Source organism: Anabrus simplex, chromosome 14, assembly GCF_040414725.1.
Source record: "Anabrus simplex isolate iqAnaSimp1 chromosome 14, ASM4041472v1, whole genome shotgun sequence".
Lineage (NCBI taxonomy): Eukaryota > Metazoa > Arthropoda > Insecta > Orthoptera > Tettigoniidae > Anabrus > Anabrus simplex.
Window position 1 is genome coordinate 68,036,230 of NC_090278.1, and position 144,179 is coordinate 68,180,408.

A 144,179-nucleotide genomic window follows, 5' to 3' on the forward strand; every position below is an offset into this window, starting at 1 on the left:
AATACCTATTCAACATCTCAAATCTCCAACAACATATTATCATTTATGCATTTAATTACTGCGATTCCTCCGCATACAACAATATCTCTACTCAGATTCCACGTAATGTCTACCACGTCGCAGTAAAACATTCCTTTTACTTAAATATCTACTCAAAACACCGCAAGCTGCTACTGTTTATTTCAACTCATCGTAAATGTAGACGATATATGGCCTAGTTATTCAATCTGGTCATTGGGTAGCCTAGGTTTATTATTATTATACTGCACTTCACTATCTTAGCCTTGCCTAGTTTAATATATGACGTTCTCGAAAGCATATAGGTTCAAAAAAACATCAATTCTCTTCCCGATACAGCTCACATTAACCTCATATCAAACTTATGAGCACGGCAGTATATTACTACACATAAATAATACGTATCTGTGGTTAATTTCTCCGGCATATGCCTTAGAATTCACACAATGGCACAAACAGGTCATATATTTGGCACTACAGCATTCCTACAATTATACTACACCAAATGAAATACTTTATAGTAAAATTTCTTAGAATTTTACTTATCTCATGGCCATGTTATGTCCGACTCTGCTTTCTTCTTCCTAGTCACGGCATCTCGGAACGCTCAGCCTTGCACTGGATCACGTCATGCTGGATCTCTAGGTCTTCAGGCTTGAGCTTACGATGATCCGGTCAGCCTCCCTCCATCGCTTTAGGCTAGCTCCATTTCGTGTCCAATTTCCATGCAACGAAAAGATAATATTAAATTGATAGAATACATCTTAATTTTCAGTATATAGAGCTTTTCCAAGTACTTTCTCTAACTGTATTTATATTTCTTTTCCTCTAAAGATACTGCTCAGATTCAATTTTATTTTCATAAACTGGCTCTTCCTTGGTCTTTTTTTTTTATGTTGTCTGAATAATGTTCTTTAAATCTTATCAGTGGGCAATACGTATAATTTGATGAAAATTTGGCCGTTTATTAAGTCAGTGTAGGCCTTATTTACGAATGCCGTATCCCAACACCTCTTCTTCCGTACAGTATTTGAAATCTATTATGCGTGTTTCCCTGCCGTTTTTATGTATTTTCCAGTAGTTTGTTTCTGGATTCTTCCTTCGTATGGCTCCTATTATGGTTATATTGATTATGTCAGCTAATCTTCTGGTCAAGTAATCGCAATTCACAGTCCGTTTACGACGAAAACTCTTCTTGCCAAAGTAGATAATAATAGACCGTTTTTCAATTTTTTTACGTATAATGGTTCATTTCTCATAGAGATCTCTTTCCATCTCGCCAGGCACTGCCTCCTAATTGCGGTCAACTTGTCACAAAAAGTTATTCCGTGCATTCTTAACGCTTGAAGCTGATCTGCGCCATTTTTCTTCCGATGTATATTCATGTAAACTGACGTCAATCGTAACGTAATGGTACATTTTCTCCTCCCACTCATTTTTTAAATATGTTGGTCACAATATATTTATACTATGCTTCCATTCGTATAATAAATGGACCTTTACGTTACTCAACTTCCTTCTCCGTACTTCATTTCATAACTGTTGACTTTGCAATTACTTTATGTATTTCTTTCTAAACAGTCTCCTCTTCTCCATCTGTTTGACATTCTGAATTAATGCATCCTTCCTTTCCGCATATCTCCGGTATATTACTTAAGGATTGTTCCTGATTTTCCCTGTAATAATACTTGATATTTGCTGCGTTATGGATCCAACTTATAATTTTGTTATCCGTTTTCTCTCCTCTATTACCATTTTCCTCATGATCTAATTCAAAATTGTCGTTTTTCTTTTCTCAGGAACGTCTAACCCTGTATTGAAATTCTGTGCATTCGGGTTAAGATGACGTTTCCCTGCTTCCGAATTTTTATATTGTTGGAGCTCTAAACTCTCTGCGCCCTCGATATCTCCAACAATCTCCTTGTCTTTAATCGCTTGCTTCCATTTTTCTTGATTTCTCAAGTCTTCTTTCTGCTCCTGGGCATATCTTCTATTTCCGAACTCCCTTTCTCTGAAGTTCCGTCCACCTCTTCCTCCGTAATAATTCCTTCTTCGGATCATATTTCTGTTTCTTGTATATCTGTTACTTTGCCTGTCATATGGCACATATCTTCCATCCATCTGATATGTCCGTCGATATTCTTGATCTCTTTGACGTTGGTATCCTCTCATCTCTTTTCTTTCATCCATCTCCTGGTTCCTAGCCACGTCTCTTTGTCCTCTTCGTTTGTTAATTTCGTAATTCTCATGGGCTATTACATTGATTGACTCTTCATTTCCCATACTACGTATTAACCTACTCGTGGGATGAGAAGTCGTCATGTCAATTTGTCTTAGCCTATCTTCCATTTCAATTGCCGTTTGAACATTCGAGGTCGCCAATAATCTTTGTATTTCAGGTGGAAGTTGGCTTTGAATAGTTTTAATAGCTTCCAATTCACTGGGTGCATTATCCAAATCCTGAAAACGCTGAAATTGGAAAGCAAAATAGTCACTATATCTTGTCTGACCGGCAACAGCGAATTTTCGTGAATACAATTCCATTCTAAGCTGCTGTTGTACTTCCGGACTCCAATATTTCCTTAAAAATGCCGTTTTAAAATCCTCATATTCGTGGAAACTGTACTTAAATGCCTGGTACCAAATACTTGGGTTAGCATCTAAATGTTTTTCAATTACTTTGAGTCGTTTCTCGTTTGGAACGTTATTATCCCGAAAATAATCCTCCATCTCCCTCAAAAATCGTTTTGGGGATAAACTCGCAGTATTATTAAAATGTTTTGGCTTATCCTCGATGGTTTTAATTATATTTATTATTGCTGGACTTCCATTATTACCATTTCCGTTCCCCATCGAACTTCCATTAATACCTTGGCTTGAATCCGTAGTCCTTGCTGGCGTTGTTTCCCTATCACAAGCCTGAATTTCTACTGTTCTCATGACATTAGGCCTTGTTGTTCGGTTCTCTATTCTCATTTCCTGAATTTCCTTACGAATCGTATGTAATTCTCTCTCCGTTCTGCTGATTCTGCTGTCAGTTTCATTTTTATTCCGTTCAGCTTCTTCTTGTATTATTTTAATTTTATTTGACACCTGCTCTCTTGCCAGAATGATATTTACTTCCACTGATTTATTCGTTGTTTCGATTGCTTCATTCAATTTGTTAATTCTTTCTGTGGAATTTATCCTCAAACTCTCCAAATTATCCGTTATACTCTTCATCTCTTCCATTTTCAACTTTTGAATAACATTTCTGCTTTCTGCCAATTCTTCCATAACTTTATTTATCTCTTGATTTACCTCTTGATTCTTATTTTCCATAATCCCTGTCATATCCTTACGTAAAACGTCAATATCCACTTTAATTTGTGTCATTTCACTTCCGACTTTTTCCATTTCCATCCTTACAGCTTCTTTCACTTCCTTCATTGTTTCCTGCTGTTTTTCTTCTTGCCTGTTAATGAATTCTTGAAGTTTTCCTTCAATCATTTGCTTTTGTTTCTCATCCTGTCCGTTGATTATTTTCTGAAATTCCTCATTTTTCTCATTCATCCTTTCCAAGAGCTTTCCTTCCAGTCTGCTAATGTTTTCTTCATTCTGCTTCCTATTTTCTTCATTCTGCTTCCTATTTTCTTCATTCTGTTTCCTAATTTCTTCAGCCATCTGGTTCCTATTTTCTTCATTCTGCTTCCTAATTTCTTCATTCTGTTTCCTAATTTCTTCAGTCATCTGGTTCCTATTTTCTTCATTCTGCTTCCTAATTTCTTCATTTTGTTTCCTAATTTCTTCAGCCATCTGGTTCCTATTTTCTTCATTCTGCTTCCTAATTTCTTCAGCTATTTGTCTAAACACTTCAAGAATCCCTAATTGCTCTTCCTTGGTTTTCTGTATTACTTCATCTCTCTTCCTGTTCTCCTCCTCAATTTCTTTCTTATAATCCTCAAATTGTGATTTTAATTGAGCTAAGTTCGACATTTTTTTGATATTCCACTTAAAATGCTCTATAATTCCAGTTATGTTATATATAACCCTAATTCTCTATTTATCCCTCAACTTCAACCAACCAATCATCAAATATCAACATAAAATAGTCTATCAGACTTATAACTATATCTATTATTATAAATACTTCAAAGTTTACTTTGTACTTTCTTGTTTAACTGGGAAAGACTAACCCAGACCATCGTAACTCAGCCATGACAACCTATACAAGTCATACGCAAATCCAAACCTTGACCTATATGCCCAATTTTAATTATATTTATGTCGTATCCACCTAATCATATATATAAAATCAATAATATGAAACTTGCGTTATAAAACTCTTCCCTCATCATCACTCATGCATCAAATTCCTTAAAGTAACCTAAATATATATACAGTAGACTTTCTCCTTCCACGAGACTGTCAAATATTGCGAGACTCCGCATCAAATTTCTTGCTACCTTCTTCTTCTCCATCGAAAAATATAAATTTCTCCATTAGTTAAGCCCTCTCTTCCTTAATCTTCATGGCTATCAATCCATTCTGCGTCGCATGCCATACCTAAGTTCATAAACTATCAGGCATCGTCTCCTTCTTCGAATAAATTTCATGACTGTGGTCCAAGATTTAATTCAACAACCCCGATATCGTTCTCTTGAAACCATTCTCATTCCTCAATTCGTCCTTCTTTTCAGACTTGCTCGACGCTACGGCATCATATGACCTATGTCCAAGCCTAACATCCATATCTCATCCTCAGGATTCACTCCATAATCAAGTTATCAAATTTCTGTATATCCAGAATCTAATTATTCATCCGACCTCTTCAAACTTGCCTCACGTTCGGGCCGCCATATTTAATGCAACCTTTGGTGGCCTCGAAGTCCTAATTCTAACCAAGGTCCAGGTTGGACTGATAAAAATATAGGTATCACCATCGCGCTGTACTTCCTCATACTTCACCTCAAGTTGTAGTACTAATCTAATATGATGTTGCCCGTGCAATATTTCCACTTACATGTTGCTAATTAACTATGCGAAATCGGGGATGGATATACCAATCAAACGCGGTGGTTGCATGTCCATATTAAGTCAATATCTCAGGGTAAAAACATCTATATATATTCAACAATACTATTTACCTTCGCAAGTTCCGTTGAAGAGGGTGTATAGTTCAATGTGTTACTCATTTACTCCGAAATCCTACCGTAGAATTAATATAAGCCTTTAAATATCATGATTCCGAAATATCAGCCTAAATGTATCCTTATAACTAATCTTCCTATCTCTACCTTTGAAAATAAACGCTAGAATAAACTTAAAACTAATTTATTAGCATGCCAATATTATAATTAACAAAATAATGATCATCTTTGGTAATAGAGGAAAGTAAATAAAAAAAATCACATATTATTTTTCTTGACAACTAAAATTGACGAATTGACATAATTAAAATTGGGCAGGTATCTTTAATTCATCTGGGCAATTATTATTTCGTTGCGTGACCACACTTCATCATTTTATTTCAATATGGGGACAACTAGGATTTACTCTTTATTAAAGGAGGGAGTGGTCTTTCTTTCCTTTAGGTCTATTTGCACAACTCTTTGGAATTGGTTTGGGAATTTGCGTATTGACTTGTTTATGGCATGAGATAAGTAATTCTTTCCAAATATGGCTTCAAAATGCCATTTTAAATATCTAAAAAAAAAAATTAATCCTAACCATAAATATTAATTCCAACATCCTTATATATATAAAAATGTGTGCCAAAAATAAAATTAAATATCTTCATTTACGAATGCCATCGCCATGTTCTTCAACCGTCATGACCTGTTAGAAACGTACCGACCGATTAATTATGTGTATTTTCAATTAAAATTACTCCTTCTACTGCCTACTAATTTTACCATTTTCACGTTAACGCGTGCTCCACTGCTATATATTCATATGTGAGACGAATATATTACTAGGCGACTATATCTCTATTCTATATGCACTTCAAATACATGTAAATTTACGATCCATCTATCTCCATATTCCATATAAATTCAACCAATAGACCATTTAATCTCATTGCTACACTTAATATATTCACGTATCTAGGCCTTAATTTCACTGCTTGCCTCATTTTCAATCGCAACATAACTGTAGCTAAGCATAAATTCGCACCTATTTCCATCACTCATTTACTTACACAATACCTATTCAACATCTCAAATCTCCAACAACATATTATCATTTATGCATTTAATTACTGCGATTCCTCCGCATACAACAATATCTCTACTCAGATTCCACGTAATGTCTACCACGTCGCAGTAAAACATTCCTTTTACTTAAATATCTACTCAAAACACCGCAAGCTGCTACTGTTTATTTCAACTCATCGTAAATGTAGACGATATATGGCCTAGTTATTCAATCTGGTCATTGGGTAGCCTAGGTTTATTATTATTATACTGCACTTCACTATCTTAGCCTTGCCTAGTTTAATATATGACGTTCTCGAAAGCATATAGGTTCAAAAAAACATCAATTCTCTTCCCGATACAGCTCACATTAACCTCATATCAAACTTATGAGCACGGCAGTATATTACTACACATAAATAATACGTATCTGTGGTTAATTTCTCCGGCATATGCCTTAGAATTCACACAATGGCACAAACAGGTCATATATTTGGCACTACAGCATTCCTACAATTATACTACACCAAATGAAATACTTTATAGTAAAATTTCTTAGAATTTTACTTATCTCATGGCCATGTTATGTCCGACTCTGCTTTCTTCTTCCTAGTCACGGCATCTCGGAACGCTCAGCCTTGCACTGGATCACGTCATGCTGGATCTCTAGGTCTTCAGGCTTGAGCTTACGATGATCCGGTCAGCCTCCCTCCATCGCTTTAGGCTAGCTCCATTTCGTGTCCAATTTCCATGCAACGAAAAGATAATATTAAATTGATAGAATACATCTTAATTTTCAGTATATAGAGCTTTTCCAAGTACTTTCTCTAACTGTATTTATATTTCTTTTCCTCTAAAGATACTGCTCAGATTCAATTTTATTTTCATAAACTGGCTCTTCCTTGGTCTTTTTTTTTTATGTTGTCTGAATAATGTTCTTTAAATCTTATCAGTGGGCAATACGTATAATTTGATGAAAATTTGGCCGTTTATTAAGTCAGTGTAGGCCTTATTTACGAATGCCGTATCCCAACACCTCTTCTTCCGTACAGTATTTGAAATCTATTATGCGTGTTTCCCTGCCGTTTTTATGTATTTTCCAGTAGTTTGTTTCTGGATTCTTCCTTCGTATGGCTCCTATTATGGTTATATTGATTATGTCAGCTAATCTTCTGGTCAAGTAATCGCAATTCACAGTCCGTTTACGACGAAAACTCTTCTTGCCAAAGTAGATAATAATAGACCGTTTTTCAATTTTTTTACGTATAATGGTTCATTTCTCATAGAGATCTCTTTCCATCTCGCCAGGCACTGCCTCCTAATTGCGGTCAACTTGTCACAAAAAGTTATTCCGTGCATTCTTAACGCTTGAAGCTGATCTGCGCCATTTTTCTTCCGATGTATATTCATGTAAACTGACGTCAATCGTAACGTAATGGTACAGTACCTAACTTAAGGCCACGGCCGCTTCCTTCCCTCTTCCTTGTCTATCGCTTCCAATCTTCCCATCCCCCCGCAAGGCCCCTATTCAGCATAGGAGGTGAGGCCGCCTGGGCGAGGTACTGGTCATCCTCCCCAGTTGTATACCCCACTCAGAGTCTGAAGGTCCAGGACACTGCCATTGAGGCGGTAGAGGTGGGATCTCTCGCTGAGTCCGAGGGAAAAACCAACCCTGGAGGGTAAACAGATTAAGAAAGAAATGAAAGAAAGAAATGATCCTTTCTGGCATCTGAGATCGTATTATACATAAATTTTGCTCAACATTTAGTATTTATTCGACAACAATGCATAATTCTGATACGAAGTCAATTCAGTTTCGCACGAGCTCTTATCAGTTATCACTTGTGTTGTCTGATGATATTTTTCAAACTTTACTTGAACAGTTTTGGATTTCATTTTGCTCGTATTTTTTTTTTTTCTGTTTTGTGACGGAATAAAATATTATAAATGAGACTTTGGTATCGGTTACAGTGTGTAGTTGCGTGGGTACTGTAAAATGAAAGCAATTAGACGTTAAACCACGGAGGCAGCCAAATAAAACATAAAACACTTATTTTTTAATAATCTTACAAAAGTGAATAATCCCTACGACAATATAATCTACCTGCCGTAATTAAATTTATATTAGCATTTCGTAAGTTTTACATTTTATTTGAGGGGGCCCGAACTTTTGTTTTCCTACATTTGTAACGCCGCTGGGTATGTTCAACATATCTTCAATTGCCATAGATTTTTTTTTGCTAGGGGCTTTACGTCGCACCGACACAGATAGGTCTTATGGCGACGATGGGAGAGGAAAGGCCTAGGAGTTGGAAGGAAGCGGCCGTGGCCTTAATTAAGGTACAGCCCCAGCATTTGCCTGGTGTGAAAATGGGAAACCACGGAAAACCATCTTCAGGGCTGCCGATAGTGGGATTCGAACCTACTATCTCCCGGATGCAAGCTCGCAGCCACGCGCCTCTACGCGCACGGCCAACTCGCCCGGTCCATAGATTTTTAGAGACAGTAGAAAGCCAGGATTTTGCTCGAAGAACATGTCGTTTAACCCGCCACTACTGACACTCTTTAATGTCAGCCGACTGCGCTGGTTTTCGATCGACATCCGAGCACGGAAAACAAGCTGGTATATGAGCAGCTACACAGCCGATAAAGAAAAACTGCGCGACTTCCTCCATCGACAGTCTGATACAGTAGAGTTCATTTCACAGTCGTAACGGGGAAGGTAGGTACGGACGTAAATAAAAAAAGAATTCAACTAAAGATTTTCTCCCCCCTCCCACATAAGAGAAGCTGCCTCTATCACCTTCCCCCATCCCGTAAATCCCTCTTTTAGTTCCTATCTCTCCACGGCCTTCTATTATATGCAGAGGCGGCATTAAGCGGCAAGGCAGACAACAATCGTGGAGGATGAGTAATGCTTCACACCTCTGCTGCAGGAGGCTTAGAAATTGCGTGGCGTGTGAGAATATCTGCACGCCATTAGGAACCTTATTATTTATGTCCTACATAGAATACAATTGTTGGAAGGAAATCCATTGTAACCGAATACTAAAGGCATCTTCATCTTTGAAATCATGAGATCTTGTTTTGTTGAACGAAAATGTAGATTTACATTTTTATCTTTCTGCTAGCTCACCAACAGATTTTTACTCGTAATAAGTCTCCTAGAATTTGCCTTGATAACATGAAAACCGGGCGAGTTGGCCGTTCGCGTAGAGGCGCGCGGCTGTGAGCTTGCATCCGGGAGATAGTAGGTTCGAATCCCACTATCGGCAGCCCTGAAGATGGTTTTCCGTGGTTTCCCATTTTCACACCAGGCAAATGCTGGGGCTGTACCTTAATTAAGGCCACGGCCGCTTCCTTCCAACTCCTAGGCCTTTCCTATCCCATCGTCGCCATAAGACCTATCTGTGTCGGTGCGACGTAAAACCCCTAGCAAAAAAAAAAAAAAAAAAGATAACATGAAAACAGTCCACATCTGTCGTGTAGTGGTTAGCGTGATTAGCTGCCACCCCCGGAGGCCCGGGTTCGATTCCCGGCTCTGCCACGAAATTTGAAAAAGTGGCACGAGAGCTGGAGTCCACTCAGCCTCGGGAGGTCATCTGAGTAGAGGGGGATTCGATTCCCACCTCAGCCATCTTGGAAGTGGTTTTCCGTGGTTTCCCACTTCTCCTCCAGGAAAATATCGAGATGATACCTAACTTAAGGCCACGACCGCTTCCTTCCCTCTTCCTCGTCTTACCCTTCCAATCTTCTCATGCCCCACACAAGGCCCCTGTTCAGCATAGCAGGTGAAGCCGCCCGGGCGAGGTATTGGTTGTTCTTCCCAGTTGTATCCCCCGACCCGAAGTCTCACGCTCCAGGACACTGCCCTTGAGGCGGTAGAGGTGGGATCCCTCGCGAAGTCCGGGTGAAAAACCAACCCTGGAGGGTAAACAGATTAAGAAAGAAAGAAAGAAAGAAAGAAAGAAGAACATCAAAACAGTTGTAACCGTGTGTTGTATAGGGCATTGTAAGTTATGTCTTTTATTGGAAGTCCGGAGGAATGTTTAGACATAAATTACTATGTCTTATGGTTGGGGGAGGGGGGTCATCTGAAAATTTGCATTTGGAACTTAATGTGACGGAAGTGTAACCTAGCAACCGTGCAGGCTATGTCAGTATGGCTGACGATGATCTGAAATTATCATCCGTTGATGGATGGCCATGACCTAGATTCATATTTATTATCATTTTATTTTCGTAAAGGGAGAACTGTTTTTATTTCCTTCAAAGTTCTCGTCAATGAAGATGTGGTTTCAATGCGCTAATAGCTTCCTCGGACGTCACTACCTCTACAAGTGGTGGTGGTGGTGGTTATTGTTTTAAGAGGAAGTACAACTAGGCAACCATCCTCTATATAACACTAATCAGAGGGAAGAAATTGAAGGGATCCGACACTTCAATAAATGAGGACATCGGCTAAATGAAGACAAGGGCCACGAAGGGCTCAAAATGAAAGACTCCCTAGGCGTCGAATGTTCTAATACCGTCGGGGTCGAGAAAGAACAAGAGTTGACCAAGGGAGGTCGGATAGGATAGATGAAAGTGAGGAGCCTGGCACAAGTAAGTGGAAGCAATGCCAGGACTCAGCTAAGGGCCCCGTGGTCGCCAAACTACGCTCAAAAGTTCAGACCCCCCTGGGGTGGTGGTGAGGTGGTGATTATTGTTTTAAGAGAAAGTACAACTAGGCAACCATCCTCTATATAACACTAATCAGAGAGAAAAAATGGAAGGGGTCCGACACTTCGAAAAATGAAGGTATCGGCCAAAGGAAGACAAGGGCCACGAAGGGCATGAAAATGAAAGAGTCCCTAGGCCTCGGGAACCTAATACCGTCGGGGTCGGAAAAGAACAAGGGTTGACCAAGGGAGGTCGGATAGGACAGATGAAAGTGAGGAGCCTGGCACAAGTAAGTGGAAGCAATGCCAGGACTCAGCTGAGGGCCCCGTGGTCGCCAACCCACGCTCCAAAGTTCAGAGCCCCTGAGGCCCCTTTTAGTCGCCTCTTACGACAGGCAGGGGATACCGTGGGTGTTATTCTATCGCCCCAACTCACAGAGTGGTGGTGATGGTGGTGATGGTGGTGATTATTGTTTTAAGAGGAAGTACAACTAGGCAACCATCCTCTATATAACACTAATCAGAGGGAAAAATGGAAGGGATCCGACTCTTCGAAAAATGAAGATATCGGTCAAAGAAAGACAAGGGCCACGAAGGGCATGAAAATGAAAGACTCCCTAGCCCTCGCAAACCTAATAGCGTCACTGGGCGAGTTGGCCGTGCGCGTAGAGGCGCGCGGCTGTGAGCTTGCATCCGGGAGATAGTAGGTTCGAATCCCACTATCGGCAGCCCTGAAAATGGTTTTCCGTGGTTTCCCATTTTCACACCAGGCGAATGCTGGGGCTGTACCTTAATTAAGGCCACGGCCGCTTCCTTCCAACTCCTAGGCCTTTCCTATCCCATCGTCGCCATAAGACCTAGCTGTGTCGGTGCGACGTAAAGCCCATAGCAAAAAACCTAATAGCGTCGGGGTCGGAAAAGAACAAGAGTTGACCAACAGAGGTCGGATATGATAGATGAAAGTGAGGAGCCTGGCACAAGTAAGTGGAAGCAATGCCAGGACTCAGCTAAGGGCCCCGTGGTCGCCAGCCCACGCTTCCAAGTTGAGAGCCCCAGGGGGACAGGGGCTCAGACACCTACAAATGGCGGTACACGGGTTTCAGCATAAATTACGTGCCACCACAGGGATATTATATAGTGAAAGAGGATTGAGTGTGTACCCTATGCGGCGAAAGATATCACATCCAATGATGCAAGAAAGGAACAAAAAAATTGAATGAATACAGTAAAGGTACTACTGTGTAATCACTCACTTCAAAAATTTTGTATTATATGTTTGTAATCTTTAAGGTAACTAGTTATAACCTACAGCCCTAATATGCTAGACAAAGTAGGGTTTTTTCATGGGTAATAAATAAATAATAAAAATACTATTGTAGAGCTTGATGTTTTCTTTAACGTAGCCTACTTAATTGGCCATTGACTGCAATACACATTTCAAATAATAGGAAGTGACAGGGTGAAACCCGGTGGCTTAACGTCGCCATCCAACAGACGACAACGTTATAGCCTGCGCCCTCACTCCACAACCCCCTGTGGGTGGGGGCGGTAGAATAACACCCACGGTATCCCCTGCCTGTCGTAAGAGGCGACTAAAAGGGGCCTCAGGGGCTCTGAACTTTGGAGCGTGGGCTGGCGACCACGGGGTCTTTAGCTGAGTCCGGGCATTGCTTCCACTTACTTGTGCCAGGCTCCTCACTTTCATCTGTCCTATCCGACTTTCCTTGGTCAACTCTTGTTCTTTTCCGACCCCGACGCTATTAGGTTTGCGAGGGCTAGGGAGTCTTTCATTTTCACGCCCTTCGTGTCCCTTGTCTTCCTTTGGCCGATATCTTCATTTTTCGAAGTGTCGGATCCCTTCAATTTCTTCCCTCTGATTAGTGTTATATAGAGGATGGTTGCCTAGTTGTACTTCCTCTTAAAACAATAATCACCACCACCACCTCACTCCACAGGAACACTCCGGAGAGGCTTTTGGCACGGAATCTACTGATTATAAATTGTATGCCTTCACCTCTCTTTCCCCTGGACACCATTCTGATGGTGAATTTTTCCGACCAACGGGATTCGAACCGACGCCTTAACAATCACGGCCGTTAGCGGGCTCTGTTGTTCATGGTATATATTTCAATTATCTTGTAATCTATATATATATAATAAAAGTTTTGTCTGTTGTACATTGCTCAGAATTAAAAAAAAGATAGCATTTCCGTATCGGTCGTGTCCACAGTAACAAGGATATGCACTTTTTACTTTTCCGTAATTTCTGTCTGTCGATCTGTCTGTATGTATGTACACGCATCACGAGAAAACGGCTGAAGAGAATTGAATGAAAATCGGGATGTAAAGTCCGGAAATAAGTCCCTACAATCTAGGCCATAAATAATTGTATTCACGCTGAGAGAAATGGTAGTTTAGGGGAAGACCTAAAATTTAATTCTAATATATTTATGTTATTAGTGGTCCTATCTACATGAAAATCGGTATGCAAAGTCGGGGAATAAGTAGCTATAATCTAGGCCATAAATAATCTTATTCACGACGAGAGAAATTGTACTTTAGGGGTAGGCCTAAAAATTTAATTCTAAAATATTTGTTACTAGTGGTCCTATCGTAGTGAAAATCGGTATTATAGTACGGGAATAAGTCGCTACAACCTAGGCCATAAATAATCTTATTCACGCTGAGAGTAATGGTAGTTTAGGAGAAGACCTACAATTTAATTCTAAAATATTTATGTTATTAGTGGCCCTATCTTAATGAAAATCGGTATGCAAAGTCGAGATAATAGCTACAATCTAGGCCATAAATAATTGTATTCACGCTGAGTGAAATGGTAGTTTAGTGAAGGCCTAAGACTTATTCTGTATCTATGTATATAAAATAACATTATAATTACATTACAAAATAATACATTGCTCAGAATTTGGTAAGAATGGTATTTCTGTATCGGCCATGTCCACAGTAACAAGGAAATGCACTTTTTACCTTTCCGTCTGAGAATGTAAAAAGGCAGGTGGCGAGTGAGTGCCTGCCATTATAATGAAAACTCTCCAACCTGATTGTGACTGATGGTAGGCAAGCGGGCCTACCACTACACTGAAAATCCCCTGACCCAGTCTTCATATGAGAAAAGACCTTTGGTGACTTCCCCGTCGCGTTTCTAGGGTAACGTTAAGAGCTATGCAATTTAATAAAATCTTGTTCACAACGTGTACACTACCTGACCTAGAATTCTGTATATAATGTAAAATTCCGTAGCGAAGCACGGGTACATCAGCTAGTTCAGGATCATTATATTTACGTCACCCTGGCCTGTGTATTTATCTTACATTTGACCATTGACTGTATATTGGCCTATTTCACGCAGAAACGTGCCAAACATGGCAAATACAGTATTTTCTAGCTATTTTTGCGGAATTTGTTTATTGCAAATATCAATCTCATTAATATTCAAGTTGCATTTCATAGTGAACGGCTTTCAAAGGCTTAATGTCTTTAAAATGAATGTAAAACGGAAATATACAAATGTTGTGTCCCATACATTATAATAAATAATTATTATAAAATAAATCTGTTATCCACAGAGGTTTGAAAACCTTTAAAAATACATTCACATAAGCCGTAACTGATCGTAAGTACGGTTGATTCCGTAACTCTCATAATACTCGGATAAACAACTGTAAAATCGAATTTTAGAGCAATAAAGGTTGGTATTACTGCCGGCCCCGCGGTGTAGGTGTAGCGTCCCTGCCTCTTACCCAGAGGCCCCGAGTTCGTTTATCGGCCAGGTCAGGCTTACCTGGATATAGGGGCTGGTTCTACGTCCACTCAGCCTACGTGATTAGAATGGAGGAGCTATCTGAGGGTGAGATAGCGCCTCCGGTCAAGAATACCGATAGGATTCGTCGTGTTGACCACACAGCACCTCAATCTGCAGGCCTTCGGGCTGAGCAGCGGTCACTTGGTAGGCCATGGCCCTTCGGGGCTGTTGTGCCATGGGGTTTGGGTTTGTTTTTGGGTTTTAGAGGTAGAGTTTTACAGGCAATCAAGCTGTTTCCGTGATGATTGAGACAGACATTCAGGGACATTGGAGAAGAGTCCATTATGAATTTAAGGTACGGAACACCGGCCCGACAAATTCTCATATGCTGGGTATAAACCAACTTTGTTGTGGGGTATTTATGAACGTGATATTTAACATTAGTCCACCTCTGTGATGTAGTGGTTAGTGTGATCATCTGCCACTCCCAGAGCCCCGGGTTCGATTCCTGGCTCTGCCACGAAATTTGAAAAGTGGTACGAGGGCTGGAACGGGGTCCACTGAGCCTCAGGAGGTCAACTGAGCAGAGAGGGGTTCGATTCCCTCCTCAGCCATCCTGGAAGTGGTTTTATGTGGTTTCCCACGTCTCCTCCAGGCAAATGCCGGGATGGTACCTAACTTAAGGCCACGGCCGCTTCCTTCCCTCTTCCTTGTCTATCCCTTCCAAACTTCCCATCCCCCTCCCCCCACAAGGCCCCTGTTCAGCATAGCAGATGAGGCCGTCCAGTTGTATCACCCGACCCGACCTGAAGCTCCAGGACACTGCCTTTGAGGCGGTAAAGGTGGCATCCCTCGCCGAGTCCGAGGGAAAAACCGACCCTGGAGGGTAAACAGATTACGAACGAACGATATTTAACATTTATTTTTGAAGAGATGTAATACCTTTACTTACTTGCACTACATGCACACGCTACGAAGACATGTGCAACAGCAGATCAAAAGCGTACCTCGGCTCCGACAACGTATCTGGTCGAACATCTCAGATGTCATTCGAGCAATTTAACTAGCAGTGAGAATTCTTGCCAGGAGCTCTTTTTTTATCAGTCCCTGCAAGTGTCTCGCAGGCAAGACTCTTCCATAACTCCACAAGGAGTAATCAAGTGGGATAATGTCAGGTGGACGAGGTGGCCACGTAACAGGATTTCCTCCTTCTATCCATTTTTCGGAAGTGGTAGTGGTGATGATTACTGTTTTAAGAGGAAGAACAACTGAGCAACCATAATCTACTAACATTAATCGGAGATAAAAGATGGAAGTGGTCTGACACTTGGAAAAATGTGGGTATCGGCCAAAGAAAGACAAGGGGGCACGAAGGGCGTAAAAATGAAAGAAAGCCTCCGTAGGGTTCGCATACCTAATACCGTCGGAGTCGGAAAAGAATAAGAGTTGACCACGGGAGGTGGGAAAGATTAAAATGAGGAGTCTGACACAAGAAAGTGGGAATAATGCCTGACTCAGCTAGAGCACCGTGGTCACCAAATCTCGCAGGCAGGGGGTTACCGTGGATGTATTCTATCGCCACCATCCGCAGGGGAGGGGGGTGAGCGGAATTGAGATCTTACTTTGGTCGGACCCCGTTGTCGTCCCTCATTTGAGAGGCAGTAAGACGTAAAATATGACATCACGAACCTACTACGCTGGTGTAGCAGGGGTGGGGGGTGGGGGGGGGGGTGGGAGGAGGTGATACTCCCACGTGGCGCGTTCCATGTGGCGGATAGGAGGGGTGGGTCCTAACTGGCTTGCCGACAGACTTGAGCGAAATAAAATAGCTCTCGCGGACCAAACACACAACTCCCTGCAGGTGGGAGACGCGGACGAAGAACACACCCACGTTATACCTTGCCTGTCGTAATAGGCGACTAAAAGGGGCCACCAAGGGATGATCGAATTAGAACCACGAAACTACTTGTGATTAGTACCATCACGCGGGGAAAACCATGGGTCACCTTTACTTGCGAGTAGTACCACTGTTAGGTATACAATAGGTTTGTGATTAGTAGCAGAAGTGGGTGGGTCGCTATGGGTTTACAGTATCCGCGATTAGTACTACTATGTGCGGATCTGGCCGTTGCCCGTGGTTAGTACACCAATGTGAGGAACACCACGGGATAGTACGAGTCTCTGTGATTAGAACACGTATGTGAGAAACACCATAGGTCTGCGTTACCTGTGATTAGTACACCTATGTGAGGAACACCACGGGATAGTACGAGTCTCTGTGATTAGAACACGTATGTGAGAAACACCATAGGTCTGCGTTACGTATAATTAGTACACCTATGTGAGGAACACCAGGGGATAGTACGAGTCTCTGTGATTAGTACACGTATGTGAGAAACACCATAGGTCTGCGTTGCCTGTGATTAGCACACCCGTGTGAGGAACACCACGGGATAGTACGAGTCTCTGTGATTAGTACACGTATGTGAGAAACACCATAGGTCTGCGTTGCCTGTGATTAGCACACCCGTGTGAGGAACACCACGGGATAGTACGAGTCTCTGTGATTAGTACACGTATGTGAGAAACACCATAGGTCTGCGTTGTCTGTGATTAGCACACCTGTGTGAGGAACACCACGGGATAGTACGAGTCTCTGTGATTAGTACACGTATGTGAGAAACACCATAGGTCTGCGTTGCCTGTGATTAGCACACCTGTGTGAGGAACACCACGGGATACTACGAGTCTCTGTGATTAGTACACGTATGTGAGAAACACCATAGGTCTGCGTTGCCTGTGATTAGCACACCTGTGTGAGGAACACCACGGGATACTACGAGTGGTGGTAGTGGTGATTATTGTTTTAAGAGGAAGTACAACTAGGCAACCATCCTCTATATAACACTAATCAGAGGGAAAAATTGGAAGGGATACGACACTTCGAAAAATGAAGGTATCGGCCAAAGACAGACAAGGGCCACGAAGGGCGTGAAAATGAAAGACTCCCTAGCCCTCGCAAACCTAATAGCGTCGGGGTCGGAAAAGAACAAGAGTTGACCAAGAGAGGTCGGATAGGATAGATGAAAGTGAGGAGCCTGGCACAAGTAAGTGGAAGCAATGCCAGGACTCAGCTGAGGGCCTTGTGGTCGCCAACCCACGCTCCAAAGTTCAGAGCCCCTGGGGCCCCTTTTAGTCGCCTCTTACGACAGGCAGGGGATACCGTGGGGGTGTTATTCTACCGCCCCCACCCACAGGGGGGGGGGATACTAGGAGTCTCTGTGATTAGAACATGTATGTGAGAAACGCCATAGGTCTGCGTTACCTGTGCCACGTACAGTACGTGTGGGTAGTACCATTACGTTTGGAATACCTGAGTCTATGCTACTCTTGATTAGTACTGCAACTTGAGAAATACCATGGTTCGACTTTACTAGCGGTAATTACCATTATGAGGGGCCGTTGACCTGGATTTTGGAGCCCTTTGGACAACAAGAATTATCGATTCAGAACTGTGCTTTGTAAGCAGTTCCTTGGTCAGTAGTACTAATTTTTCAATATAGTTTCTGGGAAGGTGAGGCATTGTGGGTCGGATCTACTGATTGTTTTAAGTTCCTGATCATTGTTCATGGTCATCTTTCTGAATTCTAGTCAGTGGATCGATTTTGGAATTATTTTTAACTTTCAATAGTGTGACTTGGCTCCGCTGATTATTTTAAATTAATATTTATCCTTTCATTACTCACCATCACGTTTTGAATTCTAGTCAGTGGATGAATTTTGGACTTTTAAATTGTCATTGCATTTCGTACCACTAGGGACCGATGAACCCCTTTGAACAGCAAGCATCATCATCGTCATCTAAAATTAGACAGCACTGTCACATATTTAGCCTGTCCTGTTACTGTGGCGTGTTTGTCAGGCAATGCAATGGCGCTATCCCCATTTCCTACGACAACCACTATCGACAAAGTGCTGTCAATGTATTTCATTAGCGTCTCGCGCCGAGGAGCCACCAAATTCCTCTCGTTCCAAGGTTAGAGGGAGCCCTTATTGTTTTCTTGAGGGAGATTGTGTTTTTATTTCCTCCCTCTGAACAATATCGATTGTAGCCCCGGAGTCGCTGACAAACGTTGACTGGAAAAGACGCTCCGGGAATTCACGGCAAGTTTACAAACACCTCTTTTCTTTACCTCTTATTAGGAATTTGTATCTCATAATTAGAGGTCGCAAATTGAGGAAAAATCCTTTCTATTTCTCGAGTATCCAAAGACGAGGCCCAAAGTATATTAATTCTGGGTCAATTTAGGTCAGAAAATGGTGGGTTTATTTGTCCTATTTTTGCCTTTCCTCGGCGATTTTGGCTTATCGGTCCTTTTCTGCTTGTTTTTAGGCCTTAACGAATTTTTTCAACTTCTCCTTTTTTCATCTATATTTTTACTGCCTATTCTCAATTCAAATCATGATTAGTTCATCTATTACCTCTTAAACACATTTTTTTCTAAAAAAATACAGTACATTTATTAGAAACATATCTGAAAAAAGATAAAATTAAATGAAATGAAAAATGAAACTAGAGCTTGAAAAAAATAAGGTTATCAAATTATGTGCAAAATAGGTGAAATATTGGAAGGAGAGCAGTTTGATGTGAGTGTTTTTGAAGAGGAAGATCTTACTTGCTTCAAGTATGAACCCTTAACATCCGTTGATTTGGAAAGAAGTTTCGCAAAGTGCTGTCTGAAAACAGACGATCCTTTCCACCTAAGAACCTGGAGATGACTACTGTGATATACTGCAAAGCCAGCTGATGTAAGGTTCCCGAATTCCAATTTCTGTAACCCTAGCGTAGTTAAACCAAATATGATTGCAGTTGTACTGATTTCAATCGCTTTCCCCAGGATGTCCATTCCGGGTTCATTGAATTCATACTAGGTGGAAATAATATTTCATTCTAAGTTCTGAAAGTAACTTTTTTTAAAAACAATCACGGAATTCCTTCTTTTAAAATTATGTTTATCTAACATATAGGTATAATGCCTGAAAGAAGTATTTCACTCATATAGTTTTGCACTGTATGTTGCATAATTATCACCAGAGTTTTGCGTTTTAAAGCATTGTGGGCCGCTTGCAGAAACGATGACTAGTTTTAAGCCTTAGACAACATCTACCTAAACAACGTCTAAATCGAGCACGATCTTCCATTGCATAAACAATGTTCAGCCGATGTTTAACTAGACGTCGCTTAACGTTTCAGTATTGGTTTGAAAATGGAGATAGAAGTATCTTTCACGCAACTCTTTTGCTTGTCGCAACCAATGAAATTCGTCCGTGCGTGCGCCAAACCCAGTCAGCTGTTCGTCTTCCTGTACATTACTCAAATATGCATAAGCATGAGCATGACTTGACCGCAGATAAGAGTGGTGGTGGTGGTGGTGGTGGTAATTATTGTTTTAAGAGGAAGTACAACTAGGCAACCATCCTCTATATAACACTAATCAGAGGAAAAAATGAAAGGGATCCGACACTTCGAAAAATGAAGATATCGGCCAAAGGAAGACAAGGGCCACGAAAGGCGTGAAGGTGAAAGACTCCCTAGCCCTCGCAAACCTAATAGCGTCGGGGTCGGAAAAGAACAAGAGTTGACCAAGGGAGGTCGGATAGGATAGTGGTGGTGATTATTGTTTTAAGAGGAAGTACAACTAGGCAACCATCCTCTATATAACACTAATCAGAGAGAAAAATGGAAGGGATCCGACACTTCCGAAAAATGAAGGTATCGGCCGAAGAAAGACAAGGACCACGAAGGGCGTGAAAATGAAAGACTCCTTAGCCCTCGCAAACCTAATAGCGTCGGGGTCAGAAAAGAACAAGAGTTGACCAAGAGAGGTCGGATACGATAGATGAAAGTGAGGAGCCTGGCACAAGTAAGTGGAAGCAATGCCAGGACTCAGCTGAGGGCCCCGTGGTCGCCAACCCACGCTCAAAAGTTCATATCCCCTGGGGCCCCTTTTAGTCACCTCTTACGACAGGCAGGGGATACCGTGGGTGTTATTCTACTGCCCCCACCCACAGGGGGAAGGGGATGAGAAGAGAGCTGTGAGGTGGTGGTGGTGGTGGTGATTATTGTTTTAAGAGGAAGTACAACTAGGCAACCATCCTCTATATAACACTAATCAGAGAGAAAAATGGAAGGGGTCCGACACTTCGAAAAATGAAGGTATCGGCCAAAGGAAGACAAGGGCCACGAAGGGCGTGAAAATGAAAGACTCCCTAGCCCTCGCAAACCTAATAGCGTCGGGGTCGGAAAAGAACAAGAGTTGACCAAGGGAGGTCGGATAGGATAGATGAAAGTGAGGAGCCTGGCACAAGTAAGTGGAAGAAATGCCAGGACTCAGCTGAGGGCCCCGTGGTCGCCAACCCAAGAGAGCTGTGACGGCACATTTCCTGATACACAGTGAAATATCGATACGATACCCCGCTAACAGAAAATTTTTATTATAGAGGGAAGTTCTTATAAAGAGGGATTTAGGAATCATGTCAATTGTTGACAACAGTAACATATGGAAATCGAATTACAATTACTACATGCCACATCATATAATTTATTTCCTATTTATATGAGTTTCTGTTTTTACAAGTTGCGTTACGTCGCACCGACACAAAGAGGTCTTATGGCGACGATGGGACGGGAAAGGGTTAGGAGTTAGAGGGAAGTGGGCATGGCCTTAGTTAAGGCACAGCCCCAGCATTTTCGTGGTGTGAAAATTGGAAACCACGGAAAACCGTCTTCAGGGCTGCCGACAAGAGGGTTCAAACCCCTTATCTCCCGAATACTGGATACTGGCCGCACTTAAGCGACTGCTGGTATCGAGCTCGTTAATATGAGTTTTACAACAACAGAAACACACACAAGAATACGAAATAATAATACCTTACCAATGGGTCAACATTTGAGAAGTGGTGGTGATTATTGTTTTAAGAGGAATACAAATTGGCAACCATATATATACTCGTATATATATAAAATAACAGTTTTGTCTGTACATTGATCCGAATTTAGAAAGGATGGTATTTCTGTATCGGTCGTGTCTATAGTAGCAAGGAAATGCACTTTTTAATTTTCCGTAATTTCTGTCTGTCTGTCTGTCTGTCTGTCTGTCTGTCTGTCTGTCTGTCTGTCTGTCTGTCTGTCTGTCTGTCTGTCTGTCTGTCTGTCTGTCTGTCTGTCTGTCTGTATGTACACGCATCACGAGAAAACGGCTGAAGAGAATTTAATGAAAATCGGTATGTAAAGTCCGGGAATAAGTCGCTACAATCTAGGCCATAAATAATCTTATTCACGCTGTAAGAAATTGTAGTGTAGGGGAAGCCTAAACTTAAATCTCAAATTTTTATGTTATTAGTGGCACTATCTTAATGAAAATCGGTATACGAAGTCGGGAAATAAGTTGCTAAACTCTAGGCCATAAATAATTTTATTCACGAGGAGTGGAATGGTATTTTAAGGGAAGGCCTAAAATTTAATTTTCAAATATTTATGTTATTAGTGGTCCTATCGACAAATACTACATTACTAAAGTTATATAGTATTACATTTCTGATCATTTATACCTTATACATTTTTACCGTACCGGCTATGATAACAGAGATATTCATGAATTTGGATTTTTGTTGCAAAGTCCATATCAGCGCCAACTCACGAGAAAATAGGTACACAGAATTTAATGAAAATCAGTTTGTAAAGTCGGGGAATAAGAAACTACAGTGTACGCTATAAATATTTTCGTATGACGCTCTAATATCACAGATTCAAAAGAATATTAAATGTGAAGGCCTACAATACATAAAGCTCATAACATTCAACAACAATAACGTTACATTGGCCATTGTTTGTTGTGATGTGCTTTGTGTCTTCGGTTGCCAGTCATGTCCGATAGGTGGGATTACTGCTGTTTACTGAGGTTTTTCTAAAACTTGCTTTACGTCGCACCGACACAGATAGGTATTATGGCGACGATGGGATAGGAAAGGGTTAGGAGTGGAAACGAAGCGGCCCTGGCATTAATTACGGTACCGCCCCAGCATTTGCCTGGTGTAAAAATGGGAGACCACGGAAAACCATCTTCAAGGCTGTCGACAGTGGGGTTCGAACCCACTACCTCCCGGATACAAGGTCACAGCTGCGCGCCCCTAACCGGACGGCCAACTCGCCCGGTCGTACCGAATATAACAGCCTGCCTGAATATTAGCGGGAAGTAGCTGGGGAGTTAGATAACTTACGTCTTTAGCTTGCCATTCCTCTGGCTCATAAATTTTCTGGTACTACTGGTACGTAACACACTGGTTCATCATAACATTCGAGCTAGGCAATCCCTACTCTGAGGCACTGATTGGAATGAGCAGTGTGTATATTAAACGGAACAATGGCAGAGGAGTGTTCACGGCTGTCTGCGGTCTGGTCATTCCAGCACTGGAGCTTTGGACTGTTAGATCGGCACCGTAGTACTTTTCGTTAAAAGTGAGAAAATGCGCGGTTTTTCATTTGAGCGAGTAATTTTTATGATAACATTGCTTTTAATCCCTACTTTCCTACTGACGTTTTTGTAATGGCCTAAGTTAACTTCAGTTATGAAAATCTCAAAGACAGTCTTTCTGAGAATCCCGTAGTGAAGCACGGGTATATCAGCTAGTCCTCTATATAACAAAAATCAGAGGGAAAAAATGGAAGGGGTCCGACACTTCAAAAAATTCAAGTATCGGCCAAATGGAGACAAGGGCCACGAAGGGCGTGAAAATTAAAGACTCCCTAGGCCTCGAGTGCTGGATAATACCGCCGGGATCGGAAAAAACAAGATTTGACCAAGAGAGGTCGGATAGGATAGATGAAAGTGAGGAGTCTGTCACAAGTAAGTGGAAGCAACACCAATGATAATAATGTTATTGACTTTACGTCCCACTAACTACTCTTTTTACGATTTCCGGAGACGCCGAGGTGCCGGAATTTAGTCCCTCAGGAGTTCTTTTACGTTCCAGTAAGTGTATCGACACGAGGCTGAATTATCTGAGCACCTTTAAATGCCACCGGATTGAGACAAGATCGAACCTGCCAAGTTGGGGTCAGAAGGCCAGCGCCTCAACCGTCTGACCCACTCAGCCCGGCAGAAGCAATGCCAGGAATCAGCTAAGTGTCCTGTGGTCGCCAAGTTAAGAGCCCCTGGGCCAGTTTCAGTCACCTCTTACGACAGGCAGGGGATACCGTGGTTGTATTCTACCACAGGGGAAGGTGGTGGTGGTGGTGGTGGTGATTATTGTTTTAAGAGGAAGTACAACTAGGCAACCATCCTCTAACACTAATCAGATGGAAAAATGGAAGGGATCCGACGTTTCGAAAAATGAAGGTATCGGCCAAAGGAAGACACGGGCCACGAAGGGCGTGAAAATGAAAGACTCCCTAGCCCTCGCAAACCTAATAGCGTCTCGGTCGGAAAAGAACAAGAATTGACCAGGGGAGGTCGGATAGGATAGATAAAAGTGAGGAGCCTGGCACAAGTAAGTGGAAGCAATGCCAGGACTCAGCTGAGGGCCCCGTGGTCGCCAACACACGCTCCAAAGTTCAGAGCCCCTGAGGCCCCTTTTAGTCGCCTCTTACGACAGGCAGGGGATACCGTGAGTGTTAATCTACCGCCCCCACCCACGGGGGGTACCACAGGGGAACTATGGGCGGTAAAGCAGTAGGTATAGACCAAGGAATGAATATGACAGGCAATTTTTTAGGAGATGTAGTAGTTACGCGGTGATGAAATATGTTGGCTCAGGGTCGTGATAAAATGATAACCCAAGATGTTACGCAGTATCAGCCGTAGTCGTGGCGTCAGTTAGCCTTTAATAATTACATACCCAAAGCGAATTGGAGCGATCAATCCAAATTATTACCTGGAAGCGATAAATAACACACCACAACAGTGACAGTTGCACCAAGGGAGTGATGGAGAGCTATTACAGTATCGGTAATTTATAACCTCACGAATGAAAACGTTTAGCAGGAAAATATTCTGAAAGTAAGGTCAGGTAATCGGAGCGAAGGACTACAGCACATTTGGAAAATAAATGACAGTATCCCTTCACCAATGAGTAAAATTTCCGAGGCGTAAAGTTGGAACGCTGAATTAATACTTCTAAGACGTAATCAGTTTATCAAGATTTAGACGTTTAGTTTATATACACTCATGCTCAGAAATTAAGGATAATGCTGATACATGGTGAAACAACGCTATGGTGGGTGGTTTGCGGTTTTAAATCACCTCGGGGTACGACCATGTGTTGCATTTGACCTGCGGTCGTCGCACGGTGGCGCCGGCAGCAGTCCAAATACGCAGAGGTGTGTTGGTGCATGTCAGAGTACGGTGCAGCGAGTAAGTGTGCAGATGTTTTCAGACGTGCTAATGGTGACTGTGTGGTGAAAATGGCTCAACGAACACATATTGATGACGTTATGAGGGTCCCAGGTTATCTTCACGGACGAGTCCAGGTATAGTCTGAACAGTGATTCCCGCCGGGTTCTCATCTGGCGTGAACCAGGAACCAGATACCAACCCCGTAATGTCCTTGAAAGGGACCTGTATGGAGGTAGTGGTTTGACGGTGTGGGGTGGGATTATGATTGGTGCACGTACACCCCTGCATGTCTTTGACAGAGGAACTGTAACAGGTCAGGTGTATCGGGCCTTCATTTTGCACCAGTATGTCCGCCTTTTCAGGGGTGCAGTGGGTTCCACCTTCCTCCTGATGGATGATAACGCACGGTCCCACCGAGCTGCCATCGTGGAGGAGTACCGTGAAACAGAAGATATCCGGCGAATGGAGTGGCCTGCCTGTTCTCCAGACCTAAACCCCATCGAGCACGTCTGGGATGCTCTCGATCGCCGTATCGCTGCCCGTCTTCAAACCCCTAGGACACTTCAGGAGCTCCGACAGGCACTGGTGTAAGAATGGGAGGCTATGCCCCAGCAGCTGCTCGACCACCTGATCCAGAGTATGCCAACCCAACCCCATGTGCGGCCTGTGTACGTGTGCATGGCGATCATATCCCATATTGATGTCGGGGTACACGCTCAGGAAACAGTGGCGTTTTGTAGCACATGTGTTTTGGGACGGTTTTCTCAACTTATCACCAATACCGTGGACTTACAGATATGTTTCGTTTGTGTTAACTATGTGCCTATGCTATTAGCGCCAGTTTTGTGTAGTGCAACGTTGTGTGGCAGCACAATATGCAATTATCCTTAATTCATGAGCATGAGTGTATATAATAAGAGTAGTCTGTACATTGCTCAGAATTTAAAAAGAAAGGTATTCTGTATCGGTCGTGTCTACGGTAACAAAGAAATGTATTTATGTATGCGCATCACTAGAAAACGGCAGAAGAGAATTAAATGAAAATCGGTATGTGAAGCCGGGAAAAAGTGGTGGTGGTGATTTTTGTTTTAAGAAGAAGTACAACTGGGCAACCATACTCTGGATAACACTAATCAGAGAGAAAAAAATGGAAGGTGGTGGTGGTGGTGATCATTGTTTTAAGAGGAAGTACAACTAGGCAACCATCCTCTATATAACACTAATCAGAGGGAAAAATGGAAGGTGTCCGACACTTCGAAAAATGAAGGTATCGGCCATAGAAAGGCAAGGGCCACTACGAAGGGCGTGAAAATAATCGACTCCCTAGGCCTCGAATGCTCTAATACCGTCGGGGTAGGAAAAGAACAAAAGTTGAGCAAGGGAGGTCGGATAGTATAGGTGCAAGTAATAATAATGTTATTTGCTTTACCTCTCACTAACTACTTTTACGGTTTTCGAAGACGCCGAGGTGCCGGAATTTAGTCCCGAAGGAGTTTTTTTACGAGCCAGTAAATCTACTGACACAAGGCTAACATATTTGAGCACCTTCAAATACCACCGGACTGAGCCAGGATCGAACCTACCAAATTGGGGTGAGAAGGTAGTGGTGGTGATTATTGTCTTAAGAGGAAGTACAACTGGGCAACCATCCTCTATATAACACTAATCAGAGAGAAAAAATGGAAGGGATCTGTCACTTCGAGAAATGGAGGTATCGGTCAAAGAAAGTCATGGACCATCACTAAGGGCGTGAAAATGAAAGACTCCCTAGGCCTCGAATGCTCTAATACCATCGGGTCGGAAAAACTTCGCCAACCCACGCTCCAAAGTTCAGAGCCCCTGGGGCCCCTTTTAGTCGCCTCTTACGACAGGCAGTGGATGCCATGGGTGTCATCTACTGCCTCCACTCACAGGGGGATTGGAGTCAGAAGGCCAGCTCCTCAACAGTCTGAGCCACTCAACCCGGCGCAACTGAGGAGCCTGGCACAAGTGAAACAAATTCCAGGACTCAGCTATGGACCCTGTTGTCTCCAACCCACGCACCCAGTTAAGAGATTCAGCAGAGAAAGGAACCACACCGAGAACGAATGCTGAAGTACTGGACAAATATCAGAGCCCGAAGAAGGAGACGGTTGAAGTGGCATGGTCCATATTTGACCATTCTACCTCACTGAACTAGGCCCCTTTGATTTTCTTATCCTGAAAGTAGTTAATATTCGGACTGGCCAACCTCGCTGGCTTCATTCGCGTCACGTGTGCATAAAACGTGATCATCCTTTTCCCAATGATGTCGGTTATCTTCTATATTTCGTGGTTGTGGCGTTTTCTGTTTTAACCGTTTTCTCTGAGAGGTCCCAATTTTTTTTCAAAATCTTTCTTTGTTTGGCCTACAGTTTTTAATCAGGCCTTTCTTGTTAATTGTAAGACATTTCGCAACATATAAGACTACTGGTGGGCCGAGCAATTGACCGTCAGTTTGCTCTCGTGAGATAGTGAGTTCGAGCCCCATTGTCAGCAGCGCTGAAGATGTTTTTCCGTGGTTTCCCGTTTTCACACCAGGCAAATTAAGGCCACGATCGCTTTCTTCCCATTCCTTGCCCTTTCCTATATTATTGTCGCCATATGACCTGTCTGTGTCGATGCGATGTAAAGCAAATTAAAAGGAAAAGAAGAAAGAAAGAAAGAAAGAAAGAAAGAAAGAAAGAAAGAAAGAAAGAATAGCTCTGGTAGGATGACCTTGTAGTAGTGCCTCACTTTCACATTGAAGGATATTGATCTTTTGTTATACACTAGTGTCCAAAAGTTAAGCATAAGTTACGGATAAGCAGGGCAACGGGAAATAGACCGCAAAGCGCACGATTTATACACCTACCAACCTTACAGTGGTTTGCCAAATTATTATACTCAGATTGAAAATACATGGATTTGCTAACATTTTGGCCAAATAAATATATTTCTGGTAATATTTCATGCATTTTCTTTATTTCATTTGTTTATCACATATTCTATTTACAATTTTCCACAGAAGAAACAGTTTCTTAACTACAATTGTCTTTTTAATGATCAAATGTTTAGTATTTTTTGAAGCCACCCTTAGCTGCAATCAGTGCAGAGACCCTTCTTGGCATACTTGTAATGCATGTTCTTGCCTGTTCCTCCATATATGGGCTCTTCCAAACCTCATTAAGTCTTTCTACCAGCATATTATTGCTTGTAATGACACTTTGTTTAGTAATTTCCTTCTTCAGTGCCTTCCAAATATTTTCTATTGGATTCATGTCAGGCGAGTTGACTGGCCAGTCCAATATATTCATTTTTTGATTCTGTAGGAATGCTATTACTGATTTAGCCTTGTGGCATGGTGCTGAATCATGCATGGAGGTAAAATAATTTTTCGGGAACCATTCTGAGACTTGAGGCAAAAGTTCGTTCCTTAGCACCAGTTCGTACTGATCCTTCCGCATTCTGCCTTGAGCAATATACAGAGGTCCATTGCCCTTACTGATAATCACAGACCATATCATTATGGAGAGAGGATGTTTCACCCATTCTACAACACAGCCTTCATTGAAATTTTCATTGGTGCGGCGTTGAACAAACTCGGTTTTATCATCGAGGATCTGTATGGAAGATTCATTTGAGAAGCAAATCTAAAAAATAAAATGCCAGTGTAAGAAAGTATTAATCAATATTATTTTATATCATGAGAACACAAGAAATTGCATGTACAATTTTACAAACCTCAATACAATCTTCCTCTGAGCAATTTTTGTTATCCTTAGCCCACTGAAGCATTTTTTGTTTCATAGCAGTTGTCAACTTTGCTTTCTTTAAAGGGCGGCGGCACTTCAGATCCATCTCTTAAAAATTCTGTTCTTTGCGATAAAGCAATCCCAGCATTCCGAAGTTTATTGGTTAACACCTTAGCAGGTGTACGACGATTTTTTGGTGCATAATTGCAAATTAGTCTGTCAATTCTGGGCAAAGTTATCCTCTTTCTGCCACACTGCCCTCTGCGGCATGAGTCAAGAGGTGTGCTTGTTTTCATTTTTTTGGCGATATCTCTCACCAATAACTGTGAAACCCCCCACGATTGATGCAATCTGCCGTTTGTTATACTGACAGTGGGGTAATAATGTAAAAATTGTGGCTTTCTTACGAAGGCTTAAGTCACAACGCTTCCCCATCTCAATTTGTAGGGCCGGGCTGAGTGGCTCAGACGGCTAAGTTAAGGCGCTGGCCTTCTAACCCCAACTTGGCAGGTTCAATCCTGGCTCAGTCCGGTGGTATTTGAAGGTGCTCAAATACGACAGCCTCGTGTCGGTAGATTTACTGGCACATAAAAGAACTCCTGCAGGACTAAATTCCGGCACCTCGGCGTCTCCGAAGACCGTAGAAGTAGTTAGTGGGACGTAAAGCAAATGACATTATTACATTATTATCAATTTGTAGGTTAGAATCTCTAAACGGAGAATAACAATGGATTTAATGCATTGTTCCACACGGCTTCTTATTACTAAGACTCCGCATTTCTCACTGTAAAAGTAACTTGTTTTTACAAAACTTAAAAGAGAACAGATAGATCACAATAACCATAGGACATCAACAAACAATAGTTATACACAACGTGCACGCCAATAGTGCTGAAATTCCAAGCTGACCAACAATGACATGAAACTATTTCAGGATTTGCCATCTTCTTGATATATGTGGCAGTCTCCAAAGAATAACTCACTCATGAATGGACAAGCTGTAGAACTAACAATGGAAAATATAATAGCTTTGCTTTTCCAAAAGGCAAATACTTGTTCTGAGTATAATAATTTGGCAGACCACTGTACGTGTTCGTCCTGTATAGGACAGGAGTGTTCCCTGCTTTGACTAGCGGCGTAACCGCAAGGTAAACACAGCCGGTGCCTGCGCCCCATATTTCCTCAGTCGTATTTTTCCTGTTATAGTGTGTGTAGTGTAGTCCCGTGATTAACGTGGCAACATAATGGCACAACGATGCCATTTGGTCCCCATTTTGCAGGGTAGAATACTCGGCCGCCTGGAAGCATGCCAGACACAGACCGAAGTCGCCATATCCTTGAATGTGCCACAAAGTGTCATTTCCAGGCTTTGGAGACGATTTCGAGACAGAGGAGATGTTAGTAGTAGGCCAGTACCAGGTCGACCAAGGGTAACCACCCCACAGCAGGACCGTTATCTGGCCTTAACCGCCCGACGAAGTCGGAGTGCACTTGCAAGACAATTGTCGGCGGAGCTTGCAGCGGTCTCAGGGGTTGCCGTTTCCCGGCAAACTGTGTACCGGAGGCTCGGAACAGCAGGGCTGTTTACCCGACGACCAGCGGTGTGCGTCCCGCTCACACCAGCACAGAGACGGGCCCGTTTACTATGGAGCCGTCAAAATCGAAACTGGATCCTGAATGAATGGAGGCATGTGCTCTTCAAAGATGAATCCCGCTTCAGTTTGCATAACGATTCCCGTCGCACATTAATCTGGAGAGAACCGGGTAGCCGATACAACCGCAGGAACATCGTGGAACGGGACCAGTATGGTGGTGGAAGCGTCATGGTGTGGAGTGGCATCATGTTGAATGGCCGTACGGACTTGCACATCTTCATGGGCGGTTCGAGGAACACTTAACGCTCGGAGATACAGGAATGAGGTACTTAGACCACATGTTCGACTCTTCAGAAGTGCGGTTGGTCCAGACTTCCTCTTAATGGACGACACTGCCCGACCGCAACGCGCTGCTCTGGTGGATGAATTTCTGGCTGGGGAAGACATTCATCGCATGGACTGGCCAGCGAGGACTGCGGTTCATAATCCTATAGAACATGTCTGGAATGCATTGAGGAGGTGAATTGCATCCCGTCAGCCTCCACCAAGGTCCCTCCAAGACCTTCGCATTGCCCTTTGGGAGGAATGGGATCAACTGCCACAAGAGCTCTTGGACCATCTGATGGAGAGCATGCCACGTCGCTGCGAAGCATGTGTGGCCGTTAGGGGTGACCATGTACACTATTAACAGGATATTTTGTTGTGGAAGACATTGCGAGGTTCTGTTAGTTGTTGTCAAAGGTGTACCTTAGCTATCAGAACCTTTCTGACACTGTTTTTTTGGACAAGTTGTGTGAGTCAGCTTCCGTTTGTTCAGCAATCCGTCTGACATTCCTATCAGGCGATATGGCCTCGTTTAGTGATTATGCTTAACTTTTGGACGCGTATAGACACCTTTAGTTAGCTAGTATGCTATTTCCATTTTGTATTTGCGTGACGCAGAGGCTCCTTTCTTGGTGATGGGTTATTATTTATATTATTATTATTATTATTATTATTATTATTATTATTATTATTATTATCATCACCGAGCGCGTCGGCCGTGCGGTTAGAGGCGCGCAGCTGTAAACTTGAATTTGGGATATAGTGGGTTCGAAGCCCACTGTCGACAGCCCTGAAGATGGTTTTCCGTCGTTTTCCATTTTTACACCAGGGAAATGTTGGGGCTGTACCTTAATTAAGGACGCGGCCTGCTTTCTTCCTACTCCAACCCTTCCGTATCCCATCGTCATCGCCGTATGACCTACCTCTGTCGGTGCGACGTAAAGCAAACTGCAACTCATATATTATTATTATTATTATTATTATTATTATTATTATTATTATTATTATACCCTTTTCAGTCTCACTCTTATAGTGTTCATATAACATTTAAAATGATCCTTATAATTATGTAACTCTAACTTTGGTTAGTAGAAGTATTAAAGTACCTTTCGTTCTCAATCTGAACATCACAGCGATCATTAAAATACGAAACTGTTTTGTGGGAGCAGTGAAAGGACAACACACACAGACACGCGAGCAAGTCAAAATAGCTTTCAACACTTAGAAATGAGGGTAGTAGGTTTATATTGAAGTTTATAAAAGGATGGTAGCGGAAAAATTAGAGCGATGAAAGGACTGAGTCTGAAGTGGGAGGTTCTTAATATAGAACACCTGGTAACCATGGTAACGGAGCATGCTGGGAAATAGCCTGGAGAGCGAGTGTTGTGCATACGTGCGTGTTCATAATGGGAGCGTAGGGGGCCTTGGTGTTACTGCTATCTTTGTTAGCGGTCAAGACAATGCTAGCGGGAGATTATCTTCGACAACGTGATATTTGGCATCGATTAATACTGTCTATTAGAACATGCCATTAGAAGAGGTCAGTGATTACATCTACCTTGGCCAGATTATAAATATGACAGGTGATATAAGACCAGAAATCTATAGGCGCATCAAGCTCGGATGGCAAGCATTTGGAAGGAATTCTTCAGTATTAAGATCAAAAATGCCAGCAAATCTGAAGAAAATAGTATTTGACCAATGCATCCTTCCTGTGCTGACTTATGGCTGTGAGACTTGGACTCTGAACGAATTCACAAAAGGGAAACTTCGGACCGCGCAGAGAGCCATGGAAAGGTCAATGCTAGGCTATACAAAGAAAGATAGGAAAAGAGCTGATGACATCCGGTCTGTTACAAAGGTTAAAGACATCTTAGAGAGAGTACGCTCCTTAAAATGGCAGTGGGCTGGCCATGTTGCACGAAGAAATGATGATAGATGGACAAAACTAGTGCTGGAGTGGAGTCCGAGAGAACATCGAAGGCCTAGAGGAAGACCACCGGACAGATGGGACAAAGATATCAAGAAGATCGCTGGTACCACTTGGATGAGATCTGCCCAAGACCGTTCTACTTGGAGAAGACTGTTGAAGGCCTACCTATACCCACGACTTAAAGAGGCCACATCATTTTAATGATTGAAATGGCTGATTGTATTAGAAATCAATCGAATGTGTTGTGAGTTTTGACGTAAAATATTGACCATGTGATAGGTATTGTCTGCGCTATAGCAGAGGTTTACGCCGTATGCGCTCTGCTTAATTCCACTCATTGGCGTACGCTTTCTGATTTTCCCCCGCATTTTTTGCTTTGGTTTATTTTCTTTCTATTTTCCCATTTCAATAGCGAGTTTTACCGCTCCTGACTACACTCGTAGTCGCGAAAATCATGTGCAACAGTATTTCACCGTAATCCGTTGAATTTTTGTGTGAACTATTTCTGGTTTTCCGGGCGTGTTCTGTCGCTATTCAGTACTTGACCCACGTGAATGGTCGAACTCAGCTTTGCTCACCAACTTCTGATGCCTACCACGACTACAGATTTAGACGCGTGGAGAAAATCCCATCGACTGATTTCAGCCAAGAATCTAGTATTAACAAGGTTCCTATTTTACCAATAAAACTGACCCCTATATTTTATACTTTGGTAGTGGTTGTGGTGGTGGTAGTGATGGTGGTGATTTTTGTTTTAAGAGGAAGTACAATTAGGCAACCATCCTCTATATAACACTAATCAGAGGGAAAAATGAAAGGGGTCTGACACTTCGAAAAATGAAGGTATCGGCCAAAGGAAGACAAGGGCTACGAAGGTCGTGAAAATGAAAAACACCCTACGGGTGGTGGTGGTGATTATTGTTTCAAGAGGAAGTACAACTAGGCAACCATCCTCTATATTACACTAATCAGAGGGAAAGATGGAAGGGATCCGACACTTCGAAGAATGAAGATGTCGGCCAAAGGAAGACAAGGGCCACGAAGGGCGTGAAAATGAAAGACACCCTAGCCCTCGCAAACCTAATAGCGTCGGTGTCGGAAAAGAACAAGAGTTGACCAAGGGAGGTCGGATAGGATAGATGAAAGTCAGGAGCCTGGCACAAGTAAGTGGAAGCAATGCCGGGACTCAGCTGAGGGCCCCGTGGTCGCCAACCCACGCTCCAAAGTTCAGAGCCCCTGGGCCAGTGGGAAGGAAGCGACCGTGGCTTAATTAACGTACAGCCCCAGCATTTGCCTGGTGTGAAAATCGGAGGTGCTGGTGATTATTGTTTTAAGAGGAAGTACAACTAGGCAACCATCCCTTATATAACACTAATCCGAGGGAAAAATGAAAAGGATCCGACACTTCGAAAAATGAAGATATCGGCCAAAGGAAGACAAGGGCCACGAAGGGCGTGAAAATGAAAAACTCTCTAGCCGTCGCAAACCTAATAGCGTCGGGTCGGAAAAGAACAAGAGTTGACCAAGAGAGGTCGGATAGGAGAGATGAAGGTGAGGAGCCTGGCACTAGTAAGTGGAAGCAATGCCAGGACTAGGCTAAGGGCTCCGTGGTCGCCAGCCCACGCTCCAAACTTCAGAGCCCCTGGGGCCCCTTTCAGTCGCGTCTGACAACAGACAGGGGATACCGTGGGTGTATTCTACTGCCCCCACCTACAGGAGGTGTGAAAATGGGAAACCACGGAAAACCATCTTCAGGGCTGCCGACAGTGGGGTTCGCACCCACTATCTCCCGATTAGTGGATACTGCCCGCACTTAAGCGACTGCAGCTATCGAGCTTTGTCGACTGATTTCAACCAAGGGTCTAGTATTAACAAGGTTCCTATTTTTCGAATAAAACTGACCCCTATATTTTATACTTTGGCGGCGGCGGCGGCGGCGGCGGTGGTGGAGGTGGTGGTGGTGGTGGTGGTGGTGGTGATGGTTATTTTTTGTTTTAAGAAGAAGTACAACTAGGCAACCATCCCCTATATAACACTAATCCGAGGGGAAAATGGAAAGGATCCGACACTTCGAAAAATGAAGATATCGGCCAAAGGAAGACAAGGGGCACGAAGGGCGTGAAAATGAAAGACTCCCTAGCCCTCACAAATCTAGTCGCGTTGGGGTCGGAAAAGAACAAGAGTTGGCCAAGAGAGGTCGAACAGGATAGATGAAAGTGAGGAGCCTGGCACAAGTAAGTGGAAGCAATGCCAGGACTCATCTTAGGGCCCCGTGGTCGCCAACCGACGCTCCAAAGTTCAGAGCCCCTGGGGCCGATTTCAGTCGCCTCTTACGACAGGCAGGGGATATCGTGGGTGTTATTCTACCGCCCCCACCCACAGGGGGGAGACAGGCATATCAAGACGAGTTTTTGACTTATTTATAACAAATGCTGTGGAACAGCTCGGGTCAATTATTATTATTATTATTATTATTATTATTATTATTATTATTATTATTATTATTATTATTATTATTATAAGCACTGGGACTCATCAGTTTGAGACACGGATGAGAAAGGCGAACTTTGTAAGTGTTCAACGGTTTTTTTGCTGTACAATGGATGATGTGGACTCTAATACTGCACCTAAATCAATACTGTACCTAGAGCAAAGGGACATATCTCTGTTGATAAAATATATATGTTACAATATGACACCATGGCTTGTTAACGGTGAAATATTGATACGTGGAGGATGAATTATTATTTGTCTGCTTCCATCAGGTATTGTAGAATGATTTAAGCGCTTGCTGATGGATGGTACACAACCACTGTCGTGAAATAAAACACAACTGTTGTCCGGATTTTATACATTACTTTTTAGAGCCTCAGTGTCTGTAATCTGGAATGAAATAGACCTGTCGATAGGAACATTCTTTGTTGTTGTGATTGTCATTAGTGATTTAAGGGGATGTACAGCTGGGCAGCCATCCTCTATTAACACCCACCGCGTGGCTGTAATCGTTAAGGTATCAAATGTATGGTCTGATCCGTGGTTAGCCGGTTCGAGTCCCGTTGATCGAAAACATTTCAACATTAGGTTGGCCAGCGGGATAGGAGATGTGATGGTGTACAGTTTCTAATCACTAGCTTGCGTGCCAAACAGGTAAAGGCCATTATTCAATTACAAACTTTCCGCGGTGTTCATATTGACGCAAGTTAGGTTATTTTCAAGGGCCTAATTTGAGCATTTTGACTGTAGGCAGGAATTACCTCGGGGTCCATTGGTCCTCCATTTCGATAGCAATTTGCACCCAAAAATTATTGTTAATATTTTCTATCTTTCCTTTAATGAAAAATGAAAATTCATAGCCTGTTTCCAGTCGTTCGACCGGGTCAGGAATGGAATGAATGAAGTCCCCATCTAGCGGCGAGGATAGGAATTGTGCCGGCTGCCGAAGCCTGTCGCATTCCTCTAGGACAGTGATTAATGAATGAGAGATGAAATGAAATTACTGTATAGTGGAGAGTGTTGCTGGAATGAATTATGACAGGGACACCGGAGTACCCGCAGAAAAACTTATCCCGACTCTGCTTTTTCCAGCACAAATCTCACATGGAGTGACCGGGATTTGAAACACGGAACCCAGCAGTGAGAGGCCGGCGCGCTGCTGCCTGAGCCACGGAGGCTCAATAATAATAATAATAATAATAATAATAATAATAATAATAATAATAATGTTACAATTTTTACGTCCAACTAACTACTTGTTTGACGTTTTTCGGGGACGCCGAGGTGCCGGAATTTTGTCCCGCACGAGTTCTTTTACGTGCCAGTTAATCTATCTTTCATTTAATATTTTATGTCAATCACTTAAGCGGCCGTGGCCTTGATTAAGGTACAGCCCCAGCATTTGCCTGGTTTGAAAATGGGGAAACTACGGAAAACCATTTTCAGGGCTGCTCACAGCTGCAACTCACCCGGTGACTTGTTTTAAGAGGAAGAACAACTAGGTAATCCTCCTCGGTGAACAAATTAAGTGGGGTGGGGGGAATAGAAATAAAAATAAAATATTTTTTTCAACGAAGGAATTTGGAAATCAGTTACAAAATAAAAACCCTATTTTATTAAGCCAAAAAATTAACAAAGTAATCAAAAGGGATGGTGGTGGTGATTATTGCTTTAAGTGGTGGTGGTGGTGATTATTGTTTTAAGAGGAAGTACAACTAGGCAACCATCCTCTATATAACACTAATCAGAGAGAAAAATTGGAAGGGGTCCGACACTTCGAAAAATGAAGGTATCAGCCAAAGGAAGATAAGGGCCACGAAGGGCGTGAAAATGAAAGACTCCCTAGGCCTCCATACGTAATACCGTCGGGGTCGGAAAAGAACAAGAGTTGACCAAGAGAGGTCGGATAGGATAGATGAAAGCTAGGAGTCTGGCACAAGTAAGTGGAAGCAACGCCAGGACTCAGCTAAAGGCCCTGTGGTTGCTAACCCACGCTCCAAAGTTCAGAGCCCCTGGGGTCCCTTTTAGTCGCTTCTTACGACAGGCAGGGAATACCGTGGGTGTTATTCTACCGCCCCCACCCACAGGGGGGTTATTGCTTTAAGAGGAAGTACAACTGGGTGACCATTCTCGATGTAACATTAATCAGAAAGAAAAACTGGAAGGGATCCGACACTTCGACAAATGAAGATATAGGCCAAATACACTGAAGAAAATGGAAATTGCAGCACCCAGAAGGAGTGGTGCTACATTGCTGCAATTGAACATGCAGGACGAGTGTTCGATTGTGATTCGATGATTACACTTTCAGGTCCCTCTGACCGCAAGTTTGGACAACAATCAATACAGGATGTGCCCACCACGAGCTGCAATACATTGATGAATTCGTCGAGGCATGGAGTCAATATGGCCCTGGATCGCTTCGTGAGGAATTGTGGCCCATGCTTGCTGCACTGCATGGATCAGTTGTTCCAGAGTTGTGGGTGGATGAGGACGGTTGGCCAGTTGTCAACCCATCATGTCCCACACATGCTCAATAGGACTGAGGTCCGGGGATCTGGCAGGCCATTCTAAGGTTGTAATGTCGTGGAGAGCTTCTATGAGGATGCGTGCAGTGTGAACCCGGGCATTGTCCTGCTGAAACATCCCATTAGCAATGTTCATAGGGACAACCACTGGATTGAGTACCTTATCAACGTACTGTCGAGCAGTCATAGTGCCTTCAACAAGCACTAATTGTGATTTCACATTAAAGCCAATAGCTCCCCAGACCATAATGCTTGGCGTAGGCCCCTCTCGGCAATAAGATCTGGGCGGCCCCTCTCCCCGGTACGTCGGTGCACACGATTCCGGCAATCACTGCGGACAAGACAGAAGCGCGATTCATCACTAAAGACGACCCTATGCCATTCGTCGACCCACGTCGATCTTTCTCGAAACCAGGCCAGCCATACACGTCGCTGTTGGTGGGGTCAATGGAGCACCTTCAGCAGGGATACGGGCTCGTAAGCCAGCTGTACGCAGGCGATTACCAACTGTTTGTTGTGTAACGTGGGGTGCCACAGCTGCTCGAATTTGCGCTGCTGTTGCATGGGGTTCCATCCGGGCCATCCGAATGATGCGGCGATCCTCTCTCACAGTTGTCTGTCGCGCTGGGCCTGTGCCAGGTCTACGAGTGTGGTGGTGGTGGTGGTGGTGATTATTGTTTTAAGAGGAAGTACAACTAGGCAACCATCCTCTATATAACACTAATCAGAGAGAAAAATGGAAGGGGTCCGACACTTCGAAAAATGAAGATACCGGCCAAAGGAAGACAAGGGCCACGAAGGGCGTGAAAAGGAAAGACTCCCTAGCCCTCGCAAACCTAATAGCGTCGGGGTCGGAAAAGAACAAGAGTTGACCAAGGAAGGTCAGATAGGATAGATGAAAGTGAGGAGCCTAGCACAAGTAAGTGGAAGCAATGCCAGGACTCAGCTAAGGGCCCCGTGGTCGCCAACCCACGCTCGAAAGTTCAGAGCCCCTGGGGCCTTTACGAGTGTGGGTACCTGCATTTGACCACTGCTACCATACACGTTGTACCATAGATGCCTGTCGGTGGTGATGGTGGTGGTGATTATTGTTTTAAGAGGAAGTACAACTAGGCAACCATCCTCTATATAACACTAATCAGAGGGGAAATATGGAAGGGATCCGACACTTCGAAGAATGAAGATATCGGCCAAAGGAAGACAAGGGCCACGAAGGGCGTGAAAATGAAAGACTCCCTAGCCCTCGCAAACCTAATAGCGTCGGGGTCGGAAAAGAACAAGAGTTGACCAAGGGAGGTCGGATAGGATAGATGAAAGTGAGGAGCTTGGCACAAGTAAGTGGAGGCAATGCCAGGACTCAGGTAGGAGCCCCGTGGTCGCCAACCCACGCTCCAAAGTTCAGAGCCCCTGGGGCCCCTTTTAGTCGCCTCTTACGACAGGCAGGGGATACCGTGGGTGTTATTCTACCGCCCCCACCCACAGGGGGAAGATGCCTGTCGGCCAACACGTGCAGCGACAGTCCTTAGCGATAATCCAGCCTCACACAGCCCAATATTATCCGAGCCCTCTCAAACGGCGACAGTTGTTGATAGCGTGCTCTTATCTGTCGTCGAGGCATGTTTGACGGGGAACACTACGCTGCACAGACTGCAAGTCAACTACGCTACACCAGAGTCCGTATACCGGAGTTGATTCCTCCGCGACCAATCGCGCGGGGAGACCTGTAGCAACAAGCCAATGGGTCTGCAACTTCGATTATTTACATACCTACATGGCATCGTTCCATATCTTGAAAATCAACACAACCGATCAATGCCTTCATGGTGTTGCAATTTCCATTTTCTTAAGTGTAATACAAGGGCTACGAAGGGCGTGTAAATGAAAGACTCCCTAGGCCTCACAACCTAATACCGTCGGGGTCGGAAAAGAACAAGAGTTGGTCAAGGGAGGTCGGATAGGATGGATGAAAGTGAGGAACCTGGCGCAAGTAAGTGGAAACAATGCCAGGACTCTGCTAAAGGCCCCATGGTCGACAACCCACGAGCCCCTGGATTCCTTTTAGTACCATCTTACGACAGGCAGAGGAGTGGTGGTGGTGGTGGTGGTGATTATTGTTTTAAGAGGAAGTACAACTAGGCAACCATCCTCTTTATAACATTAATCAGAGAGAAAAATGGAAGGATCCGATGCTTCGAAAAATGAAGATATCGGCCAAAGAAAGACAAGGGCCTCGAAGGGCGTGAAAATGAAAGACTCCCTAGGATTCGCAAACCTAATACCGTCGGGGTCGGAAAAGAACAAGAGTTGACCAAGGGAGGTCGGATATGATAGATGAGAGTGAGGAGCCTGGCACAAGTAAGTGGAAGCAATGCCAGGACTCAGCTAAGGGCCGCTTCTTCACCAACCCACAGTCCTAAGTTCAGAGGCGCTGGGCCCCTTTTAGTCGCTTCATACGACAAGCAGGGGATACCGTGGGTGTTATTCTAATGACCCACCCACAGGGGGACGACAGGCAGGGGATACCGTGGGTGTTATTCTAGCGCCCCCACCCACAGGTGGACGACAGGCAGGGGATAACGTTGGTATTATTCTACCGTCCCCACCCAAAGGGAGACAACAGGCAGGGGATACCGTAGGTGTTATTTTACCGCCCCCACCCAGAGGGGGACGACAGGCAGGGGATACCGTGGGTGTTATTCTACTGCCCCCCCCCACAGGGGGACGACAGGCAGGGGATACCGTGGGTGTTATTCTACCGTCCCCCCTCCCACCCACAGGAGGTAAAGAGAGTGAACTTGATACTTGCTTCAGAAAGTTTAATTCTAATCTAGAAATGCCTAAACATCCGCGCTGTATTAATAAACGCTGTAACTGTACGCCGTAATATGTTGATAATTACAAAAAGTAGGCCTATATTAAAATCATCGAAGTTAATAGGTTCGTATTGCAATATTAAATAATTTAGAAAAGTTTGTTTCAGAGAGGGTTTCTTCTATTTAGGACTAATCCAATAAGCGTGCCAAACCCCTTCCTGTCTTTATTGCTCTCGAGATTGGTTGAAGCCTCCTTTACTTTATGTAACAAGATCGCAGGGAAATATTAATTCAGCGATGTAGCTCGAGTGATAAAATGAAATAATGTTGTCCCCAGCGCGCTTGAATCTCTAACTTTATGCTGTTATAACTGTCAGCCCTGCGGTTACGAGGTGAGGCAGGCATTATTTAAACGCGCCCTATCTAAAACTTACTTAAGACAACGGTTAAGTCGTTGGAAAGACATGTTGGAGAGTTTTAATGTCTAATGATATTGTAATACAATCAGAGTTGGGAACTAAATGAGTATAAGTAATCGAACTACTTGTAACGATTATTTTATTTAGTAGTTTTTACTTCGTCCGGCCCCGGGTTCGATTTGCGGCTGGGTCAGGATTTTTTTAAATTGTAATACTGTAGTTAATATCCCTGGCCTGGGGACTGGGTGTTTGTGTCGTCCTTAACGTCCCTTTCCTCACATACAACACTCTACACCAGGGCCTCTCAAACGCCCAAAATTTCAGGCGTGCAGACAGCGGCGCAGAGTTCTTGTGCACAGAGCATCGGCTCCACTCGGCTCGGCTCGGACCAACGCTTCGTTTCTGGGCTACTCGGCTAAGCTCGACTCAACTCGGCTCGGATGTGGAGCGCTACGGAGCAAGTGAGGAAGAGGGAGTCAGGAGGAGCGAGCGAGACAGGCGTGGAGAAAGAGAGAAACAGCGCTATTGCTCCAAATCGAGGAGTTGGGGTCTGCACTCTGGTCAACCAAGCGAAGTCGTCTTTTGCATCGTGCACAGTGCATGCACCAGGCGCATGCACCCTGAGAGGCCCTGTTATACACTTCCGCAATTACACTTACACGCAGGTTCCTCTCATATGGTGAAAGTAGTGGCAAAAGATCTGCAGAGGTCTACGCCACGAACAAATATCATTAAAAATGTTAAAGAGGTGAAAGAAGGTGCGGGTATGTGTGGAAAACATTAACAAAACATGTCGCTCAGCGACGGAACAAGATCTCAGGTACAATAGTTTACATACAAGTTAGGAGAAATCAGAAAATCAACAAAATTGTCAATTAATCATCTGAGCTTAAAGCTCCCAATTTTCAAAGGTTACTTGAGCAATATTGCTCAATCCACTCCATAGTCGGAGACAGGTCTCCCAATTCCATTTACAAGGTATACCAACACTTCTACAAAAATAGAAAGACCGTCTTTGCTCAATAGAATTATCTCGGAGACTAGACTCCAAACCTTACACCTTTACTGCCTTATCACGGCAACCTTCAACAACCAGAGCATATTTGCTCGCTAAATTTCTCAATTTCCAGGCCTCTCGAGGCACAGCCTACACTTTACAAATAACTCACTGTCTTAAACTCAGAACAGTTTAACCACTTAACAGAAATAACAGGAGTATCGAATATTCATTCTACCGGGCCTTTGTGAGAAGAAAAAAAAAAAAGGTTAAAGTTGCTGGCCCAAAAATCAAAAAGATGCTGAGGCAGATACTTGCACTCCCTGAAATTTGTACAAAAGATTAGAACAATATTTGGGCTTCTGGCCCGAAGTTACAGAGGCTAATCCTATTCTATTGAGATGACTAGATGGAGAAAATTTAAGTTACAAGCTACAGACAGAAAACGGTTACAAAAACATAGTCACCTCAAATTCAAGTTGATGGGGGACTCGAGAGGGTGTTACACTCTCTATTCCCGCATTTCGGTTAAGTTTTAAGGCTAGTTTTGAAATTTACATTTGAAGATGAAGTTTACATTATATAAGAATGGAAATTAAAGGTTACATAATTAAAGACAAAAAACCTTCCCCTCGAGCTAGCTTTCGGAGGCTATCACCTTGTTATTAAATGGCTGTCGTTACCTTATTGCGCTGGACTGTTCGATGAAGGGCGAGACGACCCCACCTACACGTTTATAGCACACACTCAGTAAACTGGACGATCAAGAAGACGAGGTGGCTCGAAAAATTGCCAGCTTTTATACACGAGAGGAAGGTTCTAGAAAGATCTGGGCTAAAACCCGCCACACCCCAATTTTTTATTGGATAATTATATATCAAAAAGAAAACGGCGATAGGTGGAAAAATACATGCACAAAATTTCTCATTGGTTAATTTTGAAGTTGGTGGAACGAGATCGAAGTGTTGACAACTCTAACACAACAAAAAAACAAATAACAATCAACTCAGTGTAGTAAACCTTAAAATAACAAATTACTTTGCAGTCTTAATCATTCCTCTTCACACTAGAGGGCATAGCATCAGATTTTTTTGTAGGTGGTGGTGGTGGTGGTGATTATTGTTTTAAGAGGAAGTACAACTAGGCAACCATCCCTTACATAACACTAATCCGAGGGGAAAATGGAAAGGATCCGCCACTTCGAAAAATGAAGATATCGGCCAAAGGAAGGCAAGGGCCACGAAGGGCGTGAAAATGAAAAACTCTCTAGCCCTCGCAAACCTAATAGCGTCGGGGTCGGAAAAGAACAAGAGTTGACCAAAAGAGGTCGGATAGGAGAGATGAAAGTGAGGAGACTGGTACAAGTAAGTGGAAGCAATGCCAGGACTCGGCTAAGGGCCCCGTGGTCGCCAGCCCACGCTCCAAACTTCAGAGCCCTTGGGGCCCCTTTCAGTCGCGTCTTACAACATACAGGGGATACCGTGGGTGTTATTCTACCGCCCCCACACACAGGGGGTGATTGACGGGGCGGGTGTACCCTTGCGGTACAAAAAAATAGTTTTTACTTGTAAGCGTTACTTTTGGCAAAATTAAATTTTTACTCGAAAATTCTTACAGGACCGAATTAAGCCCACGTACATGGCTTTCGTAGATCTAGATAAGGCTTTCAATAATGTTGATTTTAGCTATTTGAAATTCTGAAAGTGATTGGGCTCAGATATCGATTAAAACGTTTTATCTACAATCTGTACAAAAATGAGTATGGAATGATAAGTGTGGTGGTGGTGGTGATTATTGTTTTAAGAGGAAGTACAACTAGGCAACCATCTTCTATATAACACTAATCAGAGGGAAAAAATGGAAGGGATCCGACACTTCGAAAAATGAAGATATCGACCAAAGTAAGACAAGGGCCACGAAGGACGTGAAAATGAAGGACTCCCTAGCCCTCGCAAACCTAATAGCGTCGGAGTCGAAAAGAACAAGAGTTGACCAAGAAAGGTCGGATAGGATAGATGAAAGTGAGGAGTCTGGCACAAGTAAGTGGAAGCAATGCCAGGACTCAGCTGAGGGCACCGTGGTCGCCAACCCACGCTAAAAAGTTCAGAGCCCCTGGAGCCCCTTTTAGTCGCCTCTTACGACAGGCAGGGGATATCGTGGGTGTTATTCTACGGCCCCCACCTACAGGGGGAATGGAATGATAAGAATCGAGGGCTTTGGAAGAAGTGCAGCAATCCAGAAAGGAGTGAGACAAGGCTGCAGTTTGTCCCCACCTCCTTTTCAGTGTTTATTTAGAACAATCGGTAAAGGAAATCAAAGAGGAATTCGGAAAGGGAATCACAATCCAAGGAGTGGAAATCCAAACCTTGAGATTTACCGATTGTATTTCTGTTCTCTCTGAGTCTACAGAAGATGTGCACAAATTGCTGAGTGGTATGGACAGAGCCTTGGGGAAGTAGCACTAGATGAAAATAAGTCCAAAACAAAAGTAATGTTGTGCAACCGAACGAGGTGTCATGTGATGCAGGAAACATTAGATTAGGATATGAAGTCTTAAAGGAAGTAGATGAATATTGTTACTTTGGTAAATAACTAAACGATAGCAGAAGTAAGGGGGGCATAAAATGCAGACTAGCGCAAGCAAGGAAGACCTTTCTTAAGAAAATAACAGAAATGAAATTTGCTCACTTCGAACATTTATATAGGAATTAGAAAGATGTTTTCGAAGACTTTCGTCTGGAGCGTGGCATTGTATGGAAGTAAAACACGGGCGATAACTAGCTCAGAAAGAAAGAGAATTGTGAAATGTGGTTTTACAGGAAAATGCTGAAGGTGAGATGGATAGATCGAATCACGAATGAAGAGGCACTGAATCGAATTGGTGAGGGGAGATCGATTTGGCTAAATTTGATCAAAGGAAGGGAGACAGAGTGAGAGGATACATCGTAAACGCACCCCAACATGTTCACTTGGTTTTTGAGATGGTGATGATGATTATTGTTTTAAGAGGAAGTACAAATAGGCAGCCGTCCTCTATGTAACTGTAATCAGGGAGAAAAGTTGGAAGGGATCCGATATTTCGAAAATGAAGTTATCGGCAAAAAGAAGACAAGGGCCACGAAGGGCATGAAAATGAAAGACTACCTAGGCCTCCATACGTAGGCCTAATACCATCGGCTAGGAAAAGAACATGAATAGATCAAGAGAGGTCGGATAGGAAAGTAGAAGGTGAGGAGCCACGCACAATTAAGTGGAAGCAATGCCAGGACTCAGCTGAGGACCCCATGGCCGCAACCCACGCTCCAAATTTCAGATGGGGCAATGGTACGGACAGACTTGTGGAAGGAGTGAACGCACTCCTCTGGAGCAATGATAAATAACTGACAGATAAAATTAAAGGTTAATGGAAAGTGTTACTAGAATGAAAGATGAAAGGGAAAACCGGAGTACCCGGAGAAAAACCTGTCCCACCTCCGCCTTGTCCAGCACAAATCGCACATGGAGTGACCGGGATTTGAACCACGGTATCCAGTGGTGAGAGGCCGGCGCGCTGCAACCTGAGCCACGGAGGCTTCGATGAAAGACTACAAATTAAAAATAAATAAGTCCAAAAAAAAAATGGAGTGCAAGGGAACGAAGTGTCACGTGGTGCAGGAAATATTAGATTAAGAAATGAAGTCTTAAAAGAAGTGTAGATGATTAATGTACTTGGATAGGAAAATGAGATGTAAGGAAGACATAAAATACAGACTAGAATAAGGAAGGAAGGAAGGAAGGAAGGAAGGAAGGAAGGAAGGAAGGAAGGAAGGAAGGAAGGAAGGAAAACACGGACGAAAACTAGCTCAGAAAAAAAGAGAAAAAAGAGTTTTTGAAGTGTGGTGTTACGGAAGAATGCTGAACGTGAGAGGTGGTGGTGGTGGTGGTGGTGATTATTGTTTTAAGAGGAAGTACAACTAGGCAACCATCCTCCATATAATATTAATCAGGGGGGAAAATGGAAGGGGTCCGACACTTCGAAAAATGAAGGTATCGGCCAAAGGAAGACAAGGGCCGCGAAGGGCATGAAAATGAAAGACTCCCTAGCCCTCGCAAACCTAACAGCGTCGGGGTCGGAAAAGAACAAGAGTTGACCAAGGGAGGTCGGATAGGATAGATGAAGGTGAGGAGCCTGGCACTAGTAAGTGGAAGCAATGCCAGGACTCAGCTAAGGGCCCCGTGGTCGCCAATCCACGCTCCAAAGTTCAGAGCCCCTGGGGTGGTGCTGGTGATTATTGTTTTAAGAGGAAGTACAACTAGGCAACCATCCTCTGTATAACACTAATCAGAGGGAAAAATGGAAGGTATCCGACACTTCGAAAAATGAAGATATCGGTCAAAGAAAGACAAGGGCCACGAAGGGCGTGTAAATGAAAGACTCCCTAGCCCTCGCAAACTTAATAGCGTCGGGGTCGGAAAGAACAAGAGTTGACCAAGAGAGGTCGGATAGGATAGATGAAAGTGAGGAGCCTGACACAAGTAAGTGGAAGAAATGCCATGACTCAGCTGAGGGCCCCGTGGTCGCCAACCCACGCTCCAAGTTCAAAGCCCCTAGGGCCCCTTTTAGTCGCCTCTTACGACAGTTAGGGGGTACCGTGGGTGTTATTCTACCGCCCCCACCCACAGGGGGAAGCCCCTGGGGCACCCTTTAGTCGCCTCTTACGACAGGCAGAGGATACCGTGGATGTTATTCTACCGCCCCCACCCACAGGGGGAGCTGAACGTGAGATGGGTAGATCAAATCATGAGTGAAGAGATACTGAATTGGATTTGTGAGAGGAGATAGATTTGGCTAAATTTGACGAGAAGAGAGATCTGAATGACAGGACACATCTTAAGACACAATTGTTCAGTTCGTTGTTGTTTTTTTGCTAGGGGCTTTACGTCGCACCGACACAGATAGGTCTTATGGCGACGATGGGATAGGAAAGGCTTAGGAGTTGGTAGGAAGCGGCCGTGGCCTTAATTAAGATACAGCCCCAGCATTTGCCTGGTGTGAAAATGGGAAACCACGGAAAATCATTTTCAGGGCTGCCGATAATGGGATTCGAACCTACTATCTCCCGGATTTAAGCTCACAGCTGCGCGCCTCTACGCGCACGTCCAACCCGCCCGGTCAGTTCGTTTTTGAGAGAAGTGTGGGCGCTAACAACGGCAAGGGTAGAGCAATGTCTGAATATGATAAGCGGATTTATATCAGATGTAGGAAGTAGTATTTGCGTAGAAATGAAAAGATTAGCACAAAATAAGGTGACATGGAGAGCTGTATCAAACCGATGTATGGAGCGACGAATCAAACACAGACACTAATCAGACCTGAAGCTGTCTGTATCCGGGGAGTTCGGTCAAGCAATCCTGCCTTTAATTAACCTAGATAACCCCGTGTTCATCAACGACATCCAGGAACGAGTCTGTTGGCTTAGTTCAATAAATATAGCTACAGAATTGAGATTATACTTTATTGGCGGTAGCTTGGGAGCGGTCGGTACTCAACTTGTGGGCGTCAATTGGCGACCACAGGTCCGCTAGCCGAGCCTGGGATTGTTACCACTTAACTTTCATCTTTTACTGTACGACCAGGCTTGGAGAATTCTAATGGATATCATATCTCGAAGACACTGGACGTCGTTCATTTTCACGTCCTTCGTAATTTTACACTTTATTTTGCTCTTTCTCTTCTTGCGAGTGGGAAGGTGGATGTATTCCACGAACAACGTCCACAGCGAAAATAATAATACAAGTACTGAGTAATGGTAGTGGTGATTATTGTTTTAAGAGGAAGTACAACTAGACAACCATCCTCTATAAAACACTAATCAGAGAAAAAAAATGGAAGGGAGTGGTTGTGGTGGTGGTGATTATTGTTTTAAGAGGAAGTACAACTAGGCAACCATCCTCTATATAACACTAATCAGAGGGAAAAATGGAAGATATCGGCCAAAGGAAGATAAGGGCCACGAAGGGCGTGAAAACGAAAGACTCCCTAGCCCTCGCAAACCTAATAGCGTCGGGGTCAGAAAAGAACAAGAGTTGACCAAGGGAGGTCGGATAGGATAGATTAAAGTGAGGAGCCTGGCACAAGTAAGTGGAAGCAATGTCAGGACTCAGCTGAGGGCCCCGTGGTCGCCAACCCACGCTCCAAAGTTCAGAGCCCCTGAGGTGGTGGTGGTGATTATTGTTTTAAGAGGAAGTACAACTAGGCAACCATCCTCTATATAACACTAATCAAAGGGAAAAATGGAAGAGATCCGACACTTCGAAAAATGAAGGTATCGGCCAAAGGAAGACAAGGGCCACGAAGGGCATGAAAATGAAAGACTCCCTAGCCCTCGTAAACCTAATAGCGTCGGGGTCAGAAAAGAACAAGAGTTGACCAAGAGAGGTCGGATAGGATAGATGAAAGTGAGGAGCCTAGCACAAGTAAGTGGAAGCAATGCCAGGACTCGGCTGAGGGCCCCGTGGTCGCCAACCCACGCTCCAAAGTTTAGAGCCCCTGAGGCCCCTGTTAGTCGCCTCTTACGACAGGCAGGGGATACCGTGGGTGTTATTCTACCGCCCCCATCCTCAGGGGGTTGGCCTTAAACAGCCGTAGCATTTGCCTGGTGTGAAAATGAAAAACCACGGAAAAACATCTTCAGGGCTGCCGACAGAGGCATTCGAACCTACTATCTACCGAATGCAAGTTCACATTGTGCAACCCTAACCGCACAGCCAACTCGCTCTTAAAACTCTCAAGTTAAGGTGGTGGTGGTGATTATTGTTTTAAGAGGAAGTACAACTAGGCAACCATCCTCTATATAACACTAATCAGAGAGAAAATGTGGAAGGGGTCCGACACTTCGAAAAATGAAGATATCGGCCAAAAGAAGACAAGGGCCACGAAGGGCGTGAAAATGAAAGACTCCCTAGCCCTCGCAAACCTAATAGCGTCGGGGTCGGAAAAGAACAAGAGTTGACCAAGGGATGTCGGATAGGATAGATGAAAGTGAGGAGCCTTGCACAAGTAAGTGGAAGCAATGCCAGGACTCAGCTGAGGTCCCCGTGGTCGCCAACCCACGCTCCAAAGTTCAGAACCCCTGGGACCCATTTTAGTCGCCTCTTACGACAGGCAGGGGATACCGTGGGTGTTATTCTACCGGCCCCACCCACAGGGGGTCTCAAGTTAAGGTCCCCTGGGGCCCCTTGTAGTCGCCTCTTACTACAGAGAGGGAATACCGTAGCTGGTAATGCGCCGCCCCCACTCTCAGCGGGTCACGGATAAAGCATAATACAAAGTTGTGCCAGACTCGGTTAGGTTCACAGCGGTCACAACATCAAACTCACATTTTTTTAAAATAATTGGTTTTACGTCGCACCGACACATATATTTATTATGGCGACGATGGGATAGGGAAGCGCTCGTGACATTAATTAAGGCACAGCACTAATTTTTGCCCGGTGTGAAAATGCCGCCAGCGGGGTTCGAACCCACTATCTTCTGAATGTAAGCTCACAGCTGCGCGACCCCTAACCGCACGGCCGAATTACTCTGTAAACTCACAAAATGTGACCTCTCTGTGGTTAATACCCTCACTGGTTGAGAATCTTTTCTATTTTTTCCTAAAACTCGTATGTTCACCAAGGCCTCCTCTACTTACTGGTTAAGCGGATATTAATGCTTTAGTTCCTATTTTCTTTGCTTATTTGCCCTGGATCTCTCTGTCGGAGCTCAGAAATGTCAACACAATATTAGCCTTAACTCCTCCTCTGATTCGAGGCAGTAGCGACACAAATATCCTCTTTGTTGTTGCGCGACGCTCTCTGTATATATATTTTATTAGACTGAAGAAGTTACAAGACGTTTAGTAGTAGAGACGCTCAGATTTACCACGTTCTTTGAATATACAGTGAGAAAAAACTCAGTAACGAGATTAGTGGTGTGTTTGCTTCATCGTAGAGGCTGGATACCCCTTAGGGCTTATAGAACGTTGAACACATTTTAAAAATATATGTTATTCTTCTTCTTTCTTCTTGATGAGGCCTGCTAGGGATCACGCGTCAGTTTCATTTCACCTTTGGTTCGAACCCCACTGTCGCCAGCCCTGAACATGGTTTTCCGTGGTTTCCCCATTTTCACACCAGGCAAATGCTGGGGCTGTACCTTTATTAAGGCCACGGCCGCTTCCTTTCCACTCCTAGCCCTTCCCTGTCCCATCGACGCAATAAGACCTATCTGTGTCGGTGCGACGTAAAGCAACTAGCCTACCTACAATTCACCTTTCCTTGTTTCATTTTCCGTTCTTTCCACTATTCCTTCATCATTGCACCATGCTTATTCTTCTCTCCTCAAACCATTTAGGACCAGGTTTCCTTGCCATTCTTTCTTGAAATTCTTCCAATCTTAAACCTTCTTTTTAGAAATCCCTCTTTTCATAGTTTCCCCTTCACTAATCTTATTTCTTTGTAAATCTTTCTTGACCTCTTGTATCAGGTACTTGAATATCTGTTTTGTCAGCCTGTTATCATTAGGGCCGGGATATTTTAAAAATGCATATGCGTATATGCAAGTGCATATTTTGAACGTTAGTGCATATTTAGATATATTTTCTCTTATCTGTGATTGATTATCTAAGATTTCTGAAGGAAATGAAAAAAATCTAATGAACTCTCTATATATGTTGTACATCTCTTGGCAATACGAGAATCTTTCCCTGATCAAGGAAAGTGCTTTCAGTATCGCAGGCAGATAATTACTCTTTTCACAACAGCTATTTCCTTCTTTCGGACATTCAATCCGTAAGCAACTACATAAGCAGTATCGGGCAGTCTTTGCCAGAAGAATGTTCTAAGCAGTCAGTGCCAGTGTACAAGTATTGCCCAGTTACGTCCGTCGACGGAGAGCGATCATTCGTAGCGTATAAATAAATTAATTCTGTCCGACAACAGAAAGTCATTGAACCCTGAAAACATTGAAAAACTGTTCATAACCCACTGCCATGCATCATTTTGTTTGCAATGAAATATGTTTATCATTTTAACAGTGAGTTAAAGTTAAATAATACGTTTAGTAAGTGTATTTTGTTTCACTTTTAGTGCATATTTTCAACATTTTGAGTGCATACCAGCCTTCGGGCTGATGACTAAACATACATACATGTGCATGCATATTTTTGGAGTTTTTAGTGCATATGAATCTGGGCCCTAGTTCTCATCCATTCCATAGATATGTCTCCCTCTACTTTTCTTTCCTTCCATGACAGAGTCCGTCATCCCCCTTTCCATAGTTTCCCCTTTACTCATTTTATTTCTTTGTAAATCTTTCTTGACCTCTTGTATCAGGTTCTTGAATATCTGTTTCGACAGTCTGTTATCATCCATTCCATATATATATATATATATATGTCTCCCTCTACATCTCTTACCCTCTATGACAGAGTCCGTAATGTTTTTTTAATATTTTTTTTACAATTTGTTTTAAGTCCCACAGGCACAGATAGGTCTTAATGTGACGATGGGATATGAAAGATGGTGGTGGTGGTGATTATTGTTTTAAGAGGAAGTACTACTAGGCAACCATCCTCTATATAACACTAATCAGAGGGAAAAATGGAAGGGGTCCGACACTTCGAAAAATGAAGATATCGGCCAAAGGAAGGCAAGGGCCATGAAGGGCGTGAAAATGAAAGACTCCCTAGCCCTCGCAAACCTAATAGCGTCGGGGTCGGAAAAGAACAAGAGTTGACCAAGAGAGGTCGGATAGGATAGATGAAAGTGAGGAGCCTGACACAAGTAAGTGGAAGCAATGCCAGGACTCAGCTAAGGGCCCCGTGGTCGCCAACCCACGCTCCAAAGTTCAGAGCCCCTGGGGCCTCTTTTAGTCGCCTCTTACGACAGGCAGAGGATACCGTGGGTGTTATTCTACCGCCCCCACCCACAGGGGGGAAAGGATATGAAAGAGCGAGGAATGGGAAGGAAGTTACCGTGGCTTTTTGAAGGCACAGCCTGGTGTGAAAACAGAACATCTTCAGGGCTGCCGATAGTGGGGTTTGAACCCACTATCTCCCGAATGAAAGGTGGTGATGATTATTGTTTTAAGAGGAAGTACAACTAGGCAACCATCCTCTATAATCAGAGAGAAAAAATGGAATGGATCCGACACTTCGAAAAATGAAGGTATCGACCAAAGGAAGATAAGGGCCACGAAGGGCATGAAAATGAAAGACGTAATACCGTAATACCGTCGGGGTCGGAAAAGAACAAGAGTTGACCAAGGGAGGTCGGATAGGATAGATTAAATTGAGGAGCCTGGCACAAGTAAGTTGAAGAAATGTCAGGACTCTGCTGAGGGCCCCGTGGTCGCCAACCCACACTCCAAAGTTCAGAGCCTCTGTGACCCATTTTAGTCGCCTCTTACGACAGGCAGAGGATACCGTGGGTGTTATTATACCGCCCCACCCACAGGAGGATGTAGTCGTGTTTCGACAGAAATATAATAAATGTTCAATACTTTTAATTTCTGTCGGATTTCGTGCACGCATTTCACAAATAAAATGGACACATGTTTTAGCTTGGGATTAGTAGAACGGGGTCATTCATCAGCATAACAATTATTTATTTAACTAAGTTGATAGGTAATCGTTATCACGTCACACGGACACAGTTACAGAGGGCGTTGTTTTGTACCGGTGTGTGTGAGTGAGGGAACACACGAACGCGTCATACGCACGTGGTCTATTCCTGCAGCTAACGCCCTCTCCTACCCCCCACTGTTTGCTGTCCTCCGCTGACGTCATTGCTACGTCGTACACTCCATTGCAGTGAAACTTGTCTTCAGGGGATTGTCCACACAAGCAAACATAACCTAGAGCGGGTTTAATATCTACTAAAGGTTCTGGCTTCACAGATGTTAGCGCCTCGATGTGGTCGCAAGGAATGTCTATATAACTTCACCGAAATTTAATGAACGTGTCAAATATCACAGAACAGTGTAAGATATTACGTCGTTACTCACAGTACAAAGCCATACGGTGAACATCCTGTTTAATTAAGTAGCCTAGAATTTAAGAGATTATAACAAAAGATTAAAAAAAAGACACTGTACTCGGGGAAAAATAATCATTTTCTATTGCCCAAGATAACTAATCATTGATTCCCTTGCTAGCGAATCCTAGTGTTCACAGCGCACTATGTCGTCTGGTATGGGTTCGAGCAATTTTTTTTTTTTTCTTTGCTAGCGGCTTTACGTCGCACCGACACAGATAGGTCTTATGGCGACGATGGGATAGGAAAGGTCTAGGAGTTGGAAGGAAGCGGCCGTGGCCTTAATTAAGGTACAGCCCCAGCATTTGCCTGGTGTGAAAATGGGAAACCACGTCGAGCAATTTTGTTACTTTCATTGATCTGTCTCAGTCTTATCTTTGGCTTTGACAGTCGGAGGTGAATGAGGTATGAGCGATGCTAGTAATGCCATTTCATATGCAGCCAGTCCCTGCTTTGAATTGTGTAAAAATGTTGCTCATAGGGTTGGCTGGTGCATGAATTTCAATGGGTTTGGCCGACTGATGTGTAATAGCAACTTCTGGCTCGGTAAGGAAAGCAACGGGAAACTGCCTCACTCTTCACTTACCTACTACGCCTCTTCAGTGATGCCAAGGCCATCTTGTTGTAACTACATTGAAGTACACACGAAATGCTGTCAGTGGTGGTGGTGGTGGTGGTGGTGGTGGTGATTGTTGTTTTAAGAGGAAGTACAACTAGGCAACCATCCTCTATATAATCCTAATAAGAAAGAAAAAATTGAAGGGGTCCAACACTTCGAAAAATGAAGGTATCGGCCAAAAGAAGACAAGGGCCGCGAGAAGCATGAAAATTAAAGACTCCCTAGGCCTCCATACGTAATACAGTCGGGGTCGGAAAAGAACAAGAGTTGACCAAGGGAGATCAGATAGGATAGATGAAAGTGAGGAGTGGTGGTGGTGATTATTGTTTTAAGAGGAAGTACAACTATGAAAGTGAGGAGCCTGGCGCAAGTAAGTGGAATAAATGCCAGGACTCAGCTAAGGGCCCCGTAGTCGCCAACCCACGCTACAAAGTTCAGAGCTCCTGGGGCCTTTTTTGGTCGCCTCTTACGACAGGCAGGGGATACCGTGGGTGTTATTCTTCCGCCCCCACCCACGGGGGGATGAAATGCTGTCAATTGCGTACAGTTTTTTATTTACAAATTATATACACACACGCAAACTAATAACTGCCCTCTTGAACAAAACACTGATAAGAAGAAGAAGAAGAAGAAGAAGAAGAAGAAGACGAAGACGAAGACGAAGAAGAAGAAGAAGAAGAAGAAGAAGACTGCAACACTTGCATGTCAACCAATTACAAACCCAACAAAGTTCACCTACTTGACTTCAAACACTCGGCTAACTACTTCACCACAAGTATCGTTAAAACAACTCCACTCAATTCCCAAGACTGCCTCTTTTTATATACGTTGCCTGGCCAGGCTTCTAGAAGAATATGACACAACTTTTTTTTCGTAAATTCGAATCTCCAATAACCTATTTACAATGAATGGTTTTTTTCTGTAACTGTCTAGTGCCAAATCTGGACTATCACCGAATGTTGCACAGCATTGTATTGGATTTATAGACTGCATCATATATACAGGTAGTAATAAATTATATACTACTAATTACGTGTTCTTACATTAAATAAACTCATATTAATATACATACAGCAGATGTTTCATGACATAACCTCACAAATAATACGAACACGATTTATACCAAATAAAGACCATGCATAACTACTTAAATAATGATAATAATAATAATAATAATAATAATAATAATAATAATAATAATAATAGTGGTGGTGGTGATTACTGTTTTAAGACGAAGTACAACTGGGCAACCATACTCTATATAACACTAATCAGAAAGAAAAAATGGAAGGGATCGGACATTTCGAAAAATGAAGGCATCGGCCAAAGAAAGGCAAGGGCCACGAAGGGCGTGAAAATGAAAGACTTCCTAGCCTTCGCAAACCTAATAGCGACGGGGTAGGAAAAGAACAAGAGTTGACAAAGGAAAGGTCGGATAGGATAGATGAAAGCGAGGAGCCTGGCACAAGTAAGTGGAAGCAATGCCAAGACTCAGCTAAGGGCCCCGTGGTCGCCAACCCACGCTCCCCAGTTCAGAGCCCCTGGGGCCCCTTTTACTCACTTCTTACGACAGACAGAGGATACCGTGTGTGTTAGTCTTCCGTCCCCACCCACAGGGGAATAATAATATTAATAATGTCATCCTCTGTGGTGTAGTGGTTAGTGTGATTAGCTGCCACCCCCGGAGGCCCGAGTTCGATTCCCGGCTCTGCCAGAAAATTTGAAAAGTGGTACGAGGGCTGGAACGGGGTCCACTCAGCCTCGAGGGGTCAAATGAGTAGAGGTTGGGTTTGATTCCCACCACAGCCATCCTGGAAGTGGTTTCCCGTGGTTTCCCACTTCTCCTCCGGTCAAATGCCGGGATGGTACCTGACTTAAGGCCACGGCCGCTTCCTTCCCTCTCCTTGTCCATCCCTTCCCATCTTCCCATCTTCCAATCTTCTTATGAGTGGTGGTGGTGGTGATTTTTGTTTCAAGAGGAAGTACAAGTAGGTAATCATCCACTCTGAAGAAATTAAGTAGAAAAGAAATGTAAAATAAAACAACATTATTTGTATAACGAAGGAATTTGAAAACGGAGTAAAAAATAAAACAAATAAGTTAATGAATTAAGCCGAAAAATCACTAACGAATCAAAAGAGAATGTAAGTTCCCTGAGTAACAGAACACTTGAAATTTACATAAACATTGATTAATTCACTGTCACACTGTCAGAGAGATCGGCGTATTATGTGAGGATGTGGGCTACGGTGAAGTCGGCACCACAAGAACATACAGTAAGGTCTTGCCTAGAAGATAAGAATGCGTAGATTGTCCATGAGGTGGTGGTGGTGATTACTGTTTTAAGAGGAAGTACAACTAGGCAATCATCCTCTATATAACACTAATCAGAGGGAAAAAGGAAAGGGATCCGACACTTCGAAAAATGAAGATATCGGTCAAAGAAAGAGAAGGGCCACGAAGGGCATGAAAATGAAAGACTCCCTAGCCCTCGCAAACCTAATAGCGTCGGGGTCGGAAAAGAACACGAGTTGACCAAGGGAGGTCGGATAGGATAGATGAAAGTGAGGAGCCTGGCACAAGTAAGTGGAAACAATGTCAGGACTCAGGTAAGGGCCCCGTGGTCGCCAACCCACGCTCCAAAGTTCAGAGCCCCTGGGGCAAGATCGTCCATGACCCATCCTCCTTTTACACGATACTACGAAGAAGGCCGGAAAGAGGACCGCCACACGTTAGTTGCCTTAAATGCTCTCAGTTTGTTGGAAGTTGGCATAGTTAGCCACTCCGATTCCCAGGACGCCAAGATGCTTTGACGTAGCTGAGAAATATCTTTAGTAGGTACGTTCATAGGCGTTGGAGGTAAAAATAGCTCTTCAAAAGCGGATTGGTGGTGGTGATTATTGTTTTAACAGGAAGTACAACGAGGCAACCATCCTCTATATAACACAAATCAGAGAGAGAAAACTGAAAGGAACTGACACTTCGAAAAATGAAGGTATCTGCCAAAGAAACATAAAGGGCCACGAACGACGTGAAAAAGAAAGACTCCCTAGCATCCTTTCACTCCACCCGCAGATGAGATAAATGGAAAGAAAACTGAATGTATAACCACAAAAGAATGGCAAGGTTCGTGAACTGTCAGAAAATGGAAGACATTTTAGACCTCATAAATACAATACTATTATTATTATTATTATTATTATTATTATTATTATTATTATTATTATTATTATTATTATTATATATATATAATTCGCTGGGGCCATCAAGGACCACGTTAAGTCTTGTTGCATTTGACACTGAACTTGGACTTCTTTAGAGCCCAAATTTCCCTCATTCTTTGTGAGTGGGCCTGCTTACGCTCCTCTGTCCAAGGGGCACCGTGTCTTCTCTTCGGTTGCTTGTCTCGGTTTTGCCCGTTCGTCAATATTTTCTTGCGAAGAGATCTCTGTTAAGGGCGTCTTCAGCTGAGCTATGTAGCATTTGCAGGTCTTCTTTGGTATTTCTAAACCAGGGAATTGTGGTTTTGGGGTTTGCATAAAAAAAGTGAAAGATTTCTTTAGTCAACTTTCTTCCGTTCATTCTTTTCAGATGACCGTAAAATCGTGCCCGTCTTCTTCTGATTGTGTCGGTAATTTTCTCTATTTTGCTGTAGACTTCCTTGTTGGATCTCTTTTGATGGATTCCATTTTTGTACTTTGATCCCAAGATTCCTCTCACAATTTTGCGTTCTCTTTTCTCCAGTTCTTCAAGGAGTCCTTTGTTGGCATTTAGAGACAGGGTTTCGGCTGCATATAGAACTACTGGCTTCAGAACTGTTTCATAGTGTCGTATCTTGGTGTTTTGGGAAAGGCATTTTTTGTTGTAGATTGTGCGGGATGTTTGGTAGGCTATTTCCAGTTTGCGTACTCGCTCCTGAAGTGCTTCTTTGTCCAGTCCATTTTTCATGATGATCTCACCCAGGTATTTGAATTTGTCTACTCTGGTGATGTCCCCGTATTTTGTATGGAGTTTTGGTGGAGCCTCTTTGATGTTAGTCATTACTTCTGTTTTCTCAAACGATATCTGCAAACCAGTTTGTTCGGCAATTTCCTTTAAAATTTCAACTTGAGCTCTAGCGGTTTCTATGTCGGTTGAGAGAACAGCAATATCATCGGCAAATGCTAAGCAGTCTGTTGCGATCCCCTTGGATTTGGTTCCTATTCTCAATGGACTGTAGTTGGTTTCCTGTAATCTCACCCGCCAGGTTCTGATGATCTTTTCAAGAACACAGTTGAAGAGTATCGGGGATAGCCCATCACCTTGTCGGACTCCTGTTTTGATGTCAAAGGAATGCGAGAGACATCCGTGGAACTTCACCTTGGATTTTGTATCGGTCAGGGTGGCTCTGATTAATGCCAGCAGTTTCAAATCAACTCCAAATTCATTTAAGATGTTTAGCAGGACGACTTCCCGGTCAATGGAGTCGTACGCTTTCTTAAAGTCCACAAAGACAGACACATACTGCTTGGACCTTAGTGTACAATATCTGATGATCGTTTTGAGATTTTGTATCTGTTCAGCTGTTGAGCGACCTTTTCTGAACCCTCCTTGGTATTCACCTATTTGATGTTCGACTTGTGCTTCCAAACGCTCCAGGATGGCAAGTGATAGAATTTTGTAAGTCACGGGTAGCAAAGATATTCCTCTGTAGTTGTTGATGTTCTTCATGCTGTGTTCTTTGTGTAGTGGATGGATCAAAGCTATTTTTCCAATCTTTGGGTAGGGTCTTCTTGTTCCAAATTTCTTCTATTTGCTTTTGCAAGATATCAAGAGATTCCTCTGGGGCATATTTCCATACTTCTGCTACTACTGAGTCTTCACCCGGCGCTTTGTTATTTTTGAGACGGGCAATGTGGCGCTTGATTTCATCTCTGTCGGGTGGTCTGGAATCTGTGTACCTGAGTAAGGGTTCCTTGGTCTCAATGGCGCTTTGCGGTTTAGAGCAATTAAGTAAATTCTTGAAGTAATCTGCCAGAATGCTGCAATTTTCTTCATGTGACGTCGCCAGTGTGCCGTCCTTTCGCTCAAAGCATAGATATGGTGGTTTATAGCCAGTGAGTTTGCGTTTGAAGGCTCTGTAGTACTCTCTGCTTTCATTCTTCCTAAAGTTTTGTTCTATCTTTTCAATGAGAGATTTTTCGTATTTACGTTTCTCAGTTCTGAACACCCTAGCTGCTTGGGCACGTTGGGTTTTGTAGGTATCCCAATCATTTTCTGATTTCGTAGAGTAGTACTGTTTCCATGCTTTGAGTCTTTCTTGGAGAACTAATTCGCAGGTACCATTCCACCAGGCATGCTTTTTGCTTCTCTTGATTTTTGCAACGTCTTTGGCAGCCTCAACAAGGAGACTTTTGGCGTTGTTAAAGTCACAGTCATTTGGTCTAGCCTTCTCCTGGAACTCCTCGACCCTTTGCCGAAGTTTATTGTTGTCGAAGTGTGTGATCTGTTTGGTTGTCTTCCTTGTGTTTGCGGGAATTGGTTTGAATTTGATAAGAGACATATAATGATCTGAGGCCACATTGATGCCTTTCTTTACCTTGACATTCATAATCTCAGGGCTGTTTCTCCTGGAGATTGCAACGTGATCAATTTGGAACTCTCCGAGAGCTTGGACGGGAGAACGCCAAGTCATTTGCTTTCTGGGTAGATGGCGAAAGTGGGTCGACATGACCTGCAGGTTGTGATTTTCGCAAATGGACACCAGTCCTTCGCCATTGGGATTGGTTCTTTTGTGAGCAGGGTAATTTCCTATAACTTTCTTGTACTTCTGTTCACGACCTAGTTGGGCATTGAAGTCACCCAAAAGAAGCTTGACATGGTGTTTGGGGATTTTGTTTAATTTTTCATCCAGTAGGTCCCAGAAATTATCAACTTCGTCTGGATCAGACTTGTTCTTATCGTTTGTAGGAGCATGTGCGTTAACTAGGGCGTAGATTTTGTTCGCGCATTTAATTGTGAGTATAGACAATCTGTCATTCACAGGTTCGAAATTTGCAACCGATTTAAGGATCTTGGTTCTAACAGCAAACGCAGTTCCAAGCATCACAGCTCCATTGCGGATTCCTCTTTGCGCTTTGCTCTTGAAAAATCGGTAGCCTTCGGATTACAAAATCTCTTCATCTGGGTACCTTGTTTTCTGTAGGGCCATTATGGATATCTGATTTTCGTGAAGAGCTTTGGTGAGGGTTTTCAGCTTGCCAGTTTGTGTAAGTGAATTTATGTTGAAAGTTGCTAGAAAGGTTTTAGATTTTGGCCTGAGTTTTTGACTCTTCGGGGTACACCGAGACGCTCCGACTCGTCTCTTGCATGATGTCGAGTCTCCCCCAGAATCCGAATGAGACTCGTGCGCCGTGGGATTCACGACGAGGGATTTATCCGAAAATTTACCCCCTGGGGTATGTTTCTTGAAATGTTGTGCCATCATGCTTTTTGACTTGACTTTGCTTTGGACGGGTACCCATCCTTTTACAACTAGGGTTGTTAGCCCTAGAGGTTGCCTCAAGATGTTTTCTGGCTTCTGGTCATTTACCAGTCTTCGCCGTAACCCTGGCAAGGGACCAGTTTGTTTTTCACGGTGGTATTTTATTTCCCTACTACCCTCTGACTCTGCTGGCGGCAGAGCCAGCGAGCTTCCCCAATTCCAATGGGACGCGCCCGATGGAGGTAACCGGTAAATCCCCACACGGGTTATTATTATTATTATTATTATTATTATTATTATTATTATTATTATTATTATTATTATTATTATTGTTATTATAGTCAAAACCGGTTATAATGACTCGGAAGGGACCAGCATTTAACAACCGTTATAGACGATAGTCGCATAAACTGGTTTTCTTTGTTATTGCTAAAAATGTCATATGTGTAATTAATTTTTCTTCTCATGTTTTCACAATTCATACAAAAATAATCTGCCAGCAAAATATCAAATAATAAGTGAGCAGTAATATCGCGCACGGTCTTGGCTAATCAATGAGATGTTCCCCCTCTGTCCTTCCCAACTGTAGAAACCGTCGTGCATGATACAGCCAATTCATTCGCGACGCTGGCGTTTGTCCCCATTTTGTAATCGCCATATTATTTGTGACTTTTCTTCAATATTAAACACTGATTCTTTCTTTTGCGAAATCTTCACAGGTGGTGGTGGTGGTGGTGGTGGTGGTGGTGACAGCGATGCTTGCATTGACTAAGAGACTGATTTGAAATCTACTGAAAACATAGTTTGAAAATAAGCTTTATGTTGTTGTCAGCAATCCGCAAATGCGTAACAAAACAAAAATCAACACTGGACGTTATAGTTGATACATTACTCCGGAAAAGTGATAAAAATACGCCCTTTCATTCGATATATCGTACTAATCGATACTTAAATACAGTGTTTATATAGCATTTAAACAGGACCTTTAGATTTCGACGTAATATCCAATAAGTCGTTAAAAGCGATGTCGCAATAACCGGTTTTGGCTGTATTATTATTTATTAGCTGGGGCCATCGAGAACCACGTTAAGTCTTTTTACATTTGGCAGTGAACTTTTCTTTCTTTTGAGCCAAGTATTCCATCATTCTTTCTGAGTGGGCCTGCTTGCGTTCCTCTGTCCAAGGGACGCCAGTCTTTACCTGAAGGAAGCTCTAATCCTCTTTGACAGGCTTTTCACTTGCGTTCACCAGTCCAGCCACCTCACACAGCAACTGCGTGCAGACCCCTGGGTTTGAACACAGTGCTACTGCCTACAAAACACACCATGACTATTCCTTGGTTCGACTCCAGAGACAGTCCAGTAATTCACAGTCATATGCAGTGGACAACTAAACAGTAACGGCTCAACAGTATTCAAGGGCAGGACGATACTCACAACAGCGAATATCAACACAGGTGCAATTACTAGAGCCCTGCTCGGATATCAAAAATAACATCCGCTCCGCATCCACACTTTCGGCTTCCGCATCCGCGAATGGTTATCCGGCGGTGTTATAAATACTTACCTACAGTATATTATACCCAATATATTGAAACGGATAGTTCTGTTAACATAATATAATAGGCCCGACACCTGGCACCACGGCCCCTACAGTCACAGATTTGTGAGGAATTTTCTCTTGCGACAACTACAGACATATTGACCTTTGTCCCTTCTTTCCATTAATTGCGGGCAGGAGCCAGGTAGGCTTAGGTCAGATTTACGGCTTTATGGTCTCAAGGCTCTTTATATATCACCATTCTCCCATACCAATGCCAACTACAAGCAGAAGTAAGAGTATACCTGAGCGAAATTCAATAAATATCATTATCAAATTATCAACAAAATTATTAGCACTGGCATACAGTTTGTATCTGCCAAGACATTAACTTCGCGGATATCCGCTGGTAAATCCGCGGATATCCGCATCCATGCAGGACTCTACCAATTACCCTCATACTCACGATAACTGCTTCAATCGCTGACTTACGGCGGGTGGTCCTCAATTCACAGTAGTACACGCACACAAGCTCTAAGGCAGTACACAGCCCGTCCCGTCGTACCTTGTCTTCAGTCCGGCTACTCGATGGATACTGCTCGTTCAGATCTTGGTGGGACGCTAGCGACAGCCAACACCTCTGTCGCCCTCAGCCCAGCCACCGATCCTCAACACACTGAGTCTCACACTGACGTGGTGGTGGTGATTATTGTTTTAAGAGGAAATACAACTAGGCAATCATGCTCTACATAGCACAAATCAGAGAGGAAAAACGGAAGGAATCCGACACTTCGAAAAATGAAGGTATCTGCCAAAGAAAAGGACCACGAAGGGCGTGAAGATGATGGTGGTGGTGATTATTGTTTTAAGGGGAAATACAACTAGGCAGCCATCCTCTATATAACACTAATCAGAGGGAAAAATGGAAGGGATCCAACACTTCGAAAAATGAAGATATCGGTCAAAGAAAGACAAGGGCCACGAAGGGCGTGAAAATGAAAGACTCCCTAGCCCTCGCAAACCTAATAGCGTCGGGGTCGGAAAAGAACAAGTGTTGACCAAGAGAGGTCGGATAGGATAGATGAAAGTGAGGAGCCTGGCACAAGTAAGTGGAAGCAATGCCAGGACTTAGCTAAAGGCCCCGTGGTCGCCAACCCATGCTCCAAAGTTCAGAGCCCCTGGGCCCCTTTTAGTCGCCTCTTACGACAGGCAGCGGATACCGTGGGTGTTATTCTACCACCCCCACCCACAGGGGGATTAACCAAGGGAGGTCGGATAATATATATGAAAGTGAGGAGCCTAACACAAGTAAGTGGACGGAATGCCAGTACTCAGCTGAGATGGTGGTGGTGGTGGTGGTGGTGGTGGTGATTATTGTTTTAGGAGGAAGTACTACTAGGCAACCATCCCCTATATAACGCTAATCAGAGAGAGAAAATGGAAGGGATCCGACACTTCAATAAATGAAGGTATCGATCAAAGAATGATAAGTTGCCCATGAGGGCATAACTCCTGGTGGGAACGGCTCTTTCTCAGGCTTAGTGAGACTATCGCACGAGAGGAGAAACTGCTGAGATATGATATTTAATAATATATGATGATGGAAGCAGGCAAGTTAGTCCCTCCTGCGGTATCTCGGTCGATTCTTTATCTCAGAAGTAGGCCTCACGGTGACAAAGGACGAGCGGAGCTTGTGAATTAGTTATAGTTTGGAGTAGAGCCAGAGATTGGGTGTGAACAAGCAAAGCATGCCGCACGGAACTCAGCTGTTACCACGTTCTGAGTATTTAATAAATAACATGATTTTCCAAGCTCACAGGTGATGAATATTAAGTTGTTTCACCACTCACTCTACTGTAAATATGTGTTATGATGTAATATTGTGGAAATCTTTGTGATTGCGTTGAAAATATTGTGCTACACTTCTTGTTTATCCTTGCATATATGAAGCGACATCTGTCTATTAGTATACAGAGTGAAGCGAAATTCGCGCACTGGGGCGTCGCAGGGCGACTCCTCACATGCCAGCAATAAAAAAATGTATCTCACAAAAGTTCGTCCTGCCAGTATATCCGGGAGAAAAAGGACGTTAAAAAGTGGCAATCTGGCAACATTGTAACCACATGTAGGGTAACTACCTCTATCAGCACACAACCATCTTGCTGTACAGTTGGTGCAGTGGATAGAGTTCTGGGTTAGCATCCAGGAGTTCGAGGGGGTCGATCCTGGTTTGAGGCGTATGTTTTTATTTCGTAAATGTAGTCCAGGTGGTATGGTATCTGGCATCTTAATCGCCAACAGCGATTGCAGCGCGTCCTCTAGAAACCATTTGCACTTATATACTACGATCCTAGAAATGGACGAACATTCGTTTTCATTGGTCAGCTTTGAAAGACGCCCTTTCCACGTCGTGGGCGTGAATTTGTTCGCACCTCTTCATCTACTAGATGCGTTACAACGTGTTCGGCTTTACTATATTTTATAAATGTAGGATACATGTGACCTAAGAAACGTTGCCTTACTGCATTACAGTATGTAGTGTCCGATGGAAATTAGCAAATAAAAAAGTGGGCCTCAACCCAGGATCGAACCTTCGAGTTCCTGCATGCTAACCCAAAACTCTATCCACTGCACCAACTGTATAGCACGACTAGTATATATGCTGACAGAGGTAGTTACCCTACATGTGGTTACAGTGTTGCCAGATTGCCACTTTTCAACGTTCTTTTTCTGCCGGATATACTCGCAGAACGAACTTTTGTGAGAGATTTTTTTTTTTTTAATTGCTGGCATGTGAGGAGTCGCGCTGCGACGCCAGAGTGCGCGAATTTCGCTTCATCCTGTATGTATGCATGTAAATGTGTTCGATTAAAACTTGAGAACATATTTTTATGCGGGTTTCGCTGTACGCTAGTGGACCTTCCGAAGAAGGTTTCCGTATATTTCAACTGTGATGAAAAAGAACAGATCAGTGATAGTTTCTGCGAAACAACTAAAAGAAAATGACGCGCCCTGTTTTAATTTTAAATGATCTCTACCCATAGAGTCTCCGGCGATAAATCTCCAGGGTCGTTATCTGCGTTAAAATCAATTGGCCAACAAAATATATAAATAACTTAGTGGCATGAAGGGTAGGAAAATAGGGGTGTCATATAACTACGATCGAATGAGAACAATATTTTAAATTTTGAAAATCAAAGGGGTTTATTATAATCCTGATGCTGATGAAATATATACACACATGAACATTATAGACTGTTATGCCTTTCAGCGTTCAGTCTGCAAGCCTCTGTGAATTTACTAAACGTCACTACAATCCTCTATTTGCAACTAGTGCTGTGGCCTCATTTAGTTCTACACCTCTTATCTTTAAATCGTTAGAAACTAAGTCTAGCCATAGTCGTTTTGGTCTACCTCTACTTCTCTTACCCTCCATAACAGAGCCCATTATTGTCTTAGGCAACCTATCCCCCTCCATTCGCCTCACATGACCCCACCACCGGAATCCGGTTTACGCGTACAGCTTCATCCATCGAGTTCATTCCTAACTTAGCCTTTATCTCATCATTCCGAGTACCCTCCTGCCATTGTTCCCACGTGTTTTACCAGCAATCATTCTCGCTACTTCATGTCTGTTACTTCTAACTTATGAATAATATATCCCGAGTCCACCCAGCTTTCGCTCCCGTAAAGCAAAGTTGGTCTGAAAACAGACCGATGTAAAGATAGTTTCGTCCGGGAGCTGACTTCCTTCTTACAGAATACTGTTGATCGCAACTGCGAGCTCACTGCATTAGCTTTACTACATCTTGATTCAATCTCACTTACTAAATTACCATCCTGGGAGAACACACAATCTAAATGGTGGTGATGGTGGTGATTATTGTTTTAAGAGGAAGTACAACTAGGCAACCATCCTCTATATAACACTAATCAGAGGGAAAATATGGAAGGGGTCCGACACTTCGAAAAATGAAGATATCGGCCAAAGGAAGACAAGGTGGTGGTGGTGGTGGTGGTGGTGATTATTGTTTTAAGAGGAAGTACAACTAGGCAACCATCTTCTATATAACACTAATCAGAGGGAAAACATGGAAGGGATCCGACACTTCGAAAAATGAAGATGTCGGCCAAAGGAAGACAAGGGCCACGAAGGGCGTGAAAACGAAAGACTCCCTAGCCCTCGCAACCTAATAGCGTCGGGGTCGGAAAAGAACAAGAGTTGACCAAGGGAGGTCGGATAGTATAGATTAAAGTGAGGAGCCTGGCACAAGTAAGTGGAAGCAATGCCAGGACTCAGCTGAGGGCCCCGTGGTCGCCAACCCACGCTCCAAAGTTCAGAGCCCCTGGGGCCCACACAATCTAAATACTTGAAATTATCGACCTGTTCTAGCTTTGTATCACCAATCTGACATTCAATTCTGTTGAATTTCTTACCTACTGACATCAATTTAGTCTTCGAAAGGCTAATTTACATACCATACTCATTGCACCTATTTTCAAGTTCCAAGATATTACACTGCAGGCTTTCGGCACAATCTGCCATTAAGACCAAGTCGCCAGCATAGGCCAGACTGCTTACTACATTTCCACCTAACTGAATCCCTCCCTGCCATTTTATACCATTCAGCAGATGATCCATGTAAACTACGAACAGCAAAGGTGAAAGATTACAGCCTTGTCTAACCCCTCATTCTACCACCAATTCTTTGATTGATTTTAATAATCTACATTTAATTCCATAGTCTCTCAGTATGGCGAACATATTTTCCCTCGGTACCCTGCCATATGCTTTCTCTAGATCAACGAAACATAAACACAACTGCCTATTCCGCTCGTACCATTTTTCAGTTACCTGGACCATACTGAAAATCTGATCCTGACAGCCTCTCTGTGGTCTGAAACCACACTGGTTTTCATCCAACTTCCTCTCAACGACTGATCGCACCCTCCCTTCCAAGATGCCAGTGACTACTTTGCCTGGTATACTAATCAATGAGATACATCGATAGTTTATGCAATCCTTCCTGTTCCCTTATAGATAGGTGCAGTTACTGCTTTTGTCCAATCCCAAGGTACCTTACCAACATTCCATGCTAATCTTACTACTCTATGAAGCCATTTCATCCATGCTTTCCCACTATACTTCACCATTTCAGGTCGAATTTCATCTATTCGTGCTGCTTTATGATGATGGAAAATGACTCAAATATACAAGGCGAATACACAATTGAATTTCACATGGTTAAACTTTGGATTGTTGAGCATTGCTCAAATTTTAGGGATAAGACCCAGTATAACCATGCAGAAGGAGTGTATTTCACTACTTCGCGTGTACGTAATATTAAGTATTAATCACTGAAGCCACTCCCAATTTTACTGGGCAGATAAAATCATAATACTCATATATAACAAATCTGAGTGACACTTAATCTAGCATAAATCGAATTCCCACTGGAATAACCTTATATAATATGACATAAACAAACACAAACTGCAGATGTCTTGGGTTCAAATCGAAACCCCAGTCGTATATACACGAACCCGTCGCACCAATGGTAGAGTTATCGAAAACACACGTTATAGTCGTACACAATAAAAAAGTGGGACCTAGCTATATATTTCATTGGAGATCTTTGCTTTGGCTCTGGTTGATTTAACAGCAACATTTCTTCTTTCACACATGATAATTTACACTAATATTACTTGGCATTCATGATAGGTCAGCCGGTTGAGTACCAGCCCGTCTTACACAAGCAATCCCAGGAACTAATGATACTCACCATTATATTCAAATCAATTACACAGAAAAGTAACCCTAGGGATACTAGCAGTATTCCCCAAATAAAAAAAAAGGAAAACCTTCCCACAAACAAATTTTCCCATATCTACAAATTAAGTCACTCAGACTTGTTTCTAAATAAAGTATGTGCTATGCCTTTGCACATTCATAATTTAACAAGCTAAGAATCCCTATTAATTAATAGCTACAGCATTTTAAAATGAATTCTCCGTACCCCTCCCGTCATGCATAATAGAATGGTATTACTCAGCCTTATTGTCCCTCGATGACACCTCGGTTAGCTACGGGACGTCCATCCTAGGGTTTAGTGTTGACTCACGTCCACGCTGATAGCTGTTGACTCCATCTGCTTGCGGCGACCGCAACGGCAACATTTCATGGTCCTAGGCACTGGAAATCTTCAGTACCTATGGCACAGATACACACACAGTTAATATTTGTTCCGTTCGTCTGCGTCACCACGCACTTAATCGACCCGAACTTTGATTCACTGTCCCGGATTAAAATATATTAATACAGAGTATTTCTACTCGTATCGTAGAGCTTGTTTATAGCACGACTCCGAATTAACCCCTGTATCACTGATCATAGTGATGCTTATAATATTACCCGTCCCCCTTCTTTGTCTCGGGCGACGGAAGTAATAATAATAATTCTATGAGTTCAATTTATTGTTCAAAAATCGCCCAGTAATTCTACCGCCCACTTAATTATATCCCTCTTCTTAGTTCTATTCAGACACCACTCGAATTAAGTCGTTTTGACTATTCTTTGCATTAACAGTACTCACACAAAAAGGGACTTGGAGCCCGATACCGACACAGATCTGTCCCTCGCGAGATAAAAACACCGACTGCCCTGGGGTGATGCTTCCAAAGCCTTATATTAGCTGAGAAGTTTCCCCCTCTCGAATGTCCTATACACCCTGTTCTCGGTGTATTGAGTGTGATAATCAGGTGACCAGTGATCTTATATATGGTTAAGACTCACCTGTACGAAATCTGGTCGCAGAATCCCCTGTAATAAATAAATGTCTTCAAATTTCCGCTCGCTCACAGGATTACCCCTGTCAAGTGGGTGTGAAGACATTCAACACATGGCTTCTGTAATTCTAGCCACACCCGTGGCGTTCCAAGCTTCGAGTTCCCGCGAGATCGCTAAAGAAATGTACGTCCACTTGATCACCAGTCCTTGGTTCATGTCCCTGTCGGGTACAATACACAAACTATGTGCTTGAGAATTGTAGAGCACATATAGTTCACGGAACCACGCATCTATTTTTAAAAGAAGGCCCACAATAACATTCTTATATTTATTAACAGTAGAAACCCACCATTGCAAAAGTTTCGGAAAATCGCGGTTGTACGTGATGGAAGTGCAACAAAGTTGCCCGGCCGGTTCGGTAAAATTCTTATAAAAGTCCCAAACGTTTCACATTTACATGTGTGTTAAACTACAATACGATATTGAAATGCGTAGGCAAGTCAATAACTATGCAATTTTGTTCTAATTGTCTTTAGGTTGGCTCTATAACGCTGTGTGCTCACCAGCCGGTAGATGACACCGTTGTCTACGTCTGTGGTAGATTTCAGCGTTATCAGATCAGTGATCAGTGACGTAAAGATGGCCGCGTCACTCTCTGTTTGCACCAAGGAAGACTCGCGTTCCCCGATCTGGTTTTTGTGGTCTGAGGGTGTACCAGGAGCGGAAATTCATAGAAGACTTTCAGCACAATAATACGGGGCAATGTTTTGGCACAGCGAAATATTTACCAGTGGAGTGAGCAGTTCAATAGAGGTTGCACGAGCGTGAAGGGTGAAGAAAGATCCGGGCGTCCATCTGCAGCCGTAACTGATGCTAATATTGAAGAAGTGCGTGAGGTGGTGGTGGTGATTATTGTTTTAAGAGGAAGTACAACTAGGCAACCATCCTCTATATAACACTAATCAGAGAGAAAAATGGAAGGGATCCGACACTTCGAAAAATGAAGCTATCGGTCAAAGAAAGACAAGGGCCACGAAGGGCGTGAAAACGAAAGACTCCCTAGCTCTCGCAAACCTAATAGCGTCGGGGTCGGAAAAGAACAAGAGCTGACCAAGAGAGGTCAGATAGGAAAGATGAAAGTGAGGAGCCTGGCACAAGCAAGTGGAAGCAATTCCAGGACTCAGCTAAGGGCCCCGTGGTCGCCAACCCACGCTCCAAAGTTCAGAGCCCCTGGGCCCCTTTTAGTCGCCTCTTACGACAGACAGGGGATACCGTGGGTGTTATTCTACCGCCCCCACCCACAGGGGGGAGGCACTTCGAAAAATGAAGATATCGGCTAAAGGAAGACAAGGACCACGAAGGGCGTGAAAATGAAAGACCCTCTAGCCCTCGCAAACCTAATAGCGTCAGGGTCCGAAAAGAACAAGATTTGACCAAGAGAGGTCGGATAGGATAAATGAAAGTGATGAGCCTGGCACAAGCAGGTGGAAGCAATGCCAGGACTCAGCTAAGGGCCACGTGGTTGCCAACACATACTCCAAAGTCCAGAGCCCTTGGAGCCTCTTTTAGTCGCCTCTTACGACAGGCAGGGGATATCGTGTGTGTTATTCTACCAGCCGCACTCACAGGGGAAGTCCCAGGAGAGGATGTTCTCCTTTGGAGTATTTTATTCCGCTCTGAGGAATGTGCTGTGTATTGTTGCTGCTAGCCGAAGCTCTTTTCATTTTTATCCTTCAGAGTTGAGGTGTGACCTGAACTAACACAGTAATCAGTAACGGGGTGACCCTGAACATGATCCCGATCGGCTATTAATTAGGACAGGAGTTGGCTGTCACGTGACCAAGAGGGAGAGTGGGGGGAGGCGTGGGCGTGGTTCCATCGAGATATAGATAAGACTAATAGACGGTAACTACATACGAGTCCAGTTTAGCACGTAAGGATTGTAAACCGAGGTGGTCGTGGTGGTGATTATTGTTTTAAGAGGAGGTACAACTAGGCAAGCATCCTCTATATAACAGTAATCAGAGAGAAAAAATGGAAGGGGTCGGACACTTCAAAAAATGAAGATATCGGCCAAAGGAAGACAAGGGCCACGAAGGGCGAGAAAATAAAAGACTCCCTAGCCCTCCCTCCCTAGTCGGAAAAGAAGAAGATTTAACCAAAAGAGGTCGGATGGGATAAATTAAAGTGAGGAGCCTGGCACAAGTAAGTAGATTCAGGTAAGTGCCCTGTAGTCGCCAACCCACGCTCCAAAGTTCAGAGCCCATAGGGCCCCTTTTAGTCGCCTCTTACGACAGGCAGGGGATGCCGTGGGTGTTATTCTACCGCCCCACCCACAGGGGGATGTAAACAGAGGGGCGAATTTTGTCCCTACGGGGAGAAAAATACTTCCACTTCGTATTTCGACAGAAATGTACCGCAAAATAGCTTACAAACACACGTAGCTGAGATAATAATAATAATAATAATAATAATAATAATAATAATAATAATAATAATAATAATAATAATAATAATACTTCAACTTATTCCAGTTATGTCTGAGCTAACCAGGCGCATTTCGGTTTTGGCCTCGGATTTAAGACCGGGGGTTCCCCTCCTGACGTCACATAATTCTTGAGATGTAACTCTCGACCCAGAATTGACCGGGACTAGGACCTCAGCCTTCCGAGTGGGAAACTCAGCGGTGGTGGTGGTGGTGGTAACCTTTTGTTTTAAGATGAAGAACAGCGGGGAAATCATCCGCTCTGAACAAATAGATCGAGCACTGCGCGGATGTACAAAATAATATCCGCATCCGCGAATGGTTATCCGCATGCGCGAATTGCTATCCGCGGATATTGTAAATATTTAACTACAGTATATTACATCCAAATTATTGAAACAGTTAACATAATACAATAGACCTATCACCTGGCATAAGAACCTCTACAGTCATAGGTTTATGAAGAATTTTCTCTTGCGATAACTACCGACGTATTGACCATTGTTCCTTTCAATGATCGCGGGCAGAAGCCAGTTAGGCTTAGGTCAGATTTACGGCTTTATAGTCTCAACGCTCTTTATATATCACCGTTCTACCATACCACAGTCAAGGGTCGCCTAATCACAAGCAAAAACAAGAGTATACCTGAGTGAAAAACAATAAGCGTCATTATTTAGATATTATCAGCAAAACTATCCGCAACGGCATACTGTTTGTATCCGCCAAGACACTAACTTCGCGGATATCCGCATTCGCGCAGGGCTCAACAAATAGAGTGGAGAACAAATGTAAAATAAAACAAAATAAATTATTCAACAAAAGAATTTCGACATTAATTACAATGAAGACTGAATATACAACATTGCAAAATAAACGAAAATGACCGGGCAAGTTGGCCGTGCGGTTAGGGGTGAGCGGCTGTGAGCTTGAATCCGGGAGATAGTGGGTTCGAATCCCACTGTCGGCAGCCCTCAATATGGTTTTCCGTAGTTTCCCTTTTTCACACCAGGCAAATGCTGGGGCTGTACCTTATCTGTGTCGGTACGACGTAAAGCCCATAGCAAAAGAAAATAAAGATGATTGTATTAAGCCTAAATGATCACTAACGAATCAAAAGGTGGTGGTGATTATTGTTTGAAGAGCAATTACAAATAGGCAACCATCCTCTATATAACACTAATTAGAGAGAAAGACTGAAAGAATCCGACGCTTCGAAAAATGAAGGTATCGGCCAAAGAAATACAAGGGCTGCGAAGGGCGTGAAAATGAAAAACTCCTTAGGTCTCGCAACTTATTACTGTCGGGGTCAGAAAAGAATAATAGTTGAGCTTAAGTGCGGCCAGTATCCAGTATTCGGGAGATAGTAGGTTCGAACCCCACTGTCGGCAGCCCTGAAAATGGTTTTCCGTGGTTTCCCATTTTCACACCAGGCGAATGCTGGGGCCTACCTTAATTAAGGCCACGGCTGCTTCCTTCCCATTCCTAGCCCTTTCCTGTCCCATCGTCGCCGTAAGACCTATCTGTGTCGGTGCGACGTAAAACAACTAGCAAAAATAAATAATAGTTGACCAAGTGAGGTCAGATAAATGAAAGTGAGGAACGGTGGTGGTGGTGGTTATTATTGTTTGAAGAGCAATTAGAACTAGCCAACCAACCTCTATTAATACTAATCACAGAGGAAAAAATGGAAGGGATCCGACACTTCGAAAAATGAAGGTATCGGCCAAAGAAAGACAAGGGCCACGAAGGGCGTGAAAATGAAAGAACAAGATTTGACTAAGGGAGGTCGGATATGATAGATGAACGCGAAAAGCCTGGCACAATTAAGTGGAGGCAATGACAGGACTCGACTCAGGGCCCCGTGGTCGCCAACCCACGCTCCCAAGTTACGAGCCCCTGGGGCCGGGTGACGAGGTCAGCAGTAGTCGCGTCATCGGCTAGTATGCGTTCGAGTGTTTCCTGCAGGCCGATGTTCCGTTTTTTGCCAGAGATATCGCAGCACTCGGTGGGTTTGTTAAAATAATAATGGTATTTTGTTATAGACTTCCTTATTGGATCTTTTTCGGTGGATACCATTCTTGTAGATAGATCCCATGATTCCCCTAATTATTCTGCGCTCCTTTTCCCCCATTTCTTTGAGGAGGCCTTTATTGACATTTAGGGATAGATTATTATTATTATTATTATTATTATTATTATTATTATTATTATTATTATTATTATTATTATTATTTCAATTTCAACTCCTGCTCTCGCTTTTGACTCAACCAGTACAAGTTTTTATGTATTCGTTTAACGATATCTGTCCTTGTAATCACCTCTTTACACATCATATTTACTCCAGTGTTTGATGAAAAACTTGGCAATACCATTATTATTTTAACAAATTCACTCAGGACTATATGTTAGTCATTTTTAAACGAATTCCACTTTACCTTTTATCACTAAACAACGACCTGTATGGCAGGGAATTTAGTAGTGACATAAAAATGCCCTCTTGTTTTACGATTATTTTAGCTACACTCTTTAAGTACCTAGTGTCATACAGTTAATCAACATTCTAAGTCTGCACTGATATCAAGTGTTATCCTGGTGCGTAAGCAGTTCTGTAAGCTCGTGACACGACCTTCATCTGAACTGTGGACGACAGCCACCGCAGGGTGAAATGGAGACAAAAATGGAAGAAAGAGATGGGTGGATTACTTCTTATGGCCATCAGGCATGTCGCTCTTTTTATCTGTCTGCAACTCTGACCCATTGCCCGAGGGCGCCACAAGGGCAGAGCCATATCTCTTGATACAACCTCGTTCTGAACTACCCGGCCTATCATATCATTGGTAATGGTGCTGATAACTATTCCTCTAAGGAGCAGAACCATAGATGGTGGTGGTGATTATTGTTGTAAGAGGAAGTACAACTAGGCAACCATCCTCTATATAACACTAATCAGAGAAAAAATGGAAGGGGTCCGACACTTCGGAAAATGAAGATATCGGGCAAAGAAAGACAAGGGCCACGAAGGGCATTAAAAAGAAAGACTCCCTAGGCCTCCATACGTAATACCGTCGGCATCTGAAAAGAACAAGAGTTGACCAAGGGAAGTCGGATAGGATAGATAAAAGTGAGGAGCCTGCGAGGACTACGCTGAGGACCCCGTGGTCGCCAACCCACGCTCCAAAGTTCAGAGCCCCTGCGGCCCCTTTTAGTCGCCTCTTACGACAGGCAGGGGATGCCGTGGGTGTTATTCTATCGCCCCCACCCACAGGGGGGGTATTGTTTTAAGAGGAAGTATAACTAGACAGCCATCCTCTATATAACACTAATCAGAGAGAAAAATGGAAAGGGTCCGACACTTCGGAAAATGAAGATATCGGCCAAAGAAGACAAGGGCCACGAGGGACGTGAAAAATAAAGATGGTGTTGGTGGTGATTATTGTTTTAAGAGGAAGTACAAGTGGGCAACCATCCACTACATAACAGTAGGCCTAATCAGAGAGAGAAAATGGAAGGGATCAAACACTTCGAAAAATGTAGATATCGGCCAAAGAACGACAAGGGCCACGAAGGGCGCGAAAGTGGAAGTCTGCCTAGGTCTCGAGTGCTCTATTAGCGTCGGGGTGGGAAGAGAACGAGAGTCGACCAAGGGATTGAGGTGGTGATTATTGTTTTAAGAAGAAGTACAACTAGACAACCATCCTCTATATAACACTAATCAGAGTGAAAAAATGGAGAGGGTCCGACACTTCGGAAAATGAAGATATCGTCCAAAGGGAGGCAAGGGCCACGGAGGGCGTGAAAATGAAAGACTCCCTAGGCCTCGATACGTAATACCGTCTGGGTCGGAAAAGAACAAGAGTCGACCAAGGGAGGTCGGATAGGATAGATGAAAGTGAGGAGCCTGGCACAAGTAAATGGAAGCAGTGCCAGGACTCAATAAGGGCCCCGTGGTCGCCAACCCGCGCTCCAAAGTTAGAGCCCCTGAGGCCCGTTTTAGCATGGCCACCAGACAGACATGCTGTAAACTTATGAGTTCGAATGTGTCCAGTGTTATAGATTTAGATCAATGCTGTTGCACTGCTGTATCTCTTCTCAGTATGTTGTGCACATGTTCCCCGCGCTAAGGTTTCCTTGACAACCGACGAGTCAAAGCCACCTGCAGATATAATCCATGTGCCAGTTGGAACTCCCCGCTCCAGGCAGCAGTCTAGAGGACCGTGGAAGGGATGTTCCGAAAAGGGAAGGGAAGGGGTGCTGGATTGTATCAGGAACATATCACAAGCTGGGAGCTCATAGTCTACTACGCTAACGTAGCACTAGTTCGAGACTAGGGGAGGGTGACTTCTAGTCCTAGATAAACCTAGATCAGGCCAGGACAACAGCATGACGGTGGAGGTGCGGAAAACTAGTTCAAGGAAACCTTTCATAGAGCACACGATTACATTGCACATTAGCCCAGACTATAGTGGTTGTGGTGATTACTTTTTCAAGAGAAAGTAAACTACAAGTACTACTTTCTGAACAATTTAAGTGGAACATAAAGTAAAATAAAACAAAATTATTGATACAACGCAGGACTTTCGCAATGAATTATAAAATAAAACAAACATTATTTTAAAATCTCGGAATTGTATCACCATGGGGAGTAAATATTTTTGAATACGGATAATGCATTGCTCCGTTAGCAGGTTAACAATCCCTATTTGCTAACAGTGGTGGTGGTAATTATTGTTTTAAGAGGAAGTAGGCCTACATCTGGGCAACCATCCTGTATATAACACTAATCAGAGAGAAAAATGGAAGGGGTCCAACACTTCGAAAATGAAGGTATCGGCCAAAGGAAGACAAGGGCCACGATGGGCATGAAAATGAAAGACTTCCTAGGCCTCCATACGTAATACCGTCGGGGTCTGAAAAGAACAAGAGTTGACCAAGGAAGGTCAGATAGGATAGATGAAAGTGAGGAGCCAGGCACAAGTAATTGGAAGCAATGCGAGGACTCATATAAAGGCCCCGTGGTCGCCAACCCACGCTCCAAAGTGCAGAGGCCCTGGGGTGGTGGTGGTGGTGGTGATTATTGTTTTAAGAGGAAGTACAACTGGGCAACCATCCTCTATATAACACTAATCAGAGAAAAAATGGAAGGGGTCCGACACTTCGAAAAATGAAGGTATCGGCCAAAGGAAGACAAGGGCCACGAAGGGCGTGAAAATGAAAGACTCCCTAGGCCTCCATACGTAATACCGTCGGGGTCGGAAAAGAACAAGAGTTGACCAAGGAAGGTCTGATAGGATAGATGAAAGTGAGGAGCCTGGCACAAGTAAGTGGAAGCAATGCCAGGACTCAGCTAAGGGCCCCGTGGTCGCCAACCCACGCTCCAAAGTTCAGAGCCCTTGAGGCCCCTTTTTAGTCGCCTCTTACGACAGGCAGGGGATACCGTGGGTGTTATTCTACCGCCCCCACCCACAGGGGGATAACCCACCAGATTTTGACATATACTGACAAACGGAAGAACGTAGGCTACCATGGATACAAAATGTTAAAAATGATCTGGTAAAGGCCCAGATAGAAACATCGGAAATACTGGAAAGAAACATTTACCGCCAGAAGATAAATAGATGTGTAGTAACGCCAGAAAATGAAGACCCTAAAAGATCGGGGACTTAAGTGGTCAGAGGAAAGAAAACAGGCACACATTGAAACAATGAAAGCAATATGGTCTGTGAGAAAGGCGAATCATAAATGTAATGCGTGATCAAACAGGGTTCATACGCAAATAATATTAATAATTATTGTCTATAAGATAATTTATAGCCCATATAATAATTATAAGATTTTCGTTCAGTATAGCGTGATCAAATATTCAACCAAGTTAATGACATCTGGAGAGGAAATACGGTACATTCAGACTTTTAACCATTATTAGAGCTACAATTTCCTTTGAAGAATCAAAGCAAAACTTTGACGGTACGTCTATTTATCACCGGCTAGTTCCAAACCATCAAAAGACAATCCTATTACCGGTTATTTGCGATACACGGTCTATTGAGAAAGGGAACAATTCTCTGCTCCCCGTATTATTGCTCCCTGTTTATTGGCAAAGCCTGCTATGAAAGGGCAAAGAAAGCCGTTCCATGGCCTCCTATCTTCCTTTTCATCTTCGCTGCGTGGAGCGTTGCGTTGTATGTTCTGCGAAACCAGGTTCCCCTGAAATATTCATCTGGTTTGTGTGAGCTGATGCTACATGCACTCGTTATAAGCAACCGCTAGGGACGCTACTGCATTATTATTACAGCTAACCTTGCCCCTTATTTCTTTTGCTCGGCTTGGAAGGAAAGATAAAACTTCTGCGCCAGATCTACTTGCTTCCCCAAACTTTGTTAAATGTTAATTCGGGAGTACTCTTTAATGTTTTATTATAATACTGTTGAAGGTCTAAGAAAAGAATTGGCCGAGGAAGGACATGTTAACATCTCTCTTTCTTTTATTTGACATATGAAATAACATCGTTCATAACAAAAGGATTGTGGATCAGTCTGGATGTGAGGAAGTTTTTTAAAGACACTATACTTTGAATTAAAGTTGAGTATATGCAGGGTAGAGCTAGCCTCGCATTGTTGTGGCCTGAAACTTGTTTTGTGGTGTTTGATACTGATGGTTGTATTAATGAGAAATACGAAGGAAATGGCACTGCCTGACAGAAAATTTGTAGCACCCAGAAGAAATGGTAGAATGTCAGTGTAACTTCGTATACGAACACAGGTGGTGGTGGTGGTGGTGGTGGTGGTGGTGGTGGTGATTATTGTTTTAAGAGGAAGTAGAACTGGGCAACCATCCTCTATATAACACTAATCAGAAAGAAAAAAAGAATGGAAGGGATCCGACACTTCGAAAGATGAAGATATCGGCCAAAGGAAGACAAGGGCCACGAAGGGCGTGAAAATGAAAGACTCCCTAGCCCTCGCAAACCTAATAGCGTCGGGGTCGGAAAAGAACAAGAGTTGACCAAGGGAGGTCGGATAGGATAGACGAACGTGAGGAGCCTGGCACAAGTAAGTGGAAGCAATGCCAGGACTCAGCTAAAGTGGTGGTGGTGATTATTGTTTTAAGAGGAACTACAACTAGACAACCATCCTCTATATAACACTAATCACAGGGAAAAATGGAAGGGGTCCGAAGTTCAGAGCCCCTGGGGCCCCTTTTAGTCGCCTCTTACGACAGGCAGGGGATACCGTGGGTGTTGTTCTACCGCCCCCACCCACAGGGGAAAACACAGGTGGTGGTGGTAGTGGTGGTGAATTTTGTTTTAATATGAAGTAAAACTAGGTAATCTCTGAACAAATTAAGTGGAAAAGAAATTTAAAATTTATTCAAGGAAGGAATTTCGAAACGAAGTACAAAATAAAACAAAAAAATTATTGTATTAAGTCGAAAAGGTCACTAAAAAAATCATAAGGGAACGTAAGTTCCTTGAGTAACAGTACACTTGTAATTTACATACCCTTGATTAATCGGTGTCGTGCCAGATGCGACCGTGTCACTAGCGACCGCATAATTTGTAACCGTGCCGGATGCGACCGGTGATGACAACCGAATTTTCATTTGATAAGCTATGTCATCATCCAATATAAGGTAAGCTAATTCAGAACAAGAAAAGGTTAGACAATAGGCCAAACATTTATAGCATTGCTTACCGGGTTGGGAACGAAATTGTTCTTTGTTCTGTTCAAACAGCGAACTACGATAACCACAAACTGTGCACAACATTGAATTATGTACACTGAATTAGTCGTCGATATATACATAGGCCTAATAAAAACGGGCGTATGGCTTTTAGTGCCGGGAGTGTCCGAGGATATGCTCGGCTCGCCAGGTGCAGGTTTTTGAGTAGACATTTCGAAGCACCTTTTTTTAAATATTCTTTCTAGTGTGTGCAGTTTTATTGAAGGAAGTCTGGTCTATATCTTTTGGGACGTAGCCTATGGATTTTTCCCGAGGGGCCCTTGGAATGGAATTTCAAAAAAATCCTAATCAGCTTTATGTTGTTGGTGGTGGTGGTGATTATTGTTTTAAGAGGAAGTACAACGAGGCAACCATCCTCTATATAATACTAATCAGACAGTAACTGTGGAAGGGACCCGACACTTCGAAAAATGAAGATATCGGCCAAAGGAAGACAAGGGCCACGAAGGGCATGAAAATGGAAGACTCCCTAGCCCTCGCAAACCTAATAGTGCCGGGGTCGGAAAAGAACAAGTGTTGACCAAGAGAAGTAGGATAGGATAAATGAAAGTGAGGAGCCTGGCACAAGTAAGTGGAAGCAATGCCAGGACACATGTAAGGCCCCCGTGGTCACCAACACACGTTCCAAAGTTCAGAGTCCCTGGGGCGCGTATTAGTCGCCTCGTACGACAGGTGATGGTGGTGATTATTGTTTTAAGAGGTGGTGGTGGTGATCATTGTTTTAAGAGGAAGTACAACTGGGCAACCATCCTCTATATAACACTAATCAGAGAGAAAAAATGGAAGGGATCCAACACTTCGAAAAATGAAGGTATCGGCCAAAGGAAGACAAGGGTCAGGAAGGGTGTGAAAATCAAAGACTCCCTAGCCCTCGCAAACCTTATAGCGTCGGGGTCGGAAAAGAACAAGAGCTGACCAAGAGAGGTCGGATAGGATAGATGAAAGTGAGGAGCCTGGCACATGTAAGTGGGAGCAATGCCAGGTCTCAGCTGAGGGCCCTGTGGTCGCCAACACACGCTCCAAAGTTCAGAGCCCTTGGGGCCCCTATTAGTCGCCTCTTACGAGAGACAGGGGATACCGTGTGTGTTATTCTACTGCCCCCATCCACAGGGGGAGCCCCTGGGGCCCGTATTAGTTGCCTCTCACGACAAGAAGAGATACCGTGAGTGTTATTCTGCTGCCCACACAAACAGGAGGAGGTTATGTAGTTCTTGCAGGGAATTCTTCAGTTCAGATCAGTCATCCGTCTTTATAACTTAATTAAAAGCTTGTTCACAGACCTGTATCTTTAAGTTATGAAGCTAGTCCAGGCCTCCTGCACATACAACAGTACAGCCAGTCATCATTTTGTCACAGCTTTCTTCGTAATCAGATCAACGGACACTGAAATATCTCACAAGACACGCTTTCTCCATCCCCGTCGTGTCTTATTACATCGCTTGTGACGTCATCGACGTGTTTAGTGCGGCTAAGAATAAAATTAGATCCAATATAATTATTGTAAAAGCGTCTCTGCTCACAGACTGAAGGGTGAGAGAGAAAGATAGAGAAAAGCAATTCTCTAGCTGCCCAGTAATGGACAGGGTCCATCTGTCAACCAGACGTCAGCGAGGCAGTTTCTTCTTTTTATAAACGAAACATTTTGTTTCTAAAAATGTCACTCAAGACAATGGTGATCATGATAAAAAGTAAAGTATAACTCAGTAAATAATAATAATAATAATAATAATAATAATAATAATAATAATAATAATAATAATAATAATAATAATAATAATAATAATAATAATAATAATAATTCCAGAAGAACGGAAGATGGCCCTCATCCACCCAATCCTCAAGAAGGGGGATAAAATGAACCCCAAAAACTATAGAGGCATATTACTTTTGGATATTACATATACGATGTTCTCAAAGGCCTTATTTAATAGGACAGAACCACAGTTAGATCATCAATTGGGTGAATATCAAGCGGGATTCAGAAAGGGGAGATCCTGTCCGGAACAAATACTGAACCTTAAAAATCTCATAGCATACCAGAAATCTAGGGCAAAAACATACATCACCTTTATTGACTTCCAAAAGGCGTATGACTCACTAGACCGAGAAATTCTCCTTTCTGTACTCAAAGAATTCGGTCTAGACAACAAAACAACAAACCTCACCAGGGAAACTCTCACTAATACATTTTCCAAAGTCAGATTCATGGGAGAATTTTCGGCTCCTTTTGAGATCAAAACTGGTGTCCGACAGGGTGACGGACTGTCCCCCATACTGTTCAATTGTACCTTGGAGAAGGTAGTCAGAGAATGGGATAAGACAACCACTGGTGGAATTCGATTGGGATCGGTAAACAAGGGTATCAATATCAAATGTTTAGCTTTCGCAGACGACATGGTCTTACTAGCTGAGACGTGGGAGGAAGCCAAGGAGCAGTCCTTCGAACTGCTGAACCAAGCAGAGAAGATGGGTCTCAAAGTCGCCTTTGGAAAGACCAAAATAATAACCAACATTAGGAATCCTCCAAAATATTTGAAAGTGGGGGAACAAAAAATAGAGATCGTCACAGATTTCAAATACCTTGGTGAATGGATCAGTTGGAATGGTCTTGAGAAGAAAGCAATGGAATCTCTACGAACCAAAATAGAAACAGCCTTCCAGCTTACGAAAGACACCTATAACAAAAAATCCCTCTCGTGGAATTCCAAGATCAGACATTATAATACAGTAGTCAAGCCTGAAGCCCTTTATGCTGCAGAAACTCTATCTATAACTACACATGGTCCAATGGAAAAGTTGGAGATAAAGGTGGTGGTGGTGATTATTGTTTTAAGAGGAAGTACAACTAGGCAACCATCCTCTATATAACACTAATCAGAGGGAAAAAATGGAAGGGATCCGACACTTCGAAAAATGAAGGTATCGGCCAAAGGAAGACAAGGGCCACGAAGGGCGTGAAAATGAAAGACTCCCTAGCCCTCGCAATGCCTAATAGCGTCGGGGTCGGAAAAGAACAAGAGTTGACCAAGGGAGGCCGGATAGGATAGATGAAAGTGAGGAGCCCGGCACAAGTAAGTGGAAGCAATGCCAGGACTCAGCTAAGGGCCCCATGGTCGCCAACCCACGCTCCAAAGTTCAGAGCACTTGAGGCCCCTTTTAGTCGCCTCTTACGACAGGCAGGGGATACCGTGGGTGTTATTCTACCGCCCCCCACCCACAGGGGGTTCAGCAATGAAACCCTGTATAGGAAATCAGAAAGGATTTCCGAGACAATAAGGAAAAGGAGAATTGACTTCTATGGCCACATCCTAAGAATGGATCGGAAAAGAGGAACTAAAAGAATCTTCGACTATTTCCTTAATAAGAAAACCAAGCCGAACTGGTTTAAGGAAACTGAGATGGTGGTGGTGGTGGTGATTATTGTTTTAAAAGGAAGTACAACTAGGCAACCATCCACTATATAACACTAATCAGAAGGAAAAAAGGAAGGGGTCCGACACTTCGAAAAATGAAGATATCGGCCAAAGGAAGACAAGGGCCACGAAAGGCGTGAAAATGAAAGACTCCCTAGCCCTCGCAAACCTAATAGCGTCGGGGTCGGAAAAGAACAAGAGTTGACCAAGGGAGGTCGGATAGGATAGATGAAAGTGAGGAGCCTGGTACAAGTAAGTGGAAGCAATGCCAGGACTCAGCTAAGGGCCCCGTGGTCGCCAATCCACGCTCCAAAGTTCAGAGCCCCTGGGGCTAAGAGGAAGTACAACTAGGCAACCATCCTCTATATAACGCTAATCAGAGGGAAAAATAGAAGGGATCCGACACTTCGAAAAATTAAGATATCGGCCAAAGGAAGACAAGGGCCACGAAGGGCGTGAAAATGAAAGACTCCCTAGCCCTCGCAAACCTAATAGCGTCGAGGTCGGAAAAGAACAAGAGTTGACCAAGAGAGGTCGGATAGGATAGATGAAAGTGAGGAGCCTGGCACAAGTAAGTGGAAGCAATGCCAGGACTCAGCTAAGGGCCCCGTGGTCGCCAATCCACGCTCCAAAGTTCAGAGCCCCTGGGGCCCCTTTTAGTCGCCTCTTACGACAGGCAGGGGATACCGTGGGTGTTATTCTACCACCCCCACCCACAGGGGGATTCCAAATTACAGAAGAGATGCTTCTAGATGGATCTGCAAAGAAAATAACCTAAGATAAAATGAAGAGGTTTCAGGACAGGGTGAAGCCCAAACGACTATATAGAATTTCTGAAGAAGAGAGGAAGGCAAGATCTGAAAGGATGAAAAAGTACTGGGAGCACAGGAAAACACGCCTCATTAACCATTGATAGATCGATCGTACCCCAAAAAGGGTGAAACGGACAACAATAATAATAATAATAATAATAATAATAATAATAATAATAATAATAATAATAATAATAATAATAATAATAAACATTCTTGGTGGTGGTGTGTGAAGTCAAATAAAACGAAATTCCTTGTTTGAGGTAGTTCACGTTATCTTTATTACTCAGACAGCCTCCCATGATAACATTAACTCTCCCTGGAGAGGGGCGAAGGCGGGGAGAAAAAGCACAGTTTTAATTTCCCTATTGTAATCAACGTCTTGTCGAGGGACGAGGTATGATCTATAGCCAAGGAACCGCTTGCTATCTTGACATTCAGTAACAACTCCCCATGCGGCGTGGCACAAACCACTGAAGTGTTCTGCTTCTTAAATCTTCCAGCTCCTCTGGTGTCGTTTATGTAACTTACTGTCAGATAACATTTTATGCTTAGAAATGGAAGTTATTTATAAGAAGAAATCTGTAAGGTTGTAGTGATGTTTACTGTTCTAAGAGGAAGTACAGTACAACGAGGCAACCAACCTGGTCCGGCTCCATGGCTAAATGGTTAGCGTGCAGGCCTTGGGGCCCCGGGTTCGATTCCCGGCAGGGTCGGGAATTTAAACCTTAATTGGTTAATTTCGCTGGCACGGTGGCTGGGTGCATGTGCCGTCTTTATCATCATTTCATCCTCATCATGACGTGCAGGTCGCCTACGGGAGTCAAATCAAAAGACCAGCATCTGGCAAGCCGAACTTGTTCTCGGACACTCCCGGCACTGAAAGCCGTGCGCCATTTCTTTTCAGACAGAAAACAAAAAATAGAAGGGATCCACACTTCGAAAAATGAAGGTCAGCCAAAGGACCAAGGCCCACGAAGGGCGTGTAAATGTAAAACTCAATAGGCCTCCGTACGTAAGTGGTGATAGTTGTGGTGATTATTGTTTTAACACTTTAACGGGGCCACCGGTCTGTGAGATGGTGGTGGTGGTGATTATTGTTTTAAGAGGAAGTACAACTGGGCAACCATCCTCTATATAACACTAATCAGAGAGAAACAATGGAAGGGGTCCAACACTTCGAAAAATGAAGGTATCGGCCAAAGGAAGATAAGGGCCGCGAAGGGCGTGAAAATGAAAGAGGTGGTGGTGATTATTGTTTTAAGAGGAAGTACAACTAGGCAACCATCCTCTGTATAACACTAATCAGAGGGAAAAATGGAAGGGATCCGACACTTCGAAAAATGAAGATATCGGTCAAAGAAAGAAAAGGGCCACGAAGGGCGTGAAAATGAAAGACTCCCTAGCCCTCGCAAACCTAATAGCGTCGGGGTCGGAAAAGAACAAGAGTTGACCAAGAGAGGTCGGATAGGATAGATGAAAGTGAGGAGCCTGGCACAAGTAAGTGGAAGCAATGCCAGGACTCAGCTAAGGGCCCCGTGGTCGCCAACCCACGCTCCAAAGTTCAGAGCCCCTGGGGCTGAAAATGAAAGACTCCCTAGGCCTCCATACGTAATACCGTCGGGGTCGGAAAAGAACAAGAGTTGACCAAGAGAGGTCGGAAAGGATAGATGAAAGTGAGGAGCCTGGCACAAGTAAGTCGGTCTGTGAGACCAGAAGTAAATTTGATATTTCTACAGTCATTAACTTATTTGGCGAAGGCTGTTCTCCCGTACAGTACATACTCCTCCTCCAATAATTGCTCGGCTTTGTCTATTTGGTGTGAATGGTGGTGGTGATTATTGTTTTAAGAGGAAGTACAACTGGGCAACCATCCTCTATATAACACTAATCAGAGAGAAAAAATGAAAGGGATCAGACACTTCGAAAAATGAAGGTATCGGCCCAAGGAAGAAAATGGCCACCTAGGGCGTCAAAATGGAAGACTCCCTAGGCCTCGAGTGCTGTAATAACGTCGGGGTCGGAAAAGAACAAGAGTTGCCCAAGGAAGGCCGGATAGAATTACATGTTAGTGAGGTGCCTAGCGCAAATAAGTGGAAGCAATGCCAGGACTCAGCTGAGGGCTTTGTGGTCGCCAACCCACGCTCCAAAGTTCAGAGCCCCTGGGGCTCCTTTTAGTCGCCTCTTACGACAGGCAGGGGATACTGTGGTTGTTATTCTACCGCCCCCACCCAAGGGTGAAATGGGCGTGAAAATTGAAGACTCCCTAGGTCTCGAGTGCTGTAATAAGGTCGAGTTCGGAACTGAACAAAAGTTGACCAAGGGAGGTCGGATAGGAGAGATGAAAGTGAGGAGCCTGGCACAAGTGGAAGCATTGTCAGGACTCAGCTGAGAGTCCCGTGTTCGCTAATCCACGCTCCCAAGGTAAGAGCCCTTGAGGACCTTTTTAGTCGCCTTTTACTACAGGCAGGGGATACTGTTGGTGTTATTCTACCGCCCCCACCTACAAGGGGACTACTACTTTGGGTGGGCCATGCGATACTCTTACTTCTAATGTTGGAAGATCTAAGTCTCCTGCTTGCTTGATGAGTGAACCGTACTAATGAACTGCAGTATCCCGGCCTCATGTACCCTAACCATCTGGAATTACTCCGTGTGTCCAGCCACATTCTACACGATCCAATCACGCGTGGCATTTCAAGTGTAGGTGCTTGGCATGTTATGGTAGGGGTGAGGATGCTGCTTAGTGGCTGTGTGGAGTTATTGTGAACATAATTATTATTAAATATACCGAACATGTGTGTGAGAAGTTGAAATATATTTTCTGTATTAAACAGGTTATACTGTACGTTTTATGTAGAGAGGGGAAAAACGATACATTTATTAGAATTAAACTCATATTCCTGACATATTCATTACTGTCGTGTGAAAATTAAATGCCAGTATGAAAAAAAAGTGAAAGTAAAGGGATTAAATATAATAGCAGTTGTAATATTTTAAAGCCACATGTCATTAACTGGGAGTGTGGTCAGAATTATTGTTTATTGTGAGAATATTGGTGCATATTGTGTGCTACTAAACTGCGGCAGTATTTCTTTTTAGACATCGCTAGCTGTCACGATCACTTAGCATGTACATGCTTACATTTTTGTCGATCCCACTGCTCCTGGGATTATGAGGCACATGAAATTGTCAGCGGTTTGTCGTAATGGACAGGCTTCACGGTTGCTAGGTAACATTGTCTGACCATTCATCCATACCTTACATCACTGCCTGCACGGTTGCTAGGTAACATTGTCTGACCATCCATCCTTACTTTAGATCACTGCCTGCACGGTTGATAGGTAACATTGTCTGACCATCCATCCATACTTTACATCACTGCCTGCACGGTTTCTAGGTAACATTGTCTGGCCATCCATCCATACATTACATCACAGCCTGCACCCTTACTAGGTTACACTTCCATCACACAGATTGTTACATGACACTATTCCGTTACACAAACTTTCGGACGAACTCTCAGGTGGTGGTGATTATTATTTTAAGAGAAAATACAACTGGGCAACCATCCTCAATAAATTAACAATCAGGGAGAAAAAATGGAAAGGTTCAGATACTTCGAAAAATGAAGGTTTCAACCTGAGGAAGACAAGGGCCACGAAGGCCATGAAAATGAAAGACTCCCTAGGCCTCCAGTGCTCTAATACCGTCGGGGTCGGAAAAGAACAAGAGTTGACCAAGGTGGTGGTGATTGTTGTTTTAAGAGAAAGTACAACTAGAAAACCATCCTCTATATAACACTAATCAGAGAGAAAAAATGGATGGGGTCCGACACTTCGAAAAATGAAGGTAGCGGCCAAAGGAAGACAAGGGACACGAAGGGCGTGAAAATGAAAGACTCCTTAGCCCTCGCAAACCTAATAGCGTCGGGGTCGGAAAAGAACAAGAGTTGACCAAGGGAGGTCGGATAGGATAGATGAAAGTGAGGAGCCTGGCACAAGTAAGTGGAAGCAATGTCAGGACTCAGCTAAGGTCCTCGTGGTCGCCAACCCACGCTCCAAAGTTTAGAGCCCCTGGGGCCTCTTTTATTCGCCTCTTACGACAGGCAGGGCATACCATGGGTGTTTTTTCTATCGCCCCCACCCACAGGGGGATACCACGATGGGTCTTCTTTTAGTCACCTTGTACGTCTTGTAGGGAATACCGGGGATTTATTTTATATCTCTACCTACAGGTGGATTAATAACAGCTTAAGAAACCCCTATTTTTCTTCTCAAGCTCATAAATAGCAGCTTGTGTTAAATCTTTCTTCAGTCATTCGGTTGATTACCTTGCCCCTTAAACGTAAACAACTCTATCTTCTTACATCATCGTTTAAATATTTCGAGCTAAAGCCGATGTTTTGAAGTTTGTATAAAAGTATCCCTCGGCGCTTTCACTAAATTAAAATTATTCATTTGGTTGACGTGCGGATTAACGCAATAACATACGTCTGTTCCGGAATGCGACCGAACACGCATATGTTGATAAACTGTGCATTAATCTGCATAGTTTTGGCTATGTTCATCAGTGTATTTGCGCTTTGGGGAAAACCGCATAAAGATATTTGGACATGTATTATTGCATTGCGGTTTCATGCTTGTCATCGCGAAGACAAACAACAATATTAACAACATTGTCTAAATATATTTTATGCTCGACGATGCCGAAATATAAATATTATATGCCAGAAAACGGAATCTTAATGAGCTCATTATAGTTCAAGTTTCATTATGATACAGGTTATCCACCAATCAGAGTTCAGATTTTCATTATGATACAGATTTTGACCACTCAGTTAACATCAATGCACCTTGTACTTCCAGTATTTTACAACCACACGGCACATTCCCGCAAATTCACTTCACCAACTGTACAATAAAAAAATGATTTGGAAATAAAGCTAGTTTATGATAACACATCAAAGCTTTGAAAACATATGACAGTGCCAAAGTCTCTGATCCACTCACGGAAAATCAATAACCCAGCGCATGCGCTCTGTTCAGTAAACTCAACTGTCAAGCGACATCTCGACAGATTTTTTGAATATTTAAGAAAATAGAGTTATAATTATCGTCGAGGATAAACAGTCGTATGAAACTCGCCTAGAATGGTAATTAAGACGTATGGAAATTATAAAAGCTACCTTCGCTCGTTTTATAAACAGGTGATGTTGGTGATTACCGTTTTATGAGGAAGTACAACTAGGCTATCATCCTCTATATAACACTAATCAGAGAGAAAAAATGGAAGGGATCCGAGACTTCGAAAAATGAAGGTATCGGCCAAAGAAAGGCAAGGGCCATGAAGGGCTTCAAAATGAAAGACTCCCTAGGCCTCGATACGTGATACCGTCGGGGTCAGAAAAGAACAAGAGTTGACCAAGGGAGGTCGGATAGGATAGATAAAAGTGAGGAGCGTGGCAGAAGATGAAAGGTCCAGGTTCCCCTTTAGTAGTTTTTAAGACAGGCAGTGGATATTCAGGATATATTCTCCTCTTCTTTGCAGTCACGAGGAACAGCGTGGGCAGTAAAAATTATGCAGACTCCTTGAAATATTTGCGGTCACTTCCAGTATATTGATTTTTACTTTAACCAGTGCTGCTGTGACAGCTCAGTTTTTTTTTTTTTTTTTTTTTTTTTTTGTCCCTTCGCGTCGCTCAAATGGTATCTTCTACTTACGGAGGTGGTTGTACTCTGGTATCAGCTCTGGAATTGAGAAGGAAATGATGCAGAAATATGAATCGGTATTTATCGGGTAAGCTTGAGGGGATGATGGAACGGAAATGAGTATGTAGACGGAATGATGAGCGGAAATAACATTGCCTTGCAGTCGGAAGCAAGCGCTCATGTCATAGACGACGGTTCATCAGGCTTAGGAAAAGTGTACTTCATAGCAAGTGAGATCCACTTTGGAAAGTAAGCTTAAAGAAGATTTTCAGATTGTCATCACTAAGTTGAGGAAGTAACCAGGCAGCTTGAACGCCGTCAAATAAAAATGTTTGACCACGGTAGCAGGTGGTGATGGAGACTGCTGTTTTAAGAGGAAGTACAACTAGGCAACCATCCTCTATATAACACAAATCAGAGGGAAAGAATTGAAGGGATCCGACACTTCGAAAAATGAAGATATCGGCCAAAGGAAGACAAGGGCCACGAAGGGCGTGAAAATGAAAGACTCCCTGGCCCTCGCAAACCTATATGTGGCTTGCCCGCGTCGAGGTCGGAAAAGAACAAGAGTTGACCAAGGGAGGTCGAATACGATAGAAGAAAATGAGGAGCCTGGCACAAGTAAGTGGAAGCAATGCCAGGACTCAGCTGAAGACCCCGTGGTCGCCAACGCACGCTCAAAAGGTGGTGGTGGTGATTATTGTTTTAAGAGGAAGTACAACTAGGCAACCATCCTCTATATAACACTAATCAGAGAGAAAAATGGAAGGGGTCCGACACTTCGAAAATTGAAGGTATCGGCCAAAGGAAGACAAGGGCCACGAAGGGCATGAAAATGAAAGACTCCCTAGCCCTCGCAAACCTAATAGCGTCGGGGTCGGAAAAGAACAAGAGTTGACCAAGACAGGTCAGATAGGATAGATGAAAGTGAGGAGCCTGGCACAAGTAAGTGGAAGCAATGCCAGGACTCAGCTGAGGGCCCCGTGGTCGCCAACCCACGCTCCAAAGTTCAGAGCCCCTGAGGCCCCTTTTAGTCGCCTCTTACGACAGGCAGGGAATACCGTGGGTGTTATTCTACCGCCCCCACCCACAGGGGGGCACGCTCAAAGGTTCAGAGCCCCTGGGGCCCCTTTTAGTCGCCTCTTATGACATGCAGGGGTTACCGTGGGAAATATTCTACCGCGTAACTGTTCGCTCTCCTAACTTCACACTTGAGGAGACGAAAGTTAATACCTGGAGACACACGAATAAAAATACAAACTATATGTGGCTTGCCCGCAAATTGCCACGCAAATAGAATCAATTATCATTCCATGGTTTCCCATTTCTCTATGTAATGTTTGGGCGCCTGCGTTACAGTTTTAAACAAAACTGTAAAGTAAAATTTATATTTACTAGCATAGAGACTTATACTTAAATCACAGGGGTAGGATTTTAAATAATTAAGCATTAAGTATCGTTTGAGAAAGAAAATTAACGCAATATTAAATAAAATGAATTTGTTATACAAAAATGAGATGAATCGGAAAAGTTCCTTAAAGCTTGGAGGGATTTAGAATTTACGTTACTGAAAATTAACTGTTGCCTGCTTTATCTAATTGAGGCTCACCAGTTACAGCTTCCGTTGAGGTAATCTATATTCCGTGGTTACTCGTTCCCCTCTTCTCGTTGTAGAATTGGCTCCATGGACATCCTTCCTTCCTTCTGTGATGTGGTTTGGGCTATCTGGACTAGCACTCCCCAACTGCCTAGTCTTTAACTTAGACATTGGCCCTATACTTTTGGAAATTGATCACCGTTGATCGTAGGAGGAGAAAATTCAGAGAGATGAATTTTCCATGTTAGCAGAAATCTCAATCCAACTTAGCTATTCTATTGATACAATACAGACTTGTACCAAATTCCGTGGACTTGAACTAAACGTAGTTCTTCGTCCGGAATAATTACTGAATATATATCACAAGCCGTAAGCTTGTTTCGTCCCACCCTCATCCGACAGCATCACAGCAGCTAAGTACTGTGTCGAAGCGACAACACACTGTACGAAAAATAACTATGTCTCGAAGCGTCCACTCACTGTCTCCAAAATACTAAACTAGTTGTGGTTCTGGTAGTGTGCGCTAGATAATATATCCCTGGGCTCTCCCCACTCTTGGTAGCAGCTCAATATCAAATCTCAATACAATGAAGCATCTGATTCGTTAGAACGCATTATCATCTCCCTCTCTTCATTCTTCACAAGTAACCAGTAGGCGTGGCGATGATGTATTCTTCCAGCTTGCTAGCCTCGCGCGCGGGTCGCTGTATACTACCTTTGCTCATGAGTTAAACCCGTGCGTCATCCAACTTCCCCGCTTCAAGAATAACTTTTCCGTGTACATAAGTATGAGATGAAATGACACCAACTCTGTCTCAGCATTGATCATACTTACAGTACATAATGAATTCCTATCCTACATAATATAATAATTGAAATAATGATATTCTAATATATAAAATATGATTCGAAAAGCCTTATTTACAAATGATTGAAGTTGAATAAGTATGTCTTTATGAATAATTGCCGATGGCGGATAATCTTGATATCGAGTGATATCGCGTAAAATGATTGTACACTAAATTAGTGTGGCTGTAGAAGCCTGGACGGTTACAACCGCCCCCACCCACAGGAGGCTGAGCCCCTGGGGCCACTATTAGTCGCCTCTTACGACAGGCAGGGGTGTTGTGGTGGTGGTGATTATGGTTTTAAGAGAAAGTACAACTAGGCAACCATCCTCTACTAATCAGAGAGAAAAAATGGAAGGGGTACGACCCTAACGAAAAATTAAGGTATCGGCCAAAGGAAGACAAGGGCCGCGAAGGGCGTGAAAATGAAAGACTCCTTAGCCCTCGCAAACCTTATAGCGTCGGGGTCGGAAAAGAACAACAGCTGACCAAGAAAGGTCGGATAGGATAGATGAAAGTGAGGAGCCTAACACATGTAAGTGGGGGGGACAATGCCAGGACTCAGCTCAGGACCCCGTGGTCGCCAACACACGCTCCAAAGTTCAGAGCCCTTGGGGCCCCTACTAGTCGCCTCTTACGACAGACAGAGCATACAGTGTGTGTTATTCTTCCGGCCCCACCGACAGGGGAAGCCTTTCAGACTATCGAAACAGTTTTCCTGGTGAAGTAGGTAGTGCAGAGAGCACCAACCGGTATTGTTGTGGCCAGTACACAAATTTAGGAAAATTGCGAAATTGATCTAGGTACCCTACTCCGACATTGAACAAACATCATCTTCTCGCTTTCGAGAAATGCTCTCAACTTACGTGTAGAATACATCGGACAAATTGAACAATATGATGGTGGTGGTGGTGATTAATGTTTTAAGAGGAAGTACAACTAGGCAACCATCCTCTATATAACACTAATTAGAGGGAAAAAAAGGAAGGGATCCGACACTTCGAAGAATGAAGATATCGGTCAAAGAAAGACAAGAGCCACGAAGGGCGTGAAAATGAAAGACTCCCTAGCCCTCGCAAACCTAATAGCGTCGGGGTCGGAAAAGAACAAGAGTTGACCAAGAGAGGTCGGATAGGATAGATTAAAGTGAGGAGCCTGGCACAAGTAAGTGGAAGAAATGCCAGGACTCAGCTGAGGGCCCCGTGGTCGCCAACCCACGCTCCATAGTTCAGAGCCCCTGGGGCCCCTTTTAGTCGCCTCGTACGACAGGCAGGGGATACCGTGGGTGTTATTCTACCGCCCCCACCCACAGGGGGTTGAACAATATGAAATGAAGTTAATAATAATATAGTAGTAATAGTAATAAATGGGTATCACAGTTTGTAATTTTCGGCGTAGGTAATTTGCTCTGAGTAAACACCTGAAGTTTTGTTTTATTCATGGATTGTTTTCTGCATTTTGAACTTTGATGCGAGTGAACTTTTTTCTGTCCCCTTTCTTCAACAGTGAAAAAAAAAAATAAAAATGGAAATGGCGTATGACTTTTAGTACCGGGAGTGTCCGAGGACAAATTCGGCTCGCCAGATACAGGTCTTTTGATTTGACTCCCGCAGGCGACCTGCGCGTCCAGATGAGGATGAAATGATGATGAGGACGACACATACACCTAGCCCCTGTGCCAGCGAAATTAACCAATTATGGTTCAAATTCCCGATCCTGCCGGGAATCGAACCATGGAGCCATGGAGCCGCACTTTTCAACAGTACTTCTGTACATTAAAAGAGAGCCTCCGTGGCTCAGGCGGTAGCGCGCCGGCCTCCCACCCATCGGTTCTGCTGTTTAAATTCCGGTCACTCCATATGAGATTTGTGTTGGACAAAGCGTAGGCGGGACAGATTTTTCTCAGAGTACTCCGACTTTCCCTGTCATCTTTCAATCCAGCAACACTTTGGAATATTTCATTGCGTCTCTCAGTCATGAATCATTGCCCCAGAGTAGTGCGACACGCTTCGGCAGTCGGTGCCTTTCCTTTCCTCGCCGCTAGATGGGAGCTTCATTCCATTCGTGACGCGGACGAATGACTGGAAAAAAGGCTGTGGATATTAATTTTCTCTTCAGTACTATAGAAGTGGAGGGGAGTTATTTTGACCCTGATGAGCTTTGCTCGTCTCTTCCAGTCGTTGCCTCATATATAGAGGCCGGATTTTTATGCATGAATAGGTTAGAACACAAACTTACTGAAGGGAGTAGCAAGTATAGCCTACCTTCACAACGACTATGCTATGGGGTTTGCATGAACATTAGGGGTACGGCCCATCAGAACCCCCAAAATTTATGTTACTCTTGCTACATTATGGACGAGCGGGTGGCCGACACTTCCTACTAACCAAATTAGTTTGCAATCTAACCTGTTACTGCATACAAATCCGGGCTTTACTCATATATTTCCCCTTCATACTAACAGACTGTGATCATTATTTTAGCCAAACATAATTATACTATGCCTTTGCTGGCGGGACCTAGTGTTTACAGTGCACTATGTCTTCTGGTATAGGCTAGAGCAATTTTGTTACTTTCATAGATTTGTCTCTGTCTTATCCTTGGCTTTGACAATATGAAAGTGACTGAGATATGAGCGATGCTAGTAATGCCAGTTCCTTATGAAGCCAGTTCCTGCTATGAATGGTGTGAAAATGTTGCTCATAGGGTCGGTTGATGCATTTCAGTGGGCTTGGCAGACTGATATGTAATAGCAACTCTGGCTCGGTTAGGAAAGCAACGGGAAACTATCTCACTCCTCATTTTCCTAGTACGCCTCTTCAGTGATGCCTAGGCCATCTATGACAGCTGATAGCAGAGCTGTTGCGGATCCCACCAGCGGAAGCGCTGACGGACTGAACATACATACATAATCATACTAGCATTCTGTACAAACTCGTTTTCGACGAAAAATGGGCTATGTCTGATTTTAGCTGTCACTCACAGGGGGCTTATAATGAGAATGACGTCAGGCTGCCAGTCAATAAGTGAGCAAAGTTTTGACACCGTAATTTCCCCTGCTGGCAAAACATTGTTATTGACCTTAAACTTTAAAATCAATGCATACGTTAAATGAGCTATGGTACTCCCCCCCCCCCCCCCCAAATCTCTTGATAACTACAATGAACCAAAAAAATTATAGACTATTTTATGAGTTCTGCAGAAGGTCATCTGTCAATTTAGTGATCAATCAATCAGGCTTAAAATTCTACGATAAATTAACAGCTGCTCACTTGTCCGTCAGATGTTTACTTCACCGCTAATCCTGACAACATCCTCGTTTATGCCGTGCTATTAAGGCAGTTTTGTTTGCTATATCACCTTGTTTTTGTTCCGTTAGATCTGCAGATGATGGCTGACCACAACATTCTCTCTCTCTGGCGGTGGGCTAATGAATCATGCAAGAACATAACAAATGAAAAGCGAGGAGCGGCAACCACGTAACGCCATAGGAAACCACAGCCTTCACGCCTGCCAAAAGGATGTATGAAGAGATTATTAATGAAGTGTCATGTCATTGGCTGGCACATGGAAAGGGATTCCAGAACAAAGCGAGACAAAGTGTTCCTAAACCGGCTATAAATTGCACAGCCATGTTGAACAATGTGAGAGAAAAAGAAACAATATTATTATTTTTGTTCAAATATATTATTGGGAGTGGTGGTGGTGGTGATTACTGTTTGGTGATGGTGGTGGTGATTATGATTTTAAAAGGAAGTTACAACCTGGCAACCATCCTCTACATACTACTAATCACAGAAAAAAATGGAAGGGATCCGACATTCCGTGGAGATATCGGCCAAAGAAAGACAGGGGCACGAAGGGCCTCGAATCCTCTAGTACTGTCGGGATGGTGGTGGTGGTGGTGATTATTGTTTTAAGAGGAAGTACAACTAGGCAACCATCCTCTATGTAACACTAATCAGAGGGAAAAGTGGAAGGGATCCGACACTTCGAAAAATGAAGATGTCGGCCAAAGGAAGAGAAGGGCCACGAAGGGCGTGAAAATGAAAGACTCCCTAGCCCTCGCAAACCTAATAGCGTCGGGGTCGGAAAAGAACAAGAGTTGACCGAGGGAGGTCGGATAGGATAGATGAAAGTGAGGAGCCTGGCACAAGTAAGTGGAAGCAATGCCATGACTCAGCTGAGGGCCCCGTGGTCGCCAACCCACGCTCCAAAGTTCAGAGCCCCTGGGGCTACTGTCGGGATCAGAAAAGAACAAGAGTTGCAAAAGGGAGATTGGGGTTGTGGTGGTGGTGATTATTGTTTTAAGAGGAAGTACAATTGGGCAACCACCATTCTCTATTAACACTAATCAGAGAGAAAAATAGGAAGTGCTGGTGGTGATTATTTTTTTCTTTATCTTTTTTTTTTTTGCTTTTACGTCGCACCGACACAGATATGTCTTATGCCGACGATGGGAGAGGAAAGGTCTAGGAAGTGAAAGGAAGCGGCCGTGGCCTTAATTCAGTTACAGCCCCGGCATTTGCCTGGTGTGAAAATGGGAAACTACGGAAAACCATCTTCAGGGCTGCCGACAGTGGGGCTCGAACCCACATTCTCCCGATTACTGGATACTGGCCGCACTTAAGCGACTGCAGCTATCGAGCTCGGTGATTATTGTTTTAAAAGGAAGGGATCCGATACTTCGAAAAGTGAAGATAGTGGCCAAAGGTAGACAAGGGCCACGAAGGGCGTGAAAATGAAAGACTCCTATGATTCGCAAACCTTAGTAGCGTCGGTGGTGATGGTTTAAGAGGAAGTACAACTAGGCAACCATCTTCTATCAACACTAATCAGAGAGAAAAAATGTAAGGGGTACGACACATCGAAAAATGTATGTATCGGCCAAAGCAAGACAAGGGCCACGAAGGGCGTCAAAATGAAAGACTCCCTAGCCCTCGGAAACCTAATAGGAAAAGAACAAGAGTTGACCAACAGAGGTCGGATAGGATAGATGGAAGAGAGGAGCATGGCATAAGTGGAAACAATGCCAGGACTCAGCTAAGGGTCCCGTGGTTGCCAACCCACGTTCCAAAATTCAGAGCCCCTGGGTGCCCTTTTAGTCGCCTCTTACGACAGGCAGGGGATACCGTGGGTGTTATTCTACTGCCTCCACCCACAGGGGGTGAAGGGATCCGACACTTCGAAAAATGAAGGTATCGGGCAAAGCAAAACAAGGGCCACGAAGGGCTGAAAATGAAAGACTCCCTAGGCCTCGAGTGCTGTAATACCTTCGGGGTCGGAAAGGAACAAGAGTTGACCAAGGGAGGTCGGATAGCATAGATGAAAGCGAAGAGTCTGGCACAGGTAAGTGGAAGCAATGCCAGGACGCAGCTGAGGGCCCCGTGGTCGCCAACCCACGCTCCCTAGTTTACAGCCCCTGGGACCCATTTTAGTCGCCTCTTACGACAGGCAGGGGATACTATGGGTGTTATTCTACTTCCCCCACCCACAAGGGGAGCTAATTGAAGCTGTCTTTATTTAATGAAATGAAATGAGATGTCGTATGGCTTTTAGTGCCGGGAGTGTCCGAAGACATGTTCGGCCCGCCAGGTGCAGGCCTTTTGATTTGACTCCCGTAGGCGACCTGCGCGTCGTGATGAAGATGAAATTATGATTAAGACGACACATACACCCAGCCCTCTTGCCAGCGAAATTAACCAGTGATGGTTAAAATTCCCGATCCTACCGGGAATCGAACCCGGGATCCTTGTGACCAAAGGCCAGCACGCTAACCATTTAACCATGGAATCGGACATCTTTATTTAATAAATATGGAAGATAATCATTTGAGATGCTTCCTAGACTTTAACTAAGGCATATAATCTAGAATACCTCCACATGTCTATTCTCTCTTTTCATCTTCTTTTTCACACATTCCTCTTGTAATATTATGTAGTTTTGCTGTTCACCCTAGTGTCTGCCATTCTCTGTTTAAAAATGTAACAATTCTGTAAACTTTAAAATTATTTTCGATTTTACCTCTTTCCCGTGTACAGGTCCTACCAAAAGTTTAAGGACACCTGCATATTTCATGAACATGATTCCTGACCTTAAACTTTTAGTCTCAGGCATACTATTGTTTACAGGGAATTAGAATATATTAAGAGGAACATTTGCTTAAATTTTCATTAAAGTATCGTTCTTTGTTTCGAAGTTGCTATGTTTTTAATGTATTAATAGCTGGAAAGAAGACAGCTATTTTTAATACTTGAGGAGCTCTGGACAGTACAGTATGGGGATTACATTAATCATCTTTGTTATGGAGAAAGACAGATACTTGAACAATATTTATAATTGTAATAGAAAAACTGAATATGTTTCCATTTAAAAGTATCCTCCGTTTAATACCTCGCAATAGAACCACAGAAAGTGGTAAAAGAACAAACATCCCTTGACTTTGCCTGGGCAGGAGGCCCCTGAAGTTACAGAGATCGTTTTTATGTTACGTTGTACTGTAGATATCCCGCTACAATATAACACACAAATGATCTCGGTATCTTGAGGGGTCTCCTGTCCATCCAAGGTCAAGGAATGCTTCACTTTCTGTGGTTCTGTTGCGAGCTATAAAACGGAGGATATTTTTAAATTGAAATATACTATGTTTCCCTATTACAATTATAAAGATTCTATAGACATCTGTGTTTCTCCACAACAAAAATTATTACTGTAATCCCCATATTGTACTGTCCAGATCTCCTCAAGTGTTAAAAATAGCTATTTTCTTTTCAATTATTATCCAAGCTCATGGGGAGGAGGAAAAGGATGTTGGTGAAATTATGCTTGAGGAAGTGGAAAGAATAGTAAATAAACTCCATTGTCATAAGGCAGCAGGAATAGATGAAATTAGACCTGAAATGGTGAAGTATAGTGGGAAGGCAGGGATGAAATGGCTTCATAGAGTAGTAAAATTAGCGTGGAGTGTTGGTAAGGTACCTTCAGATTGGACAAAAGCAGTAATTGCACCTATCTATAAGCAAGGGAACAGGAAGGATTGCAATAACTATCGAGGTATCTCATTGATTAGTATACCAGGCAAAGTATTCACTGGCATCTTGGAAGGGAGGGTGCGATCTGTCGTTGAGAGGAAGTTGGTTGAAAACCAGTGTGGTTTCAGACCACAGAGAGGCTGTCAGGATCAGATTTTCAGTATGGGCCAGGTAATTGAAAAATGCTATGAGAGGAATAGGCAGTTGTGTTTATGTTTCGTAGATCTAGAGAAAGCATATGACAGGGTACCGAGGGAAAAGATGTTCGCCATACTGGGGGACTATGGAATTATAGGTAGATTATTAAAATCAATCAAAGGCATTTATGTTGACAATTGGGCTTCAGTGAGAATTGATGGTAGAATGAGTTCTTGGTTCAGGGTACTTACAGGAGTTAGACAAGGCTGTAATCTTTCACCTTTGCTGTTCGTAGTCTACATGGATCATCTGCTGAAAGGTATAAAATGGCAGGGAGGGATTCAGTTGGGTGGAAATGTAGTAAGCAGTTTGGCCTATGCTGACGACTTGGTCTTAATGGCAGATTGTGCCGAAAGCCTGCAGTCTAATATCTTGGCACTTGAAAATAGGTGCAATGAGTATGGTATGAAAATTAGCCTCTCGAAGACTAAATTGATGTCAGTAGGTAAGAAATTCAACAGAATTGAATGTCAGATTGGTGATACAAAGCTAGAACAGGTCGATAATTTCAAGTATTTAGATTGTGTGTTCTCCCAGGATGGTAATATAGTAAGTGAGATTGAATCAAGGTGTAGCAAAGCAAATGCAGTGAGCTCGCAGTTGCGATCAGCAGTATTCTGTAAGAAGGAAGTCAGCTCCCAGACGAAACTATCTTTACATCGGTCTGTTTTCAGACTTATTCATAAGTTAGAAGTAACAGATATGAAAGTATCGAGAATGATTGCTGGTACAAATAGGTGGGAACAATGGCAGGAGGGTACTCGGAATGAGGAGATAAAGGCTAATTTAGGAATGAACTCGATGGATGAAGCTGTACGCATAAACCGGCTTCGGTGGTGGAGTCATGTGAGGCGAATGGAGGAGGATAGGTTACCTATGAGAATAACGGACTCTGTTATGGAGGGTAAGAGAAGTAGAGGGTTGGTGGTGGTGGTGATTATTGTTTTAAGAGGAAGTACAACTAGGCAACCATCCTCTATATAACACTAATCAGAGGGAAAAAATGGAACGGAACTGACACTTCGAAAAATGAAGATATCGGACAAAGAAAGACAAGGGCCACGAAGGGCGTGAAAAATGAAAGACTCCCTAGCCCTCGCAAACCAAATAGCGTCGGGGTCGGAAAAGAACAAGAGTTGACCAAGAGAGGTCAGATAGAATAGATGAAAGTGAGGAGCCTGGCACAAGTAAGTGGAAGCAATGCCAGGACTCAGCTGAGGGCCCCGTGGTCGCCAACCCACCCTCCAAAGTTCAGAGCCCCTGGGGCCCCTTTCAGTCGCCTCTTACGACAGGCAGGGGATACCGTGGGTGTTATTCTACTGCCCCCACCCACAGGGGGAAGAAGTAGAGGTGGTGGTGGTGATTATTGTTTTAAGAGGAAGTACAACTAGGCAACCATCCTCTATATAACACTAATCAGAGGGAAAATATGGAAGGGGTCCGACACTTCGAAAAATGAAGATATCGGCCAAAGGAAGAAAAGGGCCACGAAGGGCGTGAAAATGAAAGACTCCCTAGCCCTCGCAAACCTAATAGCGTCGGGGTCGGAAAAGAACAAGAGTTGACCAAGGACGGTCGGATAGGATAGATGAAAGTGAGGAGCATGGCACAAGTAAGTGGAAGCAATGCCAGGACTCAGCTGAGGGCCCCGTGGTCGCCAACCCACGCTCCAAAGTTCAGAGCCCCTGGGGCAAAAGAAGAAGTAGAGGGAGACCAAGACGACGATGGTTAGACTCGGTTTCTAACGATTTAAAGATAAGAGGTAAAGAACTAAATGAGGCCACAACACTAGTTGCAAATCGAGGATTGTGGCGACGTTTAGTAAATTCTCAGAGTCTTGCAGACTGAACGCTGAAAGGCATAACAATCTATAATGATAATGTATGTATATATTATAAACAAGAACTTAACTTCGAAACAAAGAACGATATTTTAATGAAACTTTCAGCAAATGTTCCTCTAAATATGTTCTAGTTTCCTATAAACAATAGTATGCCTGAGAATAAAAGTTTAAAGACAGGAATCCTGTTCATGAAATATGCAGGTGTTCTTAAACTTTTGGTAGGACCTGTATATCTTTCTTGTGCCACCACATCGATATCTACTGTACTGTACATTGGAAAAACCTCATCGATTTTCCTCGTCTTTTTATCTTGTAGTTTTATTCTCAAATACTCCCATCGTGCACCAAATTATCCCTGTGTTAATTATGTATTTCGCTGAACGATTTTTTAAATTGTCTGTTTCGCTTGTAGCCTACAGTACATACTTTTGAATATTTTTTGGATATTTTTATTAATGGATATTTGGCTAGCCTGCAGTGAACGTTCACTACTCCATCTGGATTATTTCAGTGCTACATCCAAGTGTAAAATCTTCCCGTCTACAATACTGTATATGTACCGTATTTCCTTCCCACTTGGCGAGATTGAGTCACGTATCATACACTGGGTACGCTACGGCACGTTTCCTCGAAATGCTTCCTAGATATTACTCCACTCACTCATACCTATGTACAATCTGAACAAATCTGCACGTCTTATCGTACACAGGTTACCACAGCCCGATTGCTACCATTCTCAGCGGTCACCCTCTGTTACCGCAGTCACTGGGAAATAGCGTGAATGTCGTAAACGATCTCGATGCGGCAAATACAAGTGTGTTATTAAACTTTCGATATATCAGATTACAATATTAGAGTATAAAATACAACGATTTCTTTAGTGTTTCTCAAACACTAGTTCACGTTCTTGATTCATGGTGGTGATTATTGTTTTAAGAGGAAGTACAACTAGGCAACAATCATCAATATAACGCTAATCAGAGAGGAAAATGGAAGGGATGCGACACTTCGAAAAATGAAGATATCGGCCAAAGAAAGACACAGGCCACGAAGGGCGTGAAAATGAAAGACTCCCTAGCCCTCGACACCTAATAGCGTCGGGGTCGGAAAAGAACAAGAGTTGACCAAGGGAGGTCGGATAGGATAGATGAAAGTTAGAAGCCTAGCACAAGTAAGTGGATGCACCCGGCGACTTGGCCATGCGGTTAGGGACGCGCAACTGCGAGCTTGTATCCGGGAGATAGTGGGTTCGAGCCCCACTGTCGGCAGCCTTGAAGATGCTTTTCCATGGTTCGATCCTGGCTCAGTCCGGTGGTATTTGAAGGTGCTCAAATACGTCAGCCTCGTGCCGGTAGATTTACTGGCACGTAAAAAGAACTCCTTTGGGACACATTCCGGCACCTCCGCGTCTCCGAAAACCGTAAAAGTAGTTAGTGGGACGTAAAGAAAATAACATTATTATTAGGGGTTATACCTTCAATAAGGCCACGGCCACTTCCTTCCTACTACTAGCCCTTTCCTATAAAATCGTCGCCATAAGACATATCTGTGTCGGTGCGACATAAAGCTAATTCTAAAAGAAAAAACTAAGTGGAAGCAATGCCAGGAAATAGCTGAGGGTCACGTGGTCACCAACCCACGCTCCCAATGTGAGACCGGTGGTGGTGATTATTGTTTTAAGAGGAAGTACAACTAGGCAACCATCCTCTATACAACACTAATCAGAGGGAAAAATGGAAGGGATCCGACACTTCGAAATTGAAGATATCGGCCAAAGGAAGACAAGGGCCACGAAGGGCGTGAAAATGAAAGACTCCCTAGCCCTCGAAAACCTAATAGCGTCGGGGTCGGAAAAGAACAAGAGTTGACCAAGAGGGGTCGGATAGGATAGATTAAAGTGAGGAGCCTGACACAAGTAAGTGGAAGCAATGCCAGCACTCAGCTGAGTGCCCCGTGGTCGCCAACCCACGTTCCAAAGTTCAGAGCCCCTGAGGCCCCTTTTAATCGCCTCTTACGACAGGCAGGGGATACCGTGGGTGTTATTCTACCGCCCCCACCCACAGGGGGACAAGTTGAGAGCCCCTGAATATCCTTTCAGTCGCCTGTTACGATATTCTACCGCCGCCACCCACAGGGGAAGTGGGTGAGTGGTAGTGGTGGTGGTGATTATTGATTTAGGAGGAAGTACAACTAGGCAACCATCCTCTATATAACACTAATCAGAGAGAAAAAATGGAAGGGGTCCGACACTTCGAAAAATGAAGATATCGGCCAAAGGAAGACAAGGTGGTGGTGGTGGTGATTATTGTTTTAAGAGGAAGTACAACTAGGCAACCATCCTCTATCTAACACTAATCAGAGGGAAATAGGGGAAGGGGTCCGACACTTCGAAAAATGAAGATATCGGCCAAAGGAAGACAAGGGCCACGAAGGGCGTGAAAATGAAAGACTCCCTAGCCCTCGCAAACCTAATAGCGTCGGGGTCGGAAAAGAACAAGAGTTGACCAAGGGAGGTCGGATAGGATAGATGAAAGTGAGGAGCTTGGCACAATTAAGTGGAAGCAATGCCAGGACTCAGCTGAGGGCCCCGTGGTTGCCAACCCACGCTCCACAGTTCAGAGCCCCTGAGGCCCCTTTTAGTCGCCTCTTACGACAGGCAGGGGATACCGTGGGTGTTATTCTACCGCCCCCACCCACAGGGGTAAGGAAGACAAGGGCCACGAAGGGCGTGAAAATGAATGACTCCCTAGCCCTCGCAAACCTAATAGCGTCGGAGTCGGAAAAGAACAAGCGTTGACCAAGAGAGGTCGGATCGGATAGTAAGTAAGTAAGTGCAAGCAATGCCAAGACTCGGCTAAAGGTCCCGCGGTCGCCAGCCCACGCTCCAAAGTTCAGAGCCTCTTGGGCCCCTTTTAGTCGCCTTTTACGACAGGCAGGGGATGCCGTGGGTGTGATTTTACCGCCCCCACCCACAGGGGGAAGTGGGTGACCCAAACTGCACAGCCACTTCTCGGTGACTACCTTAAAATTGAGGATCTTGCACCTACATCATAAGAACCTGAGGGTTGGCACCAGTCGTGTGGCGCTCCTTCGCTGAACGAAGTCGCAATGTCCCCTTGTGTGGCAGATGGATAAATGTATCATTATTTGTCTTCGTCCAAGACCACCTGTGTGTCGTTTGTCCCTGCAACAGGCGCATGTACGTATACTAGCGCTCAAAGCGAACCTCAGTCCGGTTAACCTGGCTTCTTTTGTTCTCCTGCTTTGGAAACAAACAAGCTCGTAAGGTGATGCAATCACTCCAGAGCTAAAAAGTGCCACGTACAAGTGACAAGAGAGAAGAGGTTTTCTCCCCCTCTCTCTGCAAGAAGACAGTTAAACGATTTGAGAAAGAGTTTAGGTGTATAGCTATCTGACGCAGTGCAGTTGGGAGATTTAAAGTTCAGTGAAGCAAATGCCATATTTAAATACGTAAAATACTTCCGGCGTATTGACGTCACAAATACAGTATGGTAGAAAGAGTAGTTCCACTCACACATTCTTCTTCTCTTCTACTGCATGGCCTCTAATAATAATGTTATTTGCTTTACGTCCCACTAACTACTTTTACGGTTTTCGGAGATGCCGAGGTGCTGGAATTTAGTCTCGCTGGAGTTCTTTTACGTGTCAGTAAATCTACAGACACGAGAATGACGTATTTGAGCACCTTCAAATACCACCGGACTGAGCCAGGATCGAACCTGCCAAGTTGGGGTCAGAAGGCCAGCGCCTCAACCGTCTGAGCCACTCAGTCCGGCAAATTCATGACCCGTTTACGACTTCTCAAAGTTTGCCCTGTGAATGGATTTAGAGCAGTTTGACAGCCGGATGCCCGTCTCGACGCTAATCCTATATGCAGGAAAATATTCCCTATTGCGAGTTTCTGTGATGGTGGTGGTGGTAGTACCGGGCTAGTTGGCCGTGCGGTTAGGGGTGCGCAGCTGTGAGCTCGCATCCGGGAGATAGTGGGTTCGAACCCCACTGTCGGCAGCCCTGAAGATGGTTTCCCGTGTTTTCCCATTTTCACACCAGGCAAATATTGGGGCCGTACCATAATTAAGGCCACGGCCGTTTCCTTCCCATTGCTAGGTCTTTCCTGTTCCAACATCGCCATAAGACCTATCTGTGTCGGTGCGACGTAAAGTAAATAGGAAGAAAAAATGTTGGTGCTAGTGCTTTTTGTCTTAAGAGGAAGTACAACTAGGCAACCATCCTCTATATAACACTCATCAGAGGGAAAAAAATGGAAGGGGTCCGAAACTTCGAAAAATGAAGGTATCTACCAAAGGAAGACAAGGGCCACGATGGGCGTGAAAATGAAAGACTCCTAGGCCTCCATACGTAATACCGCCGGGCTCGGAAAAGAACAAGTGTTGACCAAGAGTGGTCGGAAGGGATAGATGAAAGTGAGGAGCCTGGCACAGGTAATTGGAAGAAATGCCAGGACTCAGCTAAGGGCCCCGTGGTGTTATTCTACCGCCCCCAACCTCAGGGGGATGTCTTAAGACGAAGTACAACTAGGCAACCATCATCTATATTTCACTAATCAGAGACAAAAATGCAAGGGACCCAACACTTCGAGAAATGAAGGTATCGGCCAAAGAAAGGCAAGGGCCACGAAAGGCGTGAAAATGAAAGACTCCATAGCCTTCGCAAACCCAATAGCGTCGGATAGGATAGATGAAATTGAGGAGCCTGGCACAAGTAAGTGGAAGCAATGCCAGGACTCAGCCAAGGGCCCCGTGGTCGCCAACCCACGCTCCCAAGTCGAGAGCCCCTCGGGCCCCTTTTAGTTGCCTCTTTCGACAGGCAGGGGATACCATGGGTGTTATTTTACTGTCCCCACCCACAGGGGTGTGTCTGCTATATCTAGATGGAATCCTACAAGTTGAGCTTCAGTGGAACAACTTTTTCCATACATGTAAAGAAATAAGCAGAATTGAAACCAAAGTTCTGCCCAACCGTTTCCCAAAAGCCTCATCAAGGTGATAATTATTTTTAAAAAATGCTGATATAAAGTATGTAGACACGGGAGCCGTACGATTTTATGTACAGTATGTAGATTACCATGACCTATTACAGATCTTTTCTTTGGTATTTAACCTGAAGTCCCTAGCGCAAAGCATAAAAGAATGAATACGGGTTGAAAAATAGTGAGAGTAGGTCAAAAGACGTGCCTTATCCGGCGAGTTGGTCGTGCGGTTAGGGGCGCGTGGCTGTGAACTTTCATCCGGGCGACAGGGGGTCCGAATCCCACTGTCGGCAGTCCTGAAAATGATTTTCCGTGGTTTCCTACTATTTCTATTTGCTTTATGTCGCACCGACACAGATATGTCTTATGGCGACGATGGGATGGGAAAGGCCTAAGAATGGGAAGGAAGCGGCCGTGGCCTTAATTAAGGTACAGCCCCAGCATTTGCCTGGTGTGAAAATGGGAAACCACGGAAAACCATTTTCAGGGCTGTCGACAGTGCGGTTCGAACCCACTATCTCCCGATTACTGGATACTGGCCGCACTTAACCGACTGCAGCTATCGAGCTCGGTATTTCCCATTTTCACTCCAGGCAAATGGTGGGACTGTACCTTAGTTAAGGCCACGGTCGCTTCCTTCCAATTCCTAGGCCTTTCCTATCAGATCGTCGCCACAAGACCTATCTGTGTCGATGTGACATAAAGCCACTAGAAAAAAAAAGTGCCTTAGAAACTGAAGCATGACATCCCAATAACTTTGTGAATAAGGTTTTGACCTGGTTAAGGAAGGAAATGACGTAATCCAATGACTTGCGACATCTCTCGCCTCAACGAAATATCCTCACCTGAAAGTTTAACTACTGTAGTTGTAGTTGAATGACTTACGCTATTTCTCAGCCCAATGATAAGACTTATCTTCCAACGATCAAACACAACTTAAACCTCATTAAATGATAAGTGCCGATTGTTGGTGTTTCTCGGATCATTGATTCAGTTATACTGATCACCTTTCGAACGGTGATTTTATTTACCAAGGATATTGTAATGTATGTACATGTTGCAAGTGGGCGTATCCTCCATTTTCCGGTTTGCGGACAACGGTGGGTGATAAGAGACGTTAAATGTACCCATAAATTCTCAAGGCTCCCGTAAGTGAAAGAGTCTTATGTATATTGGATTTTTCTTACTACACCATCAACGGGTAAGTCGTGAAAGTTCACGGCGTGATAACAACAAGAAGTTAGAAATGGCCAATTAATCCAAGGCCTCCTCTTCCCAGAAGATTTGACTCAAACTTCATGGATGTATCAAGACAAGACAAGGAGCTCTAAAGCCCTGGTCGCTATCAAGCAAATGCTGAGAACCGACCCGGTACATTATAGTACTCACCAAACGATGAGTAACCTTGGCACATAGCTTACCTGAATCGTAAATCCTCTTCTGCAGCTCAGCATAGCTCAGTCGGAATAAGGTAAGTGGGTAAAGTGGGTCAGTGAAACAATAAAAAAGAATGAAGAGGAATTGTTCGATCAGGTTATAAACTATCACAAGCTAAAATAAGAAAATGCGTGAGTTGCAAATTTCGGATTTAGATAATAAATATTTATTACAAAATGAGAGCTTGATTACTCATATTTAAATCAATAAGCAAATTTTATACAAATAATCTTTCTTTAGTTAATAATTACATTACAATATAGGATCTTCGGTCGTCGTCAGAACAACTGTTGGGAAAACCTTGCATCTCCATCCTTAGATGCAGCAGCAATCGGGTTACCAGCTTATTCATTCGGTTCAGACAAATGCTAACCTCAACAGATATGAAACAAATAATGAATCAAGGGAACGTTAACTTGCATACACAATGATACTAAAATTGATCCCTACTCATATTATACTGCAGGACTAAAAGTTAACACTCGCACTTAATACTAAAACATGCAACACAAATACAAGACTTCAAAGACTCGAACTCCTGACTACACTGAAAGACACGCAACATGTCTATTTACGACACAATGGAAAACCAATTTAATAACAATGCGCAGAATTATAATGAATCTCTAAATGCATGTACTAACGGTACAGGCAATCGTGTATATATTTCACGTTTTTAAAAAGCCTGCAAGAAAGAGGCCAAAGCTCCTTTCGGTAGACAGAGGCTTCATTGGTCAGACCAGACGTGCAGGAAGAGTTTTCCTCGGAGAGTGACGTCTGAAACCTTCCCCCTTGCGACCCAGGAAGCTTGACTCAGAGCCGAGTGCCATCATGGACCTGCCGTGGTTTATGAGCGGCTGACAGTTTGTAAACACGCAACTGGCGAGACTCTCATTCACAGAATCCCAGCCCTAGTAAAGGTCATTAATTACCATGCCCTCTTAATAATGTAGCTAACGTGTAAGTACCACACGTATTCTTATTCCATACAGTGCAAATCACAGCACTATAATATATTCATAATTTGAGCTCATCTAGAGCTTTATCTCTTTACGTTCCCGTGGATTTCTCTGCACACACAAATATCTTTCACAGCTTATATCTGAGCACTTCGCGCAACTTAGGGCTCTTATCTAACATCTCTGGGCTTATTAAACACGTGTCTCTCATCTTTTATTTATCTCTGCGTGAATTCATGGCAAGCTCGACTTCGTGCAAGATTCCAGATGCATTGAAGGAAATGTTGAAGATCTTATACCATTACGTTGACAACAAAGGTGGTGGTGGTGATTATTGTTTTAAGAGGAAGTACAACTAGGCAACCATCCTCTATATAAAACTAATCAGAGGGAAAATATGGAAGGGGTCCGACACTTCGAAAAATGAAGATATCGGCCAGAGGAAGACAAGGGCCACGAAGGGCGTGAAAATGAGACTCCCTAGCCCTCGCAAACCTAATAGCGTCGGGGTCGGAAAAGAACAAGAGTTGACCAAGGAAGGTCCTATAGGATAGATGAAAGTGAGGAGCCTGGCACAAGTAAGTGGAAGCAATGCCAGGACTCAGCTGAGGGCCCCGTGGTCGCCAATCCACGCTCCAAAGTTCAGAGCCCCTGGGGCCCCTTTTAGTCGCCTCTTACGACAGGCAGGGGATACCGTGGGTGTTATTCTACCGCCCCCACCCACAGGGGGATTTGACAACAAACCTCTTATATCTAAACATGCCTCATGCATTTCGAGCTACCGGGCGAGTTGGCCGTGCGCGTAGAGGCGCGCGGCTGTGAGCTTGCATCCGGGAGATAGTAGGTTCGAATCCCACTATCGGCAGCCCTGAAGATGGTTTTCCGTGGTTTCCCATTTTTACACCAGGCAAATGCTGGGGCTGTACCTTAATTAAGGCCACGGCCGCTTCCTTCCAACTCCTAGGCCTTCCCCATCCCATCGTCGCCATAAGACCTATCTGTGTCGGTGCGACGTAAAGCCCATAGCAAAAAAAAAAAAAAAAGCATTTCGAGCTAGGTCCTAAGACTCTCGGTCTGCCTATAAAAAAATCTCAGACTGCGCAAGTCCTTTAGTTGATGAAATAATGACAACCCTTTCGTCAATGACTGAAGACCTTATGTACAACAAATTACGACACAAATGAAACCAAAACCGAGAAGTTATAACATGCAAAAATTAAACTATCCTAACCGTGCGCGTCCTGAGCATAATCTATATACAAGTGCCCGAGGACACACTTACTATTTACATATTAGCCTGAAGGCGTTAAGTTACATCTTTAAGTTATTGAAACTACCCTATCTCTGCTCCATGCTGATAAGTTAGGATTTGCCTGACCTGCATCTGTAAATACACTTAAGCAGTTCTCCTGGCGGACATGAGATTGAGCAACCCATGCTAATGATGTTCATGGAAGGCAGCAGTTCGGGGTTCGGGATTGGTGACATCACGAGGATCTGCGCTGTTCAGCTCGAAACTCGTACTGTTGAGTTGACCGCCTCCTGGTTGTTTAGGGTGCCTTGAGTGGATGTGATGCACGCAGCCAGAGGTCCTCGATCGTTGCCTCTCTGCGATGACGGATGTCCCCGTTTGGCTCGTACCAGCGCTCCCAGCGCGATGAAATGGCAGTGGTAGGTGAATTCTTGATGTTAGAGAACTGTAAGGAAAAGCCATATTATTTCGTATCCTTATTTAGATGCCTAGGTTCCCCTCTTGCCTTTTGACTCATTCCCTTTGGCTGTCTTGACTCGTGGTGGTGATTATTGTTTTAAGAGGAAGTATAACTGGGCAACCATCCTCTATATAACACTAATCAGAAAGAAAAATCGGAAGGTGTCCGACACTCTCCTTTAAGTTTATGTTTATAAAACAGTACACGATTCTCCTACACAAATGGAACTTACAATTGACCGAGATTATACTGAAATAATTGGAGAAATACTGTCTTTCCGAGCATACACTAACTTGTAACACTAATTGAGAACACGTTAGCATCAGACTGCAATATGCAACTCTGCGTAGAGTAATTAGTGGCAAAGAAATGTTTCTAAAGAAAGCAGTTCAATCAGTTTGCAGTACAAAGTTCCTATTTACTTCTCACAAGATTGCTACTTACATGTCACTAGGACAATGCAGTCTCTCTAACTGCGACGCGTCGAGATAGAGGCTGTCTTCTTCTTGATGAGCTGCCCTCACACACGTACCGGTACACCTTTTTAGTTGCTCAACTTAGTTGCTCAACTGCGTGACGGGGCATTGCAGTAAATGTAGCCTATTAGCCGTGGGCGACTAGTGGCGCAACTAGTCGCCGGATGTACCTCCCCGCGCATACGGAAACGTCACTCAAGTTCGTGTTATCACACCAGCTTGACGTAATGCGAACGATGGAACGCAATTGAATCAGCGATCCACCTAACCATTATCTTTCTTCATTACCTTGTTTGGTATCGTGCTGTGGCAGAGTGAATATTTTACTTATTATGACAGTTTATTTATTGAAGATGGAGACATCATATAAACTACAACAGCAAATGAAGGAGATGGCAAAATAATTTGAAAATCAAATAAATAATGAAGACCATTTTTGACTTAGAATGAAAACCGGTCACTTGGGATTCCAGAACTGAAGCTTAGGCCTACACTGACAAAATAAAAACACTGAATTCTTGGAACAGCATTTTAAAGACCTTGAGGTGAGTATTTTTTTTTTTTTTGCTAGAGGCTTTACGTCGCACCGACACAGATAGGTCTTATGGGGACGAGGGGATAGGAAAGGGTCAAGAGTTGGAAGGAAGCGGCCGTGGCCTTTATTAAGGTACAGTCCCAGAATTTGCCTGGTGTGAAAATGGGAAACCACGGAAAACCATCTTCAGGGCTGCCGACTCTGGGATCCGAACCCACTATCTCCCGGATGCAAGCTCACAGCTGCGCGCTCCTAACCGCACAGCCAACTCTCCCGGTGTGTGAGTATAAAAAAACGTTTACTACTCTTATATGGAAATACAGTATGCAATGCCCATATAAATTCAATAATCGTTTACATTTACAAGTACCATTGGTCCATTATATGGCTCTATTAGTGAATTAAAGCTCAACTGGGAAACACTTGTTTAGTCGTATGTCGTTTCCCGTTATTTCTTCTTTTATGTGGCCAAGCAGTTCGCAAAATGACGACTTTGACATGCGCAGGTAATTGAACAGTTTACTGTCATCCCCATTTAGATCGTCAAATAATGTATAATATAATCCTCTAGTCAGCCGAGAAACAAATATAGAATGTTTCCGCACTTTCCTAACCCTTCGGTTTTTCCTTTTTAATAGATGCTCAAGAAGAAGAAGTTCTTCGTAGGACGCCATTCTCTCAACTGGCTATTCCCCTGTATGAACCGAACAAGTATTCACAAGTTGCGCCACTAGTCGCCCACGGCTAATAGCGGCCTTACAGTCAGCGATGCGCACAGAGAATGCTTCTCGCGTCCCACGCGTGCTGTATTTATGAAAGAGCGTTACCCACGCCCGCGAAGTTCTTGCTGTGTGGTCCACTTGAATGCGCACTCACGGAAAAGGAATATCTCTCACGGTGCTCCAGTTAATTAAACATTAATTCGTAGAGATTATTAATACCTTCATGTGGCATATCAAAATGTGCAGAAAATTACGCTCATTCCAGCTAGTATTTCCGAATCTTGCTATTCCTTGTGGGGGCAGAGATATCCAACGAGTTTCATTTCCTCCCAAGTTGACTTCTCCCGCGGTTTCTCATGAAGATGCTGGCATCAGACGCTATGAGTAAGTGGTTCGCGTGGGTTCATAAAAATTTATTATTCATGCTGGGAACTCCACCTTGCTACTGACGCTCTGATCTCTTAAAAAGCGCGCTATGTTGCGTGATATTGCACAATAATATAAATTCGGATGTCATTCCTAAGTGGTCTCATTTGCATATTTTAATTATCTGCAGATCATCTATATTTGACCATGAACGGAACGAACATGGTTCGGCGAACTTAGTCTTTTTCAAAGTCCACAAGAAAAGATCGCTTATGTGTGTTGTCTCACAAACCATGGATTTCTGTCGAGTTAGAAAGCTTTGTTCGTGGAGTGGTAGTGATTATTGTTTTAAGAGGAAGTACAGCTAGGCAACCATCCTCTATTTAAAACTAATCAGAGAGAAAAATGGAAGGAATCCGACACTTCGAAAAATGAAGGTATCGGCCAAAGAAAGACAAGGGCCGCGAAGGGCATGAAAATGAAAGACTACCTAGGCCTCCATACGTAATACCATCGGGGCGGAAAAGAACAATAGTTGACCAAGGGAGGTCGGATAGGATAGATGAAAGTGAGGAGTGTGGCAAAAGTAAGTGGAAGCAGTGCCAGGGCTCAGTTAAGGGCCCCGTGGTCATCAACCCACGCTCCAAAGTTCAGAGCTCTTGGGGCCCCTTTAGTCGCCTCTTACGACAGGCAGACGATACCGTGGGTGTTATTCTACCGCCCCCACCCACAGGGGGATGGAAGGGATCCGACACCGGCACAAGTGGAAGCAATGCCAGTACTCCGTTAAGAGCCCCGTGGTCGCCAACTCATGGTGGTAGTGAGCCAATGGGGTCACTTTTAATCGCATCTTACGAGAGGCAGGATATACCGTGGACGTTATTCTACCGCCCCCACCCACAGGTGGTGGTGGTGGTGGTGGTGATTATAGTTTTAAGAGGAAGTACAACTAGGCAACCATCCTCTATATAACATTAATCAGAGGGAAGAAATGGTAGGGATCCGACACTTCGAAAAATGAAGATATCGACCAAAGTAAGAGAAGGGCCACGAAGGGCGTGAAAATGAAAGACTCCCTAGCCCTCGCAAACCTAATAGCGTCGGGGTCGGAAAAGAACAAGAGTTGACCAAGAGAGGTCGGATAGGATAGGTGAAAGTGAGGAGCCTGGCACAAGTAAGTGGAAGCAATGCCAGGACTCAGCTGAGGGCCCCGTGGTCGCCAACCCACGCTCCAAAGTTCAGAGCCCCTGGGGCCCCCACCCACAGGAGGTTGCTTATGAAAGTACTCAATCTGTTGCTTGGGCCCTCCAAAACATCCTTGTGACACGCAGAATTATGAAATACGCCAGATGGTGGTGGTGATTATTTTTTAAGTGGAAGTTCAACTAGGCTATCATGCTCTATATAATACTAATCAGAGAGAAGAAATGGAAGGGGTCCGACATTTCGATAAATGAAGGTATCGGCCAAAGGAAGACAAGGGCCACGAAGGGTGTTACGGATTTATCCATGGAAGCCAGAGGTGAAAGAAGGTGCGGGCTGAAATGGGTCTAACTGCAAGTTCGAAATATGAATTTAAAATTTAAATAAAGGTTATATTTTCAATAGACAACAAGAGTTAACAAAAGTTTACATAGAATTTGAAAACTTAACAAGTCAATCAGGTACAAGACCAGAAAAGCAAGGATTGAGATACAAATTGATGATCTGGGCTTCAAGCCCCACCTTTTACAATCTCTGAGCTCTCAGCTCACAACCCCAAAATACCAAAGGGCAGAAAACCCTTAATTACATGGAGCATTAGCTCCCAACTTTACATCTCAAGCCTCTCTAAGGCACTTTTACCACAACACCATAAAGAGCTGACCCGCTCTCGGTCTTTCAAGCCTATAAAGGCAATAACAGACTTTTACACAAACTGCCATCAAGGCATAATAAAGAAACAGGGGTATCTCGTAGCCAGTCTACTGGGCCTTAGTGTGCAAAAACTAGGTTAATTTAAATGGCCCAAAACAAAAAGGATGGAGGCGTGAACTTCCGCTCCTAAATCTACATCTTAAAACCTAAGTGGCTCTAGGCCGATACACAGGGGCTAATCCCAAGCTAGGGAGGTGACTCGTATGAGAAAACATTAATACATTAAGGAAGAGAAGAAACGGTTACGAAAACGTAGTCACCTCAATTTCAAATGAAGGGGAGCTCGAGAGGGTAAAGCACTCTCTATCCCCGAATTAAAGTTCAAGAAAACTGAAGTTTACCAGGAAAAGGGTTTACATGTTTAATAGTTTACATATTAAAGGTATCGAACCCTCCCCGAGAGTTAAACTGCTGAGCTAGCAAGAAATAAAGATGTTAAAAGGCCATTACCTTGTTGAAGAACTGCTGTCCGAAGAAAGAGGCGCTTCCCACCCCGTGCTACATATTCACACACTACGCTAGATGTTACTGAAGTGGCCCCGGGACAAGAAAATCAGCAGTTTTTATACCCTCGTGGAAAATTCGAGACCTTTCAGGAATGAGTAGACACACCCCCTCAATATTTATTGGTTGACTAATAATTACACATGGAAATTCGAAGAAGAAAGCAATGATTGGAGGAAAATTAATTACAGAAATTACGTATTGGCTAAATTTAAAACAGGCGGAAAGAAAGGATTAATGTTGCCAACCTACAAACCGCAGAAGAAAATTTAGTAAGGACAAAACTCATGAATACAACATTTCTTCAAGAGAGTTCATTCCATTGCACCAGAGTGTATTACCATCGTTTTTGGTAGAGACATCTGTTAGAGAATGTCCACACTTCTTGATCACTGAAAAACAAAAGTAAATCAAAAACACTCAGTGACATCTTCTGATAAACCGTAGAGTTAGTTCAGTAGTTAAAGTTCCGGGTTTCTCCAGTAGAGAAGTTTCAATTGGCGCAAGATATGAACTTAAGTCGTAGAGGTGTACCGCCCGGTACAAAGGGCATTAAAAAGAAATACACCCTAGGCCTCCATACGTAATACCGTCGGCGGTGGTGGTGGTGGTGGTGGTGATTATTGTTTCAAGAGGAAGTACAACTAGGCAACCATCCTCTATATAACACTAATCAGAGGGAAAAATGGAAGGGATCCGACACTTCGAAAAATGAAGATATCGGCCAAAGAAAGACAAGGGCCACGAAGGGCGTGAAAATGAAGGACTCTCTAGCCCTCGCAAGCCTAATAGCGTCGGGGTCGGAAAAGAACAAGAGTTGACCAAGGGAGGTCGGATAGGATAGATGAAAGTGAGGAGCCTGGTACAAGTAAGTGGAAGCAATGCCAGGACTCAGCTAAGGGCCCCGTGGTCGCCAACCCACGCTCCAAAGTTCAGAGCCCCTGAGGCCAATACCGTCGGCGTCTGAAAAGAACAAGAGTTGACCAAGGGAAGTCGGATAGGATAGATGAAAGTGAGGAGCCTGGCACAAGTGTGTGGAAGCAGTACCATGACTCAGCTAAGGGGCCCGTGGTCGCCAACCCACGCTCCAAAGTTCAGAGCTCCAGGGGCCCCTTTTAGTCGCCTCTTTCGACAGGCAGGAGATACCGTGGGTGTTATTCTACCGCCCCCACTCACAGGGGGAAAATACGCCAGATACCTCTCATCACAGATGAAGGAAATGAGGAACAGGGATACACGCAAAGAAGATGAGCTCACAATAGAAGCTCACATAACAGCAATAATATAAACATGGCATGTCCCTGCCGTGCAGTAGACGAGACGAGGTAGACCGGCAAGGTGGTGATTATTGTTTTAAGAGGAAGTACAACTAGGCAACCATCCTCTATTTAACACTAATCAGAGGAAAAAAAAAAAAAAACGGAAGGGATCCGACGCTTCGAAAAGTGAAGATATCGGCCAAAGGAAGACAAGGGCCACGAAGGGCGTGAAAATGAAAGACTCCCTAGCCCTCGCAAACCTAATAGCGTCGGGGTCGGAAAAGAACAAGAGTTGACCAAGGGAGGGCGGATAGGATAGATGAAATTAAGGAGCCTGGCAAAAGTAAGTGGAAATAATGCCAGGACACAGATAAGGGCCCCGTGGTCGCCAACCACGCTCCCAAGTTGAGATATCCTGGGACCCTTTTAGTCGCCTCTTACGGTGGTGGTGGTGGTGATGGTGGTGATTTACTGTTTTAAGGGGATGAACAACTAGACAATCATTCTGTATATAACACTAATCAGAGGTAAAATATGGAAGGGATCCGACACTTCGAAAAATGAAGGTATAGGCCACAGAAAGACGTTGGCCACGAAGGGCGTGAAAATGAAGGACTCCCTAGGCCTCCATACGTAAAACCATCGGGGTCGGAAAAGAACAAGTGTTGACCAAGGGAGGTCGGATAGGATAGATGCAAGTCAGGAGCCTGGCGCAAGTAAGTGGAAGCAATGCCAGGACTCAGCTGAGGGCCCGTGGTCGCCAACCCACGCTCCGAAGTTCAGAGCCCCTGAGGACCCTCTTAGTCGCCTCTTACGACAGGCAGGGGTAACCGTGGAGCTATTCTACCGCCCCTACTCACAGGGGGATCCCAGGTTGAGATATCCTGGAACCCTTTAGTCGCCTCTTACTACAGGCAGGGGTAATCGTGGGAGCTATTCTACCGTCCCCAGCCACAAGGGGATCTCAAGTTGAGATCTCCTGGGACCCTTTCAGTCGCCACATACGACAAGTAGGTGATGTACTCTGGGCATTACTCTACCGCCCGCATCCACAGGGGGATCACGTGGTGTTCACGTAACGTGGCAGCTATTGTGAACAGCTGCGCACGTGCTGCACTCCCGGGAAGAAACCCACTGCGAAAGAAATTCAACTGATAAGCGGCAGCTGGCTTTTTTTAATTATTTGAATATGCCGTTAAAGCAGATATGTGTGCGAACAATGGGCAAGCCTGAGTAGGACTGGCGCGTTGTACTAATGGACTGTAGGTAGTGGTGGGAAAAGATCCACCTCCCCCCATCCCTAGTGTGCTTGGTGGTGGGGCGGCCGCGCTCTTCAAGAGACCCGTGCGGTGATCCCGTTACCCCCCACACAACACTCGTTTGTGTGAGCTGAGTCGAGTCCCCACTACAGGAGCCTGACACAGTGGAAGGGATGTTCCGGCAAGGGAAGAGAAGGGGTGCCGGATTGTATCAGGAACATATAACAAGCTAGGAGTGACGTGGTACTTACACTAATGTTAAAGAGCTTCTAGTTCGAGACTAGGGGCGGGCGACAACTAGTCCTAGATAACACTAGATATCGTCAGGGAAACAGCAAGGCAGCAGAGGTACGGGAAACCATTCCATAAAGGAATTCACTATCATTTGTCTTGAAGTAATGAATTGAAGGTCAATTTCACCAAATTTACCGCACCCGATATTAACTCACGCTTAGAGGAAAGGTATATTAGGTTGATTTCACTCTTTTAAGATTGTGCCTAAATAATAATAATAATAATAATAATAATAATAATAATAATAATAATAATAATAATAATAATAATAATAATAATAATAATAATAATAATAATAATAATAATTAGAACCCGGAGGTTAAGCAAAATGCCTTTTTTATCTGGGTGGATATATCGAAGTGTCACATAGAGTCAAACATGTTTCCGTACATTTAGGAGCGGTAAGGCCAGTTGTTATTTTACCTTTACTTTCCTATTTTAGATTCCGTAGCCTATTTTATAGTTAAAGGTTTTTTTTGTCTTTTTAAGTTGTTGTGGATATTTTTTTCTGTTATTTACGTATTAAAGTGAATCAATGGGAAGAAAGAATATATAAATCCAATGTAGTGTATTAATGATAAAGAAAAGTTGATTTTAACTTAGGCTAATAGATAAAAAATAACATTTGCACACACGATACTTTCATATTACACAAATCTCTACCGAAAACTCCTCGAGCCAAATGGTCGAGAGGGTTGTCAGGTCCCGTCCTTGCTACGTAAAATTACGTGCTGGTGGTGATTATTGTTTTAAGAGGAAGGACAACTTGGTAACGAACACTAATCAGAAGAAAAATGGAAGAGGACCGATACTTCAAAAATGAAGGTATCGGCAAAATTTAATACCGTCGGTGTCGGAAAAGAACAAGAGTTGACCAAGAAAGGTCAGGTAGGATAGATAAAAATGAGGAGCCTGGCACAAGCAAGTGGAAGCAATGCCAGGACTCAGCTAAAGGCCCCTTGGTCGCCAACCCACGCTCCAAAGTTCAGAGCCCCTGGGGCTCCTTTCAGTCGCCTCTTACGACCTCTTACGACAGGCAGGGGATACCGTGGATGTTATTCTACCGCCCCATCCCACAGGGGGAGATTTTTTTGTTTAGAATGATAATTTTCTTGTATTCATATTAGAATATATTTCGGTCAAGGTTCAGCTTATGGTCCCAAAGCCCCTTCACATGCCGAAAATGATAAAAACCATACTAAAATAAAGTTCATAATAAAAAAAAAATTAAATAAGTAACATGAAAAGTAAGCCAAATAAACTTAATGCAATAAATTCCAAACTGAACGGTGGATAGTGAGTTGTTTTCTAAACCCATTCACACCCCCCAGTCATGAAGTAGATGTAAAGGCAATAATTAAAGGGCCGATTTTTGTCAGGTTATTAAAATAAAACAGTTCTTTCACCCCCAGGTGGCGGTGGTGGTGATTATTGTTTTAAGAGCAAATACAACTAGGCAGCCCATCCTCTATATAACACAAATGAGAGGGAAAGAATGGAAGGGATCCGACACTTCGAAAAATGAAGGTATCGGCTAAAGAAGGGCGTGAAAATGAAAGACTCCCTGGCCCTCGCAAACCTAATAGCATCGGGGTCGGAAAAGAACAAGAGTTGATCAAGGGAGGTCGGATAGGATAGATGAAAGTGGGGAGCCTGGCACAAGTAGGACTAAGTGGAAGCAATGCCAGGACTCAGATAAGGGCCCCGTGGTCGCCAACCCACGGCCTCAAGTCCAGTGCCCCTAGGGCCCCTTTTAGTCGCCTCTTACGACAGGCAGCGATACCGTGTGTGTTATTCTACCGCTCCCCCCCCCCACACACACACATGGGGCGATAACCCTGGCACTCAGATGTGAATGTAAACATTGAATGCTGGTTGGGTTGGCTGTTGCTTTAAGAGACAAAAACAACATGATTTTCTGGCACTTGAACATTAGTCGTAGAAGAAACAGGAAGAGGTTTGAGGATATGGAAAATGAAGTCATTGGCTGAAGAAAGGGGCGGAAATTGAGAGATAGTTGTGATTACTGTTTTAAGAAGTACAACTGGGCAACCTTCTTCTATTAACACTAATGAGAGGGAAAAAATGGAAAAGGTCTGACACTTCGAAAAATGAATGTATCGGGCATAGAAAGGCACTGGCCACGAAGGGGGTGAAAATGAAAAAAGTCTCCCTGGGATGGTGGTGGTGATTATTGTTTCAAGAAGTACAACTAGGCAACCATCCTCTATATAACACTAATCAGAGTGAAAAAGTGGAAGGGGTCCGACACTTCGAAAAATGAAGGTATCGGCCAAAGGAAGACAAGGGCCACGAAGGCCGTGAAAATGAAAGACTCCCTAGGCCTCCATACGTAATACCGTCGGGGTCGGAAAAGAACAGGAGTTGACCAAGAGAGGTCGGATAGGAGAGATTAAGTTGAGAACCTTGCACATGTAAGTTGAAGATATGGCAGGACTGAGCTAAGGGCCTTGTGGTTTCCAAAAACATGTTCCCAACTGAATAGCCCCTGGACCTCGTTTAGTTGCCTCTTACGACTGGCAGGGGATACCGTAGAAGTCAATCTACCTTCCCCACCCACGGAAGGAAATGAATTCCTTTTCCTCCTCTTTATCCTAAATCTTAGGAGAATCGATAGATTTGAGATCCTTTGCAGAATTCAATATCATCTTAGGAAGTGCCAGGGCAATAAAATACGTACAAATTAATTACTTTTTTGACTCTGCACAAATGTAATGCCTTTGGAAACCGAAGGAAATGCGATTTCACGAATATAATTCGAATAGGAAAGATGAATGCTAGGAGCCTGAAGCAAGTAATATACACTTTCTAAAAGTCCTGGACCTTAAGAAAGAAACAAAAGACGGCACAAGCAGCGGAATGCAACGTAAAGGGGTCCTGTCTACAGCCCGTAAGTACGTATAGATATTTATCTAGTAACGATGTTATTTCTTAATTTACCGCAGATTTTACAATTAATTTGATTAAAAGCAATTATTGTCTTCGGTTTGGCACAAAAAATATAGTGAAAGTTCGTGGATACGATTCTTTCACGTAACCAATAATACTAATACTACTAATAATTATGCCATTGAGAATATAGATGCTTAATAGGGATAAGGAATGGTCACTGGTCATCTACTGCACAAATTACTTACGATAATAAATGTGTGAAAATTGAAAGTAAATAACATATTTTTCTGGTACACACATTGCCTATGAAAACCTATATGTAAGATAGAATTCACACTAAAGTAAGAACTGTACCTTTGAAACGGAACCTTTGAAAAGGAATTTCCTTAACATAAAGTTGTCCAGGAGCCGTTTCCTACAGTTAATCGATTAGTAGAAGTCTGTAGAAATTGCTAACCCATCCAGACTTTGTTTGTACCTGAAATTTGCGGCAATGTTTCCGGAACAAACGCAGCACTTGGATAAAAGAAGAAGCAAGGATCATTGAAGATGTAGAACAGTCACTCCGGTATCAAAAACGGAAGCTTACGAAACGGCTACCGGAGGCCATGAAACTAAGTGGCGTACTGGTAACATAACCATATATAGGCCTATCCAGTTATTTTCTTCTTCTTCTTCTTCTTCTTCTTCTTCTTCTTCTTCTTCTTGAGATTAATGGACCCTTGATGTGACGCCCAGTCACAAAAAACATAATTTTAAAACAATAGACACATTATAACACGGTTCACTCGGTCTAAAAATATTGAAGTACTGATATTCACACACAGACTTCTCGAGGGCAGTAACATATCCACATCACTGAGTCAGATAACCGTATATTGTTATCCCATCCAAGAGATACGTGTAAATAAAATACAAGTGGAAGCAGGAGCAATTAGCTTACAAGGAAACAAATGCAATTGTAATGTTTACAACGTTAGGCGGGAGTCATCAAAGGGAACGATTGATTATCCAGTTAACTTGAACATGACGGCTATTATTACCTTAAATGTATGATGATTAGATAAAATGAAATGAATCCTTCCAAATATTTCTAAGTCATTAAAACTTTCATTATACCGGCACTGTACATGTATTAAATAATACAGCGCGGTAGAAAAGTTGCACACGTCGAAAACGTAGTTTTGGTTATAACTTCTATCGCAGTTATTATAATTATATCTCGCTAGATGTGGGAATATGATCAGCGAGTAAAATGTCATTTGTTGTGTATCGGTTTTACATCTGCAGTAGGCCTATAGTTTTGTCTGCTTGAAAGACAAGAGCAACGAATGTTCATCTATATACACTGACTTAGCAAATGTTATGGGATAATCACCTAATAGCGCGTGGGGCCTACTCTGGCCCCGAGAACTGCAGTGAGATGCCGTAGAAGTGTGTCGACAAGTCCCTGGCAGTCCTCTGGACGCAGCTGACACCAAATCGTTTGCAGAGCGGCCGCCAATGCTGGTCCGTTCGTGGGTGCAGGGTCCATGGCACGGAGCCTGCGTTCCAGGACATCACAGATATGCTCGATAGGGTTCATATCGGGGCTCCTGGGTGGCTATGGCAGTTGTTGGACCTCCGCTGCATGTTCCTGGAACCATTCCCGGGCGACGTGGGAGCGATGTAGCGGCGCGTTATCATCTTGAAGCACCGCAGAACCGTCTGCGCGCTGGAAGGCCAAACATGGGTGAGATGGTCTCCAAGCAGCTTAACATACCGCGTACCATTCAAAGTCTCTTCCAGAACAACTAGGGGGCCCATTCCATACCAGGAAAATGCACCCCAGACCATAACAGGGACACCAGCGCCCTGGACCACACCTTCGAGGCAGGCGGGATCCATCGCTTCATGTGGTCTGCGCCATACGCGGTGCCTCCCATCGGCATCGTGCAGTTGAAATCGTGATTCGTCCGACCATATCACGTTACTCTATTGTTCCAGTGCCCATCCCTGGTGACTGGCGACAAATGCGCCTCGTTGTGCCCGATGACGTTGGGTTAACAGTGGCACCCGCGTGCGGCGCCGGCTCCCATACCCCATAGAACCCATGTTCCTACGCATTGTCTACTGGGAGACGTGTCTAGCACGGCCTGTGTTGAATTGAGCCGTGATTTGTTGCACGGTTGCCCGTCTGTCACTATTGACAATCCGTCTCAGATGTCGCCGGTCACGTTCATCGAGGGTGGCGGACGGCCGGTCGTTCGTCTGTTGTGGACGGCGACACCCGCATTCAACCATTCACGATACACCCTGGACACGGTTCATCGTGTGAAGCCGAATTCCCGCACCACTTCCGAAATCGTCGGGCACCGACCACCATACCCCGTTCGAACGGTGTCAGCTCACGACGACGTTCCATGTTACACCTGTCACATGCACAACCACTGCTCACAAGGTCTCCTATACAACTGCCGCTGGCACAGGGGGCGTGTGGTGCGCAGACAACACACTTGCGCATCAGTGCTCCGCTATCCCATGACATTTGCCCAGTCAATGTATATAAAATAAGAGTTTTGTCTGTACATTGCTCAAAATTTCAAAAGAATGGTATTTCTGTATCGGTCATGTCCACAGTAACAAGGAAGTGCATTTTTTACTTTTCTCTAATGTCTGTCTGTGTCTGTCTATCTGTCTGTATGTATGTACACGCATCACGAGAAAACGGTTGAAGAGAATGTAATGAAAATCGGTATGTAAAGTCGAGGGATGAGCCACTACAATCTAGGCTATAAATCATTTTATTCACGCTGAGTGAAATGGTAGTTTAGGGAAGGCCCAAAATGTAATTTTCAAATATTTACATTATTAGTGGTCCTATCGATAAATACAACATAACTAAAGTTATATAGAATTAAATTTCCGATCATTTATGTGTTATACACTTTTACCGTACCGGCTACGATAACACAGGTATTCATGAATTTGTATTTTTTGTTAAGTCCATATCGATGCCGAGCCACGAGAAAATGGTTTAACATAATTGAATAAAAATCAGTATAGAGAGTCGAGGAATAAGGTATTACAGTCTAAGTTATAAACAATTTTATTTACCCTGGATGACATTGTAGTTTAGGGGAAGGCGCCTAAAATTTAATTTTTAAGTACCTACGTTATTACTCCTGTCAAAAAGTACTAATTACATAACAAAAGTTATAGAGAATACAATTTCCGATCATTTATGCTTTATTCAGTTTCAGCATACCGGCTATGATAAGAGTGGTATTTTAGAGTCGGAAGAAAACTAAATGTGAAGGTCTACAATATCGAAAACGCCTAACAGTGATCAACAATACCATTACATTGACCATTGTTTGTTGTGATGTTCTTTGTCTCCTATGGTGCCACTTATCTCCGATGGATGGGATTACTGCTGCGTACCGAGTATAACAGCCTGTCTGAATATTGGCGGGAAATAGGCGGGGAGTTAGATAACTTTCTTCTTTAGCATGTCATGCCTCTGGTCAATACATTTTCTGATTCGGCTGGTACGTAACACATTGGCTCGTCATAGTATTCAAGCTATTCGATTCCTACTCTGACACGCTGTTTTGAATGAGCCATGTGCACATTTAAGACAGAGGCTCAGAGTTTAAAAAATTAAAAGTGCTATTTGTTCGGGGCTTCCCCCTAGATAGATCTTTTCCCCTACTTGCACCATATGTGAGGAACCTGCGTGTAGCCTATTTTGTAAATGGCGGAAGTGTAAAGTGTTGAATGTGAGGAAAGGAACGTTAAGGACGACAAATACCCAGTCCCCAGGCCAGGGATATCAATCATTTACAATTAAAAACCCCGGACTTTGTCGGGAATCGAACCCGGAGCCGCCGGGTGAGAGGCGGACGCGTCGCCCCCTACACCGCGGGGCCGGACCAGAGGCTCGCTTAGTAGTAGTAGTAGTAGTAGTAGTATGACCTGGTCTAGAGTAACAATTTAGGCCTATTCCAAATTATAGCACCACAGTTCACTAAATTACTCAATCCTCAAGCTTCTTTCTCTTCACTTTTATTAAATTCTGCATTCATTTTATTCCAAACTGGCTTGGAGGAAAAATATGCTTCCAAATCAGACAGATTTGTCTGCCGCTAGTTTAGTGAATTGAGATTTTCTGACTCCTCGGATAATCCTATTAAACAGATGAGTAAGAGGGCATGGTTTTTGCCCTGGGACTCTACACTAATCGCCCCCATTCCCCCGCCTTCACTCCCCTCCTGCCCCGCCTAACCGCCCCGAAAAAATTAAAGTGTTCACTGCTCACGGCTGTCTGCGGCCTGGTCATTCCAGCTCTGGAACTTTGGACTGTTAGATCGGCAGCGTAGTACTGTTCGTTAAAAGGGAGAAAATGTGTGGTTTTTAATTTGATAGAGTATTTCATCTCATAGCATCGCTTTTAATCGTGACATTCCTACTGGCGTCATTGTACTGATCTGTGTTGATTTCAGTAGGGAAAACCACGGAGACAGCCTTTCTTAGGATGTAAACACGTAGGTGGAGAGTGAGTGGGTGCCATAATAATGAAAACTCCTCGACTTGATGGTGACCGATGGTAGGCAAGAGGGCCTACCATTACAATGAAAATTCCCTAACCCAGTCTTCACATAAGAAAATACTTTTGGTGACTTCCCCATCGCGTTTCTAGGGTAACGTTAAGAGCTATGCAATTTAATACAATCTTGCTTACAACGCGTACACTTCCTAACCTAGAATTCTGTATACAATGAAGAATTCCGTAGCGAAGCACGGGTACATCAGCTAGTTGTTGAATATTATTTCTTCAGTAGTTTTTACACCCGTGTTGTAGAGAAGGTTCGTCGGATATACTTGGATTCTGCAGTTCCTAACAATTCGATCGACCGTTTTTCGGTGAGCGTCACCGAAAAATAAGAATGATAATTCTTTTTACGTTCCATGAACTACTTTTACGGTTTTTGGAGACGCCGAGGTGCCGGAGGAGTTCTTTAATGTGCCACTAAATCTACCGACACGAGACAAACGTATTTGAGCACCTTCAAATACCACCGGACTGAGCCAGGATCGAACTTGGCAAGTTGGAGTCAGAAGGCCAGTGCCTCAACCGTCTGAGCCACTCAGCCTGGCAAGAAAGTCAAGGAGCAGAGCTAACAGTGGGCACGGCTTTACAGCTCTGCATTCGGGAGGCGGTGGGTTGCTCACACCGTCGTCTGTCCAGAGAATGGTTTTCCGTGGTTATCCATTCTCCTCAATGCCGGCACAGTCCATTTTATAGGCCACGGCCGCTCACCTCTTAGCTTCCAATACTTTCTCTCTGATTAGTGTTATATACTGGATGTTTGCCATTTGTACTTCATCTTAAAACAATAATCACCATCACCACTTACCTTCTTCGACAGCAAATCACCGAAACACATCTCTAGGCTTGAGAGAGGGCGTCACCCGTCTGGGAGGCCTGGCGCACCCTTTCATGGTGCGTAATAAAAACGTTTAATTAGTGGTGGTTGTAGCAAATACAGAAGAGACAATACGCGACAGTTCCCGATTTAGCCTTGTTAAAATGGGAGACAATTCGCAAGTGGCGCTCCTAGTGACGTGACCTGAAAATTCAAATATCAATGGAAAAGCATATACGGAAATGGATAAATAAATTACGTCTAGAAAGAAAGTGTTATTAAGATATTAACTTCAAAGTTGGTAAAGCAATTCTGGATAAACGAATGAAGAATTATTTAACAGGTTTTAAAGACTGAAATTAGACATATAATCAAGATGTGAAATGGACTGTTGTGAAAGGACTTGGTCTTTCATTTATGTATTAATTTTTTTAGCTTTAGCATTCCTGCCTGAACTTTTACGGCCAGATTTGTCTGTTTTCTCATTTTAAAAAACATTGTATCATCACATTAAGACACTCATCAATAAAAATATCGGCACATTCCTTACGCACATGATTCAATGAATTAACATTTAAGAGCTGGACAGTTTTCCTCTTAACTTGAAACATACTAACAGAAAGAAACTCTATGAATTTAGCCTAAAACACATTCAAGATTTTCCTATAAGCAGTACTTGTCAATTCATTAGGATAAAGCAAATTTACATCATCATTTTGTTTCAACGAAATATGGACATTTCTTAAGTCACCCATATTTTCTTCAGTGCTTGACAACGCGTTACGGCATTCCAGATGGGGTTACTTGGAACATAAGCGGCCATGCATTTTCCTGAATTAAATCAAAGCCCAGAGATCGCACCTACAACAACACATCGGTATTGAAAGTTAACTGCTGCACTATACAATAAAATAAGCTTATTATATTTTGAGCCAGTTAAAATATGGGTCGCGCAGGTCAGAAGTTTAGGAAGTACTATAAAAATCTCATGTCACTTGAAGAATATGTATGCAAACACAATATTTACTTACATTTTCTTGTCACGAGGGAAACGGAAGAAAGACCGCGAATCCTTGTACACTTAATAGTTATTGCAGCCAAACACAGCACATATCTTTCCACTCATGTTGAGAGAAGAAATAACACACGCTACTATTACTTATATCAACTTACTTCAAACGCATAAATATCGCCAGAAACTTCACAAACAAATACACGTGCTCTTATGATAGAATCATTAACTCCAGGTCATTCCGCTAGACAGAGCTCTAATCGCTGTCTCTCGATTTCTCGCAGAGTGTCGCGTATTGTCTCTACTCTATTTGGTAGTAGTTGTAGTGAACGTCTCATTTGGAAAGGATTGTTGCCACCGTGTTCACCCGATTAGTCGCCCCCAGATTATTTCCTTTGAAGGTATAATCTGACTGTCGAAGGAATGCCTCCTTCAAGTTTACCATACATGGTTGATGACTACGGAAGCCACTAGCTAGTCAGGTATTGCAGTGGGGGGGGGGGGGACAATAAGCTGAGTGACGTTCAGCTCCGCTCGACTGGCTTTGCGAGGCCTGGGGAGCCTTTCATTTTTACGCCCTCCGTAGCCCTTCTTCATTTATTCATAGCTTTATTCTTCAAAGGATCAGACCTCGCTTTTCTACTTCCGACTACAGTTAAGAGAGCATGGTGTTATCCAGTCGTAGCTCCCCTCTAAAAGATAAATTTCCCCTGCGGGTTGGGGTGTTATAATAACATCCACGCGATCTTCTGCCTGTCGTAAGAGGTGCAGGGGCTCTTAACTTGAGAGCGTGGATATGGCGGCCATGGTGCCCTTAGCTGAGTCCTGGCATTGCTTCCACTTACTTTTGCCAGGCTCCTCACTTTCATCTATCCTATTCGACCTTCCTTGTGTCAACTCTTGTTCTTTTCCGACCCCGACGGTATTAGAGCATTCCAGAGCTAGGGAGTCTTTCATTTTCACGTCCTTCGTGGCCCTTGTCTTCCTGTCTTCATTTTTCCAAGTGTCGGATCGCTTCCAATTTTTCCCTCTGATTATCGTTACACGGAGAGTCTTTGAAAAAGGTTTCAAAAATTACGGAGGAGGCAGCACACAACAAACGAAGGAAAGAAGGTCCATTGAACATGTTTTATAAACCCAGTATGTTCGGAGTTACGGTCCGCTACCACTACTATCAATGATCACGATCTTCCAATAATTTACGGTGGGTCGTATGCAACAAAAGACAAAAATACGCTCCTATCTAAACATTGGTCGTAAACCTACTAGCGTGATGCGTTCTGGTCTTATTATGATGGAGCACCGGCCCAGTTTCATCGTAGGGTTAGGCGACACCTAACACGGGTCTTTCATGAGCGATGCATTGGTCGGGGAAGGTCAATACTTTGACCTGCGCGTTCGTCTGACCTTAACCATTTATATTGTTGGCTTTGGGGACATGTAAAGACCATAGTGTGTGCGATCCCTTTAGATCAGGATCTCTCAAGCGGCCAAAGTCTCACGCGTGCAAACCGAGGCGCAGAGGCTCCGTGCAATGTGCATCTGTCCGACTTGGCTCAACTCGGCTTGACTCAGAATGTGAAGTGTGTGGAGAGCGACGAAGCGTTCGGTGATAAACGGCTTTTTAATCCGTAAAATAGATAAGCACAAGGCAACAACATAATAATGGAGCAACCTGTTTCGTAAAAAGCAAAGAATTCCGAAAGACCATTTCAATCGACCTGGGAAATTTCGTATTTTTTTCTCAGTCGTGACGATAAAGCCAAATGCTTAATCTGTGGGACAATAACTCCGTGATCACCAGAAAGATCTATTTTTCAATACGAAGACTTTGCTCGAATTCTACGAGAATTTGTCGAAGGAAGATTTTCCTAAGCTGTATCGAGAAGCAGCTAAGATTATTTATGCTCGACGATGCCGAAATATAAATATTATATGCCAGAAAACTGAATCTTAATGGGGCTCATTATAGTTCAAGTTTCATTAAGATTCAGGTTCTCCATGAATCAGAGTTCAGATTTTCATTATGATACAACTGTTTGACCAATTAGGTAAGGATAGTATCGCACCTGCCTTCAACGCTCTACCTTCGCACTTGTTTCCAAAATCAAACATTTCGGACACACATATTAACATCAATGCACCTTCTACTTCCAATATTCCACAACCACACGGCACATCTCGATGGAAAAGACATACGCATCATACAGAATCTCTACTGGGGCCAACAAGCAACAGTCCAAATCAACCAAACCAAAACATCAGATGTGAAAATCAGAAGAGGGGTACGCCAAGGTTGTATTCTCTCGCCGCTCCTTTTTAGTATGTATTCTGATATCATTTTTAAAGAAGCTTTGCATGATGTTGAACTGGGGGTGAAAGTAAATGGTGTTTTGATCAATAATACACTGACTGACAGAGCAAATGCAACACCAAGAAGGAGTGGTCAGAACTTTATGCCAATTGCAGGGTAGACTGACGTCACTGAGGTATGCTCATGATGTGAAATGCGCCGCTGTGCTGCGCACGTAGCGAACGATAAATGGGACACGGCGTTGGCGAATGGCCCACTTCGTAGCGTGATTTCTCAGCCGACAGTCATTGTAGAACGTGTTGTCGTGTGCCACAGGACACGTGTATAGCTAAGAATGCCAGGCCGCCGTCAACGGAGGCATTTCCAGCAGACAGACGACTTTACGAGGGGTATGGTGATCGGGCTGAGAAGGGCAGGTTGGTCGCTTCGTCAAATCGCAGCCGATACCCATAGGGATGTGTCCACGGTGCAGCGCCTGTGGCGAAGATGGTTGGCGCAGGGACATGTGGCACGTGCGAGGGGTCCAGGCGCAGCCCGAGTGACGTCAGCACGCGAGGATCGGCGCATCCGCCGCCAAGCGGTGGCAGCCCCGCACGCCACGTCAACCGCCATTCTTCAGCATGTGCAAGACACCCTGGCTGTTCCAATATCGACCAGAACAATTTCCCGTCGATTGGTTGAAGGAGGCCTGCACTCCCGGTGTCCGCTCAGAAGACTACCATTGACTCCACAGCATAGACGTGCACGCCTGGCATGGTGCCGGGCTAGAGCGACTTGGATGAGGGAATGGCGGAACGTCGTGTTCTCCGATGAGTCACGCTTCTGTTCTGTCAGTGATAGTCACCGCAGACGAGTGTGGCGTCGGCGTGGAGAAAGGTCAAATCCGGCAGTAACTGTGGAGCGCCCTACCGCTAGACAACGCGGCATTATGGTTTGGGGCGCTATTGCGTATGATTCCACGTCACCTCTAGTGCGTATTCAAGGCACGTTAAATGCCCACCGCTACGTGCAGCATGTGCTGCGGCCGGTGGCACTCCCATACCTTCTGGGCTGCCCAATGCTCTGTTTCAGCAGGATAATGCCCGCCCACACACTGCTCGCATCTCCCAACAGGCTCTACGAGGTGTACAGATGCTTCCGTGGCCAGCGTACTCTCCGGATCTCTCACCAATCGAACACGTGTGGGATCTCATTGGACGCCGTTTGCAAACTCTGCCCCAGCCTCGTACGGACGACCAACTGTGGCAAATGGTTGACAGAGAATGGAGAACCATCCCTCAGTACACCATCCGCACTCTTATTGACTCTGTACCTCGACGTGTTTCTGCGTGCATCGCCGCTCGCGGTGGTCCTACATCCTACTGAGTCGATGCCGTGCGCATTGTGTAACCTGCATATCGGATTGAAATAAACATCAATTATTCGTCCGTGCCGTCTCTGTTTTTTCCCCAACTTTCATCCCTTTCGAACCACTCCTTCTTGGTGTTGCATTTGCTCTGTCAGTCAGTGTATTAGATATGCAGATGACACTCTGATTCTGTGCAACACTCACTATAGAAGGCCTTCAAGAACTCCTGAACAGAATCCATGTCAGAGGTTTACAGTATGATCTCAATATAAATGTAGAAAAAACTAAGTTAATGGTATTTAGCAGAAATAGTAATGCAAATGTCACCTTGTCATTAAACAACCGTAAAATAGAACAAGTCCACCAGTTCAAGTACCTCGGCAGCATAATAACAGAGAGTAAGGATCCAGATAAGGAAATCAGATGCAGAATTGAGAACGCTAGAACTGCATTTCGCAGGATGAGCTCTTTGTTCTGTAATAATCATCTAAATCTGAAGCTCAGACAGAGATTAATGAAGTGCTACATCTGGTCAGTACTGTTATATGGAGAAGAAACATGGACCTTAAAAGCCGCAAGTATCAAACGACTTGCCGCCTTTGAAATGTGGTTGCACAGAAGAATGCTGGACAGATATGATAACAAACGATGAAGTCCTAAGGAGAGCTAGGACAAAGTAAGAACTAATAACAACTATAAAAGTTCGCAAAACAGCTTATCTAGGCCACATATCAAGAGGAAACAAATATGGCCTCATAAAACTCATTCTCCAAGGTAAAATAGAGGGCAAACGGCGAGTTGGCAGACCAGAGATAACATGGTTACACAGCATCAAGCAGTGGACCGGTATTGAGACAACTGGGAGAGACTTCGGACTATCAGAAGACAGAAAAACTTTCTCCAGAGTAATCGCCGACGTCTGGGCAACCGGATATGACACTTGAAGAAGAAGAAGAAGAAGAAGAAGAAGAAGAAGAAGAAGAAGAAGAATACACGTCACATTCCCGCAAATTCACTTCAGCAACTGTACAATAAACAATTTGTATGTATTTGAAATAAAGCTAGATTATGATAACCTTCTATCAAAGCTTTGGAAACATATGACATTGTCAAGGTCTCTGTGATCCACTCACGGAAAATGAATAATCCAGCGCATGCGCTCTGCGATCTGTTCAGTAAACTCAACTGCCAATTGACATCTCGACAGAAATGTATGAATATTTATAAAATAGAGTTATAATTATTATCGTCGAGCCTAAACGGTCGTATGCAACTTGCCTACAATGGTAATTATAGGCTTGTTGCCTAATGTACTATTCTATGTTTGGTTCCACATGCACATGTGAAAGTTTTTTTTTTTTTTTCTGTTTTGACTTGTACGAAAACTAGATTACGTTCGAGTATTTCTGGTTGTAATTTAAACAATGCTCTCAGAACTGCTGTTAGCCGATCCTTTGTTCCAAGCATTACTGGTATAATTGTAAAGAGAAAAGGAAAAGAAGAGCTAGAGAAGATAAATTGTCTGCTCAAACAAACAAAAGTGTAAGAAAACTTCTATAACACCAGTAATATTGTCCCATACAGCAGAGTGTCTCCGCTCACCGCACATAAACATTTCGCAGTGAGGGAAAAACAGCGGGGAAGGTGAAGAAGGCGGAGACAGGCTCAAGGGGTGAGACACATTTAGGGAAAGAGGAGTGGGGGTTTGCAATCTGGTCAGTCTAGTGAAGACATCTCCTGCACCTTGCGCCGTGCAGTGCACCGGCGCATGCACCCTGAGAGAGCTTACCATAGATGATGTGGATAGACTACGACAATGCGTGTTCAATATTTGTGATGCAATTCGGCAACAGACAGGAATGTTCTAACGAATGTGACGTAGGTTGGAAGGCTGTATTGCAATGGATGGCGGTCAAATCGAGCACATGTTTTGAAGAGTAGATCAAAGACATTATGATCACTGCTGGTAGTGGACCATAACTCCGAAGATATTGGATTTACGAACATTGTTTATAGAACCTTTTTTTTTTCCTTCGCTTGTTGCCTCCTCTGCATATATTGAACCGTTTTCAAGGACAAGGTCTGTAGAGCATGATTGTCCAGTTGTTTTTATTCCGTACCTTGAAGGAGTTGTCCGCCTCTGTGGTGTAGTGGTTAGCGTGATTAGCTGCCACCCCCGGAGGTCCGGGTTCGATTCCCGGCTCTGCCACGAAATTTGAAAAGTGGTACGAGGGCTGGAACGGGGTCCACTCAGCCTCGGGAGGTCAACTGAGTAGAGGTGGGTTCGATTCCCACCTCAGCCATCCTGGAAGTGGTTTTCCGTGGTTTCCCACTTCTCTTCCAGGCGAATGCCGGGATGGTACCTAACTTAAGGCCACGGTCGCTTCCTTCCCTCTTCCTTGCCTATCCCTTCCCATCTTCCCATCCCTCCGCAAGGCCCCTGTTCCGCATAGCAGGTGAGGCCGCCTGGGCGAGGTACTGGTCATACTCCCCAGTTGTATCCCCCGACCAAGAGTCTGAAGCTCCAGGACACTGCCCTTGAGGCGGTAGAGGTGGGATCCCTCGCTAAGTCCGAGGGAAAAACCGAACTTGGAGGGTAAACAGATGATGATGATGATGACCTTGAAGGAGTTACGTCTTCTCTCACGGGAGGGAGATTGAGGCGGTAATTTGAGGTGCATAGAAGCGTCAGTAGGAAAGTGGCCTTAGCCTACAAACGGAACTGTCTCTGAATTCACCTTAGTTCAGGAGAATGTAAAACCACAGAAAACTACTCCCAGTACAGTCCCTCCAAGCCCGACACGCCCCGATCCTCAATCCTTATCCCGAAGTTACGGATCCAGTTTGCCGACTTCCCTTACCTACATTAGTCTACTGACTAGAGGCTCTTTTATTGAACATGGAGACATCAAATAAACTACAACAGCAAATGAAGGAGACGGCAAAATTATTTGAAAGTCGAATAAATACTGAGGACTTCATTTTTGAGGTAGAAAGAAAACCGGCCATTTGGGATTCCAGAACTGAAGCTTACGCTGACAAAATAGAAACAAATCTTGGAACAGTATTTTAAAGAAATCTACCGGGCGAGTTGGCCGTGCGGTTAGGGGCGCGCGGCTGTGAGCTTGCCTGATGGAGATAGTGGGTTCGAATCCCACTGTCGGTAGCCCTGAATATGGCTTTCCATGGTTTTCCATTTTTACACCAGGCAAAAGCTGGGGCTGTACCTTAATTAAGGCCGCTTCCTTCCAATTCCTAGGCCTTTCCTATCCCATTGTCGCCATAAGACCTTTCTGTGTTGGTGCGACGTAAAGCCACTAGCAAAAACAGCTCAGCTGGGAAACACTTGTTTAGTCCTGTGTCGTTTCCCGTAATTTCTTGTTTTATATAGCCGAGCAATTCGTAAAATGACGACTTTGACATCCGCAGGTAATTGAAAAAATTACTGTCATCCTGATTTAGATCGCCAAACAATGTACAATATAATCCTCTAGTCAGTCGAGAAACAAATATAGGCTGTTCCCGCATTTTCCTAACCGTTCGGTTATTCTTTTTTTAATAGAATAACAAGGAGAAGAGTTCTTCGTAGGACGTCATTCTCTCAACTGACTGTTCCTCGGTGTGAACGGAGCAATTATTCACAAGTTGCACCACTGATCGCCCGGTACTTGAATCCTCTGGCAAGTTGCGCCACTAGTCGCCCATAGCTAATAGCGGCCTTACAGACCTGCTGCGGATATGGGTACGAGCCGGCGCGACACCTCCACTCAGAACTGCAAGGCTAGTGAATCTAGCAGCTGTTGCCCTGCTCGGTCGACAGCACAAACTTGTCGTGTGAGTTGGGAGCACAGAGATAGATAGGAGAGACCCACGCCGCCCCACCTATTCCTCCCTCTCCTGCCCACACCATTGCAGCTAAATCTTTGGAAAGAGTTCGTGTTTCTCATCATTAACAAAACGAAAGTAGTTTTGTTCTATTCTCCTTTTCAACTGCCGTGACTCTTCCTTGTCAGACGAACTGACAAATCGCCAGCTCGCCTGATACGAATCAGCTCGACGGATGCGAGCTGGCAACCAGCCGCATGGCTCTGTCTGGGCGTTTGTTACAATACACACACAACACAGCATACTATCAATCAATCAATCAATCAATCAATCAATCAATCAATCAATCAATCAATCAATCAATCAATCAATCAATCAATCAATCAATCAATCAATCAATCAATCAATCAATCAATCAATCAATCAATCAATCAATCAATCAATCAATCAATCAATCAATCAATCAATCAATCAATCAATCAATCAATCAATCAATCAATCAATCCTGATCTGCATTTAGGGCAGTCGCCCAGGTGGCAGATTCCCTATCTGTTGTTTCCTAGCCTTTTCTTAAATGATTTCAATGACATTGGAAATTTATTGAACATCTCCCTTGGTAAGTTATTCCAATCCCTAACTCCCCTTCCTATAAACGAATATTTGCCCCAATTTGTCCTCTTGTATTCCAACTTTATCTTCATATTGTGATCTTTCCTACTTAGACACCACTCAAACTTATTCGTCTACTAATGTCATTCCACGCCATCTCTCCACTGACAGCTCGGAACATACCACTTAGTCGATCAGCTCGTCTCGTTTCTCCCAAGTCTTCCCAGCCCACACTTTGCAATATTTTTGTAATGCTACTCTGTTGTCGGAAATTACCCAGAACAAATCTAGCTGCTTTTCTTTGGATCTTTTCCAATTCTTGAATCAAGTAATCCTGGTGAGGGTACCATACTCTAATTGGGGTCTTACCAAAGACTTACAGTACCGGTCAAAAGTTTAGGACCACATTAAAAAATCATGAAGTTCCATCTAGAACCTACAATTGTGCTACTAGACCACTGTATTTTTCCCCTGAGCTATTGCATCTAATATGATATACGTCGCCTGATTTCAGTGATTTACGCCAAATTTTGTATAAGTTATATAATTTTGACTGTTGGAAGGTCACATCAGAAAGTCAACATTTTTGGAAATATTATTTACTGTATCATCTAATTGGTTTCAAGTATCATCACCAAGATTCTTTTATAGACTTAGCAATAGTTATGGGTCATTTTAGTATAAATAAAAAAATTCCGAGAAAATGTGGCACCCATTTTTGTGCATTTACTTTTTTTTCAAACCAGCGCTAAAATAGTCAATTTTTCTTTGTTCTTGTCATAGCTCTCAGTGTGAGCTATTGGCATCAGACATGTGTTCTTGGATGCCATCCGCAGTGTGCAAATGAAACTATCAGGGCAGATAAGTTTGACGACGATAGCTCGTTCTGAGATCTTGGACCATACATGACAAAGGCAAAGAAAAATCAACAATTCTGGCCCTGGTTCAAAAAAAAAAAAACAAAAAACCGCGAAAAAACCAGTGCCGCATATTTTCTGAATTTTTATATTTATACTAAAATGGCCCCCACCTATTGCTAAATCTACAAAAGAATCTTGTTGGTGATTCTTACAACCAATTAGAGTATTCAGTACATTATATTACCAAAATTTTTGATTGTTTGGTGTGACATTCCAAGAGTTAAAAATTCATAACTGCTACAGTATTTGGACTAACTCAATGAAATCAAGCAACATATATCCTATTAGATATGAGAGCTCAGAAAGACAATTACAGAGGTCAAATGGCACAATTTTAGGTTCTGGATGACATTTCGTGATTTCTTTATGTGGTCCTAAACTTTTGACCGGTACTGTATATGCCCTCTCCTTTACATCCTTACACGTAATAGTCAATACATCCTTCCACATCGGTTAACGTCAGGAATAACGTCTGGCCACCAAACAGGCTCAAGTTCGAACCCACGACCACACAAGTGTGTGGAAAAAGCGTTAGATGAAGACTTTCAATAGAGTTTGGTGGATTTTCATCTGTAAGCCTGTCATATTTTAATTAAATGTGACCATTTTGGCTTGCCTTTAAAGATGGCTACATTTCAAGAGCCAACGGCCGTAGCCGTGTTGAAACACTGGATCCCGTGAGATTTCCAAAGTTAAGTAACATTGGGCGTGGTCAAGATTGGGATGGGTTGCCACGCGCTGTTGGTGGGCGGGGGTGGGGTAAGGGAATGGAGGAGCGGAATGAAACTGGCCACCCTACTGTACGTAAAATCCGCCTCAGGCACACCTCTGCGAAGGTTCGGACCTGCCTTCGGGAGAATACACCCTTACCTTACATTTCAAGAAATTCTAAGTGAATCATCCAGTTAATGCCGGAAGTATGGGGGCGTCTACGAGATTCTACGCCTGATTTTAAGGGCAGCAGAACTATAGTAAGATGTATATCTGGAATTATAGAATTCTTTCCTGCTAACATAGGAGTACACCAGAGTTCTGTCCTCAGTTCATTACTATTTGTAATATTTGTGGAAGTGTGGACAGAGTCAGGAAGGAAGCTCCATGGTCCACGATGGTCACTGATGATGATGTCCTGAGTGGAAAGACAAAGAAACTTGCAATAATGTTTTAAGAAATGAGAGAAGCACTAGGAATGAAGATAAGCTGACGTAAGGCAGAATACCGTAACCTGTATTTAAAATAAAAAAAAAAAAAAAAAAAAAAAAAAATCGAACGGGGCTCTGTCGGTTTCGCGTCAACTTTTCGCGCATAATACCTGCCCCACGATAGACATTTGTGAAAGGACAAGTTTTATTGATATTCATTTCTTAACAAATGTAGGCCTACACATCTTCAAAACAAGTGGATGTTCAATGACTCTGTGACAGGGGCGCCGACTCTGGGGGTGATAGATGTTCGAGCACCCCTAGAATTTTTATGGGGGTGCTCAGCAACCCCTACAAAGCAGGAGAAGAATGATGTATAAAAGAGAGATAACAGAAGAAAAGAAAGAATAAAAGGGGAATTTTTCATTGCAGTTTTTAATCCCTAGCAATACAAAAAGTATTTTTATCCCTACATTACCAATGGTGGAACGAGGAGCGGTGGTGGTGATTATTGTTTTAAGAGGAAGTACAACTAGGCAACCATCCTCTATATAACACTAATCACAGAGAAAATATGGAAGGGATCCGACACTTCGAAAAATGAAGATATCGGCCAGAGGAAGACAAGGGCCATGAAGGGCGGGAACATAAAATACACTCTAGGCCTCTAATGCTCTAATACCGTCGGGGTCAGAAAAGAACAAGAGTTGACCAAGGGAGGTCGGATAGGATAAAAGAAACTGAAGACGCTGGCAGAAGTCGAAGCAATGCCAGGACTCAGATAAGGGTCGCGCGGACGCAAACCCACACTCCAAAATTCAGAGCCCCTGGGTTTTCTTTTAGTCGCCTCTTATGACAGACCTCTACCGCCCCCACCTACTGGGGAGCCCGCTAAGAAATGTTTGTTTACTTTATTCTCGATCACAAGTGAGTTGTGGTGATACTGTACTTAATTAGATCTTCATAAAGGTTAATCGATTCTGGAGGTAGTTAAGTTTGCTAAAGATCGCTTAACTATACCCTACCCGTTTTTACACGCACATCAGAGCGTTCTTTTTTCTGAGAAAATTTAAAAACTCACTTGCGCAAATTGAACAACGCAATCATGCATGTCCATAATCAAGGACCTCGAAACTGTGGCGAACATTTTCATCAGACGATCGACTATTTGTAGAAACACTCTCTTTATGAGAGAGAGTTAGAAATTACGCAAATATTTTAAATTTTGTACTTAGAACTTTCAGTTTCTCTTTTTAAATACTAACAGTAAACGTCAAATTTGCGTTCCTAAAAATTCAGTTTGGTATCATCGTGTGAGAAAACTAGACTATTATGTTTTTTTTTTTACCTAAAGATTTCAGGTCGCCTACGGGCGTCAAATCAAAAGACCTGCACCTGGCGAGCCGAACATATCCTCGGACACTCCCGGCACTAAAAGCCATACGCTATTTAATTTTTACCTAAAGATTTCAGAGATACGGTTCGTATTTCTCTAGCTTCCATCCTCATAATTCATTTGTATTTAAAATACAGAATCTCTTATTTTTCATTATTAAAACACAAGTATATATATTTTGTGTGTGGATTTTTTGTCGCTTGTATGTGGAGTTCTGTTTGTACTCATTCATTATTGTTGATGGTGGTGGGGGTGGTGGTGGTGATTATTGTTTTTATTGGAAGTAGAACTGGACAACCATCCTCTATATAACACTAATCAGAGAGAAAAATTGAAGGGGTCCGACACTTCGAAAAATGAAGATATTGGCCAAAGGAAGACAAGGGCCACGAAGGGCGTGAAAATGAAAGACTCCCTGGGCCTCCATACGTAATACCGTCGGGGTCGGAAAAGAACAAGTGTTGACCAAGAGAGCTCGGAAATGATAGATGAAAGTGAGGAGCCTGGCACAAGTAAGTGGAAGCAATGCCAGGACTCAGCTAAGGCCCCGTAGACGCCAAACCACGCTCCAAAGTTCAGAGTCCCTGAGGCTCCTTTTAGGCGCCCCCCCCCAAGACAGGCAGGGGATACCGTGGGTGTTATTCTACCGCCCCCACCCACAGGGGGATCATTATTGTTGAAAAAGAGCCTAAAAACAAGAGTTCATTTTTTCTGTCAAGTACTGCCAATTCATAAACACCTGAAACTGCATTTTTTGACGGTTAAATTTCGATATTTGCTAGAACTTTCCCCTTTCTGGACTGTGAGATTTGACCAACGTCACACCGACACAGATAGGTCTTACGGCGACGATAGAATAAGAAAGGGCTAGAAGTAGGAAGGAAGGAACTGTGGCCTTAATTGAGGTACAACCCCAGCATTTGCCTGGTGTGAAAAGAGGGCTGCAGGGCCGAGTGACTCAGACGGTTGAGGCGCTGGCCGTCTGATCCCAACTTGGCAGGTTCGATCCTGGCTCAGTCTGGTGGTATTTGAAGGTACTGAAATACTTCAGCGTCGTGTCGATAGATTTACTGGCACCTAAAATAACTCTTGCGGGACTATATATCGACACTTTGGCGTCTCTGAAAACCACAAAGTAGGTAGTTAGTGGGACGTAAAACAAATATCATCATTATTATTACTAGCAGTTTCCCGCAGGCTCCGCCCGCAATGTATGGTGTTGTTCGTTACTATCCTCACGGATGTATTTGCAAAGTTTCGAGTTAATGAAATAAAGCACATGATCTGCTGTGGTAATAGAATGTGATATTATGTCAACAAAACACTTCTAAATACATCACACAAAGAAATTTAATTAAACGTTCCTTGGAACAACACTAAACGGTTAAAAAGTCCTTCACTTCGTCATGGAGACAAATGTACTCATAACTTTTCTCAGAATCTACCAGTATAAGTAGTTATTACCTTAAAAGAAAGAGCTTGATCCATTGAGTGTTTTTAGACCAAAACGAACTGCGTACCTCAATTAGAACGACAGATATGATTGCTTCAAAGAGACAAAAAATTGTAAAAATAAAATAATTTGAGGAAGGCGGAAGTTAAGTGATTTATAGTACCTGATGACAAATCTGTGTTTGAATACCTTGCAGTTAAGAAAAAAAATGAAGGAAATCGACCGGATAGAATGGCCGGACTGACTGACTTTAGTTTTCATAAAAAAATTGAATCCATAGATTTCGTTATGCCCATTCATAGAACGCGTTGGAACTTGTTCATTGACTTGATGACATTCGCCTTCCTATTCTTCCAAAGTCTCTTCATAAACTCACTATGTTTCCTCTCCTGTTGTTCTGACCATTTTGTCCCAGTCCTGCTGCTGGCTTTTATCACAAATGTGTGTTTATTTACTGAGACCCTGAAGATTTGCCGATTTTTCATCATTTCTTGCCCGATGTTCAATTCATTCAGGTCTCCTCTTGTTTCCTCATGCCAATGTATTCTCGTGTTTTAGGAATTTATTACATTGAATAACCTTTTTGCGAATCTATTATTATCCATCCTAAAAATGTGTCCAAAAAATTTGAAACGTCTCATCCGTACAGTATTGATGAAAGTATCTTTGTAACTATAGAGATGTGCAGTTCGCCTTTGGATCCAAATTCCATTTTCCTAAGAATATTAAGTTCTTGTTTTTCAATATCTGCAATTTTAGAATGACTTCCTAAAGTTAATATTTCTGATGTATATAGATCTTTCGGTAGAATAACTGTTTTGTAATGTTTCAATTTCGCATTACGTGACATTACTCGTTTATTGTAGGTTTTTTTTTTGCTACTGGCTTTACGTCGCACCGACACAGATAGGTCTTATGGCGACGATGGGATTGGAAAGGCCTAGGAGTTGGAAGGAAGCGTCCGTGGCCTTAATTAAGGTACAGCCCCAGCATTTTCCTGGCGTAAAGATGGGAAACGACGGAAAACCATCTTCAGGGCCGCCGGCAGTGGGATTCGAACCCACGTAAGCGCACAGCTGCGAGCCCCTCCCTAATCGCACGGCCAACTCGCCCGGTCATCTTTGGCGACCAAGGCCTACGGTAACGCCTAATGTGACGTCACTGACTGTACACTTTCTATTCCAACACACACTATTTATAGAAATCCACAGCCGCAGCATCTTTGGCGACCAAGGCCTACGGTAACGCCTAATGTGACGTCACTGACTGTACACTTTCTATTCCAACACACACTATTTATAGAAATCCACAGCCGCAGTATCTTTGGCGACCAAGGCCTACAGTAACGACTAATGTGACGTCAAATCCGTCACCCAGTTTGTCGCGTTACACAAATTTTCGGATGACCCCCACTCATAAGATATATTACTTTCGAAAAGCTCAAAAGTTGTATTTATATAGTTCTTCAACGCATTCATAGAATGCGGAACGTAACATTGTTCGGGAATCATGAGTGTCGACTATCGGGGTATTAGAGTATAGTCTCTGTTTAATGGCTAGCACAACCCTCCCTACGTCGAGCAGAGTTTATTCAGCAACAAACCAACTTTGTTAACCTCGAGTTAGATGGCAAACAATTGAGATTCGTTTGTGTGAATGTGGGTTAGATCAATGATTGACACACAAGGCTATCCCCCCCTTCAGACAACATAGGTGACTCGTTCACAATCGAGTTAGCTCGCTCGAATTCGGCAAGCCCACATCTGGTCTACAGGGTGTACAAGATACGGCTAAAATTTCTGGACACATTTCTCACACGTTGAGGAAGAAAATATGTTATTTATTTATTTATTTATTTATTTATTTATTTATTTATTTATTTATTTATTAAATACACATGTCTGTAACAGAGTTGCATTCCAATAACAATAGACATTACAAAATATAGTATTGTGATATATAATAAAAGGAACTTTCACCCTGTTAACGCAGTAATTAAAACTGAGAGGACTTTTCCTATTTGTGAAACTCACAACCTGACTTTTAACCCCATTTATCATCATACCATTGCCTACTGTCCATCTCACAACATTATCGAGGTCACTCTGCAGCCGCTCACAATCTTGTAACTTATTTATTACTCTGTACAGAATAACATCATCTGCAAACAGCTGATTCCACTTCTTTACACGTATCACTGATATATATAAAAGGAAACATAAAGGTCCAATAATACTGCCTTGAGGAATTCCCCTCTTAATTATTACAGGGTCAGATAAAGCTTCGCCTACTATAATTCTGTGAGTTCTGTTTTCTAGAAATATAGCCACTCATTCAGTCACTCTTTTTTTCTAGTCCAGTAGCACTTATTTTTGCCAGTAGTCTCCCATGATCTACCCTATCAAATGCCTTAGATAGGTAAATCGCGATACAGTCCATTTGACCTCCTGAATCCAGGATATCTGCTATATCTTGCTGGAATCATACAAGTTGAGGTTCAGTGGAATAACCTTTCCCAAACACAAACTGCCTTCTCTCAAACCAGTTATTAATTTTGCAAACATGTCTAATATAATCAGAAGAAAGAATGCTTTCCCAAAGCTTACATGCAATGCATGTCAAACTGACTGGCCTGTAATTTTCAGCTTTATGTCTATCTCCTTTTCCTTTATATACAGGGGCTACTATAGCCATTCATTTGGTATAGCTCTTTTTTTTTTTTTTTGCTAGGGGCTTTACGTCGCGCCGACACAGGTAGGTCTTATGGCGACGATGGGATTGGAAATGCCTAGGAGTTGGAAGGAAGCGGCCGTGGCCTTAATTAAGGTACAGCCCCAGCATTTTCCTGGTGTGAAAATGGAAACCACGGAAAACCATTTTCAGGGCTGCCGATAGCGGAATTCGAACCTACTATCTCCCGGATGCAAGCTCACAGCCGCGTGCCTCTACGCGCACGGCCAACTCGCCCGGTATATAGCTCCTTCATGCAAACAGTAATCAAATAAGTACTTCAGATATGGTACTATATCCCAACTCAATGCCTTTAGTATATCCCGAGAAATCTTATCAATTACAGCCGCTTTTCTAGTTTTCAACTTTTGTATCTTACTGAAAATGTCATAGGTATGTTTTAATACTTCTTTAGTATTAGTCACCTCCTCTATCTGGACATTATCCTTGTAACCAACAATCTTTACATACTACTGATTGAATACTTCTGCCTTTTGAAGATCCTGGCATACACACTCCCGTTGTTCATTAATGATTCCTGGAATGTCCTTCTTGGGACCTGTTTCTTCCTTAAAGTACCTATACATACCCTTCCGTTTTTCAGTAACATTTTTATGACCACCAATTATGCTTGCCATCATGTTATCCTTAGCTGACTTCTGATTGTGAGCAACGGCAAAATGACCTCGATAATGTTGTGAGATGGACGGTAGGCAATGGCATGATGATAAACGGGGTTAAAAGTAACGTTGTGAGTTTCACAAATAGAAAAAGTCTTCTCAGTTTTAATTATTGCATTGATGGGGTGAAAGTTCCCTTTGGGGATCATTGTAAAGTCCTAGGTGTTAATATAAGGAAAGATCTTCATTGGGGTGATCACATAAATATGATTATTAATAAAGGGTACAGATCTCTGCACATAGTTATGAGGGTATTTAGGGGTTGTAGTAAGGATGTAAAGGAGAGGGCATGTAATTCTCTGGTAAGACCCCAACTACAGTATTGTTCCAGTGTATGGGACACTCACCAGGATTACTTGATTCAAGAACTGGAAAAAATCCAAAGAAAAGCAGCTCGATTTGTTCTGGGTGATTTCCGACAAAAGAGTAGCGTTACAAACATGTTGCAAAGTTTAGGCTGTAGAAAAGATGGTTTTTTTTTTTTTTTTTTTTTTGTGCTAGGGGCTTTACGTCGCACCGACACAGATAGGTCTTATGGCGACGATGGGATAGGAAAGGCCTAGGAGTTGGAAGGAAGCGGCCGTGGCCTTAATTAAGGTACAGCCCCAGCATTTGCCTGGCGTGAAAATGGGAAACCACGGAAAACCATTTTCAGGGCTGCCGATAGTGGGATTCGAACCTACTATCTCCCGGATGCAAGCTCACAGCCGCGCGCCTCTACGCGCACGTCCAACTCGCCCGGTGAAAAGATGTTTGAAAAGTTGCTATTAACTCTCACTGTCGCAGTGTTCGAAGAGTACAATTTGTTGAATCCATCTTGTGACATGGCATAGGAATGTTGTGTGCTGGATCAACTGCCATATTGTTGGACATAGATCATGACGCTACATTTCGATTTATCGGAACTCTTTATCTCCCCTGTGGGTGGAGTGAAATGCTGCATTATCTTTAATCCGTGCATGTCGTAAAAGGCTACAACGGGGATGTAAATAAAGTAGCAGCAACGCAGTCCAGACACACGCAGGAGATTGGCCATAGGATATGGCACTGTTGTCGATGTGTAGTGTGCATTTGACGGGCATTCCGTTGGGAGTGTTGTTGCTGTGTGACATTGAAGTGAAGAGTGTCGATTTCACCGCTCTAAAGCATTTTTTTTTCCAAAGATGATCAGCGTAAAATGACAGGGAGGGATTCAGTTAGGTGGAAATGTAGTAAGCAGTTTGGCCTATGCTGACGACTTGGTCTTAATGGCAGATTGTGCCGAAAGCCTGCAGTCTAATATCTTGGAACTTGAAAATAGGTGCAATGAGTATGGTATGAAAATTAGCCTCTCGAAGACTAAATTGATGTCAGTAGGTAAAAAAATTCAACAGAATTGAATGTCAGATTGGTGATACAAAGCTAGAACAGGTCGATAATTTCAAGTATTTAGGTTGTGTTTTCTCCCAGGATGGTAATATAGTAAGTGAGATTGAATCAAGGTGCAGTAAAGCTAATGCAGTGAGCTCGCAGTTGCCATCAGCAGTATTCTTTAAGAAGGAAGTCAGCTCCCAGACGAAACTATCTTTACATCGGTCTGTTTTCAGACCAACTTTGCTTTACGGGAGCGAAAGCTGGGTGGACTCAGGATATCTTATTCATAAGTTAGAAGTAACAGACATGAAAGCAGCAAGAATTATTGCTGGTACAAACAGGTGGGAACAATGGCAGGAGGGTACTCGGAATGAGGAGATAAAGGCTAATTTAGGAATGAACTCGATGGATGAAGCTGTACGCATAAACCGGCTTCGGTGGTGGGGTCATGTGAGACGAATGGAGGAGGATAGGTTACCTAGGAGAATAATGGACTCTGTTATGGTGGGTAAGAGAAGTAGAGGGAGACCAAGACGTCGATGGTTAGACTCGGTTTCTAACGATTTAAAGATAAGAGGTATAGAACTAAATGAGGCCACAACACTAGTTGCAAATCGA